At 40.2% G+C, this 120,939-nt stretch overlaps 4 protein-coding genes across 7 annotated transcripts; 2 read left to right on the top strand and 2 right to left on the bottom strand.

Annotated features, from left to right (window-relative positions):
* Positions 1 to 50,920: 50,920 nt before the first annotated feature.
* On the top strand, positions 50,921 to 61,893 carry LOC116504574 (adhesion G protein-coupled receptor E2-like). 3 transcript variants are annotated; one of them, XR_004254827.1, is made up of 5 exons: positions 50,921 to 51,060; positions 51,545 to 51,624; positions 54,409 to 54,555; positions 58,844 to 58,979; positions 61,756 to 61,893. XR_004254827.1 is itself a non-coding variant. In XM_032211676.1 (3 exons), the coding sequence occupies exons 1-3, from the start codon at positions 51,513 to 51,515 to the stop codon at positions 61,812 to 61,814; spliced, it is 318 nt and encodes a 105-aa protein (XP_032067567.1). In that variant the 5' UTR covers positions 51,133 to 51,512; the 3' UTR covers positions 61,815 to 61,893. The 3 variants fall into 3 exon arrangements, 1 of the variants encoding a protein (XP_032067567.1); XR_004254826.1 differs by lacking the exon at positions 58,844 to 58,979 and having other exon boundaries at positions 61,756 to 61,771; XM_032211676.1 differs by lacking the exons at positions 50,921 to 51,060; positions 58,844 to 58,979 and having other exon boundaries at positions 51,133 to 51,624.
* A 1,689-nt stretch (positions 61,894 to 63,582) lies between these two features.
* Positions 63,583 to 80,110, top strand: ADGRE5 (adhesion G protein-coupled receptor E5). The gene is made up of 13 exons (XM_032211674.1): positions 63,583 to 63,631; positions 65,003 to 65,099; positions 67,835 to 68,003; positions 68,529 to 68,642; positions 70,212 to 70,441; positions 71,966 to 72,139; positions 74,222 to 74,410; positions 75,026 to 75,243; positions 75,762 to 75,828; positions 76,331 to 76,422; positions 76,711 to 76,879; positions 77,163 to 77,270; positions 78,133 to 80,110. The coding sequence occupies exons 2-13, from the start codon at positions 65,076 to 65,078 to the stop codon at positions 78,163 to 78,165; spliced, it is 1,587 nt and encodes a 528-aa protein (XP_032067565.1). The 5' UTR covers positions 63,583 to 63,631; positions 65,003 to 65,075; the 3' UTR covers positions 78,166 to 80,110.
* Positions 80,111 to 86,490: 6,380 nt separating this feature from the next.
* On the bottom strand, positions 86,491 to 100,564 carry DDX39A (DExD-box helicase 39A). 2 transcript variants are annotated; one of them, XM_032211541.1, is made up of 11 exons: positions 100,495 to 100,564; positions 97,163 to 97,373; positions 96,146 to 96,273; positions 94,889 to 94,981; positions 93,239 to 93,422; positions 90,906 to 91,024; positions 89,463 to 89,594; positions 89,215 to 89,324; positions 88,661 to 88,805; positions 88,230 to 88,377; positions 86,491 to 86,777 (listed from the first exon to the last, which is right to left on the bottom strand). In XM_032211541.1, exons 2-11 carry the CDS (start codon positions 97,368 to 97,370, stop codon positions 86,761 to 86,763), a joined length of 1,284 nt encoding a protein of 427 aa, XP_032067432.1. In that variant the 5' UTR covers positions 97,371 to 97,373; positions 100,495 to 100,564; the 3' UTR covers positions 86,491 to 86,760. The 2 variants fall into 2 exon arrangements, with proteins under 2 accessions (XP_032067432.1, XP_032067431.1); XM_032211540.1 differs by lacking the exon at positions 100,495 to 100,564 and adding an exon at positions 100,002 to 100,425.
* Positions 100,565 to 106,178: 5,614 nt separating this feature from the next.
* C2H19orf67 (chromosome 2 C19orf67 homolog) lies at positions 106,179 to 118,722 on the bottom strand. Its single transcript, XM_032209193.1, has 6 exons — positions 118,445 to 118,722; positions 115,548 to 115,692; positions 112,968 to 113,068; positions 111,676 to 111,861; positions 110,277 to 110,399; positions 106,179 to 106,785 (listed from the first exon to the last, which is right to left on the bottom strand). The coding sequence occupies exons 1-6, from the start codon at positions 118,720 to 118,722 to the stop codon at positions 106,611 to 106,613; spliced, it is 1,008 nt and encodes a 335-aa protein (XP_032065084.1). The 3' UTR covers positions 106,179 to 106,610.
* Positions 118,723 to 120,939: the final 2,217 nt, after the last annotated feature.

Genomic DNA, 120,939 nt, shown 5'->3' with positions numbered 1-120,939 from the left:
CGCAAGTTTACGGGCAGCATTTTTCTCTATAACCTTTGTGTTGAAATGCTGAGCTTCTTTCTTAAATTAGCACCATAATTCCTGGGTTTAAAAATAAAGAGGGAGCATGTGTTACAAGTTGCTGGCCACAAACATTCAAGCATCCTCATGGCAGATGGTTCCCAGATGGAGGAGATGGGCTTGGAGCTATTTTTAATAAAGACCAAAATTTGGCTGTTTATTTGGCTGAGTATGTGAGAACTCAGCTCTGTGAAGAACCAGAGCCCTTGAACAACTGGGAAGACCTTCTGAAAGCTGGAGAGCAAAGTGACAAGTTTAACATGGCTTCCTCCCAGATCTGAAGGTGTTCTTTGAGTGTCCCTAAACAGATGATTTCCTCAAGCCTCAAAATGGACTGCAGTTTCTTCTTTAAATGCTTGAAAGGAGTGAAGCAGTTTTTCTGTGCTTCCCAGATGCGTTGAACTACAAATGGATGCTACTATAGTCTCCAGGCAACACTACTATTTTCTGAGGTGATGGCAACTGTGGTCCAGCCAATCTGGAGGAATACAGGCCAAGTAAGTCACTCCAGTTTGAAATAGGGAGATTTTTAAACTCCCTTTGCCCCGTCAACATAGGCTATTCCAGATTTAAAATACATAAACATAAGGAAGATGCCACAAACTTGGAAGCTATAAAAACTTAGAACTTAGAAGCAACTTAGAACTAAAGAGAAATTTCCTGGCAGTTAGAACCATTAATCAGTGGAACAACTTGCCTCCAGAAGTTGTGAATGCCCCAACACTGAAAGTTTTTAAGAAGAGGTTGGACAACATTTGACTGAAATGGTGTAGGGTTTCCTGCCTAAGCAGGGGGTTGGACTAGAAGACCTCCAAGATCCCTTTCAACTCTCTTATTCTATTTTATTCTAACTATGCACTTATGGGTATTGATGTTCCCTCTCCCCCAATATATGGCAAATATATTTGTTAGTTTGGGGGTCACTGCATATATAAAAATATTGATCACCCTTGCTCATTGTAATCATTTCTCCAGAATTAACTCAAGTAACTCAGTTTACTTGGAAGCTGGATGGGGCAGAATTTCCAGGATAATTTAAGGTAACTAATCTTTCACTGGGGAATAAAAAAATTCCAGGTAGGGAAAAAGTTCCTGATCAGATTAGAATTATTCTCTGAGTCCCGCCCCCCCTTCTTTCTGGCTATTTTTCACATAGTTTTCTCACCAAGGAAATCAAGGCTCCATCCAACTTTCATATTCAGAATCAACCTGTGATATTCCATCATTCCAGCTGCTGTTGGAGAGTCAAGATGGCAAAAGTAGATTTGTATCTGTGAGTCATGTGGTTTCCAATTGGCAGAACTCCCACCTTGTCCGTTCTGTGAGAATTTACCTTATCTCACAACTGATGGGGCAACCGCTCCTTGTTGCCGTGACTCTGACTCTTTTGGAGGATAGCAATATTGTGCCTCTCTACAGTAGCCAACTGGAGGAATTTGAAAGAAAAAGCCAAATCCAGAGGGGAAGAAGGAAGGGGCAATGCGCTAGCTATCTCAGATGAATAGAATAAGATAAGAAATAGGACAGAACAGAACAGACCTTGGAGATCTTCTACTCTAACCCCCTGCTTATGCAGGAAACTATACCATTTCAGACAAATGGTTGTCCAAATATCTTCTTAAAAACTTCCAGTGTTGGAGCATTCACAACTTTTGGAGGCAAGTTGTTCCACTGATTAATTGTTCTGTCAGGAAATTTCTTCTTAGTTCTGGGTTGCTAGCTGATGCTCTTAGCAAAGGCTAAAAAAGTGTCCAAAGCCCCAGCAATTCAAAAGGGTGAAGTGACAACACACAGGCACCCCAAGAGCCTGTGTGTTGTCCAGTGGCATGAAAATGTTGGAGATGGTTTGTTGGGGACAAAGCCAGTGGCCCTGTGGAAGAATCATAATGTTGCAGAAAATCAGTAGATTTGGACTGCGAGATCAAGAAAAACTTTATTTGGCCAAATGGTTCAGATAGAGATAACAATTTTCTAATATCTGAATAGCGTTGTTGAGAATGCGGTAGCACGTCAGCTTCCCCAGTCCCTGGATGAAGCTGTCTACCTGGATCCGTTTCAGTCGGGTTTCAGGCCCGGATATAGCATGGAGGCAGCATTGATCGCATTGATCAATGATCTCTGGCGGGCCCGGGACAGGGCTGCTCCTCTGTCCTGGTCCTATTAGACCTCTCAGCGGCTTTCGATACCATCGACCATGGTATCCTACTGCGACGACTCGGGGGGTTGGGAATGGGGGGCACCGTTTTTCGGTGGTTCTCCTACCTGTCAGATCGGTTGCAGTTTGTGTTGACTGGAGGGCAGGGAGCGACCCCGAGGCGCGTCACTTGTGGGGTGCCCCAGGGGTCAGTTCTCTCACCCCTCCTGTTCAACATATATATGAAACCACTGGTGAGATCATCCATGGTTTTGGGGTACAGTATCATCAATATGCTGATGATACCAAACTTTTCATCTCTACCCCAAACCACCCAAACGATGCTCTCACATTTCTATATTATATTCAAAGCATCAAAAACACAAAAATATTTTAAAGCATTCTTATTGGCTAAATTTCTTAATTCTAAGCAAAGAAGTGAATTCTACCATATTTCCCTTTCATGTCTAGGCTTGCAGTAGGCAAGCAGAAAGCGCTGGATACATCCTGGCTTTCGTGGTTAAGCTATATACCTGACTCGTAGGCGAGACCTCTCACTCACTTGGCCTCCTTAGATGTTGTGGTTTGACATTTGTATTTCCCTAGTTTCCGGTTTAAGACTCAGTAAATGTATAACAAAATAGAAGGGATAGATGGGGTCCCCAGGAGGTCATATAGTCTGACCCTGTTTCATGTTATGTTCAAATCTCGCTTTATGTCCTGCCTTACTATGATGGGTGGGATTACATTACTATTATGGGTGCTAAGATACAACACTGCATAAACCACAATTGGAATAACTATATTTTACAAACCTTAGTGGTTGGGTTCAAATATGGTAAATCCGAAATAAGCCCAGACTTCATTATGCCTTAGCCTGCTGTGTGAAACCAGGAACAACCAGTTCACACTTCAGCGATTCTAGAGGTCTAAGTAATGTTTTTATACTTTCAGTCTAATACGCTGTTTTTCACTGTGCTATATTAGCATTTCCATTTGAAATATTAATATGCTAATTATATGTTAATTATTATTAACATTAATGTTAAATTAACAATTGATATTATTAAATATGAATGCTAATAATGCCTTAGCAGAGACCTATAGAGAGAGTGGAGATTTTGAAAAGGCAGAGTTGGGTAACAGATCTTTATTACCATGTGTTTTTCTTTGGAGCTGGGTGGAAATGCCATTAGAAATAACAGCTCATTTTAAGGTAAAGCCACAAAGTGTTACAAAATCATAAAAGTCTGAACTCAGTTATGCAAACATGGTGTCTTGACTTATGGGAACTAAAAGAGTGAGCCAGCAAACCATCAAAATTATTAAAGGGGGAAAATATTTTCAGGATACGATGTTAACCCATTTGTGCCATAGCGGGAGTGACAAAACTTGTCAGGCATGCCTCCTTCAATATCCAAGAAAGACAAACTTCAACTCCATGTTAATAGAGATAAAGTACTTTTACTAGATATGAAGTGAAAGCAGCTAAAAGGAAAGCAAGATCTGAGCCAGAAAGACAGGAACATATACATATCAAACGTTTACCCAGCATCCTCCCCCTAATTCCCCAACCCAGTGTCCAATCTGCAACTCTCTAAGGTGTCATGTGGGGTGCATCTTCAAACAGCCTCATCAGGTTGGTATGTGAGACCGTGACCCGTCAAAACCGCGCTCGACTAAACCGCGCCCGACTAAAACGCGTCGATGACGTCATCAACAGGGCGACAACAGCCAGCGTGGAGAAAGAAGGGCACTTTAAATAGCGCTTTGAAAGCAAGCCGATTCAACTTAAGGTAAGGGTTAGGGTTAGGGTTAGCTTTAGGGTTAGCTTTAGGGTTAAGTTAAGGGTTAGGGTTAGGATTAGGGTTAGGGTTAGGATTAGGTTAAGGGTTAGGGTTAGGTTTAGGGTTAGGTTAAGGGTTAGGATTAGGTTTAGGGTTAGGTTAAGGGTTAGGTTTAGGGTTAGGTTAAGGGTTAGGATTAGGTTTAGGATTAGGTTTAGGGGGGTTAGGTTTAGGTTTAGGTGTTAATTTTAGGTTTAGGGTTTACAGCGTGCTTCTGTCTCCGTGCTGTTGTCGCCCTGTTGATGACGTCAGCGACGCGGTTTAGTCGGGCGCGGTTTAGTCGAGCGCGGTTTTGTCGGTGAACCATGTGAGACGGTTGGCCTTGACCAAGTCCAAACATCAGGACCAGCATGCGCAGAAGATGGTGAGAACAAGACTACTCCAGTACAATATTATTCTCTTCCTCAATACCATGCCCCCCCCAGTTCCTATGGCAGCCGATAGTAAGCAAGCGTAGCAAAACAGCCGTAAGCAAGTAACCAAAACAAAGGCTGACAGAACTTCCCCAAATTGCAATAAGCTATTCTAGAGGATTAGTGTGTGTGTATGTGTGTGTTGCCATCTTATCTCCTTCCTTATGTGAACTAAACATCTAAACATTTATAGATATTATTTTGAGTTATCAAGAATCATAATTTGAAACCAAGGCTTATAGGCTTTAAGGATAGTTTAGCATTGTGAGGGAACGAAATATACATTTCTTTTCTTACAAAATTAAAGAAAGTTATTGAGGCTTCATTGTTTTACCTATATTTTACCTATGAATAAAGCATAGTAGACAAGTCCATTCCAAACCACAACGACTAAGTTCATACTACCATGCATTATGGTTGGGCAAGTGATACCACTTAGATTAGTCTGTACATAACACCAAAATGGCAAGAAGGAAAGGAGAAATAGACTTACAAGACTGATTTGTACCTGCAGGATACATATTTTTTACCTGCTCTGTGTAAACTTAAAAAAGAAATCCACTTAATTACAGAAAAAAAAATCATGTTTCATATATACATATACTCTAATGGCCCTTCTTTAAGACATTTTGACTAAAAAAATGTTCTTTAGCATGGAAAGATTTGTATATTTCTTCCTAGGGTTATGACCATGTGGCTATCTGAAATCTGAAAGACCACTTATTATAAGAACTGAATTCACTCAGGTGGTAGAGAGGAATGCTCTTCAGGCAATCATCATAGGACTATGGTCATCGGAAGGTTTTACAGTGAGATATAGTATCAATGAACCTTTAGTCTTCCTCACTCTGTAGCCTATCAATCAAAGATCCTCTGTTCCCTAAAATCACTCTGAGTGTTCACCTCTCCCAGCATCTAAGTCAGTGGTTCTCAACTTGTGGGTCGGGACCTCTTTGGGGGTCGAATGACCCTTTCACAGGGGTTGCCTAATACCATTGGAAAACACATATTTTTGATGGTCTTAGGAACTGAGACACCAATTTTATGGTTGGGGGTCACCACAACATGAGGAACTGTATTAAAGGTCGCGGCATTGGGAAGATCGAGACCCACTGATCTAAGCCATCCAGTGTTCTTCGGGAGGAGATGTCTACTCAGTTTTAGCCGTTGCAGAACATTTGGTTGTGCTTGCTCTCTGTTGATTTGCAAGGGACTCTTTTTTGGGCATGCAGATGTGCAATGTACTGTTCAACCAGCCAGTGCAAATGAAAAGTATGCAGTTGAGGGGTGCTGTGCAGATTTTCTTGTCTCAACAAAGTTTGACTTGGTTGTATGAGAAAATTAGAAGGTTCACTAGAATGAAAAATTAATTTCAGCTACTATAACCTCAAGCCTGTATTCATACATTATATGAATGTCAGATGTTTGGTTTGGTTTTGGCTTAGTCTGCTTCCAAGACTGCCTCCATGGATCGTTAGTAATCCTCACAGATGGTGCAGGAGATTTCAGAAGCAAAGGGGAAGAAACTGAAAGTAAGAATATAATCCCCAATAACTTCAGCCTTCTCATTATCTTTTTATCAGAAATCAATGTACTTTGGAACTCCTTTATATAAAAGTATCATCAACCATAACTGTACTAAAAATGTTTAAAAACACTTGCTGGTATGATAGTCCGCAAATATCCTTAGGGATATACTGTAGTGGTTCACCTTTAAAAAAAAACAAAACAGTAAATTGTGAACCTAGCAATTGTGGTTTAGTTAAATATGTCATTGTATATAGGATGATCAAATGTTGAATAACAAGGGAATGAAACTTTTTTGAAACTCCTTTGAAATGTTTTTGAAACTTTTTAGGAGAGTAAAGGACATATGGGCAAACACTGATCTAATGTAAACGGTCCTTATGATGTACTTAAATAGTACTGGTGGTTTCGGGGTTTTTTCTCTAGTTCTGGAAAGAGATTGGGAGGCAGTATCTCCACTTTTCCACAGTTAAATAGCCATGACTGTTGCAGTTGCTGTCAGAAAAAAAGGTAAAAAAAGGGATACAAGCACTCTTAGGATCCCAGACTACCCACCTGTGATTTGATCAGAGTGAACCTAGTCAACATACCACTAAGGGGAAGCCCAATGTTGTACATCCGCAAAGACTGACCCAATGAACACTCTGAAATAGCTTTCCACCAAGACAGTCTTCGCATCAGCAAAGTCAATGGGCAGATGGGGCTGAGGAGAGGAAAAATCAAGGGGGATTTGGGCAAGGTGTAATATGAACCAATCAAACACATCTGCAAACCCACTAACAACCATTAAACAATATCACTGTGCCGTTTGTGGGTTGGGTGGGAAGGACCTGCTCCCATCACAGAAGGTGAGAGAAGCAGGATCTGGCTTTGGGCAGGAAAAAACAGAAGGCCGGTGTGCATAAATTGCCCTTCCTGCTTTTGTGCTGTGCTTGAAGCTCTCGGAGTGGAAAGAAACCCTGCTGTAATTACACAGGAAATAGTTGGATTTAGTTCTTACTACAGCTATGAATGACCGAGGCTCTGCTTTTAACTATGGTGAAACCCCTGGATCCAAAGACCAAAGAGAATCAGCTTTTCATATATGAGTACGTAGATTAATTAGATAGCCTAAAATAAAGTGCTCTAAAAGAGCTTTTTAGGATAGATACCGAATGCTGTTTTTCCCACCAAAGAAATAATTATGGTTTCACAATTAGACTAACCAGCCTGGGTCTTCTCTTGGCCATGCCCGTAGTTCTGTGCTGCTTCCTTCTTAAAAACTAGGCTTTTAAAGGCTTCTATTTTCTGCCTTCCTCCTTTTGGTCATGGCTGTTCCAAAGAAGGAACAGTATGGTGCCACATAAAAGAAGAAGTGCACTTTTTAGAGATATTTGCATAATTCTGGGAACAAGAATTACGAACTTAAAATGTGAACACAGCATCAGCTTTGGAACAGCTCATCTATCTTTGGTTGTGTGGTTTGATTGGCCTTGAGATGACCTTGACATTGGGCATGCAGGCACTTCAGCTAAGTTGTAGTGAAGGGATGTGCTAAACACCTGGATCTGCTTTGGTGGGCTTCCACTTTCTATTCAGTTACAAAGTCTAATATCCAACATATCCCATTTGTGGCAGTTCTCTTAATCTGTATATGCTAAATTCTATACATTATCTGTACAAATGGATTGATAAAGGAAAACATTCCCACCTGGTCAAGGTGTGTTAATACCACAGAGTCCTTGCTGGACCTATTTTCTTCATATTCTAAATAATTGGGCAATGTTGTTATCTATCTATCTGTCTGTCTGTCTGTCTGTCTGCGCCCCCCCTCTCTGTATGTGTGTGTGTCTTCAAATGGCTTCTACTGTACTGCCATAAAATGGCTTCTACTCTACAACGCTGTGGAGTTACCATTTTAACAGCTTCACAGTTCTCCACAGGGGGGGTTCCCTCTGGCAAGGGGGAAAATCCAACATTAGAAATTATGTTTGGTCTGGACATTTTCCCCTATAAATAAATACCGGGACAACACCAGCTAGTTAATAAAATGCATGTAAACCAATCCTTCATTATCTATTTGTAGCAATATTTTCACTCTCTTAGTGGATTCTGGGCTTATCCACTTGCACAAGCAGAGAAAGCAAAGGCATTGAAAGACAACATTTAGATGTCTTATCCTATCACCTTTTCCCAGGACAAAGCAATAGGTCCCTGAGCCGCTTCATGGAAAGAGATTGGTGAGGGTTTGTATTTTGAGGAATATGTATGTGTTTAAATCTTCATATCACTAAAACAGGCTGAGATCATCCACATAGTCCCAGCCATCAAGGCCTTCGTATATTTATCCCGGGGTCTCATTATCTAATGGGAAAGGAAGTGAGAAAGAAAAGGTCACAGCACAGATTGTGCCTCTAGTCAAACACGGTGTGAATAGGATAATATTGGTCTGAACAGAATGCGCAATCAACAATCCAGACACAACAGCAGGCACCCCTGTCTCCAGTATGCTAGACAATGGACAGTGCTGACACTGCAAATAGGAAACTACAGATTAATCTACAGGTGGGTGGCTGTTTCGCCTACTCCCCTCTGCAATGGAGAACAAATCATTTTGGTTGTATTTTCAGGACAGGATGACAGGAGAGCCAAAATGGAGACAGTATGACATTAAACACTCCACAAAATGATACAATCTTGATATCAGGGGTGTCTGAATGAGTAACCCAAATGCCATTATGACTATGTTCACCCAATGCACTTAACCTAACCATGAATTAAATCTTTTCCTGTATTGATAAACTAAAATGAGCTGTATTCACATAACATGCTAAGCCATACGCACAGATACTATGGTAAACACCGAACAAGCTTACGAGCCTAATAATAAGGGCTCAGTTACATTAGTAAGTTCCCCTCATTTGCAATTCAGGGGCACTGAGAAAAAAAAGTAAAACTGATTTTAAGGGTGTGATCTGAAATGGCAGCAAATAGTTGCAAACAAATACTTTTAAGATACCCTGCCATAAGAATTTCATAGGTTATTACAGAGAGACTAGTTCTCTCGATAGCAACCAGGATCTCTAGAGAGCAGAGGAATGAGACACCTGCCCAGATTCTGGGTTTAACTTAATCATCTTGGCTGCATTATGGCAGGGCCATATTTGCTCAGTAGTAACCAGTTGAAAGCTGATCACTCAAAGCATCCGTTCTGATGCCATTCCTTTCCCTGGGACATCACTTTTTCTCTCCCTTTCTTTCTCTTGTACCTTCCTGATATTTTGTTTTCTCTCTTTCCCATAGTTTGAACTGATTGCTGGTAAAGAGCTTTTGAAATTAAGCCAGAGGTCCTCATCTTTGGCCCTACAATCACATGTGTCCTCTAGAGAAAGATAAACATAAAATAACACTTATGAATGCAGACACCCCCTCATTGGATCCCCCCCTTCCCATGGCTGAAAATATGAACCATCAGCAGGGATAGCTTTTCTCAGGAGGGCTCAACCATTCCCCCCCCACTTTTTAAAAACATCTCTGTAAAGTGCTCTTCTCTTTCTTGTGGCTTTCTCACCCTCTTCATAAGGAACTATCACCCTTTATTTTAAAAAACAAGGAAGTCACATACAGCCTGTGACCTTCGCATGTGTCATCCGCATTACATGCCAGATGAACTTTTATAAACTCTTAAAGCATAGATCTAAAGCAAGAAAGAGTGTGAGGTTTATCCATCTCTAAAGTACTCCTGGGAGAATTCTTCATTAGGCTCTCTTTCCTGAATCCCCCATCTAAATTCTATCCCCCTGCCCTATTCTTATTGTCCCTTTTTTCCAAGATTATCACACTGCAATTTCAGCATCATAACAATTTTGTGAAGCAAATGAAATGGTGAGGCAATCTGGGTAAAGGTGTGAATTGGGCATGTGTACAATTATCTCCAAAGGTCAGTCACTGTGGCACATTGTGGGAACATTTTCTCTTTGGAAATGTATTGCTTTGGACTTCATCTGCCATGTAATGCAGATAACACATGGGGAGGTCACAGGCTATGTATGACTTCCTTGTTCCTTCTTCCAAGTTGTTCTGAAGTTAACACATGGCCTGAAAAATTATTCTCCAAAGGCCATCCTCAGCATTGCATGGGACCATGGCTGGCCTAGACTGACCAAGCAGCTAGACAACGGCTAAATATCAGTTATACAAAGCCAGTGAAAGGAAGCCATCCAGTGAGCATAGCACTCAATGGGTGAAACATGCTAATTGCATTGAATGGGCCCTAAATCCCTCTCCCTCCCCCTCCCTCTCTCTCTCTCATGCTTAATAAGGAGGAGAAAATTCAAGAGGTTACAATTACAGCCACATTTAAATGGGAGATAAAACTACAGAACCCATGCCCTGGGTCATCCTTCCTTAATTAATTAAAAGAAATAAAATGACCAAGGTCAAGCAAAAAGGCAGTGGAAGCAGGAGTTATTTCTGTCTTCCTACTGGCTTCCCTTCTCCCTTCCCTTCCCAGTGGCTGCTATTGGGTGGGGAATGGAATGAAGGATTGTGAGACCGGTTGTGAAACCATCACAGAATCAGTGGTGGATTGCCAATTTCTTTACTACCGGTTTGGGTGCGCTCCCGCATGTGTGTGACTCTTCTACGCATGCGCAGAAGTGTCCGGATGGGTGGGCGGAGCCTCCCACCACTGCTACTACCGGTTCGCCCGATCCGGGCCAAACTAGGAGCAACCCACCTCTGCAGCATATGATGGAAATAAAGATCACATGACTACACCAGTAGCCCAGCAACAGCTGTAAACTCCCCAAATTTTATTCCCTTGGGAGTCATGGATCCCAGATTTTGGACACATTCTGTAAATTAGCTCATTCAAAGTACCTTGTTTCAAAAATGGTTGCCCTATGAGGGACAATTTTTCCCAGTTACATATCATGATAACCAGTGTTTTAGTAGTATCTATAGATAGAAGATATTTAATTTACAAGGAAAGATCCTAGATTACTTTGCCAAAGGAGATGGTCAAGCCAAATGTGCCAGAATGGGGCCTTTAATGCCCCATATATATAATAGGCTTGTCATATTAGTATTAGTATACACAAACCAAACCATGCTTTTGCCTACAATCACCATTTACAAGACATGGTAAAAGGTAAACATAAAGGTTCCCCTCACACATATGTACTAGTTGTTCCTGACTGTAGGGAGAGGTGCTCTTCTTTGTTTCAAAGCCGAAGAGCCAGCACTGTCCCAAGATGTCTCTGTGGTCATGTGGCCGGCATGACTAAATACCGAAGATTCACAGAATACTAAAGGTGGTTCCTATTTTTCTACTTGCATTTTTACATGCTTTCGAACTGCTAGGTTGCCAGAAGCTGGGATAAGTAACGGGAGCTCAGTCTGTTACGTGGCACTAGGGATGCCATACATATGTGGAGCATTTGATGGCCATTTACTATGCTGAAAATATTAATATTTGCTGTCAATCATATAAAACCAGCTATTTGCCCCTCAATTATAGGATTTGGATTGACTTTCCAGTGACTGTTTAATCCTAAATTACACAACCAAAACCATTGCCTCATTTTTATGTGATAATATTTACTAGACATTCCCTCACACTCCAGCAATAAAGAGTTTATTTTCCAGTATCTCTTTGCTACTATCTAGTCATTATCTGAAATTTTACCAGCTTTATGTGGTAGCCTTATTTGCAGCCTTGTTTACCGCAATGATCTCATTAAACTCCGGTAATGCGATAGGAAATGATATAATCATGAGTAAAACAACTAGTATATTGTCCACAACAGAAACAGAGAATCTGGTGCTTTCCAAATTTAACTTTACTAGCTGTCAATTGCTTTCCCCATTCTGCGGAGAATGCAAATAGTGATCAACATGTTGTGATATACAGGCAGACATATGTTTGTGGGGAATTGTTTGCACACAGCTACAGTGGGTTTCTAGAAAAACACAAAGGAAACTCTCATGCTAAATTACAGTTCCATTATTCTTGTCCATACCTGAAAGCATTGCAAACATTGCATTGCTTTGTCCAACTCTTTAGCAAGACAATAGCAACATAGGAGTAGGCAAGTCTGATCAAGGATTTGAGGAAGGGAACATGTATCCACATCAGCCTGAAATGTCCAAATATGTCGCACTCTAATCCTTCCAACTACTGGTCACATGACTGGGCCTCTAGTGCCGTGATGGTGAACTTATGGCACGTATGCCACAGGTAGCATGTGGAGCCATTTGTCAGGGCACATGAGGCGTTGCCCTGTCAGCTCCAGTGCACAGCTGGCCAGCTGACTTCGGCCTTTATTTTCAGCCATTTTTCTCCCTGTTGTTTTTCGCAAAAACAACCCAAAGCGCAAACCGGAAGTTCGGGAATTGACTTCCGGTTTGTGCGTTGGGCCATTCTTCTCCCTCCAGAGGCTCCAGGGAAGCCTCCTGAAGCCTCTGGAGGGCAAAAAATGGCCCTATGGGCACCCCGTAAGTTCAGGAATGGACATCCGGTTTGCCCATAGAGCCGTTTTTCGGCCTCCGGAGGCTTCAGGGAAGCCTCCTGTAGGTTCGGGAGGGCGATAAACAGCCCTACAGGCAAACCAGAAGTCTGTTCCCAAATCTCCAGTTTGCCCGTAGAGTCATGTTTTACCCTCAGTCTCCAGAGGCCCTCCGGGGGGGTTGAGAAGGACATTTTTGCCCTCCCCAGGCTCCTAGATAGCCTCTGGAGCGTGGGGAGGGCAAAAAACAAGCCCATCGTATGCCAAAAGCAGGGAGAGGGTGGGGGTCATGCGCACATGCATGAGGTGGGTCGCGCACATAGAATTATGGGTGTGGGAACGACCCCGCACGACCCCCCAGAGCTCTCCCTGCTTTTGGCACGCAATAGGAAAAAGGTTAGCCATCACTGCTCTGGTATAATGAGCAGTGACATGTAACCAATTTCATATTATTTGAAGCTGCTATAGGATGCTTTTGGCTTAAAATGGAAAACACCCCCTATTGTGTGGTGGGCTTGAGTAGGCAAGAAGCAGATCAGCATAGATACAACAGCATTTGTTGACTAGAACTGAGGAACAGCAAGCAATTGCCTGTAATTTATATTCTGGGGCCCACAGGGCCTTAACAAATCATAATACATGAAAAACCCCACCCAAATATTAATGTTCAAAGTTTTCCTCCAAAACAGTTGCAGTTAACAGTTACGGTCATCTAAAGGTTAGTTTCACTTTAGTAGGGCTTAACACAACTATATATATTCAATACATAACCTCACCATAACTTTCTAGTATGCCTATGCCTGGAGACAACATAAACCTGTCTCACACATGGGATGGGAGTGAGATAAATACAACTTCATGGCAGCCCCGAAGAATAAAATTATTAGCAAGGGATGTTTATGTTCCGCACAGGGTCTCTCAAGTATAGAATTAAATTAGGGTACCTTAAATGAAGTCAAGCATCCTCCTCAGACCATACATCTCACTGGATATTCCACTGTTCAAAACTCTTGTGCAGTAATCAGCCAATTTATTTCATTATAAAGGCGGATTAGAAAACTAAATGTTGGAATTTAGATGAATTCCTACTCTCCTAGGAATTGCTGTGAGTATAAGTAATGTTTCAGGAGCTTATATACAATCCTACAAAATCTGGAATTGTAAAGAGATTGCAGATAAATGTAAATTATAGTCCTCCTAGCAATCAATCGGAGTCTTAGAAAATTGCAAAATATCTTAACCAGTAAGACTCAACTCTCCATGCGTCTCTCATTTGCTGTTTCATATTGTTGACTGAGTTTGGGAAGACATATTCCTGAGAGTATGGCGATGTCTATTGGTAGGGAAAAAGCAGGAATCCAGAAGAGTTTGTCTAATTATTTAACTTAGACCATCATTCCAAACTTTATGGCGTGAAAACTGCCTATATGGCTCAATCAACAAAAAATCTGACTTGAAAAAACAAAGTCAATTGCTTCCCCCATTCTGTGGCGAATGCTGAGCAATTTGCATTCAGATTGATTCTATCACTAGATGTTGGTCTGACATTTGTTATATTTATTAAGCAGGACAGGACTATATGGATATTTCCAAAAACACACATTTGGAAATCCAGAAGTAGTAATACTCAGGATTTGGTGGGACAGAAATCAGAGGGCACAATTTACATCTGCTATTCCTTTTAGGCAGCCTTTCCAGACCTGATATTATGGATTTCAATTCCTTTTGAACATGACTATTAGTGGAGGGTGGTATGAGCTATAATCCATCACATCTAGAAATTATTGGGAAAGACTATCTTATGATATTCTTGGCCATCAATGAGACTAGTTTGGCTGAGAAATTATAATAAATTGGTAGTTTCAGAACAGTCATTATTCAGGATGGCTAAGTTTAAGTTTAACAAAAGTATAATCATTATCAGTAGAAGATCTAGTTTACAGAATAAAAAATTTATTTTGGAGTTCTCTAGGGCTATGATCTAGAACAGTGATGGGCAACCTTTTTGGCGTGGTGTGTCAAAAATCAGCAAAAAATCGAGCATAACTCGCGTTGTGTGTCACTTCGACAAAAACATAATTTTGCGCAATTTATAGTTTAAACTACAAAAATGTATAATTGCAATATATAATTGTATTTAATAAACCAAAAACAAATTATTTAACATACCTGCTTAGTAACTTCTTTGTTCATCAGTCGATTTCGTATGTTGCCCTTGATATTATTGAACTTGTTTGGGGTGCCGTGAACCAGGGCTGTGGAGTCGGCTGCTTCCAGCTCCATGTCCTCATCAACATGCCGCTCCAGCCCGCCCCTGCTATGAATATTCCTAGTGACGCGAGGGCGAAGAATATGAATATTGATAGCGGGGGCGGGCCGGAGCGGCATGTTGATGAGGACGTGGAGCTGGAAGCAGCAGACTCCACAGCCTTGCCGTGAACTGAGATAAGTGTGGTGCGGTCGTAACCGACAGTCCAGGAGTAGACTCTCTGTGCCGGCCTGACTGGAGAGAGGCGCGCACTGTTCCCGCGCTCCTCTCCTGCGGGTCCTCCCTCGCCGCGCTGATGACGTGTGTGCGCACGGCACGCACGCCTTACCAGCAGCCCCTGCGCTCAGAAAGGGGCGGCGGCGATACAGTAAGTGAGTGTGGGCGGGGGAGATCACACGTCCCGCCCCCCCCCCCCAGTTCCTCCAGCACAGATTCTTTCATCCTCGGCGGCCGTGCAGGAGCCGAGGATGAATCGCATGAAATCCTGTGCATGTCACCCCAAATGGCTACGCGTGTCAGCACTGACACGCGTGTCATAGGTTCGCCATCACTGATCTAGAACTTAGAATTTCCTTTAAAATTCTTATTAAGATTGTGCTACAGAAGTAATGCATATATTTTGAAATAACATAAGAAGGACCACATTTGCTCACTTGTCACTTCAGCAAATTCCACTGGCCTAATGCCGTCATCAGTTCATTTGGTTCAGCATTCCATAGGCTCCCTACAACACATGCACATAGTAGCCCTTTTCACATGTTCAAGTGGGTGTTGAGGGAGTGGCACCATGGCGTAGAGGGGAAGACACTCGCCCCCTACTTGGAAGGTTAAGAGTTCAATCCTAGGCAGCGACAGATGTTTCTCAGTCAGGGCACAAAGAGAAAATACATGCTGCAAAGTCTGCATAGGCATCAGGAAGGGCATCCAGACAGCAAATGCTCAGCTCCATTCAGTCACCCCAATCCCACCATGAAACAAAGGATTACTGAGTTGTTAAAAAAAATAGACATTAAAGATTGATGAACCAAGAATAATGCAACAAGATATGGGTGTGGTGAATATGCTCTTCTTCCTTTTCCAGGTGTGGAGATTGATCTAGAATTCTAATGCTAAATAATTTAGAAAAACAACTACCACACTCATAATTGGTAGATTTATGAAGAAAGTTACACAGGAAGTAAGTAGAGATATTTCTGACAGTAATGTGCTTTACTAGTGCTAGGTCTGGAGAGTCAGTAATTAATTTTTCTTATGTGAGAGATGGGAACAAATCCAGGATGTAAATTATAGCTGAATTTTTTGGAAATGACAATATCAAAACTCAGCATATGTAGAAGAAAAGATTCTGGGGATAAAAACTTAAGAGTTAACTTTCTTAAGAGTTACTTAAGAGTTAACTTTCCACTTGAAGGAAAGGAAGAGATCCAAAAAAATATAACCATTAATTAGAAAACAATGTGAAAAAATAGTTTATAAGGCAAAAATCCCTGAAGAATGTGTGGGCAAAGTTAAAAATACCAGTGTTGCCACATATACAATCTGCGAAAACAATAAGCACATAACCACATCACAAAAATAGTGAACTAAAATAAGCCATCTAAACTATATTTTAAATACTCATATTTCAAATGAGGGAGAATGACTTTTTTTAAAAATAGCCAGGAAAGCCCAAGGCTATAAAAAATTAAAAGTGCAGGGAGACCAAGTTTGGTTTTTAGTGGATAATTCAATTAAATTTATTTAGTCTGTCTTCCGTAAATATTTTTGAGTCAAAGTAGCTTCTAGTATTTGTATTAGTGAATTATTATGAAAGCATTTTGTGGACTGTTTTTCTTTTACTAACAATTGCTAAAGCTTTAATAAATGTATCTGCCTACCTACCTGCTTATTTATTGATTTGTAACCGCCTACCTCCTTCACTGTATCAATTTACAGTGAATTTGTATACATTTTCTTATTTAAATGAAATATTAGCAATGCTTTGAATTGAGGCTCTTGAATTTTGTATGTATTTTGTTTGTATAAAAATTTTATTGTATTTTATAGATATGGCAAATTCACTCCACACCACTAAAGGCCAAGTCAACAATATTGAAGATGCAGAAAGAGAGCTGGTTTAAGTATAATCTTTTGCACAGATCTTTACACCAACCTAGTTTTTTGTTTCCTCCATGATTATCCATAAATTCAGCCCTTTCTCTTCAGAAACCCATCTCTGCCTTTCCATCATACTGGCACATACCTTTCCTCTTAATTGAGACTATTATTTACTTATTTCTTAAATTTATATGCCACCCATCTCATTAGATAATACAATACTGGGCAGCTAGCCAAAATGTAGGATTCTTGCCTAACCAGAATGTACCAAACTTCCTGGCAGGTATAGCTCATTAGAACAAGAAGATAACTTACCGTATATACTCGAGTATAGGCCGACCCGAATATAAGCCGAGGCACCTAATTTCACCACAAAAAAACTGGAAAAGTTATTGACTCGAGTATAAGCCTAGGGTGGGAAATGCAGCAGCTACCGGTAAATTTCAAAAATAAAAATAGATACCAATAATGTTTTTGAATATTTATTTCAAAGAAAAACAGTAAACTAGCGGTGTATTCAATGAAATACTTCACTCACCTCATGATGCTGATGTCCCGCTGTGATGATGATGTCCCGTGCAGCCGCGGGAGCGATGTCCCGCCTCCTATGACACACGGCACAGTGATTCCTATCATTGGATCACTGTACCAGAGGAGGTGGGACATCGCTATGTGGCTGCTTGCCATAACAAGGAGGAGGTGGGACATCGTTGCAGAGCGGCAGGAGGGGGAGGAAGGGGAATCGTAAGACAGCCCTGCATTACATTAGAACGTGAGGAGGGGGGATGGTGCGGTGCGCGCTGCGCGGCAAACTGACACAGAGGGAGGGGAAACTCACAGGGGCACTGGGCCATTCACGAGTGTCACCCAGCGGCATGGCCCCGCCCCTTTTTCTCCTCCATTTCGGGCAAATTTTTCACTGACTCGAGTATAAGCCGAGGCGGCTTTTTTCAGCCCAAAAAGTGGGCTGAAAAACTAGGCTTATACTCGAGTATATACAGTACATTTGCAAGTATGCCCACAAGACAACAGAAAAGAGAGTTTAAAACCTTTAACTTTTTGCAATTATCTGTTGCTGGATATGGTGTGCACAGATGAGATTTCCAAAATAAACATGACATTAAGCACCAGGCATTAACTAAATAAACTAATAATTTAGTTTTGTGTAAGGGAATTTCCTAAAGTGAATAGGCTCTGTAGTCTCTTGAACTCTCTTGGAATTTTATTTAGTTTTTTATTTATTTCATTGATAGAAAAGATACCAGTGGCATGAATACAAACTGCATCAAAAGAAGTTGACCTTACTACAAGTCCACCACCACTGGCTTTCCTCAATTTAGAGCTTTCAATATATGTTAACATGTAAATGCCACATCTGGAAAGCTCCCAAATTATTCTACAATAATTAGCAAGTGTTACTCATGTTTCAGTTCTACGTAGAACTTCTACTTAATGATTTAAAATACAAAAATTAAAAGGAAGTTATTTGATAATCACTCTTTTTTTTGCCCCTGAACTGCAGTTTTGGTTGAGAACCTCCACCAAGTTCCTCGTTACTGGCTGCTGTTCTACCCATCTGTTCAGGACACTTCTGGGTTGTGCAAGCATGTTTTCTAGACACAAAAATATGTTTGCATTCTGCTTTTGCCTTCTGGTCTCGAGAAAGTATATCAAAAGGCTGAAATGCTGTGAAAACAAACTCCAACCCAGTTTAGGAAAATGTATTCTGATGTAATAAATGAAGTTGTACAGGATCCAATCTGGTCGTTCACCGGGACCATAGGTTTAGTCTTCTGAGGATGGGCTCTTCCTGGAGCCCATCCTCAGGGAACTTCCCTCTCACCAGAATGTGCCAACACTTTAGGGATTCTTTGCCAACACATTCTGATGAGAGAGACGTTCCCTCAGGAGGAGCTCCAGTAAGAGTCTGAAAGCTCGGAGATTACACCTCTGGTCCCGGTGACAGACTTGGGCTGGATCTTGCAACGCTATCCTGGGTCACGCATATTTGCCTTCATTCATAAACTTGTTACGTCTACCTGTGATATCACGTTTCAAACATGTTTCCCACAGATGTTGCCATGTGGCATTAAATCCTCAACCCAAAGAACACAGAGACAAATTTAGTTGAGCCAACTTGCCTTTCATAAATAGACTTGAATGCAGGATGATTTTAAGCATCAGAATTAGCTGAACAGCGTTCATTTGTAGCAATTATTATTCCCATTGCTTTCCTGGTTTTGTTGCAATAATCCAAAATTAGGGATTCCTTTGGGTTGCTCTGAGAAAAGAAACATGTTTTTAATTTATGCAGTTATTTTTAACTTTTGTGCATTTTCAGCCTTCTCTTCCTCATCTGTTCTTGAGAAATGGTCCCGTGGGGGTGGGATTCTCTAACAACTATCCTTCTTCTGTGGCTTCCTGAATTCTCTTCCCACTTCAGAGAATTCTATAGATCAATGTCAATTCTGTACTGCAATGCATTTCCTCCTCAAAGGAAGAAAATACATATTAATTATCCCAAGCCATAAAATGTAATAGCACACTAGCTAGCTACCATCTCTCATTTCATGAATTCTTTGGTTTAGTAGAACAGTCAAGAAGGGAGAGAAAAGCCATCAGGCAGGGTGAGAATCGGCAGGTAGAAGTTTCCCCAGCTGTTCCTCCTGAATTCCTGGATTTTTCTCATCTATGCAGGTCTTGCCACCCACTCTGGGACCCCAAACAAACCTGTATTAATAACTAATAACTCTCTACTAATGCATCAGAATTCTCTACATGGAACTCTGGTTCCATGGCTCCAAAACACTCTGTGAATGGCAATGGTCACTTGGATAGGGAGATGAGCAGTGTTTAATCCGATAAATAAATAAAGACAAGACAGCCTGAGGGACAATGTAACTGCAAAAATGGCCAACTTGTATTTTGCCATAGGCAACCAAACTCTATACCAGAATTCAGCAGAATTTTGAGAACAATTCAAAGTTGCTTCAGAACCAAGATATGATGAATTTTCAGGTGCGCAGTCAGAGGTATTCACTTACCTTCCCTACCGATTTGCAAATGTGAGCGCGCTTGCGCATACACAGTGCTCATGCATTATGTTGGGGCAGATGGGCGGAGCCTCCCAAACCGGAGAGAACTGGCTGAATACCTCTGTGCGCAGTTCCTTCTATACACCGCAGAGGGCCTACAAATGCATTGAAATCAGTTTGTGTTTCACAAAATAAAAACTTTACTGCTTGGGATGACTGGAATCAGACATTTTTAGAGAGGAACTTCTTGGTGTGTCAGATGCTAGAGATTCTCAGTCCGTGGCACTTCTTAGCAGAAATTCTTACTATTTGGTAACCCACTCCCTCCCCCAAACTAAAAGCTAGGGGTTGTAGAGGGGAATTGTGGAATCTATGGGAGGCAAAATGTCTGGTAGTACCTTTTCAGACTAACAATTGTTATTGAAAAGTAAACAGTGTGCTATATAGCAATACACTTCATCAGATGTTTGGCGTGGCTATTAGGATAGTCAGGCAGTACGTGAGTAACACAATGGGTTTTTAACTTTTAATAAGGTATTTGTAATCTATCTCACAGGTAACTAGCATCTGCATAACCAATTTGTCTTCTCTTCCCCACTCCCAACTTAAATCTTACCATAGTAATCACTCTGTACATATGATTAAGTGAGCTACAGTTTACAAAAACTTATGTTTTTTTAAATAAAATCTGTTAGAGTTGATGTTATTAACTAATGTTCAAACAACTGCGATTTGTACTCATTTAGATGGTGTGAATTTCAATGGATAATTATGAAATTTTACTGTGTATTTTAATTATATCGATAATTGTAAAGCATATTTTAATTTGTATTAAGTATTGGGATTTCAATTTTTAAAAGCCATCTTTAAGCCCCCTAGATAAAATTCTAGCTACTGTTTTCTTCTACTAACTTTGTCTCTGCTTTCAATGTTCTTATCTTTATCCAAGTCCGCTTATAATTTCCATGAAATTACTCCAGTATGTCTCCTGTATTTCAATTTTAAAAGGTAGTCCACATCATTCTTTTGATACATTATTGGTTGTCCTTTTCTATTTTAAATGATCACCCGATTCATTAGTAAAATCAGCATTTCTATAACTTTCTTGTCAATTGTAGTTTCTAAGTCCACCTTAAAGTCCATTTGAGTTATCTTCAAAGAGTTTGTTCATCTTTAGTATCAACTTTTGGTTCCAGTAAGTTAAAAAGCTCAAGCACTTCACAAAACTCCAGATCAACCTTTTTTTTAAAAAAATAACCATCATATGCTTTGGTAATCATCTTGTTTGCATCTGAAATGTAAACAAGACAGATATTTTCCCCCACAAAGAGGGTATTTCTAATTAATTTTCAAAGTCTTTCTTTGAACCAATTTCAAAAAGTGGCAAAAAATTAAAGATCTTACAAAGCTGAAAAGATGTAATTTTTGAAATGGATTGAAGGGAAACTCTCGCAGAGACTGGACTGGTAGGCGTGCGGTTCAAAAGGTTTTTCAATCTTAAACAGGCAATTTTTAAAAAATAAAATAAAACAAAGTCATTAAAAAGAGGTTTGGTCAAGCCTTACATCTATGAAAGGCTGCATTCATAACTCAGAGTATGATGGAACCGACAACTCCCAGTTTATTGCAAGCATCTGCAATAAATTTCTTCAATCTGTCGGCTTACAAAAATCAGCTGTTCGCACTACATACAGTAGATTTTTAAAAGTCTACACATCCATGTTAAAATGCCATGGTTTTGAGCTGTTAGAAAAAAAAATCAGACCAAGATAAATCACTTCAGAATTTTTCCCCCCACCTGTAATATAACATATATGTATATCATATAACATATATGCTATACAATTCAATTGAAAACAAACTGAAATCTTTTAGGGGCGGAAATAACAATAAAAACATACAAGTGTGCCCACCCTTAAATAATACTTTATTGAAGCACCTTTTGATGTTTATGACACATTCAGTCTTTTGAGGTAGGAGCCTATCAGTATGGCATATCGTGCCTTTGCTCTGTCTTCCTTGAAAAAGCGCTGCAAATCTTCAGATTGCATCTCCTACCCACAGCCCACTTCAAGTCACCCCCACAGATTTTCAATTGGATTTAGGTCCAAGATCTGGCTGGGCCATTCCAAAACTTTGATCAAATTCTGATGAAGCAGAAGTGCGTTGCTCCCGGCTCAGCCCGGTTCAGCCGAACTGGTAGTGGTGATTCAGCCTGGGTCACAGACTGTCAGCGACCCAGGGTGGCCATGCCCCCAAAACAGTTCCCTGGTCTCTTCTGACATTGCCAGCATGTTTCTGCACATACAGAACAATTTATAGTCAACTGTCCATGTGCAAGCAACGGGCAGCGTTGTGAGAACCGCATGTGCAATGCACGCACAACGTAAACCAGTACCAACCAGTAAAGGAATCCACCCCTGTGGTGAAGACATTATTTTGTTTATCTAAATGTATGTTTGGGTTATTTTTGTGTTGAAAAGTGAAAATTGTCTTCATCGTCAGCATTTTAGTAGAGGCTGAAGGTTTTGTGCCAAAATTGACTGATAATTGGAACCGTTCACAATTCCCCCTCCATCTTGACTAAAGCTCCAGTTCCATCTGAAGGAAAACAGGTCCAAAGCATGCCACAACCCTGCTTCCCTGAGGACATGGTGTACTTTTGTGGTTGCACCAAGTTGTTTTTGCACCAAACATCTTTTTGGAATTATGGCCAAAAAAATTCATCCTTGGTCTCATTGGATCATAGCACATTTTCTCACATGTTTTGTTAGACTTGATGTACGTTTTGCAAAACGTAGCCAGGCTTGGATGTTGTTTTTCTTTGTAAGAAAAGGCTTTCATCTTGCCACCCTATCCTGCAGCCCAGATACATGAAGAATGTGGGAGATCGTTATCACATGTAGTTCAAAATCAGTACTTGCCAGAAATTCCTGCAGCTTAATATTGCCTGGACCACTTGGCAGGCTCTCCAACAAGTTTTTTTGGTTTCTTTTATCAATTTGAAATATCCAGTTCTTGCTAATGTCACTGTCATGCCATATTTTTCCACTTGTTGATGACTGTCTTCACTGTGTTCCATGGTATACCTAATGCCTTGAAACATTATTTGTACCCTTCTCCTGACTGATATCTTCCAACAATGGGATCCCTTTTGATGCTTTGCAAGCTCTTTGCAGACTGAGGCTTTTGCTGTTACAGGCAACTGAGGAAATGTCAGAAAAATCCTACCAGAACAACTGAGCTTTATATGGACTCCATCAGAATTACTTTAATATATTAGCGGTAACTTGAGCACATAATCCTCAATGATAAGGATGTATTTAGTTATATTTGATGGATAACCAGTGATCTTATTTTAATTGTAAAAACTGATGCACAAAAGTTTGTAACCAAACAACATGCTTGACGAAATTGAGGAAAGTTTTTTATATGTGTTGGTTTGTTTTTGTTGGTTTTAAAAATAAAAAAAATATTTTTTTAAAAAAGAATTACTTTAATTAATGGTAGTTGTTAGTGACTGCTACGCATCATTATGAACACCATTAATTCTGAACACAGCCACATCCCTATTTATAAGAGGGTGTGCACATTTATTCTAGTACAATTTCTATTGTTCCCCACTCCCTAAAAGTTTTCAGTTTGTTTTTCAATTGAATTGCACAGATTATATTAATATTAAAGATTGGAAAAATTCCAAGATGTAGCCTTATTTTTTCTTACATCTCAAAACCTGGCATTTTAGCAGGGTGTGTAATTTTTTAAAAAAATATATCCACTGTATGGGCAGTCTCCAGATCTTTGTTCTACAGAGAATTTCAGCAATCTGGATTTGACATCCAGCTGCTTTTTTGGCTGCAATACCCCTGCATCTGCGGAGGAGAGAAAAATGTGGACATTGGTTTGCCTTGACTCACTGGGAACTCTTAAAGTATTCGGATTTAGATCGGAAGAAGCTGTATTTCACCCAGTTTAGCATACTCTTCATTTCTAACTTTTGTGTAAGAACATGATTCAGTCTTACAGCAACAGTCCTGGAATGAAAATATTATCTGCTCTTGCAGTTGTAAGAAGGATAAAATGTATGTGTCTATATTCTATAAATACATTGGATCAGAATGAATTGATCCAGTTATTGATAGTATTCTATCATGCAATTCCATAGCACAAAGCATTCTGAAAATTCTTACTTTTAAAAAAAACCTCTTATAAATCAATTTGTAGGAAGAGCAACTTGAAAGGGCACAGAGAACTTAGGTATGAGAAAAAATGAACTACTTTATCCTTTGATGTTTATCCATGGCACTAAACTTGTGCTGATATGCACAGAACAGGAACTAGCAATCAGTATAATTATTTGTCAGGTCACGGAAGGCTTTGACATTCTGCATTTCTCTCTCAAAGAGTTATAGACGGTTGGTTTCTGGCTTGTTTTCTTCCCCCTCCTTCTGCCAAACTGACTTTGACAAGACTCCTGGCTTTTCATCCAGCAGGACATGCCCCAAAAATATGTAAGAAAGAATATTCAGCTTTTTGCCTATATAGTACTGCTCCATTTGAGTTTAACCAAGAGCTCAAATGACAACTGAAAATTGTGGTTTGAGTTCTTGGTGCTGTGCTCTTTTTTCTGAAATGCAGAAATTGTATACAATATCAATAAACCTAGAAATAAATCATCCCATATTCTATATTTCTAGAACATCTAGAATTCAGGCATGGGCCCGAAATGGCATTGATTCTCCTGGTTGACTATATCAGGACTTGCCTGGGGTGAGTGCACTCCTCCTAGGCTTCTGGACTGTTTTTTGGCCTTCAGTATCATCAACCATGGCATCCCCATCAACCATCTTCAAGGGCTAAAGGGGCAACACCATCTCCCACCTAAGTACAGGTAGTCCTCGACTTACAAATTCATTTAGTGACCATTCAAATTTACAATGGTACTGAAAAAGGTGACTTATGACTATTTTTCACACTTACGACCATTGCAGCATGCCCATGGCCACATGATTTACATTCAGATCAGTGGTGGGATTCAATTTTTTTTACTTCCGCTTCTGTGGGCGTGGCGTGGCGGGCAAGGCTTGGTGAATGTGGCAGGGGAAGGATACTGCAAAATCTCCATTCCCTCCTGATCAACTGGGACTCGAGAGGCAGAGAATAGATGGGGTGGGGCCAGCCAGAGGGGTATTTGCTGGTTCTCGGAACCACTCAAAATTTTCGCTACCAGTTCTCCAGAACTGGTCAGAACCTGCTGAACACCACCTCTGATTTGGTTGCTTGACAACTGACTCACATTTATGACTGGTGCAGTGTCCTGTGGTCACACAATTCCCTTTTGCGATCTTCTAACAAACAGTCAGTGGGGAAACCAGGTTCACTTAACCATGTCACTAATTTAACAACTGCAGCTATTCACTTAACAAATTTCTCACTTAGCAACATAAATTTTGGACTCCATTATGGTCGTAACTTGAGAACTACGGGTGGATAATATCAATCAGTATACAAGAAGAAAAGGTAATCCCCGCTGGATCCTTCAATCTGAGATGCCACAGTGCTTGTCTTTCTCCCCAATCCTTTTTAGCTTCTACCTAGAACTTCTGGGAGAGATTATTTGCTAGATTGCGTTGAGATATCATCAGTACCCTAATGATACTTAACAATATATTATCACCTTAGGCTGGGCTGGAGTTGCTATGAAGACCCTGACTCAGCTTTGGAAGGCTACACAGAACCAGGTGAGACTAAACCACTCAGATTAAATATCTGCAAGACTGTGTAGCTGTTTGATCAATTTGGCTTGATTCCAATTACCAGTTTGGCTTTGGGGTTCCCTAAAAAAGCAGGTTGATGACTTGAGGTTCTCTTGGTCCAGGGTTCGCATTGTCATGTTGTTCTCACATGACGTGTCACGACCTTTTCCCCTCTTCACTAAACCAGGGGTGGAGTGGCCAGCGCGTGACGTATCTGGCGCATGAGCTGTGAGTTTGACAGCCTTGTCCTGGTCTCATGACTACTGCTCAAGCAGTAGATAGAAAGCATAGTCATGGGGGCTTGTCCAACTTTGGATGATAAGTGAAACGTCTTCAGAGAAAAACTAGAAAGTCCATTTGCCCCTTGAGAAAGCACCTTTGGGACAACCATGTCCTGGATGACTGACAATCTCCAAAGACATTTGGATAGTGTGCCAGTTGTGAGTCTTTGGAGATCAGGACTCTTTTGCAGCAGTGACATATGTCATCACCACCCCATGACTAGACTACTGCAACATTCTGAACATTGAGCTGCCCTTGAAGGCAACTCAGAAGCTATTGGTTCAAAATGCAGCCCCCAAACTTCATACAGGAAGAAGGAGACTCAACATTTGCTGAAGTCACTTTATTGGTTCCTAAAGGCCACTGGACCTAATTGAAGGTTTTGACCTTAAAAGCCCAACAGACCTTGCTTGTCCATCTGTTTGTTCATTCATGCATTCATTGCATGCCCATCTCACCTAATTCACTCTTGGACATCTTGGACCTGAGCTTGTAGGATCATTTCGCCCAAGCACAATCAGCCTAATTTGTGTGTTCATTTCAAGAGGTCTGTTCAGGTCATCACCCCTTGTAAAAGTGGGTTGGAATTCAGAGACACACTTTCTCTCTGGCAGCTCACACAATGTGGGAAGATTTCCCCCATCTGTATGCCTCATCTTCCTTGTAATCTTGCTATGAAACCCAGCATCTTCCAGTGGTATGGCTCTTGGTGTGGGCAACAGACCCTGGGCTGCATTTTAATTTTTCCTCTGTGAATTAAGTTTTTTTTTCTTTATGCACATTATCTGGTGTAGTGGGAAGTATGGAAGTGCTATGAAACCTTCACAGGTTTAGGGAATAATTTGGCCCCTCAATACTTTCAATATGACTGTGATTCCAGAAATATAATGCAATGCGAATCTCTCAACATCAGAAAGGTTGACTAAAGTCAAGAGCCAGAAATAACAGTACAGTAATGGAATAACAGAGGTTGAATGGATCTTACAATACAATATAATCAGAGTTGGAAGGGACCTTGGAGGTCTTCTAGTCCAAGCCCCTGCCTAGGCAGGAAACCCTATACCATTCCAGACAAATGGCTATCCAACATCTTCTTAAAGACTTCCAGTGTTGGGACATTCACAACTTCTGGAGGCAAGCTGTTCCACTGATTAATTGTTCTAACTGTCAGGAAATTTATCCTCAGTTCTAAGTTGCTTCTCTCCTTGATTAGTTTCCACCCATTGCTTCTTGTTGTACCCTCAGGTGCCTTGGAGAATAGTTTGACTCCCTCTTCTTTGAGGCAGCCCCTGATATATTGGAACACTGCCATCATGTCTCCCCTAGTCCTTCTTTCTATTAAACTAGACATACCCAGTTTCTGCAACCATTCTTCATATGTTTTAGTCTCCAGTCCCCTAATCATCTTTGTTGCTCTTCTCTGCACTCTTTCTAGAGTCTCCACATCTTTTCTACATTGTGGTGACCAAACTGAATGCAGTATTCCAAGTGTGGCCTTACCAAGGCATTATAAAGTGGTATTAATACTTCACGTGATCTTGATTCTGTCCCTCTGTTTATGGAGCCTACAACTGTGTTGGCTTTTTTGGCAGCTGCTGCACACTGCTGGCTCATATTTAAATGGTTGTCCACTAGGACTCCAAGATCCCTTTTACAGTTACTACTGTTGAGTGAGGTACCACCTATACTGTACCTGTGCATTTCATTTTTCTTGCCTAAATGTAGAACCTTACTCTTTTCACCATTTAATTTCATTTTATTAGATAGTGCCCAATGTTCAAGTTTGTCAAGATCCTTCTGTATCTTAAGCCTATCTTCTGGAGTGTTGGCTATTCCTGCCAGCTTGGTGTTGTCTGCATGCCCCATTTATTCCCTCATCCAACTCATTGATGAAGATGTTGAAGAGTACTGGGCCCAAAACAGAGCCTTGGGGTACTCCACTGCATACTTCCCTCCATGAAGATGCAGTTCCATTGAGGACTGCACGTTGAGTGCAGTTGGTCAGCCAGTTACAAATCCATCTGGTGGTGATGCTCTCTAACCCACATTCTTCTACTTTAGCTAGTAGTAGGTTATGGTCTACCTTATCAAATGCCTTACTGAAGTCCAAGTAAACTATATCGACAACATTCCTCTGGTCCACTAATTTTGTCACATTATCAAAGAATGCAATAAGATTAGTCTGGCATGATCTGTTTGTGACAAACCCATGTTGGCTTTTGGCTATTACTTTGTTTGCTTCTAGGTGTTCGCTAATTCGTTGCTTGATTATCTTTTACAGAATCTTTCCTGGTATTGAGATCAGGCTGATAGGTCTGAAATTTCCTGGATCTGTGTTTTTCCTTTTTTTTTTTTTTTGAAGATGGGAACCACATCAGCTCTTTTCCAGTCCTCTGGCAGTTCCCTGGTGCTCTAGGATCTCTGAAAGATATAGTTCAGTGGTTCTGAGATCTCATCTGCCAGTTCCTTCAGAACCCTGGGGTATAATCCATCCAGTCCTGGTGATTTGAACTCGTCTAGGGTAGACAGGTGCTCACTTACCATTTTCTTCCCTATTTCAACTTGTGTTCCTAATCTGATTTTTGTGGTGCTGTTTTTGAAAGGTTGACCCAAATGCATTCAAGATAGTTCTCATCATTGTTGTGCTCTATTTCTGTAGAGAGGCAATTATTTCTTATATAGGCAACTCCACCTCCTCTTGAAGGGCTAGATGACCTCTTAGCCCTTCCCCTCAAAAAAAATACCCGTAGTCCCTTCAAACCTGCGTGGAAGGTTTTTGTTAGTGGCGGGCTAACAAAGTGGCCCTCCTCCCTTGGCGATACAAAGACCCGAATCTGAGTCTCGAGCGTGAGATTACTCGTTAAAAAGAAGTCGGAGTCCTCGCACCTCCGCTGGGGAAAATCCCAAGATACGTCAGACTTCGAAGGGGCGAGCAGAAAGGATTGGGCCGAGGCCAGCAAACGCCCCCGCTCCCGGCCACCGGCCCTCCTTTCTTTGGGCGGTTCTGGCTGTAAGATGGGCCGTCCCGCCCCTCCCACCCGTTCCCATGAATTTCTGGCTGGGGCGCCACCGGCCTTGGAGCTCTGAGCACCTGAGTCTTCGCCCGTCTTAGCAGCATGGTTAAGCTCCCCTCTTGGCAGTTTCTGGCTACGGGTAAGTAAGTGCCTCCCTCCTCTGTGCTACTACTTCGCGCTTTTTCCCATCTCAGCTGGGCTCCGCGCCGTTTGGGGATTTGTAAATTTTCTTTTATTCCCTTTTGCTTTTTCCACGAGAAGTTGGCGGCTCGGCGCAAAGTCTTAATTGTTAAGCGGGGAGTTCCGGGGTGCCTTCCCGTCTTCGGGCTGGGAAAACATTGGGTTCAAATCAGACTTTATTATTATTACACCTCCCCCCTCGTCCCAATGCTAAACACTGCTTTTAAGTGGCCGGTGGTCAGCTCGTCCATTAGAAAGAGAAACCGGGTGCCCCGTGCCCGATCATGCTAGATGGAGATTCTGCGAAATGGATTTAAACTTTTCCTTCGCGCTTTCTCTCTCTCTTTTTTTAATCCAGCGGGACAGACAGAAGGCTGTTCTGTTCCAGGCCGTTTAACCCTTTGTCTACCAGCCCTTTGTTTTTCCAAAAAAAAAAAAAAAAACCCTCTCGCCACGCCCCAAAGTTAGGGAGAAACGCGGCGGAGAAGCGTGAATGGAAATCGTTTTTCATACCTCTTTAAAAGTTGGTACAATATCCCGGGAGAAAAGTAAGGAAGCTGTGGAAATAGCTAGGAATACGCCAGGCAATATTTATTCATCTGCAGCATTCTCCTCCGGGAACGAAAGCTGATGTACACCGTAATTCTCCCCACTTTACCCACATAGCAACCTTATAAAATGGATTATTGTAGGCTGAGAGAGGGCAACTGGTCGAGATCGTTTGTGAAATGTTAGGGCTGAATGCTCAAGTGACCCGAATCTGTCTGGTCTTTAATTAACTAGTATTATTATCAGAGTCACAAAATTCCAGGTTTAAAGTTCTTCTCCAAGCAAGGTGATAAATGCCACCACCAAAAGAGAAGAAAATTATTACTTAGCTGTGAATTTTGAGAAGGGCAAATGGTTAATTACTTCCTTAAGAATATCAAGCACTACTTGCACTTTGAAAAAAAGAAGTAGGAAGGAAGGAAACACAAATTCTGTAGCAACAACAAACTGTAGCACCAGCTCATCCTGGAAAGTGTGCCTATATCTGCAATCTATCTGAAGTATCTGAGACCACAGACCTAACTCTGAATTAGCAGAGTGAAAGAACAAGAAAAGGAACTCTATGAGAAATAAAATCACACATTGAACTGAGGATTTAGTAGATCAAAAGAAAGAGAATCATGCATAAATGTAACAAATATGGACAGAATATTTCATTTTTAAGCATGCAATCTATAGATCTGGCTGTGGTTGGAAATAGGAGTCAAAGACATTGCGTGTCCAAAAATTGTCCAGGTTTTGAGAAGATGTGAGAAAAAGGAAACTAAAAGCAGATTGGAATAACTTTTAAAAGGGAGGAGAAACTTGTGCAGTCTTTAGGAGGGTTTGCAGATGTTCAGTTCCTCATAAAAAGTTGGGTGGGGATGTTCAAAAGAATTGATTTATGGACCAAGAAATAATAGTACGATGCATCTCTGTCCTGTCTACTACAGTAGCTTAATTGCGACAAAAACTGGCTTAGCTTCTGAAGAGAGAATGGAAAGAAAGTTGAGAAACAGCTATGACAGAATGGGGTGGGACAGGAGGCTGTTTAGTAGAACAAATGTGATACTTCCTTTTGAAATAGGATGGGAGGAATGCTTTTTAAACCATTTTATGAACAAATTTAGTACATTAAAACAATAAAACCAAGTTTTCCCCTCAGGTGAAGACTGCTTTTCTTCTCTCAGGCTGAGGGGAGCGGGAACAATAAGGAGATTTTTCAGCTTGCAGTTTGGCAAGTTTCAGTGAAAAGCTCTTTCATGATTATTTATGTTATTTATATCCTGCCTTTTCTTACAGGAGCTCAAGGCAACATAAAAAACACAAAACTGTGTTTATCCAAAATGTTGAACCACAGCCAACCATACTTTAGTCTAACACAGTGTTTCTCAACCTTGGCAACTTGAAGATGTCCGGACTTCAACTCCCAGAATTCTGGGAGTTGAAGTCCAGACATCTTCAAGTTGCCAAGGTTGAGAAACACTGGTCTAACATATTGTGTGAACTTCAGGAGGTGATGTGAACACAAAAAAATGGATCAATAGAGAAAGGCACGATTTTTTAACCGATTTATTTAACCATGGATATGCATGTCATGTGAACGTAGCCTGTGACTCTTGAGGTCATGTTGAAGACTTCTTTCAGGAAAAAAATGGAAAATGAGCTGCTCTTCTTTCTTTCTCAAATCCGTCGCATGAGGCTACAATCCTAAACAGACTTGAGAGTGGGATTTACTTTGTAGGGGCTTTATAATATATTCCTGGCATGAGCTCAAGACTTAGTTGTGTGTGTTATGCTTACAAAATATTCTCCCCATCTTCTTCCCATCTGTTTGGAGGTGCTACTTTGTGCATTCTCTTTAGAGCTGCAAAAACACACCTCCAGGACTTCTGGCGCTGGTTCACAGGCATTTGGCCAGCTGGCTTCTCAGCCTGTTGTCTTGATGTCACAGGGTCAAGCCATGTCTTTATCAGAAAGCTTTTCCTAAAGAGTTGATGGTCCTTTTGTGTTTTAACCAAGAATTTTACCTTGCCTGAGTCAGTGCTAACTTTGGCTCCCACTTTTTTAACATATTTGTAGACTGGATATTGTCTTTGTTGTTGTTAGTTGCAAAGTCATGTCCGACCCATCACGACCTCATGGACAATGTTCCTCCAGGTCTTCCTATCCTCTACCACCCTCTGGGGTACATTTAATCTCATGCTTTGGTGATTGTATCCAGCCACCTCATTCTCTGTCGTCCCCTTCTTCTTTTGCCCTCAATCTTTCCCAACATTCAGCTCTTCTCCTGTGAATCCTTCCTTCTCATTAGGTGGCCAAAATATTTGAGTTTCATCTTCAGGATCTGGCCTTCTAAAGAGCAGTCGGGTTGATCTCCTCTAGGACTTACCAGTTTGATCGCCTTGCAGTCCAAGGGACTCACAGAAGTCTCCTTTAGCACCATAGTTCAAAGGCCTCAATTCTTTGGCACTCAGCCTTTCTTATGGTCCAACTTTCACAGCCATACATTGCATCCATAGCCTTGACTATACATACTTTTGTTGGCAAGATGATGTCTCTGCTTTTTACTATGCTGTCTAGATTTGCCATAGCTTTCCTTCCCAGGAGCAAACATCTTTTAATTTCTTGGCTGCAGTCCCCATCTGCGGTGATCTTAGAGCTCAGGAAAATAAAAGCTGTCACTACCTCCATTTCTTCCCCATCTATTTGCCAGGAATTGAGAGGTCAGGATGCCATGATCTTAGTTTTCTTAATGTTGAGTTTCAAGCCAACTTTTGCACTCTCCTTTTTTACCTGCATCAAGAGGCTCTTTAGTTCCTCTTCATTTGTCTTTATTGTCTTTACTGTGCCTTTCAATCATACAGGCTTCTGTGGGAGAAAGCACAGATAGTCCTTGACTTGTAACCATTTGTTTAGTGACCATTCAAATAGCACTAAAGAAAGTGATATGACTGTTTTTCATACTTACTACGATTGTTGCAGCATCCCCATGGTCATGTGATCAAAATTCAAATGCTTGGCAACCATTCATTATGACGGTTGCAAGTGTCCTGGGGTCATGTGATCACCTTTTGCAACCTTCTGACAAGTAAAGTCAAAGGGAAACCAGTTTCATTTAACAACTGTTACTGATTTAACAACTGCAGTAATTCACTTAACAACTGTGACAAAAAATGGTCATAAAAGGGACAAAACTCACTTGACAACTGTTTTGCTTAGCGACAGAAATTTTGGGTTCAATTGTGGTGGTAAGTTGAGGACTACCTGTATAGAACTTGATCAGTAATAAATGTGTTTTTAGGGAGGTAGGTGGTACTGTATTGATTGAATTTATTTAGTTACATTTAAGATGACGGGGAGCCAATTTGATGTAGTGGTTAAGTCACCAGGCTAAAAACTGCAGACCAGTTTCTTAGGCACAATGCCAGCAAAATGAGCTTGGGCCAATCATGCTCTCCCAGCCCTAGAAAGAATTCAGAAGTTTGCAATGGCAAACTCCTTCTGAAATCTTAGCAAGAAAACTGCAGGGACTTGTTGAGGCAACTGCCAGGAGTCAACACAGGGAGGAAGGAAAAGACATACATCTGTACTAGCATAGAAAGGTTTTTTTGTGTGAGTTTGTGTATACAATTAACAACAGGTCAATAACAATTCAGAATGAATTCAGAGTGCTCAACGGGACCCCGATCGCCGACTGGAAGACTCTTGTATGAACAAATCTCTTCCTAAACAGTCCTGAGCAAAGACATGTTTAGTTAACATGTCTGAACAGGTGCTGTCTGTGTACAGTAATATGACATTTTGTTCAGATTTGTGCTCAGCCGTAATAACAATAGCAGTAATAAAAGCAGTAAAGTTTCCATAGCACTTCATTTTTAACTTTTTATCAGCTAAACAGATTTAACTGATGATTGTTTTACACATCACCACCGTATAAAGCAGGATTTTTCCATAAAGTAATGTTTGTCCCAAACTCTAGATTTAGTTTTTTGAGTCAGATACCGTGTATAATCCATGTATAATCCGAAAAAGGTGGCAGAGCTAAATTTGATTTAATTCAATACAGTTAATACTGTTGCACTTTTGCCTGATTAAGATTTACAATTCAGAGAAAACTTCAAAGGCTTCAAATAATGTAGCACTCAGGTACATTAGGACACCCAGGACCCTGGCAAAAATATTAAGTAATGACCTTATCTATAGTCCCACTAATCCTTCACTTTTTTCTCATTGGTTCCATCATAGTTTTCTGGTTACTACTCATCTTTGAGAAGAACTTGTAGTCTTGGAAACAGTTGAAGGGGGGCAATAATATAAGGCAGAAAGATTATATTTTTAACTTTAAGACATATTTTAATATTTGTCATGTTGACAGCTTCCTGGAATTATACATTATTTGACCCTGGTTCCACTTCTTAAATGACTTTTAAAGGGAAGTAGGGATGACATCAGTGGGATTTAGCAATATACTGTTTTTCACTTGCAATACACATAGATGGTAAATTCTAAATCTTAAGTGCTTATAGAGACTGAATGTCTAGGCCTGTTGTTTAGTTGAGGCTCTTTTGCTCTCGATAGAGTAAGCATCCATCTATCTTCATGCTTCTAACTAGAAAAAAATCACGAAAAGTGATTAAATCAAATTGGTGTTAAATTTATTTTTTACCATTCCCTTAAAATATCTATGGGTTATTTTTTTGAAAAAAAGTTAAACTTTTTTCATATGTGGCTTTTCCCAACAAGCGCATGTGACCAAAATTTACCCGAATACACTGTAGTCCTTGACTTACAACGGTTTGTTTAATGACCATTCAAAGTTACAATGACACCGAAAAAGTGACTCATGACCATTTTTCACACTTATGCCAGCATCCGCCTGTTTATAATGATTTACATTCGGATGCTTGAAAACTGGTTCATATTTATGATGGTTGCAGTGTCCCGGTGTCATATGATCATCTTTTGTGACCTTCTGACAAGCAAAGTAAATGGGGAAGCCAGATTCACTTAACAACTATCTTACTAATTTAACAACTGCTGTGATCCACTTAACAAATGTAGCAAGAAAAGTCGTACAATGGGGCAAAACTCACGTAACAAATTTCTTACTTAGAAACATAAATTCTGGGCTCAATGATGTTATAAGTTAAGGACTCCTACAGTATATGTACATGTGAGATGTGAAGAGATGGTTTTCTACAACTAATCCTCATATGTCAAACTTTCCTTAACTTGTAATGATGGGGTAGGTGAGTTAGACAAACATAGCTTGATTTAATAAACTGAGAGGTGAATAAATCTTTTGTCCATGCATATTGATTTCTTGCATCAATTTCTAATGCAGAGAAATGAAAAAAGTTATCTTCAGTTAATCAAAGTTTTCCATATCCCCTGAACAGTAAAACAGTGCTTATTATTTCTTATGGAAAAACTAAGATTTACAATTGGCTTAACGTTTTGATTTGATTTTTAAAAAAAAAAAAAATTAGATATTGCTTTTAGCTTAATTACAGTTCCTGCAAAAGGAACAGTTATATGGGAGATGTTTTTAACACATTTTTTCAATGAGATATAATAATCCAATTTAATCCTTGTGCTCACTGATCTGATAAGAATTGCCTTTTCTTATGAAAATAATGGACTAGTGAAATGGTGAAATCCCATTGCTATTGACTCTAAAGGCTCCCCCCCCCGGGGAATAAGTAAATGACATAATCCTGCCAAGGTCTCCTTTTCCTGTCTGAGGAAAACAATATTTATTTTAAAAACCAATATTTACTTCATAACCTTTTCTTTCAAACAAGAACATTTAAAAATTGCCATTTTTTTAAAAAATGTGGACAGTGTGTGTGAGTTTCAGGATAGTCAAAATAGAATTTAGAAGATTCAAATATACAAAGCCCAGGCCAGAGAGAAGTACAGAAGTAAGAGCAATTGATGTTTATGTATGTTGGCTTAGTCAGTACTGAGAAAGAGAGCAAGATTGATTAGAAACCTATCCTGACTTCTCTTCAGGACTCTCTGTGGAATTGTCTATCAAATTTCTCCCCCAAAGCCAAATGATTTTCTTTTTTGTCATAGTTACCTAGGCTTATTATTTGCTAAATGACCGGATTTGCACAGGCCTCTGGTTGATCCAGTGCACTTCTGACAGATATTGTAGTTGGTTTCCATGTCAATTTCGTCCCTGCTCTGATGACAGACACACCAGAGGTTCATCTGCCTCATCCCCTCCAATTTCTAACCTTGTAAACTCTGATGAAACTTTATCAGATTTCCTAGCCATGGCTTCCCTCGTGCCATTGGATATAGACTTCAATGCATTTTCCCTCAGGACTTGTTTTTTCTAGCTTCTGCGTGACTTACTTAGAGTTGTGTCCCTAATTGAATACATAAGTGAACTTGTATTAAAGATATTCCTCAAGTTAATATATTCTGCCTTAGTCCAGTATCTTTCATATGGTTGACATACATACATACATACATACATACATACATACATACATACATACATATATATATATATATATATATATATATATATTATGTTATGTTTTGTGCTGATAAATAAATAAAGGGAGACTAGTATAGATCTAACAATGTAACAAAAAGGCAACAGTAAAAAATATTGGGTTTCTGTCTGGATGGTCTCTTGTGACGAGCCGAAGGACAGAGAATGGAAGTGTGACTTTCCTCCCATATTTGGGCATACCAGGGGTTGTGACTTTATTATATATATATATATATATATATATATATATATTATATATATATTTATATATATATATATATATATATATAATACACACACATACATACATACACACACACACACACACACACACACACACATATCAAGTTTCTATCAAAACTTAGGGAGCACTGCCTTTCACAGAATGTGAAAAAATCTATACATCTTAATTATGTACTATAATAGCAACCAACTAAAATTTTCACATTGGTCTCGCTCTTCATTCTGAAACTGTGTACTATACAGTATTGTTTTCCTTTGATTATTTTCCTTCATTTCTGAATTGATGCTAATAATGTGTTGATCAAACTGGTACAATGTGAATTAAAAACCAAGGAGATTAAGAATATTTCAGATCCAGTATTACCCCATTAGGAACTTATTCCTAGACAATGTAGTCTAGGGTCTCAGATGACCTATAAATAGAAAGCAGAATAGATTTTGTTACTTATCCTAGAAAGAAAAGAGTGTGAAACTATTTCATACTATGTCAGGATGCTGCCACTGATTTGAATGAAACTTTTTATAAAACATGTTTTATTCTTGTACCACAATACAAACCAGATGATATGCAAGTTGGTTTGAGTCAAATCAGGCTGGTTTCTGGATCACCAAATTAGGGAGTGAACTGCACCTTGTATTTAATATATCTGTAGCCACAGTTGTTCTTTAGTTGCATATCTTGCAGACATAAAATGTGAAGAATCTAGACTAATTCCCCTCCTATTTATAAGACCAGGGAACTCCCACTTAAGGCTGGTGTAGGGGAGCCCTCCAGATGGCTATATCCAGTGCCAAAAGTGGTGACTTATTGCTACACCTGCTCATATGGAATGTTAGGTCCTCGAATTGCAGCTTCTAAACAACATCCATGTAGCCAAGAATGGAAGTGTTTGATCTTGACTTCCCAAAACAGAGTCTTGGTCTTTTAGTCATTCAGAGGAAGACAAAAACTGCTGGGTATTTCCAGGGCATCATAGTAAAAGTAATGTTATTTTGTTCTGATTGTATTACACTCTCATAACGAGCTTTCCCATCTGAGTTCAGGTGTCGATGTATTCATAGTGTTAGTTCAGATAATTTTCTGGTCATTCATAATAGAATGGCTACAAAAAGCCAGAAAACTGGATATTATGGAAATGTCCATCAATTCAGAATATGATACTGAACATTAACTTAAATAACTATGAAGTGCAAAGGTCTAGGGGACAAGTTATCTTAGATGCTGATGTAGATAGGGTTTTTTTATGTTGCCTTTCCTGGAAGAAATGTTCCATGCAAGAGAGGGGGAAGGGGGTTAATGCTGATAGATCCTTAGCTGATGTGAACTGGAGTAAAGACTTATGGGAAGGGACATTATAACCAATTCTGATCCTCATATGTTTTTCATATAACCTATGCAATGCTTTGTTGTGTCTTACCCAGATTTGACCTTCCATTGTATAATTATAAAGCAGTTTAATGAGAACCTTTCGAAATTCTGTGTTGCGGCGTTGTGTTCTTATGTTGCTTGGTTTTCCCTGGTGGCAACATTTGTTATGCTTTGTAGAGGTGGAGAAAGACCTTGGTTATTTCTTCACATTTTGTTCAGGAAATGAAGTGCTTTTCTAACTTGGTTTCACATGGTAATATTCGCAGCTACCACAACTTCCTTTACTGTTCCCTGTATTTGTTGCTGCTTAGATAGAAAGGGTAATTTCAAAATGATATGAAAAGTTTCTGCAATCAAGCAATGAGACAGATGGAGGTTTAGATTTCCATCTAATGCAGTCTTTCTCAACCTTGACACTTGAAGTCCTGTGGACTTCAACTCTCAGAATTCTGGGAATTGAAGTCCACAGGACTTCAAGTTGCTAAGGTTGAAAAACACTGATCTAATGTTTTCCCTAAAAGGAAAGGTTGGAGATTCGATGGAAATTGTCTCATTCTGTTCTTGAAGAGCTAGAGGTACCTCCAAAAAAAATCATTTATTAGCCCGCTATCTGTTTTGATATGAGTAGCCCAAAACCTTTTATATCAGTGTGGTTCACTGAACCATAAATGATATCAAATGGAGTCAAAACTCAGCAGTTCATGTTAGGTTTAATGTAATGTGTGAAGCCAATCCTAGGGGGAAAAAAAAATCTTTGCATGGAGATAAGTCATGAATACAAGTTTCCTCTGCTACAGTTCAGCCTGCTATTAAAATTAAAACAGATTGCCCCCTTTTATTTGTTTTATCTCTGCTGCTAAGGATGTAATGAATCCTTTTTAAAGGAATAATTTAGTAGGCAATTATTAGTAAATAAAACTTTCCCTGGAAAAATCCATGCCATTTTATTCAGTTGTGTGGGTCCTCTTGACCCTGTTATTTTGGTCTTAAGACACTAGCAAATACTGATCCCCCAATTATTGAACTTCCCTAAGAGTTCGGCCTTAGCATCAGCATGTGAAGGAATTGCCTGTGGCAATTTTGTATGTCCCCAAAGGGCCATAAATGGTTATTTATTCGATATAGCATTGCATTTCAGTGACAGAAAGAAGAACGACTGGCATTTTCTGTAACTTGGCCAATCATGGGTACTACTTAATGATCGACTTCACATACCAAAATAATCTCCTACAGCCTTATTTCAGAACAGCAGACTTGATGTCATAGTACTGAATTTTGCTTTCCTGATTTGGCTTACTTGGATCTCATTGTGTCAAGTGTTGAAAGCACCAGGGCTGTGTGAAAACTCTCAGCCACTCTAAACTAAGCATAATTGGTGAGGTTTACAGTAATAAATAGTGTCATGTTTCCATAGAGATGAATGGAGACAACTCAAAAATAGCTTAAGGCTGATCAGTGGAGCTAGACTGCTTTGTTTTCTAGTAGCCTTGATGAGTTCGGTATATTCATTGTATATTTGTCTGACTCAGTGTACACCGTCCTGCGTGTACCTATTTGTCATCTCATTGCACTATACTGCTGATTGCAATGTGATACATCAATATCAATATGTGATATATGTTTAATTGTGTATCAGGGATTCCCAATATAGGTAGTCATGGGCTTTCTACTTGTCCTGATTAGTATATACCGGTAGTATTAGTGTCTTGCTGTTCTCTGTCTAGATTGCTCAACTTAGTTGCTGTATTGGTTTGGGCTTAAAGTGTCTTGTGAATTTAACCAATATGATTGGTATGCTATGTTCTACATAGCTTAGTTTACAGTTAAGTTTATTCATTTTTAACTATGGCTTAATTAGTAGGGTGTACATATCCACAGGAGTATAACCGCAGTTTTCACAATTTCCCATTGGAAAGTTAACTTACGTATGTGATATAGATATACCTAGACGATACAGAGAATGTATAGAAATTGATAGGATTGTTTTTGGTCTAAAATTTAAACTCTACATTAACCTCCAAAAGCGACATGTCTTTCTGACCAAAATGCCAGAGTTCAAGACTGAAACCCCTATGCAAAACTGAACCATGCCATTTTATCATACTCTATGCTTAAATCTTCCTACCGATAACTGCTATCATCTAGGTCAAATCTATAGCCTTTCTCTCACTGGTGGAGAGACCTCTCCCATTTGTCCTGCCTGTATCATCTGTACCTAGCCAATACCAGGAATTGTCTCCCAAAAAATTAAGAAGAAGGTGCTAAGGGAGAAATTGCATGTGTTTTCAAAATCCATAAACCTCAATAAAACCATAAACCTCAATCCATGAAGTAAATCTTGCACGTTTATTTTAAGTGTCAAATGACCTAGATATCACAACTGGCCCAAACTAGCAAATGAAAGACATCTATTAGAGTAGGAAGGAATCTGGAGAGGAGCAGATGAAGAAAGGAAGAATCAGAATGAGCTTATGTTCCCTGCTGATCTTGGCTTAACTGACAAGGTTTCCTGCTAACTTCACCATTTTGAGAGCAGCTTGTCTATTTCTGCCCTGCCAGAAACCAACTAACTGACCCCAAAACTGATTGATAGATAGAGCTTGAACAATTATATGAATCCTGGTGGTGCCATTGTTAGAATGCAGTTTTGCAGGCTAACTCTGCCCACTGCCAGAAGTTTGATCCTGACTGGCTCAACATTGACTCAGTCTTCCATCCTTCCAAGGTCAGTAAGATGAGGATCCAAATAGCTGGGGGCAATATTCTGACATTTGTAAACCGCTCAGAGAATGCTGCAAAGCACTATGGAGTAGTATATAATCTAAGCTCTATTGCTTTTTATATCTATTCAAACATTATCCTCTAATGGAATTGGTGACCATGAAAGATTGAGTCACTCCTACTTCCTCTTCTTGCTCTCATCACTGCTTACTGCATAGAAGTAACTTTTTTCACTTTTTCTGTGGAAATTATGTAGCAATCCAAAGAAGAGAGGCTATCCCACCCTCCTGTGGAGGGAACATCAGATTAACTACACTGCAGTGGTGGGTTCCAGATCCCGTTGCAACCGGTATGGTGCAACGGTGCCCGGTGCCCCCTACATGAACATGTGCAGTGTGCACATGCATACTTACCATCTGCAATGCTCTGTGATGCTCCAGCTACTCGGCGGAGCGTCGCACAGGTGCCGTACGCTCCGTGCGCGGAAGCCCTGAAGAGCTCAAATACCAGTAAGGAGTGCAGGCGGGTGGGCCTTCCAGAGCACCAGAATGGTACCCGGTGCTCCGGCAGGCACCAGTATGCCTGTACCGGGGCTTACTAATCATACCCTACCACTGCTACGCTGTCAGTGTTGTCATAAAAAGAACTTGCCAAGAAAGCATCCTATTTCTTTCTCATTTAAAATGACAAAAACGAATCACTCAGGAAAACAGCAGTGATCTATCTGTCGCCTAGGTTTACTTCTGTTTGTGAAATTTCAACAGCAACTTGAACCAAAAGGTCAAGCAGTCTTACTCAAGCACTAAGAAAGGAACAAGTGATGTGCCAGCAACATGCTGTTTTTTACTCAGCTTTATTGGGCATTTATTGATTAAACTCAGCTTTATTGTCTATCAAGCCAAGAATTACCCTCAACCATTTTCTTGTAAAAGCCATGGATATCCCAGAACAAGTTGGATTCCAAGGCAGGCCAAAGCATTGGGGTTGTCTCCAAGTGCCAATTTAGTATTGGTAAACTTGGGTCAAACCAGGGTGGAGCATAGGCTGAGATGCCTTCAGCAGAGAAAAGGAGACTGGGAGCAGAGACTAGAATGTGGAACAAAATAGTCCACTTCAGTAGCTGCAGTCAAGTCCCAGCTTCTCCCTGGCAAGCACATCTCCTCCCACCCTTTGGTTCTTTATCAAGGAGAAGAAAAATGACATCTGCTGGTTCTTGTTTGGATATTACAAAATACAATATTTTTGTGCTACCCTTCAAAATAGAAGAAATTGAGCAGTGTAATCTGCTATATTTTAAGTTATCAACATTCAGGTCTAGCCAAATTCAGCAGTATAGAATAGAATAACAGAGTTGGAAGGGACCTTGGAGGTCTCCTAGTCCAAACCCCTTGCTGAGGCAGAAAACTCTATACCATTTCAGACAAATGGTTATCCAATCTCTTCTTAAAAACTTCCAGTGTTAGAGAATTCACAACTTCTGGAGCAAGTTGTTCCACTGATTAATTGTTCTAACTGTCAGGAAACTTCTCCTTAATTCTAGGTTGCTTCTCTCCTTGATTAGTAACCAGCCATTGCTTCTTGTCCTGCTTTCAGGTGCTTTTGAGAATAGCTTGGCTCCCTCTTCTTTGTGGCAAGTAGTTCCTTGTGACAATCAACTAGCACCCCAAGCAACAGACATGCTTCAAAGCATATGAAGAAGCAATTTGTGTAGCTCCTGCCACTAGAAGAATAATCAGAGAAAGATAATACTTCCTCATTCTCAGACTACTACAATCCATCTACTGTCCAACTTTCATCTATATGCCCATCTAGCAAAACATTTTTAAAAAGATGGTGATATACAAATGCCCGATATACAAATGCATTGTTGTTTGTTAACTTTCTATGGAGTCTTTAGGGTTCAGGTTTTATAATGTAATGTGGTGATCCCAGTATGTTCTCTGGATGTGTGAATACTTTATATTCAGGTGGACAATCAATATGCTATGGTGATTTGTTTGCTGAGTTAAGCAGGCAGACTACCAAATGAAAAAGAGTGCAGTGTGCGAATATATTAGAGACTCAAGCCAATAACCAGACTAATGTGCTTTTGTGTTATTGTATTGTTAAAGGGCTGATTGAAGTGAATTTATTGCTAATACTGGCTTTTTTTTTGTTGGATTAGTTCTGAGACTGTTTGCAAACCAGGCTACAAAAAACACATTTAACTGTTGCTTTTATAATTTAGCATAAGATGTTTAAAATGTTTATTTATTTTTAAATTGGTCCCATGGCTGATTTTATAATGCTCAGTAGTATATATGAAAACCAAAAGAGGAAGTGCATTATACCTTAAAGTGGAATGCTGAATTTTACTTCACTGGAACTTTCCATTTTGTGTTTTGTTCCAATGGAATTTGAAAAAATTGAGTCTTATTGACATAATGCTTGAAAGCGGTAAATTTATTTCAAGCTTGGAATTAAATATTTTTCTGCTTCATGCAGATCAGTGGTGCTATTGTCTATTTTATAAGATTCAGCAAATTTAGTTCTTTTATTAGGCGACAGGGATTAATATACTGTTAGAAGTCAAGTCAGGGGCCATTAAACTCCCAGAACAATGAAAGTAGGAATTCTCATAAGGAGATCTTTAGATATTGAAAAACAGGACTGGCTAAGCTGCTACACTCAAGAAGAAAATAATCTGACAGCTCATAGAAATGCTCAAGGAAGCAGAGTGGTTAACAGAAACATTGTACCTCTGAAGGAGATGTTAAAAAAAATCTTGTTTTGGTTAAGCCATGTGGTAAAAGTGTCTTTATGGTTTCAGATATTATTTAGAGGAAACTGTCAGCTGTTGCAACTTTTGTGTGAACAACCACTACATATTGTACCCAAATCCAAGAATTTTTCAGAACAATGAGAGAGACAGAGACAAACAGAGAACTGTTTCGTACAGGTGAAGGGTTGAGCATTCTGAACCAAATTTACCTTTCTTACATACATGTCTCTTGTGACAGATTAGCTCATAAACAGGCATCAGATTGCACATCTGAAGCATTATAATTGACTCCTTTTCCTTAAACGTTTCTATAGAAAGAATTACTGTGGTTGCCACTGCAACTTCCTCTGGTTAAACTTTCACAGTGAGTCCCCTACGGCAGTAGCCCCCAACTTTTTGAGCACCAAGACCGCTTCCGTGGTGAAAGGTTTTTCTGTGAACCACAGGGGACGTGGTTTCACATGCTGCCTCTGCATCATTGGCATGTCATGACGAGATGCCGGTCCGCAGACCAGGGGTTGGGGTACCATGAGGTTAGTGGTAAAATAGTTGAGATATTATTTCAGAGCCAAAAGACAACGACAAACACCCAGGTTTCTCCTTGTCCAGAACTGGCCCAGTTTAATAAATTGCAAAAGAACGTCACATTGAGAGATAACATCTCTCTCTCACACACATGCTATTAATCTTATGATTTTGTGCCTTGGGGCTTGCAACCACAGGCATTTTTCCCCGTATCCCATTACCGGTGCTTCAGAAATGGCAATCTTTAAAATAAAATAGACTTGTGTTGGAAGGATCGTTCTGGCTTTCCACTGAAAGGAATTTGAGCTTTGCCCGCCTCTCAGCTCCTGGGAACACAGACAGAGTGAGCTGGCATGATCAGGGTAAAATAGACTTGTCATCCTATCAATGTTGGGAATTTTGAAAATAACAGAAGCTCGTCACCATGGCAAACACAAAAACAGGAGGGAAATGTTAGCAATTCATTCTCTTTGGTCAAAAGAGGGAACAGTGACTCTCTACAAATTCAAGGCAAATGTGTAAGAAACATCTACATTTATGTTTTCCAGTCAGTCAGCTCTGAAAATAGAGAAGTCTGGGTCAATCTCCACTGCATTTTAAAAATGCTTCAGAGAGCTTTGCAGGCAGATGGGGTGGATCATATAAAGTGCCCTGAGATACTAAGGCTATTTCATATGAGCCTGAATAATGTTAGCCAGATGTTGTTGAAGGACAGTCAGGTAGATTTGAGCAAGCTTAACGTTATAGTCTGTTCAGCCTGTAATATTTGGAACGTTGTAATTGTGTTATGATATGGCTGGTGAAGGCCACTCACTAAAAAATCCAGTTGACAGAAAGCAAGATAGTGAAGCAAAGAACTTTCCTGATTTTGAGAAGAGGAACTCTGAATAGAACCTAAGAGCTAAGAAAATTTCATAGTTGCTGAAAACAGGGTAGCATATTGTCCATTTGAATCAAGACACAGGGAGGATGACTTTGAAAATTGCCTGTCCAATTGGAATAACTTTGGTTAATGATTCGTGAACATTTCTTGGTTCATAATTGGCTAGAGGCCTGAACCCCATCTCTCACTATTGGGTATAACAAGTCAGAAGCATTATAAGCAGGTGTGATCTGAGAAAGCCTAGCCAAATACTATAAGCAAATTCCAAGACAGAGAGGCAGGTTAGTGCTGAAGTTTTGAGCCAGAAAAGGACCCATTGGCAAATAATTGTTGAGTAGTGGACTGCTCTATAATATTGATCTGTGGTATAATACTTCATAGCATGCAATATTTATCCCAAGAAATAATAGCAAAAAAAAATTCTATAATTTGTTCACAATAATCTGAAAACTTTCAAAATGCTTGCTTGAAACAACCAGAGCTAGGCTGCTCCTGGTTCAGCCCGGATGGGCAAACCAGTAGCAGTGGTGGGAGACACTGCCCACTTGCCCAGACACTTCTGTGCATGCGCAGAAGTGTTGCAGCACGCATGGGAACATGCCCAAACCGGTAGTAGAAAAATTGGCAACCCACCTCTGGAAACAACGATAAGAAAAGCTAGGGAAAACATTATGAAACAACAGAGATTAATGAGAAAATACAATGAACTGTATTACAAAAACTTGATTATAGCATAAAACACATGCCAGTACTATGATCAATAAGACACAGAATGAGTTACAGAATGAAGCCATGATCCAGAATGATTTGAAATGGCGTGTTCCCATGTGTCTTGAGCTGGTGGGTAACATGTCATGTGGATACCCTACTGCAGGCAGCTGATCTCATTAATCAACCTTGAGAGATTATGGTTAGGCTTAAACTGACTGGCATTGTAAAGTATCCTTCCCCAATCAGCTGGTACATCAGAACAGCAACTTCCTTCCTGCCATGATGGAGAGAAAATTAGAGTAGTAGTTGTTTTCACATCTCCTGTGGCCACCATGGCTTGAAAAGGAGGTAGAAAATGTGGAGTGACTAAACACAGTTTTTGTTTTTTATTTTAATTTAAAATGGACTTTTAAAATTGTCAGGAGAAAAAAAAATACAAGAAATTATCCCTTTGGGGCAGCTGGAGGCGATCATATTAGGCAATTTATAACTGCCTTAGTTATTCCAAATTGTGTGCTGCTAATTCATAGATATAAGTGAGTTGACTGAGGGAGAACATGGTCTAGTATTTTGGATTAAAACAGCAATATATTATTATTATAATATAGTTATTTATAGTCTGGTTGTTAGCTGCCCCAAGTCCCTCGGGAGTGGGCGGCATACAAATTAAATAAACATAAACATTTAAAGTACATTTTTTATTTTGATAGTTTTATTCTTGGGTCAGTGTTTACCACCCAGAGTCTTTCTTCATTGAGGAAAGTTATATTGCAAATAGAGCCATATGTACTCAGCTTTGAGAGGGTGCTCAAACCTTTTGTGCACTTAAAAACTGAGTAGCAGAACTTGGGAAATATTAAAGAAGAAAGTATATCTCAGAACACGCAGAAAGTATTTTGCGAGCCATGCAGAGGTGGTATTCAGCAGTTCTGGAGAACCAGTAGCGGAAATTTCGAATGGTTGGGAGAACAGTAAATATCACCCCTGACTGGCCCCGCCCCCATCTATTGTCTGCTTCCCGAGTCCCAGCTGATCAGGAGGGAATGGGGATTTTACAGAAATCTTCACCTGGAGTGGGAGGGAATGGAGATTTTACAGTATTCTTCCCCTGCCACGCCCATCAAGCCATGCTATGACCACCAAATCACCACAGAACCGGTAGTAAAAATTTTTAATCCCACCACTGAAGCCATAGCGTGCTCTAAATGCATTTTACATCCAAGTGAAAAAAAATATGCGTTGCTGGCTAAGATTAGAAAATGCTTCTTAGAAACAGAACAGTGCTCATAGTGGTCATCTGTAAATTATAAATATTTGGCAGAATGAACTCTTGGATACACACGAATAAAAGAAATTATGTATATAGGTGCTTGGTTGACTGAATTATTGAAGAAATGTATGATAGATACAGGGAAATAAAAACATCTTAAAAAAACCTTTTGTAAACAATAAAGTCCAAATGGTAAATATAAGAAGCAACAGATTGCACCAACCCAAATAAAGTCATAGCTTCCTTTTAATATTTTTGCTTATTCTTTGTTAATGCAAACAAATGTAATCTACTCTTTCTTCATCTGCTGCTTTCCAGTTGTGCTGGACTGCAATTCCCAGTATTCCAAACCAGTTGTATTCCATCATGAGGGCAACATATTGCAGGAATGTAGTAGTGAGATCTCCTAACACAAAGGCTTGGAAGATGGACAGTCCTAATGCAGGGCACACCTGTGCAAATACCAAAAATTATACTTAATAGATGTCATACGTCACGTTTTTCAGCACTGTTGTACATTTGAATAGTTATTGAATGAACTATTGTAAGTCCAGGAGTACCTGTAATAATTTTCCATTACTTGAACATTGTGCCCGGGGGAACTAACACACACCAGCTCCCAATGTTGTTCTATCTACCTCAAAAATATTTGGGTTTCAAGTAGCAAAATATTTGAACTCCTTCCTAATATAAAGAAATCCTGCCCACCCAACTACCCCAGTTACAATTCTTTTAGGGGGGGAACGATGCTATAATACATAAAGCCCACACAAGTAGCCCACATTATTCAAATGTGGAAAAATGCTCTGACATCTGTGAAATCCCCATTTCTGTCATCTGTTTGGTATTCAAATCAAAGAGCTGGTATTTCCCAGCAACAATAAACTTGCTTGTGGCAATTGGCCAATTTCCAACAAAGTGATGTGAGAACTTCCAGGTGGAACTTAATAGCTTTCCTACAGCCCTGGAAGAGAAGAACTTCAGTCAGGATGTAAGAGCCAGGGGAACCGTGGATAAAGACCATTGATGCCTTTGGAGGAAAGATTAGTGTGCAGTCTAGTGGCTCTCCATCTTTACTTTTGCAAATTGGAGATGGAGGATGAAGTAGCCTAACAAAGTAGCGGATTAAGGCTCACTGGTGTCCTAAGCACTGGCAAATCTTGGTGCCCCCCTCCTTTGTACATACTGTACAAATCTTCATCATTTTTTCTTTCTTTCTCAACTTTGTGGCGTTTGGTGCACTAAGCACTAAGCATGTGCTTAGTTTGATTAATGTTGTTAATACACCACTGGTCTAGCATATCTGAAGGAAAACGATCAGTTTGTGGAATAAGATATTCCCTGACTCTATATTCTCTTTTTTCTTTTCAGGCCTCCTCGTTTTCTTTTCCAATCAGTTCTGCTCCAAAATCAAGGTAAGCTTCTCTGGATCAAGAATTGTTGGAAGCACTAGAAAGCTCATTTAAATCCACTGTCATTAAACAAATTTGTTTTCTCTTAAGTAGGTATATCAAAATGGGACCTCAAAAGTATTGATTACTAAAAAATGTCAGGGTGGAGAATTAATTCTTTAGGTCCAAATATTGGTAGATCTACTCTTGACTACTGTAAACTCTGCTGAAATTCCAAAAGCAGAGTTGTTCAGTCACATTCAGAAAAAAAAATTAGCTTATTCAGACCAAGAGATGCTGAAAGAAAAAAAAAAAAAAACAACAGTAGGAGCATGTCTTTTAAAACCATGGTTTTTCAAACGAATTCGTGTAATTATGCACCCTTGGAATTTAGTTTACATTTTAGACATTTTAAATGGATATCTGGTGTTCTTAAGTATCACAATGAGCCTAAGCATGACACATCTTCAAAAGAGAAAACCATGGACTTCTGCAGGCAGTTGAGATGGAACTGGTTATCTCCATTTAGAGCAACAGGAAAGAAGACGATGGGGAACCAGGATGGAAGCTGACTAGTGGTATATAGATGCATGTCAGGTAAAGTTGATAACTCAGAGCCAGAGATGAAGCCTTATGCAGAAGCAGCTGCGCAAATAATAATTCAGAGGTTATCAAGACCTCTTGGTTGAACTGTTTGTAAAAAGTTTTATAGGACTATCAGTAAAACAGATGGGACTGTAAATCTGTCTTCTCTGCTTTTGCAATACATTTAAAACTTCTTGGCTCAAAAGTTTTAATTCTGGCGCAGTGGTTAAATGCAGCACTGCAGGCTACTGCTAGATCAGCAGGTCAGCGGTTCAAATCTCACCGGCTCAGGGTTGACTCAGCCTTCCATCCTTCCGAGGTGGGTAAAATGAGGACCCAGATTGTTGGGGGCAATATGCTGACTCTCTGTAAACCGCTTAGAGGCCTGAAAGGCCTATGAAGCGGTATATAAGTCTACTGCTATTGCTATTGCTATTGAAGAGGTGCTTCCTTGTCTTGCCGACATTTAGTTTGCTATTCCCATAGTTAAAGAAATCCAGACATCATCTTGTTTATGCACAGGTAACTAATTCCAGTACCCTGCTGTGTTCTAAATACATCCTACATCTTATAAATTAATAATACTTTGTGCAAGTAAGACATAAGTTTGAGATGTGCGTAAAATCACTTAGAGATGGGAAGATAGAATATAAAATAATAAGAGCTAAATACAATTACACTGTTGTGTTTAAATCTTAACAGTTAATGCATAAATTGCAACAAAATTGATGATAGTGAGGACTGATATTTGCTAGGCTGTTTGGAAATATACTTTTGAAACCAATTTGCTTTTAAGGGAAGACTTGGATAAACCTGGATCTCTTTACTCTAGAACTATGAACCATGTCCTTTCAAATGACTAAGTTTTTTTTTACACACTATAAATTCTACTTCTGTTGCCCCAAAACACATTTTCAGGATCTGCCAGACATTTTAGGAATTTGTGAAGCATTGAATGCCAAGACAGTCAATTTATTTCACATTATATCACTCAAGAAAATTGGGGTTATCAGAAAATCCTAAACAACAGAAATAAATGTACAGAATTGTGGCTCCTGTCATAATGCCTCCTGTCCAAGACTTGAGATGAAAGGCAACTGCATGTTCTCATGGGTTCAAAATATTTGAAACCTATTTATGCCAAATAATAATATAAGGTACTTGGAATGGAATAAACAGGATGCTATCTACCTGGATCTGTGTGGGGTGTTGGTGTTGGATCCAGTTTGGAGGATGTACGCTACAGCACAGCCAGTAGCATGGACTTCTTCTAGCTAATGTTGCTCTTATCTCTATATTTTAAACAAATTGTAACTATTACAGCAAATCTGATGTAGGCATTCATGACTGTGACTCAGGGTATCGGGTTTGCCTGGGTGGTTATGGGAAAACATTGCAGGCATGGGATATCATCTGTAAGATTTCAACTAACCAGGGAGGTTGGGTTGGGGGAGTATGGGGAAAAATATTGTTAGAACAGCAGCAGCAGCAACAGCAAAAAATGAAAAAAATAAAATTAAAATCTTTCCTTATTTCCTTAGAATAAGGAAATGGTACCTTGGGTTTAATTTCTAAGATTTCATTTGTCATCTGAAAATAGCTGACCAACCTTAAAATCCAATACAGGTAGTCCTCGGCTTATGACCACAATTGTGCCCAAGTTTTCCATTGCTAAGTGAGACAATTGTTAAGTGAATCCCCCCCCCCATTTTATGACTTTTCTTGCCACATTTGTTAAGTGAATCACTGCAGCCGTTAAGTTAGTAACATGATTGTTAAATGAATCTGGCTTCCCCATTGACGTGGCTAATCAGAAGGTCCCAAAAAGTAATCACATAACCTAGGGACACTGCAACTGTCACAAATATGAACCGGTTGCCAAGCGTCTGAATTTTGACCCATGTGTCCATGGGGATGCTGCAACTATTATAAATGTGAAAAGCACACTGCAATGGTCATAAGTCACTTTTCTCAGTACCATTGTAACTTTGAACAAGGACTATATAATTGGGCCCTTATTCCGACGTTTGGAAAAGCACTGCATGACGAGAAAAATGGGACAATATTCCCCATCCTAGCCATCCACAGGCCGCCATGATGCATCCTGAATTGATCAGCAACTACATACACGGAATGATGGGAAAATTTTCATCCAAATTTTTTCCATTTGACTCTGCAGAGTACATGTTTTCAGCATCAAGGAACACTTTTTTTTCTCTATTCTCTTCTCTCTACAGATTGGCCATTAAAAAAAAACTTTGAAAATAATCTGATTTCTCCCCCCCCCCCTTCAATGTTCTTCTGTTCTTATAGTTGAGAATGAATGTCAAAAGATCTGTGGAAGTAATTCTGTGTAAGAATGACTCTGGGAATACAGCTGCTCTTGCAAAATAGAATATTGGAGAAAAACAAATCAAGAGAAAACTTTCCTGAATATCAGTGAAAATGACTGTGTCCGTGAGTGCCTTTTTTAAACATGGCAAATATGCTTCATTATACTGACAGCACATAAACAATGAAAGTTACTACATGTATTAAAAGCCTGTTTATTAATGTTTATTTCTGACCATTAGTGACTCCTTGAGGTCTTGCAATGGATGTATCCATTTTAGGAAACAATTTGGCCACTGGGCTTTTGCTTTGCTGAGGTTTGCACTCCAAAGGGTAGATAAAGCCAGGAAAAGTTCTATTTTGATTTAATTGAACTTGATTAGAACTAAATTAATTGGTGTATACTGATGTAATGTCCTATGTATCTTACTAATTAATCTGTATTCCCTTTTAAAAATTACAAATGGATGGAATACAGATTGGGAATCTTCCAGAAATATTAGTTATTACTAAATAAAGAATCTAGTTTGGAACAAGCGTGATATAGCATGGCCTAGAGCATGGATGTGTTCTAACTAATGCCTTTCTTCCCTCTGTATATTCTAAAAAGATTGTGGCAACTACCAAAAGAAACCGATGAATGTAAGAACGGATATAAGCCGTGCGACGGAAATACTGACAGGTGTTGTGGTAATTGGACGTTTTGCTTTCCATAAGGGAGTAGCTAAAGTTGGGTGGAGGGGAGCAATGGCAAACACCATGGTTACAATCTGCAGATTATCACCCCATCCACCTAGCTTGTAGTTTTTTGAAACTCTGAGCTGAAGATATTCCATGCACAGGGATTAGAATTAGAAATGACATTGTTTTTCCTATTTTCTCATCAGCTTGTCGGGGTGGGGGTATAGGATAGGAAGGATGGAAGGCAAAAACAGTTCTTTAAAATATGGAGATGATGGTACCTTAACTTTGGTCTGTAACGTTCAACCTTAAAATAGGAACTGGCCAATGTTAGTGCTGCCTCTACATAATCCAAACATTTCACAATTTCATAGCACTGTACAATAAAGGTTTTGCTTCCTGCACATTTTTGGGTGCATCTTAAAGAATTTTGGCTGCTAATCCTGAAAATAATCTGTAATTTGACGTATCATGCACTGTTTTATAGAAATCATCTGTTTTTATACAATGGCAACATGCACCCTTCAGTACCTGTTTGCCATGTTACATGCATGAAAGAAACATACGAAAACATACAGATCTGTTGCTGAAGCACATCCAGCACACTATATAATTAATTGGAATAGCTGTGGGGATATAAAAGTAGTGGCTCTGCTGCTTGGAATGCACCCCTGATGTGCCAAGTACAGGTAATCCTCGAGTTATGACAGTTCACTTAGCGAGCGTTCAAAATTGTAACATAGCTCATCCCAAGTACTTACGACACAGTCCCAAGGTTACGAATGTTGCAGCTGTTCACTCTTATGAACGACAGCAGGTGCACTGCAATATCCACCATGCCTATCGATCCCCCCCGCCTCCCTCTCTGGGTCTCCACAGGCACTGGGCCTGTAGAGACTCACTTATGTCGCAAAGATCTAGCTGCTGTCTCCTCTCTGCCATGGTTTCTTTCCCTGGCTTGTTGCTTCAAGCCTTTGGTACATTCGCAGAGAACAGAGGCCTAAAGTACTGAGAGATCATGCAAGATCATTAGTGCGAGGTCTCATGCTACTGATCTCGTGTTATCTTGCACTGCTTTAGGACTCTGTTCTCTGTGAGGTGAGGCCTGGACGAGATTTGTGGCAAAAGGCTTTGAAACTGAGGGAAGGCTTTGGTGCTGTTTCCTTGTCAAAGCCTGCTAGGAGATTGTGTCCGATTGTCTTTGTAAACAGCCTCTGCCAGCAAGAGCGGAGCCGGGAGGGGCCGGTGCGTTCTTGCTGGCAGAGCTTTTTGCAAAGGCTTGCTGAAGAGTTCGCAAGCCAGTGGGACGCTTTGATTTTGCTGCCCCAAAGCCTCCCATCGATGTGCAAATGTTTTGTGCACTGAGACTGGATGCTTCTGGGGGCTATGATCCTGTGCATCAGAGAGGCTGGAGAGGAGACAGTTTCGCTGCACGATAAGTGACCCAGCACAGCAGGATGGGAAGGGAAGCAATTGTGGGGAGCATGAGGTATCAGTGGGAAGAGGCCTTGGGTGGTCTTAATTAGATGGCCCGATCCATCACTAGGCCCTCTATTGCCTTCCCCACCCTGACATACCTCATGTGCACTTAACGACCTGCGAATTTGATTAGAGAATGCATGGGTGAAAGCAGGGAGTTTTCACGTTCATTTTACATGATTCACTCCAACGAATCCTCAGATTACCAATGTAATTGGCAAGCTCCATTATATTCGTAACTCAAGGATTACCTGTGCTGTTGTTACATATCCATATGGGACAACAAGACAGTTCCATTGTATTAGAAAGAAATGGCCACTCTGAAAGAATTAGGTTCTAGGACAGAAAAATGTGGGAAATGAACCACTTGGTGAAAGTTTTTGTTATTTGAGACAGATATTTTCAAGAATAACTCATGCCAAGATTAAGGAAGGCATTCTTTTTGGCCCACAGTTCAGACACATCATCAATGACAGGTGATTTGAAGATCTGTTAGTGGAGCCACAGAAAATTGCCTGGAAGACATTCAAGGATGTTGTTGAGAATTTTCTTGGCAACTATAGAGCACTAAATTAAATCCAGCTGGTTGCCAAACTGCTTACAAGCATGCAAGGCCATGAAGAAAGATTCATTTTTTGCATTCACACGTGGACTTCCTTCCCAAAAATCTAGGTGACCATGAGGGTAAATGGTTTCACCAAGACATTATAACAATGGAAAAACGGGATTGGAATTCATCAATATTGGCTGACTATGGTTGAAAACTACAGTGAGATGCATTGGACACTTGAGTACAAGGAAATGTGAGCTCATGCAGCATGGCAAAATCATTATGCAATTTAAACACATTAGAGTCATTAAAAGATAATTTAATATTTCTCAGAATTCCTAGGGTATGTAATAACATCATTGATATTTGTGTCCAATTTGAAGGGATCTGTATGTATTGTCTATTTTAATCACCAAAAGTTTTTCAGGAAGCAAACCCTTTGAAAAAAATGTATTGCCAATTATAATGATTGGGCAACAGGCAAGAACAACTTTCATATGACAAAGATCAAACACTTTATTTCCAATTTGGAAAAGATGCAACATAAAACAAAAAAAGTGATATTTTTTCCCACTCCAGCAATGTGGATGCACCCTGTATTTATGGGAAAGTCTCCCTCAAATTTTTTCTCAGTCTGATTCTACAAATAGATTAGATTCCCTTCCTTTTCTGCCTCTTGAGATAGGTTTCTATTTTTTTAAGCCCAGTGAAGAAATGTGTTTCTGATGTCAAATTATTTCTTTTCCCAAATGGTCGTCTTCTAGCTAATCTTACCTGTGGTGTTGAACAGTGTGGAAAACATAGTAAATGTAAAATAGACTGTGATCAGGTCCTTTGTGAATGCAAACCAGGATTTCAGTTACCTAATGAAGGAAGAACGTTCAAAAGTATAAATGAAAATAAGTGTGAAGGTAAGTGCTTTCTGGAGCTCTTGTTTATGCATGGCACATGTGCTTACTCCAGGCAATGTACTCATAGCACATGAGCAGAAAGTTAATGCAGAGGCAGAAGTCTGCAGTGTTACACTGTTCTGGCACTCGAAATGGCTATGGCAAACTCTCAATAAACTTGTATCTTTCCACCCAGCACTGAAAGGAAAGAGTTTCTTGCATCCACAGCTAAAGAGAATGAAGTTCACTTGCTGTTCTGACATCTGTATTTTTAAATACCTTTTTTTTTTTTGCACGGCTTTAAACATTTGGGATTGGCATGTATTTGTAGCCATGTAACCAAGCTTGTCAATGTCTGTTTCTGACCATCAGTGACTGTTTGTGATCTGACAATGTGCCCAACCAATTGTCCACTAAGCTTTTAGTCTGCTGTGAATTGCACTTCAAAAAGTATGCAAACTAAGACAAAATCTAAATCTGATTTAATTAATTTTCAATTAATTAAAATAAGTGACCGAACCATAAAATAAGACTTAGCATAATTTTTAACCTGTGCCTAATATAAGTCCTATCCCCAAAATAAGCCCTAGTTAGATCGTCAGCCCTGGGTGTGGAGGTGGCCAGTACAGGAGGTGGCAAGTCCATGGAGACTTAATGTAATGTTTTTAATTTACAAATAGAAAACCTGGTTACTAATACTATGACTTCTCTTCTTTCTTGGCCTCACTTTTTTCCTCCTCCTTTTCCTTGTCAACTTTTCTCTCCTTCGTACTCTCTTCCTTCTCCTGTCCCTCCTTCTTGGCATCCCTCTTGGCAATCCTGTTGTGCAGCGCTATCATTCGCCTGAATGGATCAGGCGAGGCAGGGAAGGGGTGGGAATGGCGCCACGCCACAACCCCTATGGGCTTCACTCCTGCAGTCCAACGTTGTCCTCCAGCGCTCCCCTAGCTTTGCCCATCCATGCTTGTTGACTTTACTACTGCAGCGGGAAAGAGGCAATAAACCCACTCGAGGTTCCAAGGCTCTGTCTGTTGCTGCATCAAAACACCAACTCGAAGAAAGAGGATTGATTTTTTTTGCAGATGGTTTTAGGAGGTTGCTCTAATCCATTCAGAATGATGAACTTCTGCAGCATTACCACCAATGAATCAGGTCACACCATGGCTCCTGCATGCTTGACCACCACCATCGGTGCTGGAGGACAATGGGGGGGCTGAGGATGCAGAGGCCACAGTGTGATGCCACCCCGCCCTGCCCCATGTCTCTGATCCATTCATTGGTACTGCTGAATTTGCTACCCTAAGCGGATTCAGCGCATCCTCCTGAAACCATCTGCAGAAAAATCAATCTGCTGTCTTCGAGTTGGCATTTTGATGTAGCAACGGGCAGAGCCTTGGAGTCTTGAGTGGGTTTCCTGCCTCTTTCCCACTGCAGGAGTAAAACGAACAAGTGTGGATGGGAAAAGCTACAGGAGTGCTGGAGTGTTGGTGGAGCAGCAGGGCCGTGGTGCGGCACCATCCCCGCCCCCTCCTGTGCCTTGTCTGATCCATTCAGTGGTTGCGCTGCACAACAAGATTGCCAACAGAGAGACGAAGAAAGGGGCAGGAGACGGAGGAGAGTAAGAAGGAGAGAAAAGAGGACAAGAAAAAGGAGAAGGAAAAAAGCAAGGCCAAGAAAGAAGAAGAAGAAGAAGTATTAGTAACCAGGTTTTCCATTTGTAAAAAAAAGCCCCCACGCACTCACTTCCCCCTATGTGGCCACCCCCACACCACCACCCCAGCCACCACTGTCACTGCCAGCATCAGGGCTCTGAGGCACCTCTGCCCCAACAGTATCCTTGTCTACCTGGCCAGATGGGGCCGGGTGAGATGGGTGGCCTTGCGGGATCTGAAGGAGGCTGCAACTGCAGGAAGAATGAAAAGGGCCCCGCGGGAGGCAGCCATCTCCTTCCTGGTGGGGAAGGCTGGGCAAGATTGGTCAGCATTCTGCAGGTCAGGCTGCCCGTATGCCCCACTCTGCACTCCACCCCAGAAGCAAGATCGAAAATTTGGCTTCTTTCCGGAAGGGTGAAGCAACCCAGCAGGCAGAAGCGTGTTACTTTTTACCCAGCTCTTTCTGCTTTTCTGTTTCTTTTTCCTGGAGAGATCTTTTCTCACACCCTGCCTGTTTTCTCTTTCCCTTTGTCTTATCTTTTCACACAGGTGGCGAGTGCATTAGGGCCACAGTGTGTTGCCAACCCCACCATGCCCCCTGCCTCTCGCCTTGCCTTGCCTCATCTCATGGCGGCGGCACTGGCCCGCTGGATGTGCTGTGCAGCTCTGTGTGTAAAAAAATAAGACATTACCCAAAATTAAACCCTAATGGGTCTTTTGTAACAAAAATTAATACAAGTCCTGGCTTTATTTTCTGGGAGGCACAGATACTTACCCATTTCCTCTTTTAGTTTTGTTAAAAATTATAATTGGATAGCAATTTATAAAACTTAGGGCCTACATATGTGCCCTTATTTTGGACGTACTCTCTGTACTCAGCTATCTTTCCTAGAATTTCCCACTGACTTTCTGCATGTAGAAGTGTGGATGTTTTGACCTACAAGAGTTACTTCTCAGAATCGACCAAACAGAACCAAGTGAGACATGGAAATAAACCACTCTAGAAATATATTAAGAAAGGAACTCTTTTAATACTCTTTAATGAACATTTGGAGAAAACATCAGAATATTTTTATGATTGACTCCCAGCAGCTGAATGTTATTTTTTTAATACCTACAGCTGAACATGTTGTATATTTTAAACTTAAAATGTATTTACTTGTTCCTTTGCTTTTCCATTTCGGGGAGGGAATAGTTTTTAAGTTTGTTGAGAATACTCTAAATTAGGCTTATTTTTTTTTCTTCTCTTATCTTTTGTGGGGGCATGGTTTTAAATTCAGGATCTTTTTCTTTTTAAGAAAAGAATATGTATCTTGCTATCACAGATAGGAGCATTATCTGTTTCACTCTGCTAGAAGATTATTCCTGCAAAAATGAAAAAGAGAATGCAATTTCTCCAAAGTGACTTGTTCTCCTTTCCCTTTTCTGCTGTCTTAGTATCCATGGCATCTTTGAATCTAATTAATAATTGGAACTGAGGATTTACTAAGAATCTCACTGGTTATTCATGGCAAAATGACCAGAATGTCATTCCAATGCTTTGCATTTTCAGTTATCTACTTTGTTTAGTGGCATAAAAACTACGGGAAAGGGAAATACAGTCACAGGCTCATTGGGCATCATCTCCATCCTTTCACTTTCATTTTATATACATGCCTGATGATGAGGGAGTGGCTTCAGCTTTGCCTATTCCTCATTTCCTTCTTATCTATGGCTGCCATGACTGGAAATGAGCTTCTGTTTACTTGGAAAATTGGACTTGCTCGTTTCTCTGGGCAATCTCTATTTGACTCTTTTAAACAGGAGATTTCTCAGTTACTTAAAATAGTGACATTCAAAATAAATTTATTTGACAACCCTCAGTTCTAGTTGTCTGTCATCTAATTGCAAAAAAGGGGGGGCTGAGTGTAAGAACAAGCTGGATAAAAGTGAAGAAGCTGAAAATAAGATCAGACAAGACAGAAGGCTATTGTTTGATAGGAAACCAGGACTTTGGGTTAGTGTTCGTGTATTCTAGGCAGATCTGTATTCTTTAAGTCCTGCTAAAGAGAAATCCACTTTTCAGAGCCCATCGGTTAATCAAGGAGAAGAGGGGTACTGGCTTCTCCCACCCTACTCCCAAGCTGGGGAACATACTCGCTTAAAAGTACTTTCCAAGAGTTAAAGGACTATCTTCTTCAACTAGGCTCCTTGGGTTGTAGTAATAATATTAATTGAGCTGATTTTTTTATTTAAAACAAAAACTTTTGATTGTCCCATGGATAGAACGGTGGGATTTAAATCAATGAATAAGGTAGGAGACTCTTTTCTCTGCTCACAATATGGTGCCCCAGCCGCGATGCCCATGCGGTTCACCACTTCAGAGTTTTTGTCCCCAGCACATAGTTACAGCATGTTGCTTTGCAGAGTTTGCATGGGAATGGCTTGGCCTTTTGCAGTTATAAACAGGTTTCTCCTTTGCTACAGCACAGCTTTCCCAATATGGGCCTGCTCCGTTTTTTGTGGGACTCAGCTCCTATCATTCTAAGTGGCCCTGCTGGATGCGGAATTCGAGAGCCAAAGTCCATTCTCCTGTGGGGAATACCCGTTTGGAAGATCTGGCATAATCGGTTGTGGCATTCTGCCATGTTTCATTTAGCCCTACTTTCTTCTTGCAGACATTGATGAGTGCAAGAGAAATGCTTCCATCTGTGGTCCCAAAGGGAGCTGCATTAACACTGAAGGGGAGTTACCACTGTAAATGCAAGCAAGGATATGCAAAGAGCTTTAAAGATGATAGAAAGCTATGCAGAGGTACAGCTGAGTGAGAACACAATTTGCTTGTTATGCAACCAAAATAATACATTGGAGGGTGGCAAATCACTACTGTAGTTTAACTACTTTTGCTGACTGATTTTGAAGTGATGATAGGACCAGAGATGGCCAAAATGCACAAGAATGTTACCAATAAAGGAGCATATTTGTAGCTAAGGGTTGACATGAGGGGTCCTTGGTGCTCTCTGAGCTTGCTTGTTTTCTTGCAGACGTTTCATTATCCAAAAACATCAGCAGTGCTCTCTGATGGTGCAGTGCACTAATGATGTTACCTAGCTTGGGTGATGAAACATCTGCAAGAAAGCAACCAAGTTCAGAGAGCACTAAGGACCCCGTACATGAAGTTGGCAGAGAAAAATGTCTACCTTTAAAATAACCATGATTGTGGGCAATTATTTGAAACATTTTAGAAACTGGTATGTTTTGGGCATGAATTACTATGGAGAATCAGTTCCTTTCAGTCATATATGTTTTTATATGTTATTTACTTCAGAACATGTTCGTGCTAATTAAAAGTCACCAATGTCTCTCTTTCTAGTAAGATCTTGGCAGTGCCTGGTTTTCTTACATAACCTTTGCCAGTTGGCATCCTCCAGATGTTCTGTGTGTAGAACTCTTAGAATGCCATAGAGTAGCTGGGATTGGAATTACAGAACTTACATGGTCACAAGAAGTCTGGATATCAAATCAGGGAAACTTATATCTGCTGTCTCTCTTAATTTTCTGACAGTGTCATTTGTTTCCATTCATATGATTAAAATGGAAGAAAATTATTTTCTTTGTTTAGTCAGGAAAAGTTACACTAAATAGCTGAAAATTGTCAAAAGTCATCTTGCTCATTTTTTTTAATAGATCAAAAGATGTTGGAAAGGTCTTTCATGGTGCAAACCAGTGGTGGGTTTCTACCGGTTCAGACTGGTTCAGCTGAACCGGTAGTGGTTTGATAGCCTGGGTGGCTGGAACTGGCAGTGACCCAGGCCTGCCACATATGCAAACTGGTACTTTGGGCAGCGCCATAGGCACCACCATCTTGTTTTTTGCTTCTGCGCATGCGCAGAGCCATTTTTATTGCACTGTGCATGTGCACGCATCACACACGCATGTGTGACACAGCCATGAGCGAACTGGCAGTAGCGACTGCCGGAACCTGCCTCTGGTGCAAACAGGTATATGACAATCATCCATGACACACTTTCTTATATACATTGTTCATGCCCTGGGGTCTTGTGATCCAAGCAGCTGTGCCTAAAGGAAGGAGAAGTGAATAGTTCCACAACAGTGCTGAGGAATTAGGAGAGTTGTTTATGATCCCAGGCAGAGTGACATGCACGCCAATTTCTCAACATCAGTGGAGGACAATGTTCCCATCGCAATGCTGAAATAAGATGCAATTGCCAATTAAGTTAGTTTGGAATACCCAGAAACAAGCGTGGGTAAGAAGATGTCATTGTTTTAGCTTGGGCAGCAAAACATCTTGGTTTAGTCCTGGTTGCCATCTGGTCAAAGTCTGGCTGGAAACCACATTCTGTTATTCTGCTGATAAAGAGATGACTATATTTGAGGGGCTTGTGTATCACATGAGATAAGAGGCTGAGAAAAATCATATTATTTAAAAATTATTTGGTAATTGTACAGATGAGACTTCAAGTTGAGGTATTCCATGACGCAGTGGAGCAAAGTAACATTTCAATCACTTTGACTTGCAACACCAATAGTAGCAGATGACCTTAGCAACCCTTGTACAATGAAGGCCATGATGCTTAAAAATCCTGAGGCATGGAACTGTAGTAGAATTAATTATCTCGTTTCATTGTCTTATAAGTCTCGTTATCTTTACCAATGATCATTGAATAGTTTTGTGTGTGTGTATATACATACACTATCTCTCTCTCTCTCTCTCTCTCTCTCTCTCTCTCTCTCCCTACCTACCTACCTACCTACCTACCTATATACATACTATAAGGATAAGGAGGAGAACCTTGTGGCTTAATGGTTAACACATCTGCCTAGATGTAATACAGCACAGGTTCTAATCCCAGTAAGAGTATGGCTAGCTGATGAGAGCTAAATAGCTTGAAATAGATCTATACTAGTCTCCCTTTATTTATTTATCAGCACAAATACAAAACACACACACATACATACATACTACATATACATATACATATACATATATATATAATATATATGTATATGTATACACACAACATATATATATTGAATATGTTTCGTGTGTGTGCCTATACATTATCTATCTATCTATCTATATACGTACGTACGTACGTACGTATGTACGTACGTACGTATGTACGTACGTATGTACGTACGTACGTATGTACGTACATACATACATATGAGTGTGCTGTATGGTTATGGGCAGGGTGCTGGAAGACTTTTGTGTTGTAAAGGCCTGGGTGGTGGGTGAGGCTCATTTGTTGACTAGGGCTGGTTTCCAGATGTCTAGTAGGCGGGGGTATCGTCACGTTTATTCCCGCCTCCCAGACATCTGGGACCAGCCCTAGTCAACAAACGAGCCCCCCCACCACCCAGGCCGTTACAACACAAACAACAACGGACACACAGCCAGCACCAATCTACCAATCATGATACAGCCACCAACCAATCAATCCACTTACTGAAACAAAGCCAGCACTCCACACCCACCCACCAAGATTATATATATATATATATATCCCTTTTTGGCATTATATAGTCTTACATTGGTTTTATATTCATCCTCTGCTGTTTTTCACAGATATTAATGAATGCATTAAAAGTCATTGTGATGCAACTGCCATCTGCGAGAACTCTTAGGAAGTTATTCGTGTTATTGCCCACCAGGATATTTCCAATATTCCAGTTGCTGTCCAGAAGGATAAAACGAAGATAAAATGCCAAGGTAAATTTGAAAGGAGAAGCTGGAGAAAAGAAATTAAGGGCAGTAGCAGTCTTTTTAGAGAGAACAGCCCCACAATGACTCAGGCCACACAGGAGCTTGTTGTTGGGCAACAAGCTAGAGAGAGGGCTGGAACCATTTAGGTAAGTTCCCTTGCATAAGACAGTCCAAGAACTGAGAATAAATAAGATTTATTGAAGAAACTTGGAAGCTATTATCAAAAGCATTTCAGCACTGAGGTAAAACAAAAATAGCTTTTTTTTATAAAGGCAAGATTCAAATCTTCTTTGGCTTAGTTTTTCACACCACCTCATCTAATAAAGTAGCTGGCTTCCTATTTTGTTAAATCTCTTTTCTTCTGTTTTGCAATGGTCAGCCTTGTTCCTTCTTTGGTTTTATTTTTTACAGATAGTATGAGAAGTGACTTTCACGTTAACTTATACTTCAAAATCGTTATTGTCTTAAATTTCAAAAATTGTATGCTTATTGTGCTCACTTTAAAATCGCATTACAGTTGGTTTGCATTTATTATAACAAAATTAAATCCACACGAGAGAAAAATCATTAACAAGATACCTTGATTGTCTCAATAAACGAAAGTCCTTTCCTTGCTCAGCTTGTTTTACTGGCTCCCTGCATATAAAAACAATTTGATTCTAGACCTGTTAAGAGTGATCGTTTTCTGTTCAGGCCACATTTAAGTAGGCTACCTGGGCGCATTATTTTCTTACAACTTCCACTGATGGCTCATCTCTGCAGGGGTGACAAGTTTCCACTCCCCTGGAACTCTGGTTTGACAGCTTTATCTTCCAGCCTAAGTGATTGGCAACAATTAGCCCCCCTCTGTTCTTCAGTTCTGGCTCATTAAGGCCATTCTGGGGTTAGGAGCATTGCTTGCCAGAGCCCAGCAGTTCAGATGGGAAAAATCTATGGGGCCATATGATTTGGACGAGCAGGCTTCATGCCGTTAGAATATCTTAAATATATTCCAGCATAGTCCTGGTTAGATATGGATTACCAGACTTAGCAACTCAGCAAGTCATCATCAGAGACAAATCTTCCTCAAATTGCACAGTTCCCAGTCTCATGTTTAAAAATATTTTATGCTGCTCCTAGTATTCAGGCTTTTACATTTTTTGGACCAAGAGCCAAAAGGTTGGGTCACATTCAGGAAATAAAGCATGCACAAATATACCGCTGTACCACTGTAGAAAACTAAAGAATGGTGCCTTTTCCATCCTTTCCAACTTGGGCCTTTTTTACACACAACCACCATCTTCTTACTCCTTTTTTCGCTTATGTCGTGAGGTTCCTGTGCCATGCTGGTCTTTGGAGTAAATGTTGCTGGACAGCTTCTGCCTTGACTTTCTTGTTCAGCCTCTCTTTTTTTTTTTTGATAGACTAATAGTGATTTGTTTGTGGCACCGTAAGGGCAATAAAAGCATTTAATAGGGGGAAAGTACCAAGCATAGTTTCTCTTCAATGGAAGTATTAGGCCACAGCAAGATCTTTTTTCACTGCGCCCTGAGACCTTGCTCGGTTAGGTTCCAAAAATAGATAGATAGAGCTAAAGTGATCTGGTCAATACAAAGTGTAACTTAACATGCTTAGAAAAAAAGAAGTAAAACGAAAAGATTTTTAGAAATGAAAAACTATATTTTTCCATAAATTGTTTGTTTTGTCCTCAGAAGCCAACTATCCCATGCCTTCATGGAATATCAGTTCAGATGAACAGGTAAGTCCTAAATGCTGACCTTGAAGTCAGGATTAAATTTACGGTAATGCGTAGAATAATCCTTGGGGTGGACTGACCGTAAGGTAATTATGTAAGTGCTGCTCCACTGACAAAGAGGAGATTGTCATTGTAGCCCATTGTGAGAACATCCCGTTCCACCTGTGGAGTTCCCGCTTGTGGAGGGGGGCACATAAATGCAGCATGATGTCCGAGGGCTTCATATGTAGGCTTGCAGGCTACATACTGCATCCCTTTCATTCCCTTCATTCCCTTTGACACACTCAATAGCTGGATCTAAAAGACATTCTCACTGGAGATGGCTTGAATTCCTCCTCCACCACATCTCTGGATGTAACGGTATTTCCACCATGGATCTCCAGACTTAAGTTTGCTTTCTAACGTGGCAAATCATTGCCTCCTGAGCAATAGTCTAATGGCTTTTGAAATAAACAGCAACAACACCTAACATTACAATACAATTTAATGACATGATTTGGCCTTGGTTAAGCAAATTGTGAAAAGTTGCATGTAGTTATCTCATTGAACTGCCCCAACCTAATAATTACTAAGAATTTGGCTGTGTTTACCTTGTAATCTTAAGGATCAGAAGATAATGGTTTTTTTTTAAGTAAACACAGTAGGATTTTCAGGGTACAGAATTAAATGGCATACAGTATATGGTTTCTACGTTTATGTTGTGCAGGGATAAAATATATTAGATGTCTGCAGGATTGGACTCAAGAATGTGATATTGGGAAAAGATGCTGTTGTTTTAAGGCGTCATACTATAGTCATGCCCCATGTTCTCTCAAGCTTATTTGGAGCTTGAATCCAAACCACTGAGAGCCTTAAGTTTACCTAATGCTGGTTTTTTTTGGTTCACTAAGACACTCTAGGGCAGATTTATAGCACCTGTGAAAATATTCTCCTGGAATTTTATTCTTGAAATGTATTTATTGGTTAATAGGGCTTTCGAAATGTTAGTTTTCTATCCAGTGTAGAGTGTGTGTGTGTGTCTGTCTGTCTGTCTATCAATCATCTATATATCATCTATCATCCATCATCCATCCATCTATCTATCATCTATCTATCTATCTATCTATCTATCTATCTATCTATCTATCTATCTATCTATCTATCATCCATTCCTCTATCATCTATCTATCATTCATCTATCTATCTATCATCTATCTATCTCTATCATCTGTCTGTCTATCTATCCATTCATTCATTCATTCATTCATTCATTCATTCATCTATCTATGTATCTGCAATGAATTAAAGAGTCTTCTTTGATTTCATATTTCTTCATCATGGTTCCTCCCCCTCATCCTTATCCCCTAATGGTGTTTGCCGTGTGTTGCTTTGCAGAGTGTGTTGCTTTACAACGTTACTACTCAGCTGAGAAACCTCTTCAGTTTCACCGCCAAATGTGAGCAGCCAAATGGATTCGAAGAAGCATTTGGAGGTATGTTTTCAGTTTGGTTCTTGGCTTACAGGAAAAAGCAACTTGGGAAATATTTAAGAAGACAAGCTGACAGGAGATGCCTTGAAGGCAGCTCCCTGCCCTGCTTACCCTGCATCCATCACGTATTAAGATCTAAAGCAGCTCATATCTTTGACATTTTCACATTGCACATGATTGCACAACATCCCAATCTAAAAGGGCAGCCAGTTATCACACCCTAGTCAAATAACAATGGTTCTCTTATGCACATGTGTGCGTGTATTTCTTTCCACTCTCCAATAAATGAACTGTCGATCTAGATGTGATGTAAAGAAGCAGCAATCGGGTTCACATCTTTTATGCACTCTGGAAGCCTTTAATTTCTCCCACAGTTGAGAAACTTCTGCTTCCACTGCTTCTCATTGCTGCCTTCTTCATTTGCATCCCTGCCTTCCAACCTCTCCTCTCTGAAGTGTTAAATTTACATTTACCGACAAAGAAATAAAGGGAGACTAGTATAGATCTATTTCAAGCTAGATCTATACTAGCCTCCCTTATTTCTTTGCCAGTAAATATAAATTCAACACAAAATAGTTGTGGTGAAAGCGACGGCCTGTAAAGGCTCCTGGATTGGGGCTGAAAGGCGAAAGCTCCATCTCATAATTGGGTAGACCAGGCTGTCCTGATAAAAAAACACTTCTCTCTGAAGGCTCCCTGAGCCATCCATCCCTTCCCCATCACTTAACACAAACAAGGATTGCTCAGTAATGGCAGGTCAACTTAGTTTAAAGGCTGTTTAAGAGTAATCCCAGCTGTGCGCTTCATGTGGAAGATGGACAGGGAGAGGGAGCGAAGAGAGAATGAAAAGTGATGGCCACATCAATAGACGTTTGGTGGACAAAACTTTTATTCTGGGACCACAGAAGGCTTCATGCAAATCTAGTAGTATAAGAAGTTAGCAAGAAGGTAAATCCATGTCACTAGCCGTTCACTCTGAGAAAGATATTTCTGCCTCCCAAAATAAGGTAGAGTAGAATAATAATCTTACATGAATTCCTTTAAAAAGTAAAGAACTAAAACTATTGCTATTCCAGTCACTATTTTATATGACTTCTAAAAAGAAAGTGAAAAATATTTGAGTTGGAGTAAAAATAACAGGCAAAAAAAGCACTTCGAGTATCCGCAGTATATAGGAGCATGTACTGTATAACAGCATTACCATCCTTTTTATTGACAGACTCCTGACTGCGCTCTGTTTATAGATCCTTTACTTGTGAATTTCTAAATAGATCCCAGTCAGTTGTTAATGAGGAAGGAAACAGTTTTTCATATCACCAAAATGCCCGTTTCATAAAGAATGCAAGAGGATGAAGCTCACTGTGTTGTTCTTATGGTGATTGTTTATGTAGTGCAAGAAGATACAAATCAGTGTATAAATGGGTATATTTAATTTGTAATAAAGGTGAATACAACACACGCACATACACACACACACACATACACAAAGTGTTTTTTCTTTTGTCAAAGCACCTGGTATGCCCAAATATGGGAGGGACCATACTGCTTCCCTTTTCCCTTTCAGACCCACTCCAGGAGCCTTCAGGCAGACAAACATTTTGTGTTCCATTTTTGCTGATAAATAAATGAAGGGAGACTACTATAGATCTATTTCAAGCTATCTAGCTCTCATCAGCTAGCCATACCCTTGCTGGGATTCGAACTTGGGCTGTTTTTACATATTAAGCAGTTGTATTAACCTCTAAACCCCTTAGGGAGGAGAGCTTGTGGCTTAGAGGTTAATACAACTGCCTAATATGTAAAATAGCCCAAGTTATAAATAAAATGAAATAAATCAACGGACCTCCTCTTGAGTAGTTGTGCTTTGAATAAAGAATTCATGTGCAGAAAAATCTCCATTCACCCAATCTCAATTAATCCAGAGTGGTTTTTCTGAGAAATTTGTAAAAGCTGAATAAAAAATTGAGAGATTATAATTTGAAAGTCGATTTGGAGGACACATCATCTTGTTTCAATTTATTTTTTATTTTTTATTTTTTTCTTTCGCTTTGTCAGTCAAGTACTTCCTAGCTGTTTTGTGTCCACAACTGTCATCATCACATCCAACGTGATCATTAGCTGTGCTTCCTGGAATCAGTGGATGTTCTAATCCCCAAAGAACTATAGGATGAGGAAAGTTGATGATATAACTCATTATCTCATACTCTCATCCAGGGATCATCAACCCACATGGGGTCAAAATTTTAAACATGTGCCATAGGCTCACCCACCAAATGGTTCCAATGGAGCCATTGCCCACTCATAGTCCCTACAGACCAGGAAAGACTCCTTTTTTCCATCTCAGGATTTGTCCTTTGGGGGAGTAGAAGGGCACCCTTCCAATAAAGCACTTTTATTCTTTTGTCTGAAAATTGTACATTCTATAATTCTACAGGTAGGACTCAGAGGCATTTATGGCCACAAATAATACAATGGTCAGTGCCAGCATTGTATCTGCTTTAATAGCATCCTGGATTACTTTTTAATTAAAATATTTTAATGTGATAACAATGGAGACATCACCAGGCATATTTGTTTGGCTGCTGGTAAAGAGGCAGATTATTTCTTAGATTTTACATGCTCAAAAATCTGAATTTCTCCATTCCTCTGCTTATCTATGCATGGTAGATTTAACAATGAGCCCGAGTGTGTCTCGAGTGCCAGCTTTTCCCATAAACACAAATGTCATCATGTTTTAGCAAACACTGGACAATCTGGACAATCTGTTGAAGTTGATGGAGGATGAGAATAAGGAGCAGAGTCACCAACTGGCCACCAAGATAATGCAAGTGATGGAGGCCTGGCTCAGGATGTTTGCATTCGCCCTACCCAATGGAACCACCACCATCAAGTCCAAAGCAGGCACAGGTTAGTATACAGAGTTGGGGTGATTTGAGATTTCCCTCATGGCTGGTCTTGCCCAGAAATTCTCTCCTTCCTCCACTGCAAAGACACCTTCTTTGTGTATTAGCCACCCCTAATGTGATAGCTTCCAGATGAATTAGACTGTGGCTGATTGGGATTATTGGGAGTTATTCTACAGCAGGGATGGGGACCCATGGCCCTTTTATGACTTGTGGACCTCAACTCCCAGAATTCTGCCTCAGGAATTCTGGGAATTGAAGTCCACAAGTCATAAAAGGGCCATGGTTCTCCATCCCTTTCCTATAGCATATCTAAGAAGGATATGGAGGATCACTTTGAAATATGAAATCAGCTCTCCTTCCCCAGCTTCATTCTGCTTTATGGTAGATTCCCCCTCCCTTGCTGGGTAAATCTGTTGCTTGAATAGTTGGAATATTTGGAGGAGAGTGATGTTTACTTCAGAGACCCTGCCACTTGCCCTTTTCTGTTCCCTGCTAACCTTGTCATCTTCCTTCTGTTTCGTAATAGAACTGGTGATGGAAATCAGAACAGCAGACAACTCAAGCCAAGATCTGGCGCAACCGTGGCTGAATGAAACACAGATGGAAGTAAGCTGGAAAGAAGCAAGCAAGAAGGGAGAAGGTAAAAAGCTGCAGCATCATACAAAGTGGGTGGGCGATGCTGTGAGAAGAACAGAATATGCCTGTAACGGCCTGGAAAAGCTGGAGGGAAGGCAGCAGAAGGAAAAAGCTGTTTTTGGGTCAAAACTTTTGGCCATACTGTGGGCATGGAAGAGAGGCTCTCTTCTCTCTGGAGAGCCACATTATCTTAGGAGCAATTAGCTGAGAGACATATGTCAGTGGAGGGTGGAACTTTCTCTTTTCAGTGGGCTGTTGCAGAAGAGTTCTTGCTAGATATATAGGTCCCAGAAGAAGGTTTCCTTTCTTACTGTCTCAGGCCTTCCTTCTACTTGCTTCTTTTTCTTTATAGACCTGTGAATCTGTACCTCTTCTGTGCCACCAAGCATCACTTAGGCAGACAAATATGGTTTCTTTGAGCCATGGGTTGCCCCACCAAGGGAATGGGCGGAGAAATAGGATTAAACAACCAGGGTAGGCCAGGAGAGGGGAGCAAATCCTTTGCAGCTGTTCTGAACATTTATTAAGAGAAGTGAAGTACTGGAAAACAACTGATTGTGAAGACAATTTAGTGTTTTATTTAAAAAATAACAATGGCAAGGAGAAAGCTTGTTATATTTTTTTTCTTTCTGTATTAGATGAGAAGGTTGCTCAAAGGAGTTTAATTAGGAAAATGTTCAGGAAACAATGTTGGATTTAATGTATGAAATTCCTTACCACTATTAGTGAAGACCCTGTGTAGTTTTTAAAAATTATTTGACAGAATGAAGAATAGAGCATTCAATTTCTGAAATATTTCTAAATAATGTTGTGGGTTAGAGAATTTAAGGGAAAGATTGTCTCTGTGTGTTTTCCCCAGAATCATCTTTGTATTCATTTTTATCAACAGAATACTAAATTGGATGGGCTTTCTGTCTGATGAAAGACAATTCTTACAGTATATTTTGAAGAAATGACAGGCAGCTTTTTGTGTTGATAAGTTTCTTAAAACTAAATGATACATGACCACCATAAATTTTTAATATACATTTTTATTGAAACGGGGAAAATATATACACAGAAGGAAAAGGCACAAAAGAGGCAAAGGAATAGAGTCAGGTGAATACACGAGGGATATATTGTTTAATATTATTTATATTTATATCATGTAAATTATAATTCACCATTATTCCAAGAAGCAATGGAATATACTATATTGTTTAAATTCCTTAAAATGATAGTTAAACCAAATAGAATACAAATATCTAGAAGACTAGAACAAATTATTAACACCATAAAAATTGTTAACTGGGAATTGTACAATGAGACTATGGAGCGAGAGGAGTATTAAAAAATTCTATATGAATCTCTTTCCAAGATTGTCCAAAAGAAAATTCCCTGCTGCGCTAGTTCTCTGCTTGCAAAGATTATTTTCCCACATAGACCTGAATTTGCACATACTGTTTTTCTCCATTGCTACTTTAAAGAGAGAAAACCCACTCATTATATTCTCCTGCTTATGTAGACCAGCACTGGATCATCTCATCCCAGTAACTTCTGCATCCTCACATTTGAATTGCTCTTCCCTTTTCAGGCCTCAGTGTTGTTGGCCTCCTCTCTTACCAGAATCTAGGGTGCATTCTGACGGGTGCGGATGTTGAAGGAAGCGACTGGGAAAAAATAGGAAAATCCAAGCAATGGATGCATGAGCCTGGCAAGCCCAACTATAAAGTGTTGTCCAAGGTGGTCTCTGCTTTTGTAGGCCATAATGAGACCACTGCCCTGAGCAGTCCCGTCACATTCTCCTTTAACCATCCAGAACCAGTGAGTATCCATGTCTTCTTTGTCTTCTCTCGGTCTACAGAATGGCAATAATATATCCTTTCATTGCTCTCATAATACCCAAGGAAAATGACCTTTCCTGAAGAGAAGGTGCTGTATAATGTACTTGCCTTCTGCTTAGCCAGACTCAAAGCTAAATCAGATTTTGACACGGATTCATGTGAACGATCAGGAAAGACCAACTTGGCTACTTTCCTTGCTTTCTGCTTGCGTAGTGGTATGTGGAAAAGACCTTGGTAGATGTGTGAAGAGATGCTGCCTTTGGTATCATTAGATAAGAGGGGAAATAAATCCTTGACTTACAAACCCAATTTGGACCAGGCTTTCAGTCACTAAGAGATGCAGCCATTAAGTGAGTCATCTCATGACACACCCAATTTTTATGGCTGTTTTTAACCATGGTCATTAAGGAAATCATGCGGTTGTTAAGTGTCTTAGTTAAGCTCCCCGTTGGGAGAGCGAGTATGTTCAGCGAAAGGTTGTGAGAGTTGTGTTGGAGAACACACAAACCAGCATACAGAGACACTGCAGTTTAAATAGGCTTTTACTTTCGTGGAAATCAGAGTCCATCAAACTGTCCAGGTCATACATGGATAAGACAATCAGTCATCAATGTCTTTCAGTTAAGGGATAATCCAAATAACATAGTCCAGTATCATATAAACAGTCCGGTACACAAAGTTTGCTAGCAGTTGCAAAACTTACAGATCAGCCCAGCATCTAACAAACAGAGAGCTAACAGACATTTTGGCTCCCTCTTATGGCCGATTGAGGAAACAGCACCCAATCACATTTTACAGTATGATTTAAAGAAACAGATACAGCATTGTTACATTGCCAACCCAACCGTTAGAATTATATTCCTAACAAAGTATATCATGTAGTCGTTAAGCAAATACAGCTTCCTCAACTGACTTTGCTTGTCAAAAGTTGGTTGGGAAGGTTGCCAATCATGATCCCAAACACAGCAAACACTGTAACAATAGTGATAACATTTTGACTTATATACTGCTTCGCAGCCCTCTCTAAGCAGCTTACAGAGTCAGCCTAAATGCATGGCAAGCACTTGAGCTGCAATCATCTGACTATTTGTGCAACAGTCATAACTTTGAGCAGAGGGTGTAAGTCACTTTTCCCAAGGCTGTTGTATCTTTGAATCATTTTTGTAAATGAGTTGTTATTAAGTCAAGTGAGTGAACTTGTAGCAAGTTAGCAGGAGGCTCAGAAAAAGTCCTTCCTAATATTTCAGGCTGCAAAGGAGTCCGCAGGAGATTTTTACTTATAGACTTGCAAGATTCTGTTAAATACAGCCTTACAGTAAAGTAGGATTAGCTCATCCGGTCGTGTTTCCCGCCTGGTCTCTCTGGGAAGGCCAACAATATATGCAGAGTTCAAATGTATGTATGTATGTATGTATGTATGTATGTATGTATGTATGTATGTATGTATGTATTTGACAATGACAATTTCATCCTGTCTCCATATACTCCTGTATTTTCCTTCTAGGAATCAAAGCCTGATATGAAGGTGATTTGTGCTTTCTGGAAGCCCTCCGGCAGAGGCGGGCATTGGTCTCAAGAAGACTGTGTACGTCTGAACACCAGTACTGCCAACAGGACATATTGCCGCTGCAACCACATGACCAGCTTTGCGGTCCTCATGGCCTTCTATGATGTGGAGGCAAGTCCCAGCAAGAAAGTGGACCAGTTAGGAATGGTTTAAGACAGGGAAGGGAAGGGAAAGAAATGACTGCTGGATTGATTTGTTACTCATAATTGGAGTTCCTTGTATAACAGTCAGAGAAAAAAATATGCATTTCTTCTATGCAATTATTAGTACTCATATCTTTTATAACTATGAAATTGCACCATCTCTTTTAAGATGCTGTCTTAGACATGGAAAAATTATATATTAGATATCCAAGTTGTTTACGTTTACGTTTATTAGGACTTGTATGCCGCCCACTCTCGAGAGACTCAGGGCGGCTTACAGATAAAGCAGGGAGGAGGAACATATAAAAATTAAAAAGTAAAGACATTAAAATCACACAACATTCATAACATAAAATGCGGCTGGATAAATCAACAGCCCCAGGGCTGCTGGAAGAGCCAGGTCTTACTCGCTTTGCGGAAGGCCGAGAGAGTAGTAAGGGTCCGGATCTCAACGGGGAGATCGTTCCATAGGACCGGAGCAGCTACAGAGAAGGCCCTCCCCCGGGGGGGTCGCCAGCTGACATTGGCCAGCAGATGCAATCTTATAGGTCTCTGGGAGGTAAATGGCAGGAGGCGGTCTGTCGGGTAGTCAGGTCCTAAACCATGAAGGGCTTTAAAAGTAACGACTAGCACCTTGAAATATGTCCTGAGACCAATAGAAAGCCAGTGCAGCTCGCGGAGGACAGGTGTGACGTAGGTGTACCTAGGTACACCCACAATCGCTTGCGCGACTGCATTCTGGACTAACTGGAATCTTCGAACACTCTTCAAGGGCAGCCCCATGTAGAGCGTGTTACAGTAATCCAGTCTTGAGGTGACGAGGGCGTGAGTGACCATCCGAAGGGCCTCCCGGTCCAGATAGGGTCGCAACTGGTGCACCAGGCGAACCTGGGCAAAGGCCCCCCTGGTCACAGCCGACAAGTGATGTTCTAACGTCAGCTGCGGATCCAGGAGGACCCCCAAATTGCGAACCCTCTCTGAGGGGTGTATAGTTTCACCCCCGAGGCTAAGAGATGGAATAGCTGGACCATCCTTTGGAGGGAGCGTCAATAGCCACTCGGTCTTGTCGGGATTGAGTGCAAGCTTGTTCGCTCCCACCCAGACCCTGACAGCCTCCAGGCACTGGCACATCACTTCTACCGCTTCGCTGAGTTGGCACGGGGCGGACAGAACTCATTATAAACTCATTGAACTCATTATAAAACTGTTTATTAAAAACAAACAAGAGAGGAAGGCAACTTAAGGTTTTTTTTTTTAACAAAAGAGAGCAGGCATCTTGGGCTATTCAGTTTCTGTGGCATCCCCTTCACTATGGCCTACTTACCACTCTGGTTTTTATATTGTGAACCATTCTGGAGTTGGGTGGCATCAAAGGCAAAATAAATACGCTTTTGCACTTCCACCCATTGCTCCACTCTCATCATCATCTTGTCTCTCCCTGGTTGACCATTTGGAGTGCAGTCCTCCACTAGAAGAACATCCAAGCACCCGAAGCTCAGACAAAATATGTCATGAGAGAAGGTCAAAGCAAGCCCCAAGATGGCAAGAAAAAGGAGGAGACTTTTTTCTTTTTTTTTTGCAGATGGCCAACTCAGTTGGTTGGCTAGTAGAAAGATTACCCTGCTCTCCCTTCAGTGGAATATTGGAAATTGTGCCTGCAGGTCCTTTATTGCGTAGGGAACTACAAAAATAGTAGAAAGACCATGGGAGAAGTGAAGATGATGGGCTCCTAAAGTAAAGGCATTGGTGATAAAATTAGAACCAAGATCTTGATCAGATTATTGGAATTAAGTGCTTTAAGGAGAATCAGGTGCCTGGTATTTAAGGTGGTATGATCAAAGGAGGTTGTCCAGAAAGCAAAAAAACACGTCCGCCAGAGATCTGGCCTGATCAACCAGTTTTCAGTCTGATTTTTGAGCCCTTCTTGTTATTGTCTTCTCCTGAAGCATTAAAGAATTGTCACTAGATATTGGTAGTTTAAGTAGAGTTGACAAGCCCTTCTACTGCATTGCCTTAATTAAGTAATTGCCTATATTGTTTTTCACTCCAGGATTGGACCCTATCTGTCATCACAAAGGTTGGGCTGATTATATCGCTGATCTGCCTATTCTTCTCCATCCTCACCTTCCTGTTCTGCCGTGCCATCCAAGGTATCCGCACCACCATCCACCTCCACCTTTGCCTGTCCCTCTTTGCTGCCCATGTCATCTTCTTGAGCGCTGGGATATCTACCAATACAGTAAGTAACTGGTAAAGATTTTGATTACACACTTGGGGGAGGCATTCTGAGCAAAACAGTTGAGAGAAATAAGTGTACAATCCTCCACTTCATGGGCTGGGTATGGCCAATCCCTTATAATGGTGGGTTTAAAAAATAAGTCCATACCTCTCACTTTTAAAATATCATTAAAAATGCATCTCCCTCCTTTAATAGAGAACTTGGGAGAGATTGGAATTGTATCCCGTGAGTTGACAGTGGGGTGCTAACTCTCTTCCTTCCTACTATCTAAGTTAAATGCCATTGACTTGAACAGGGGAAAGTTGCCTACTTATGGTTTGCCAGCTCCTTCTAAGGTCAATAAGTCCAGGACAGTTCCTAACATTATCTGTGCTTGTTCCTTCAAGTTTGAAGTATCTAATAGACCAAACAATGAGGATGCTAAGAGGCACAAGTATTAAGGGGTGCTGTTGTACCTTAAAGGAGTAGGAACAGAGTGCATCCAATTTCTGTTTGAAAATAATTTTCCTGAATATAAATGATGTCCTCCTCTGGGAAGAAGGGTAGTTGAAGACTGGACTGGATTTTAAAACTGCTCCCAGAACACCTTAATCTAATTCTTGTTTCCCTTTTTAGATGGCATGTGTTGTAATTGCTGGATTGCTCCATTATTCCTTCCTCTGCGTCTTCTGTTGGATGCTACTGGAGGGTGTGCAGCTCTACTTAATGGTAGTTCAGGTCTTCAACACACATAGCCTTAAACACTGGCACATCTTCCTTGTGGGATATGGGTTCCCAGCTGTCTTGGTGGGCATCTCCGCTGCCATCAATAGCAAAGGATACAGCAGCAGAAAGTGAGTTCTGAATTTGGGTCCCCATCCACCACCACCATCCCCAGTCATGAGCTAAAGAGTACCTGTGCATTGTGCACTGAAGGTGCAGGATCGGGTAACAGGATCTTGAATACGAATGTGTCACTGTGTTCTCTGGTGCATCTCATGCTGGAATTGCTTGTGAAGTAAAAAGGGCTGAATCACTGGTGGGATTCAAATAATTTAACAACTGGTTCTCTGCCCTAATGATTTCCTCCAACAACCAGTTCACCAAACTGCTCAGAAAGTTTATAACTGGTTCTCCCGATGTGGTGCAAATTGGCTGAATCCCACCACTGGAACCTACCCTGGCCAGCCTTAAGTCCCTATGACATAGACCTCCCCCCCCCCCCCATACACATATTCCTGCATGACTTGTAGTGAGCTTTCTTAGGAATGCGAACTTCTAGAGGGGCAGAGGAACAGATCTAAGTGAATTGTCAAAAAAGAAATAAGTCCATTTACCTACAAAATAAATCACCCCCTGTCTTTACACACAGTTGCTGGCTTTCCAGAGAACGTGGGTTCTTGTGGAGCTTCCTGGGACCTGTCTCCTTCATCATCATGGTAATGCTGAATTCATACTCGGGTCTTCTTCCTACCTTCTAATCTCTGCCTTGGGAATCACTTAAAATGTTAATTTCTGAACTGTATCCCAGCTTCTGTCTATTATAACTTCTTTTGAAGGCATGTAACTTTGGATGTAGTGGTCTAGTTCCTGCTATATGTCTCTTGATCCATCTCTGTTAGGGACAACTTTTGCCTCCTTTAGAAAAGCCTTCGCCCCAGATCTTACCCGCTTTATCTGATGTCAAATTAAAATGCTTCTCTCCCATCCCCCCCAACATATCTGATATAAATACACTGACTAAACTGAAACGACTCTTGGTGACTATACAGCTTGGATTTAATTTGTTGAAGCAGAATTCTCTAATTCTAACACTGTCCAGCTTTCAAAAGCTTAATACTCCATCTTTAAGCTTCCATTAAGGAAGCTAGAAAAACTGTGATATTTACGCTAGTGCTCATCTCAAAGCCTGATTATCCTTATCCAATCTTTTCTGCACAGGTCAATGCTGTTGTCTTTCTTATTACTGTCTGGAGGCTTTCCGAGAAGTTTGCTGACATTAACCCTGATTTGACTAAATTGAAAAAGCAGAGGTAAGTAGCCAAGAAAAAGTGATCATCTGTGTCTTAAAAGATCAGGAATTAATAACTGGTGAGATTATAATAATCCCCTTGGATAATAAATGATTTATTTAATAAAATGATTTTCAAAAGCTCCATCTAATATAATCCTAGAGGAGAATTAGGGCATAGGCTGTTACCTAGCCCTGTTTGATGTAATAGATGCCCTCCACATTGTGGTTCCAGGCTAGTCCTCATTACATAAGGTTAAGGACTACAGCAACAGGTGTTAAGTTGTGTCATAAATCTCTTTTCCTACAGGGTGCTCACAATCACAGCCATTGCACAGCTCTGTATTCTAGGCATTACTTGGATCTTTGGCTTGTTTCAGTTCAACAATCAAACCCTCTTCCTGTCTTACCTCTTCACCATCTTTAACAGCCTACAGGGTCTCTTCATCTTCCTCCTGCACTGCGTACTCAAGAAACAGGTACCTATGTTTGTAGAAAGGCAAAATATGTTGGGAACCAGCTCAGAGACTGAAATCTCCTGGTCATTTATCTGGGAGTAAAGCACATCATTGAATATGATAGGATATACTTCTCAGCAGACAAGTATAGCATTGCACTGTAAGTTGGGCATATAATGTTGGGTGTTGGTACACACAAAAAAAGATTCCAATGTTGACTGGTATCAAGGTGTGTATGTGTGCAAAGCAGGGGAAAGACAGAGATACAAAGACCAGAATTTCCTAAAATTGTTTGTGTGTCTAGGTGCGTGAAGACTATCACCGTTGGTTGTGCCAGAGCAGACGTGGCAAGACTCGGAGTTCTGACAAGTACTCAGATTTCAGTTCCACATCCGGTTCCAACACCTTAAGGGTAAGAGCTGATGAAAGGTTTCCTCCTCCAGATTCCCCCTCTGAGTGTGGAGCTGCCCTGCCATCCTGTTTTGACTTTGAGTCTGGTCATAATGTTCCTCCACTTGGCCCTTTTTGAAACAATCAGGAATCAGACTAACCTGAATCAAAACCTGGAACCTGTCATCCTGTTTTTAGAAGCCATGCAAACCAATCACCAATAATGACTGCTTCTTCTAATGAGGTGCAAGTGGGTGTATTTGATATCTCTCCGGTCGTTTTATATGAATATTTGAGAACATATGTCAGTGTGAAATGAGAGAAAAACATTTGACATAAGGATTAATCTGATCAGAAACCTAGGCCAAGAAAATAGGAAACACACCAAGATCCAGGGAAAGGGATATTCAGCTGACTTAGTGTGGACACAGAGTAAAACTGACCAATCGCACAATATAAGTAGGAATATAGAGGGATCATGATCCCGAGCGTTACCGTATCTCAATAGTTTCTGTAGATTACCGACAGGCTAGTTATTAAGGGCTTCTAAATCAAGCAGAATCCAGATCATTTAACCAAAGATTATTAAGTCATATGCCTCACGTTTAAATTGAAGTGATTGGCTGTGTAGTTTGAACTTAGAATTGTTTCCCTGACTGTAGTGCTGCAGACTTCGTATTATTTGCTTTAAAGTTATAGATAAAGGTTGCATTGTCCTATAAATAACTAAGTTAATTGACAGGAAAATGTCCTTCCTTAAAACAGAAGGACTTACAAATCTATTGAAATTCTTGTCTGTTATCAAGAGCTAATGAAATATTTACTCCAGTGGAGGCAAACAATTACTAGATAATGCTAAAGGCTGTCTTTCTTTTCTTCCACAGTCTCCCAAAACTTTGAAAGAATCTGGAATGTAACAACAGTTTTCAGAAATAATGAATTCCAAGAGTGCTGCTTTGCATATAAATGTTTCCAGGGAAAAGATGGGCTGGAAAACAGAACTATTGCCTGCTGATTCAGACCTACTGCGATAAGGACAGTCAAATTGCCAGAAACCTACAAAGGGATCCATCTAGCAAGCTCCGGAACCAGGCCCACCTTAATTTTATATTGGTACAGGACTTCATCAAATGTTCCTTTTTCTTTCATGCTAAGGCTCTTCTCTCTCAAAGAGAGGATCATTTCTTTTTAAAAGGTACTCCTACATATGACACTTTCATGAAAGATCCTTTCCCTGGACACTGGTTAGGCTTCTGCCTGGCTATTTATTCATCAAAAATTTGAAGTGAATTTTGCATAACAGGTCTGATCTTTTTCATCCAGTCTATGGACAAATCTGATAGCATTTCCCCTAGTGTTTATTAAGTTATTTTCAAGTACAAACCTGTGATTGTCCACAGTACTTATTAAGACAAATAGAAACAGGGATGGTAAATATGCTGTGCCAAGAGTGTTTAAGAAGTTAGGCAAGGCAAGGGACTGGCAAGGATGCTGTAATTGAGGACTGGACAAAGAACTTCACATTATTTTGCTTTGTGTTTACGTTTGTCCAAAAAATAATATAAATTTTGAATTCTGCCCATCAGTGAGATTATAAAGCCAGGTCTAGAGGCCATCCCTTTTTAGGTAGCTAAAACATTTCCATGGTTTGAATAGCCCTGCACATAAAAATGTATCTAAATATAGAAACATAGCATGGTGTAGGCAAAATACAGATCTTTTAAAGAGTGATCTAATTTTTACAAGGCCTTTTATTTATTTTCAATAGAAAACTAAGCCTTCATTGGCAACCTTGCACACTGAGCCAGGCTTAATTAGGTCTAAGTAACCCTATGCTATAAATCTGTTTAAATTATAGTTTGTTTCCATTGCCCAAAGATTTTATAGTTCTGCTTCTTGGTGCATTAAATGTCTGCCACGCTCAAAATTCAGATTCAGCTCAAAAGGCAGATCTAAATAATCTAGCATCTCATGGGCTGACTCATATCTGACACGTTTGAGTAGAAGCACAGAAATAGAGAAAGAGTTTTCATTTGATGTTGTTTTACTGCTGTTCCCTGGAGTTCTGCATGTAGTAACAAGATGCAATGACAAAAAGGGGTATAGAGTATATAGAGCAATCTCAGTTACAAGAATCCAGGTAATGCTATTTATTCAGACAAGTAGCAACAATTATAAACTTGAGCCAGAGAAAAGGAAAAAGTTTTGGTGGTGTTTTTTTTTTATTACCTCGATGAAACACCTCCAGGGAACAGCAGAGCTTTGGTTAGATTAGAAAGTTAAAAGCAATATCTCAAAAGGCAGTGGTGGAAAAACTCTTCCATAGTCTTATAAGAGAACAGTACAAATACAAAATCATCAGGAGTCAAGGATGACTTCAATTTTCCTTTTTTTAAAAATGAAGTTAATGGATTTTTTCTACACTGGCCATTCCCAGAAAATATTGAAGAACTTCCTGTTTAGACCAATTAGGCTTGAACTGCTTTCAGTATTCCTAACTTTTTTTTGTAAAGTGCTTGGTATTTTTATTTTATGTGTAGCTCAAGTTCCAGGTGTGCCTTATTTGCATGTAAATAGCCAAACACCAGAGTTCACAGCTGATATTTTTCTACTGAATTTTGCTGTCAAAAGTATTCACAGGTTAGACCTAGTCTTTGCATGCACCTTTTATTGTATTGGAATGTGTAAATTTGTACTCGAGGGAGAAATTGGATGGATTCCTTTTACTGATGTTTCTACTATTGTCTCTCGGTTTCAGTACTTGCCCTGTCTTGAAATATATTCACTCTAAGAGTGCCTTTAAAGATGTACAATTTTTTTTTAAATGCTTCTGTCCAATTACCTACCTACTTTCTTAAAGCATTTCCCCCTCAATCTGTGTCTACGTCATTTATGTCAAAATTGAACAGCCCTCTCACAACAGAGCGGGAGGGGTATGATATTATCTATCTTCAGCCTACAATGCAATCTTTTCAACAGTTCCAAGAAGGCTCCACACCCATTTGCAACACTCAGGCAACTCTGACAACATAGATAAACCTTGAAGTGAACCTTGAATATGACTCTCTAAAAGGATGCAAATGACCACCTGTCTGAAAGGAACATAAATCCTTCCATTCCCCACCGCCCAGTCAGAGCTGAAGAAGCTTCTTGGATGAGAAGCAAAATGTCTTCAAAGAAAAACCAGAAAGTCCAGTTGCGTCTTCAAAAAGCACCTTTGGGACAAACTGGATGACTGCGAATCTCCATAATCTCTCTGAATCACACAAGTACAAAGGCTGCAGCAATCCAAGAATACTAGAAAAAGAAAATAGACCACATATACAAATCTTCCAACAAAATGGATATCCATATCAAAAGTGCCTGACCACTCAATCCACCACAGCACAATCAACACAAACCATGAAAAGGATAATGCTGCCTTACATCAGAAACATCTGAGAAACAAACAGCTATTATAAGCACTTGGCATTAGTGTAGCACACAAATCTACTAAAGTTGTCTAAAACATAAGTAAATCAAATGATCCAGGAGCTCAAGAAGAACAAAAAACCAGGTAAGTCATCTATATCATACAATTCAAGTACTGTAACAATTATGCCTGTCCATCCTACCATTATATAGGATGGACAGGCAGAAGACTACAGAGCACATCCATGTACACCAGTGGTGGGTTCCGGATCGCGTTGCAACCAGTAGGGTTGCAACGGGTCCTGGCATGCACCAGATGAACGTGCGCAGTGCACGCATGTGTACTTGCCTCTTGCGACATCTCCGCGACGCTCCATTGCTTGGCGGAGCGTTGCACAGGTGCCGTGCGCTCCGTGTGTGGAAGCGCCGAAGAGCTCAAATACAGGTAACGAGTTTGGGTGAGTGGGCCCTCCGAAGCACTGTACCAGAACGGTACCCGGTGCTCCGGGCATGCACCTGTACACCCGTATCGGGGCATACTGCCTGCAACCCACCACTGATGTGCACCAACTAGCAAGCCAGAAAACAGAAAATTACTTACTCTCATAACACATAAATAGACTTAACCACAGTTTAACTGAGAAATTTTGAACATTCTGGACCAAGCTAAATCCAAAAATGCTAGGCAATTCAGACAAATCATTAATAGACACAGAAAAAAAACATATTTATACACCAGTCAAAAGAGACAATTAAAAAAAGCTAAGAAGGAAACAAAAAGATATGGATACATACTTTCCAGCAGCCGACACCCAGATAAGCAGGGATTAACACCAGGCAAACAAGCAGAAAATAATACCCTAAATCAAGGGAGTACCAAGGAATCGCACCCTCACCAAAACTGACAGGGCAAGCTACTGCATAGGCCAGGGTTGTCAAACTGGATTTCTTTGAGGGCCGGATTAGCATTGTAGTTCTCCACAAGCCTCCACAGGGGGTGGGGGGAGACGGGATGGATGCTTCCTGCAGCACTTTACCAGCCAAAATGGGGTGCGGGCAGTGATATATTAACCATTAAGCAGACTAAGCATGTGCTTTGGGCACCAGGCCCAAGGGGTCACCACAAAGTTGAGAAAGAAAAAAACCCAATGAAGATTCGTACTGTATGTACAAAGGAGGGGGCACCAAGATTTTTCAGTGCTTAGAGCACCAGTGAGCCTTAATCTGCCACTGGATGTGGGGGGGCTTGGCCCCCATGAACCTCGTTTTCGCCCTCCCCGGCTTCCAGCAGTACTCTGCCAGCCAAAAATGGGATACATGGAGGCCTTAGGAGGCCTCCTCACAGCCTGTTTTGGGCCAGCAGAGTGCTGCAGGAGGCTGGGACTAGTGAAAATGGGGCGCGGCCCCCCGCATATGTCCTATTTTGGCCAGTAGAGACATCACACAGGCTTGTCCTTTGATATTTCCATGCTGGCCCCGTGGGCCAGATTTAAATATTAAGTCATTTTTAGTAACAGGCAGTCCATTTGTAAACACAAGTTCCGCCTTAAATACAAATCCAAGTTAAAGACAGTGAACAGAACTTAATCTTAACCTGGGGGTGCCTATATATATAAATAGGGAGCAAATCTATATTCACTCTCTGATGACGTTAACCTGGTAATGAAATGACTGCAAGCAAATCACCAAGCTCAGACAGTACCAAGGATTTCATAACACATTTTATTAAAAGACTTAAGCTTTCATGGATGCATGGAGTGGCTAAACTGACATAGAATTTAAATTGGGATGAGACGGGTCAGAAGGGAGGGGAAGACAGGGTAGTTACGCAGGTGCAAATTATGTAGGAGACAGATTACAAGCACACATCAATTAACAATTTTAATACATTAAAATCTCATGGAGTTTGTTAGCTAGCCTGAAACTTTTAACTGTATGTTGAGCAATCTCTCACTTGTTTCTTCCTCTCACTCCCCCCAAAATGGCTATTTTAATATCTGTAGTGGAGTGTCCTTCCAGGTTCAAATGCTCCAGGATTACTTTGCCATTCCTTTAAACCCTGATGTCAAACTTGCATCCATTAATTCTTTTTGCAAAGTTTGGCCTACATAGAATCCAGAGATAATAGCATCTATTACATTATATGCCTCTGATGTGTATGAAGTTGTTGGGGCCTGTGATGGTGTGGTTGATATAAATGTGGGGAGTTGGTTGGGATTATTTACTTTCTTAGCATCATAACCCTGTTATTTCTTGTCATCTGCTTCAGATTGGATGCTTTTCTATATGCAAGTATGGACCTGCCACCCAGTGCCTAAAAAAATGCAGTATCCAATATGGGGTTCAACTTATTGTGTGTGAGTGGCTTGAACTGCACATAATCAGTGATGTTGTGTTTTTTGGTGGTATTTTAATACACCCTCCCTGATCTGGCTCTGTTGATCTGGCTACATTTAGGTGGGTTACTTATAGAAGTCCACTTTAATCCATCAGTTGCACATCACTGCAAGTTGGCAAGAACAAATGCAATTGTAGTGTAGATCCTATAGACCAACCCCTGATCCCTGGACTGGCATCAGTCTGCAGCATGCCAGCAACTGGCAGCGCAAACAAACAAAGACTCCTCCGTGGGATGCAGGCAGATGCAAAACTATGCCCCTGCTGATCTTTGGAAAAAGCTTTCTCCATGGAATCAGTCCCTGGTGCCCAAAGTTTTTTTGGGTGGGGCACTGCTGGATATATTCAATAGTATATTCTGGGTTGAAACTGGAGACATGTAGCAGTCATTGGTAGGGTCTGAGTACTGTGTTGTTTTACCATGACATCAAGGTGGATCTTTTTTTAGTTGATGGGGCAATTTGATTATTCATTTCCAGGGGTCCAGGTGTTTAAATGTCATCAATGAATCTCAAATAAAAAGAACAGTTCTACTAAGTCAGACATGAAGATGTTCACAAATTTGGAGCCACGGGCATAATATACCTTCAAATATTGGTCATTGAAGGTATGTTTTGTCAAAAGTCAAGTAATCAGGTAGTACAGGGGTCTGTGGACTGGCACCATCTGTGGCATGCCAGAAACTGGGCCATGCAAACAAGCGAAGTCCCATCTGCAGGATGCAGGCAGCACACAATACCATGCCCCCTCGAGTCCACGGAAAAACCTCTCTCCACAGAACTGGTCCCTGTGCCCAAAAGGTTGGAGGCTATTGATGTAGCAGCATACAGTCAATCTGGTGGCAAGACATTTATTTATTTTTTATAGCAATAGCAGTAGACTTATATACCGCTTCATAGGCCTTTCAGGCCTCTCTAAGCGGTTTACAGAGAGTCAGCATATTGCCCCCAACAATCTGGGTCCTCATTTTACCCACCTCGGAAGGATGGAAGGCTGAGTCAACCCTGAGCCGGTGAGATTTGAACCGCTGACCTGCTGATCTAGCAGTAGCCTGCAGTGCTGCATTTAACCACTGTGCCACCTTGGCTCTTATTTATTTATTTATTACTTATATACCGCTTCATAGGGCTTTCAGCCCTCTCTAAGCGGTTTACAAATTTTTTAGCAAATTGAGTCAGCAACTTGCCCCCACAGTCCGGGTCCTCATTTCACCCACCTCGGAAGGCTGGAAGGCTGAGTCGACCTTGAGCCGGTGAGATTTGAACCGCTGAACTGCAGATCACAGTCAGCTAAAGTGGCCTGCAGTACTGCACCCTAACCACTGCGCCACTATACTAACATCCTCCACAAGTTTGGACATGATAGGTTGATGTCCAAATTTGTGTAGAATGTTAGTATAGTGTCTCAACATCCATGATTAAAATGGTGAAATTTCCAATGGATTTTATTTATCTTAGGAAGTCTATGGCAGGGGTCTCAAGCTTTTGGACCTCAGGAACCACCAAATCCATAATTTTAAATCCCGCAGACCACTGGGGGGGGGGGAGTTCAACCGCCTTTCGGGTCTACCTGTCTGCTTCTGTGAGGCCTCCGGGTGGGAGGCCTGAGAGAAAGCGCCTGGTCCAGGCACACAACCTGGAAACTTTTGTGTTCTCTTTCTCTCAAGAACCTTGGTCAATCTGAGTGAAGGAAAATGAAGACAGGCAGACTGACTGTGGTGGGAAAGTTGGTCATTACCTTGTGCAGCGGGGGGGGGGGGGAGTGGCCTGAAGTGGTGGTGGCAATGGCTGGAAGGTGCGAGCGAAGTACTACATAAATTTGCATGGTATCAGCATCACGCCTTCACTGCGGTAAATTTGCCCCAGCTGTGGGTGCCAAGGCAGCCCTCTGCTGCTTGGGGCTCAGAGCAGTAAACCCCGCCAAGGAAACACTACAGAAGAGAGAAGCAGCTGGAGTCAACCCTACCTTTGCTGTCCATTGCAGACGCTAGATTGGCCCCCTGCAAACTTTCATCTCTCGAGAAGCCCGGATGAAGTTTCCTGTGCTGCTTCAGTAAGCACTCGCGAGACAAGAGTTTGCAGAGGGGCGATCTAGCATCCATAATAGACAGCAAAGGTAGGGTTGACCCTGGGCACTTCTCTCCGCTAACAGGCGGCCAAACTAACTGCCTGAAGTTAAGACTCCGTGTCCCTGGGAGTCAAAGCACTGAAGCGCGAGAAACCTCGGCTGGGCTCCTCAAGAGAAATGCAGATTTCTCTGCAGACCACCAAAATTTTCTTGTGGACCACCAGGTGGTAACCACTGGTTTTTTAATATACCTGGTATTGCTGACGGCATAAGATCTGAATGCAGAGTCCATGAAACTTGACATCCTAATTGATAAGGTGCATGTCATCTGACTCTCATAATCTGCATAAATATGGTCCTTCTCTCCTGTTCCCCTTATCCAAATTTAAATCATATACATCAGTTTAGCCACTTCATGCATCCAATAAGTGGGCTGTAGCTAAAAAAAACCCTGCACCTTTCAACATTGTTTAAAAAGGTGCTATTAAAGTCCTGACTTGGTGCTACCATACAGCTGTCCTCCTACAGCTTTTATTACTTTGAAATTGCAAGTTATACTATTTTTCCGAAGAAGTAAATAATAGGCATCCCAAAGGTACTTTTTCAGGAGGCAATGTGTTTTTTTTCTTTTGAAGATTTTTCACTTCTCATCCAAGGAGCTTCTTCAGTTCTGACAGGATAGTGAGTAATGGAAGGATTTATATTCCTTGGAACAGCTGGTGATTTGCATCCTTTTAGAGGGTCGTTGAAGCACTTGGAGGCCTATCTTCAAGGACCTTCTAAAAAGATGCAAATTACCAAATGTCTGCAAGGAATATAAATCCTTCCATTCCTCACTATCCTGTCAGAACTGAAGAAGTTTCTTGGATGAGAAGCAAAACATCTTCAAAAGAAAGAAAAAAAACGAAGTCCAGTTGCCTCCTGAAAAAGCACCTTTGGGACAACCATGACCTGGATGGCTGAGAATCTCTACAGACTTTTAAGTAATAGGCAGTTCAGTATTTGGGTACTCCATCTAGTTTGGATAATGGAAGGCCTAGGTAAAAGCAAGTAAAGAGAGTAATATAGTGCTCCTGAATGTACCTCTTTCTTAAGACTGGCAGCCACTTGAGGACTTCCATTCCCATCTTGGTTTATTTAGTAAAAAGTAGCCTCAAGCAAACCTGAAACCAACTGAAGACTAGACAAGGTATATCTTAGAGAGAAATCCAACACACACAAGGTAAATTGATTATCCTGAAAGCACTCCAAGTAGGTCATGGGAATGAAGGCTGGAGACCGCAGAAAGTGGAAGAAGCAAGCAAGAAAGTGTATCTGTGTTTTCTGTAACCAGTAGATTCATTATGCATTAAGACAAGCAGAAAAAGTTATTTTAAATTTTTATTTATGAAACATAGCCTCAGGGGCTGACTATTCAGAAAATAGAAACATCTAATTAAAAAAGCCTCCAGGCTTGAGCTGAGGCAAAAATACCATCTGGGCACTTTATAAAGACTTCGTGTTACGAACCAACATCCTTACATATTGCATAGTGTATCTTTTCAAGAAGATATTCCTCTGAGTTCAGCAGAAGACGTGGGATGCACTCAACCTCCTGTTCCACTCTGGGCTCAGAGAAGTGGCTCCGTGAACTCAGGCTACCGGCTTTGTTCTACTGCAAGGGACCAGATGGAAAAAAGCAGTCAGTTACTCAGTCATCCTCTGTAGCCAAATTAGCTGAATGCTGCCTCTATGGTGCTGCCAGCTTTCCTAGAGTCCAGTCTCAACTCTCCAAGGCTAGGAGAGGGCTGTTCTTTTGGAAATTTAAAGCTGCCCTCTTGTACAATTCAGCAGGCATCGTCATCGGTATTTTGCTTCATCATTACCGGTAGTTACGTTTACTTTTGAAGAAGTGTACATGGAAACTTTACCAGTCATATTCTGTCCTTAACAGCCTTCCTTATTGGTAAAACAGCGACCTCTGCCTCCCCTCTCTGCCCAACAGTCCCACTTCATGGTTTCCTTTTGCTCATTCCTATCATACATCTGGCCTCCTAAACAAATTGAAGATTTAACTGAGAAAAATATAAACTAAATAAACTATTTTCTCTCAGGACCTCTTTCCACTTTGAAGAATAATGAAATGGGCAATTATTCTGTATTGGCTACACTTGCAATTTTCTATCTCTGATCTACAAAACAATAACAAAATCCTCTGGTAACAATGGCTCAGTACAATACAGGTAGTTTTCACAATTTCCATTGCTAAGCAAGGCAGCTGCTAAGTGAATTTTGTGAAAGTTTCACAACTTTTTTTTTGCCCCCGTTAAGCAAATCACTGCAGATGTTAAGTCAATCATGCAGCCATAAAGTGAATCTGGTTTCCTCCATTGACTTTCCTTGTCTAAAGCTGACTGGGAAGCATACAAATGGTGATCACATGTCATAACAACTGTCATAAACACATGCTGGCTTCCAAGCATCCAAATTTTGCTCATGTGACCATAGGGATGCTGCAATGGTCACAAGTGTGAAAAACAGTCACAAGTCACTTTTTTCAATGCCATTGTAACTTCAGTTACTAAACAAATGGTTGTAAGTTGAGTATTTAAACACCTGGGCTACTCTGCTTGGTACGGCCTTAGAAGATGATCCAGAAAATACAACTATATATATATAAAGTCTATATTGCACAGGTTATCAAGAGATTTTAGGGTGCAATTCAAATTCTTGCATTCTCTATATGCCTGGGCCCTTAAAGGATCACTTCATCTCTGATCTATCTTTTTAATCCGGTATGCAGATCCTTGCAAAATTGTCTGACAGTTCCTCAGTATTGTGAGGTGATTCCAAATGTTATTTGTGTCATAGTTTCTTTATTGTGGAACAATCTCCTTCTTAAAGTCAGGTTAGTGTTCTCCCTGCTGACTTTCCAGAAAATAGTAAAAAGGAAACTGTCTTGGAAAGTATTTGGGAATTGAGGAGATTCATCACTGCACTTTTTAAACTTATTTTGTGCCATAATGATTTTACATGAGTTTAACGTGGGCTATATATTGGGAATCAACATAAGATTTATGGCAGGATAAAATGCAATGAAGAAATGTTTAAATCAATCAATACATACTATAAGAGGAGATGTCTATCTCTTCCGGGAGCTCAGCTACGTTGACCTCAAAGCGATCCTGTACTTCATTGAGGATTTTGGCATCTCCTTCATCTGACACAAAGGTAATCGCCAAGCCTTTTGTACCAAAACGCCCAGCCCTGGCCACCTGCAGAGAGAAGGTTGTATGGAGGATTAAAAGAAGCTCGTCCCCAAACTGAATCCAGTATTTCAGAGTTATCTGTCAGAGGGATAAATCTGTTAGATGCTCAATTAAAATCAGAAAAACCTCGTTTAAGGATTTTTATCAGCAACATCAAATCCTAAAAGAGGCTAGGAATCCATGAAAAAGAGTGGTCAGAAGCTACCCAGAATTTGCAAGCCACCAACTCCTTATTGCAAGTGGCAAGATATTAGAACAGAAGGCAACTCTGATTTGCACACGCACTCACCCTATGTAAGTAGGTATCGGAATCCTCAGGCATATCATAGTTGAAAACTATGTTGACTCGCTCTATGTCCATCCCACGGCCAAACAGATTAGTGGCCACCAAGATACGACGCTGGAAGTCTTTGAACTGTTGATACCGAGAGAGCCTAGGGAGGGAGGGGGGGGGGAAATTACTTCATTGAACTACATGATTCCTCTCCAGAGCTGAATATGATTCTTAGGCCCAAAAGACCTAGAACTTGTTACCATTTCCTCGAAAATAAAACCGGGCCTTATATTAATTTTTGCTTCAAAAGATGCATCAGGTCTTATTTTCGGGGAAATACTGTACTAAATGAATCCATCTGGCTGATAAGTCTTCACTGGGGCTTATTTTGGGGGTAGGGCTTATATTAGGAGCATCCTGAAAAATGCTAGGGCTTATTTTCTGGTTGGGACTTTGGGGGGGGGGCACACTTGATTTTTTAAAAACATCAAGACGTTGTCCTCCATATTCCATTCTCGAAAGCATATACTCCACTCAATGTTCAGGTTTCACAGTCTGATGCTGCTCACCTCTCTTCCTGAGACATGCCTCTATGTATAGCAATAGCTGGGAAGTTTTGTTCAACCAGAAGTTGGGCTAATGCCATGCAGCGCTGCACAGACTTTACAAATATCACAACCTGCAGGGATGGGGAGAGAAAAAAAGAATATATCTGGAAGCCCTACAGATTTCCATCAGCCTTCAGCTCCCATTGTGACCATATTCCGCTTCCAACCCCAAGAGGTGGGATACTACTTGTCAAACCTTTCATACAGACCTGATTGAACTCCAGTACATCCAGCAGGTCAAAAAGTTTGCGGTTTTTCTCTGTGTCTTTCAGCTTTACATAGTATTGCTGCAGACCATGTAGAGTCAACTTTGTCTCATCATCTACAAATACCTCCATGGGCTGCAAGTAGTGAACAAAACAATTAAAGCAAAATCCTCTCATGTGCATACAGATACACATACGTTCATGATTAAATATTAATGTAAAAATACAAACATTCTGAAATCTACAAAAATAACCTTTGTTCCCACATCTGGCACATATGATGAAGTAAGTCCTAACTCACAAAAGCTTATGCCTTTTAATAAAATGTGTTAGTTGAAGAGGGAGCTATTAGACATCTGATTTTTGTCACCATAGAAAAATGGCCCTCCTCTATTTTATTCCTAGGAATACTATGAACACCATGGTCTATACCAGCGGTCCCCAATATTTGCAGTTTGACAGACCAGCTTGGGGGGGAGGGAAGTGGGGAACTGGGCCGTGCAAGTGACCAGTTGGTGCACATACGCAACTCAACCTACAAAAGTGGGAGGCTGGCACGTGCAAGTGTGCATGCCAGCCCACCACTCATGTGGCCTGGTTTTGAATAGGCCAGGGCCAAAAAATGGGCTGTGGCCCAGGGGTTGGAGACCCCTGGTCTAGAGATAGTTGCAGTATTATTCCTTTCTCAGGATTGTACAATAACTCATCTCAACTTCAAAAAATCCACCTGCCAAACAGCGTATGTAGATTTCTCAGTAATGTTGGGACAGGCTCCTAACTCAGTGGGCATTTACCATGCGGAGTCCAATCAATGAAGTAAAAGAATCTTTTCCAACTAGAATGGCTGGGTAGAATACATTAGCGGGTATTACCTTTTATGACAACCATCATGTAGTGATTGTAGTCAGATCTCTTAAACTGCACCTGAATCTGTGCTAGTGGCAGGATAGTTACAAGAATATGTCTTCACTTTTCCTACGCCTTAAGCAACTGGCCACTTTCTCTTTACCTGGCTGTATCTCTTAGACTGTAACCCTCAGGGCAAAGTCAGCCCTATGATTTCATTGAATTGTAAACTGCTCTGTCTCTTTCACTTAAACAGCACAGTACATTCTTCCAACTGAGGATTTCTTTCTAGTGTATCTGTAATGTTGCTAGGAGAGTATACGTGATGACAAATGTATAACAATATAATTATGCAAATTCGGCAATTTACTTACTTCAATCAGATGCCCTGATTTATAATTGTGGAATTTGCATGATTAAGCCGCTGACATTTGCTGCTTTCAAGTACCTGCAATCTGCTTCAACCCCCCCACCCCCACCCCAAACAGGATGTTGAGAGGGAACACAAAATTGCCTCAGTGGATTCTATTTTGTCTACTTTGTGTATATGTTGCATGCATTGCCCCCACTGGGAAGCAAAAGATGAGACTTAGCGCTTACATCCTGCATGAACTTCCTGCAGACAGGCCGGATCTCCTTACTCAAGGTGGCACTAAACATCATGCACTGCTTTTCAGGGGGAGTCAATCGAAAGATTTCCTGTACATCACGGCGCATGTCTAAAAGAAACATGGTAAGAATAAGAATTCCCAATAAAAGCAGAATTGAAGTTCGAAGATTCATTATCTCCATCACTCCTTTCATCATTTCTCACCCTCAATATTTTATTATAATGTCTGAGGGAACAGACACATTAGAGCTCTAACCATTTCTACAGACAGGTTTCTCAACTCATCTTGCCTCTTCTGATTACAACTTGTAAAAACAAGTAGCTTTTTTCTTTGTACCCTTCCATATAAAATTATCAGCTATATACAAAAATAAGCAAAATGGTACCAAAAATAATTCTGCATCCATCTTTGACATAGCCTGTCATAGTTGTGATTTTTACAAAAGCATTTCAAACAAGCACTTGACATCTTTATTCTTCAAAATGCAACTGGGCCACATGTAATTAGTCATAATAATGTAATTAGAGGCTAATGCTGAGCTTTCATGTGCTCCCAACTATTCTCTCTTCTCAAAGGAAAAAAGGAACAGATGCAAAAAATGAACAAGAAGGAGATGAGCTGGGTTGGAGCTGCAGCAGAAAACCATGGAGGCCTTCAGCTGACCAGTAGGAGGGTTTGAAAGAAAAAAGGTAGGAGTTGAGTCGCAAGTGATCTGCCAAGTAACAAAAGGAAATAGAGACGTCTACAAAAAGTATAGTAGAAAGGACAGGCAGCTCAGTGAAGGAAAGCACAGAACGGATGTGGAAATAAATATCAGGAGGAAGCGAGAAAGAAAGGCATACTTTTGGATAATGGAAGTCTTGGAGAAAAGCATCTGGTGAGAATGAGCCCAAACACAAGGACAATTGAAACAGAGTCTCTTTTCTAAGACTTTGTATTCTACCTCTTGGATAGGCCATCTGTCTTTTAGAAATGTTTTAGCAAATATTTCTGTGAAAGTTTGTGACTAGCTATGTGCACCATAGTAGACATCTTGTGAATGGGCACCCTCTTTTCTTTGATTACTATATAGCCGAAGCTGATAAAGATTTCCCTTCAGGTGTGTTTAAATGCCATATAGATCATCTCAAATTTTCATCTCAGCATATATGAGATTTTTCTGGAATCTTTTGTACATTTTGGATTACAACTCTTCACGAATTGCGTTACAAGAGCTAATGTTAATGCTTGTCATGTTTAGCAATGTAATTCAAACCTTGAAGGACATCTGATTGCACATAGATGATTTATGGCGTGTACCTGCACACAAAAGCTGTCTGTTCCTAGGTTGCACAAAAGAATTAAGCCATTATTTGTCTGCTTGGACAAACTGGTTGATTGCATTTGTAGATAAGGAGATTCTGACAGCACAGCAAAAAGAGAGCTGTAAGCTTGCAATAGTAATTTGAAAAATGTTTCCAGTTTGAAGAGTTTTGAATTCAAAACAACCCCTTTTCTAAGTTTGATGGAACATAACTTTACCCAATGTGTTGGGCGCTGCTCAGACCATTGCAGAAGCATTCCAAGCCCAAGACATTCCAAACATTGTGTTTTGTATGCTTTTATGTCAAAGTGATGTCATGTCAAAGTGAGGACAACTTTGCAGGCATTTCTATTTCACTGCTACCTTGTCATAAGGCCCTCTCTTCAGGGCAGGTGATAGGTTTCTTTTTGAAAGGTTTCTAAGATACATTCGAAAAAGCTGAGCAATTCAGAAATATTGCCAACCTCTCCTTTCTTCCTCAGTGTTTGCACTTTAATTCCATCCCAATTCATTTAAAGTCGTAGTTTTTAGGTTTTGTTTCATGATTTGCACCCTCACTAATAGCCACTCATCCGTCTGAAAAACGATAACAAGTTACTGACACACTCCTTTGAAAGAGCTTTACTTTACTACTAGCAGGCAATGCATTCTTCTAATATAATTTGGAAGACATGCTTCAGACTTCATGCAAGCATAGCAATTTGCATTTTTTTGAAGCAGTTCACTTCTATGAACACCTGAAAATAGCTGCTTAAATGTTGCATTAAATGGACTCATTAAAGCAGCACTTTTTCAGGTTTTCCTAATGTCTGACTGTTTACTGAACAATAAATAGGTGCTCTGCTCAAATAAAGTTTGAATCATGCACACCAAATCTCTATCTCAGTGTTTTGTCCTGTAATTTGGGCATCAGGCCATTTTCTTATAATGGATCAAGAATTCTACACTCTATAAACAATTCCAGGTTTATTTGGACTACTCCAGCCTACACGCCGCTCCCTTTCCCCAGGTTCTCTTACCTAGCTGTTCAAGCATCTTGTCACACTCATCCAACACAAAATGCTTCACATTGCGCAGATTGAGTGTCTTGTTGCGTACCAATGCTAGAGTACGGCCTGGGGTTCCCACAACAATATGCGGACAGTTTTTCCTAAGTACCTCTTCATCTTTCTTGATAGAAAGCCCCCCAAAGAAAACTGATACCTGCAGGAGAATCCGAAATTACTCAAATGACTCCAAAACACATTATTTATACAATGCAGTAAGTAACATTCAAACACAGCCACCTTGGTGTAGCAATAAGGTACCAGGCTAGAAACCAGGTGACTATGAATTCTAGTCCCATCCTAGGCACAAAGCCAGCTGGGTCACTCTCTCAGTTTTTGAAAGGAAGCAACAGCAAACCACTTCTGAAGAATTGTTAATAAAAGTGCAGGGACTAATTTAGGGAGTCACCAAGGATCAAAAATAAGTGAAAGATACATATGCGCAAACACACAAACAAATACACAAAAGCTATTGAAAGCTATGATTCATGCTAGTTATCGTCTTTCAAGATTTTAGGTCACTTTGAAACAATAAATGGGCACAAGGAAGCCAAGAAAAGCTTTTATACAATACTAGACAACCCTGTGACCTGTTGGATCACTCTTTTGACAGAATGGTAGTACAACTACCTCGTTTCCCCAAAAATAAGACAAGGTATTATTTTCTTTTGACCCTCGAAATAAGCGTTTGGCCTTATTTTCGGGGAGGTTATTATTTATCAGGTACAGGAGGCAGCGAGCCCACTGGCCCCACCCTCTCCGTCCCACCACCTGCTTGCCTGCAGCAGAAATGACCAAAGTTCTTGCACCCTGGCGTTTCGCCTGCCCTGTTTGCTGGCCGCCAAACAGTCAGAGCAGGCAATTCCGTCCAGGGAACAGGAAAGGAAGGCATGGAAATCAATATACCTGGGACATCGGAAGAAGCCCTGTGAGGTGATGCTGCTGCTAAAGTGCAGGAAATCTCCCCTCCCCGCCGCAGATCGTCCTTTCAAAGAGGAGTTCACCAGGACGAAGAAGTGGCTGAAGGCAGCATTTGTGTCTCTTTCATCCTGGTAAAACTCCTCTTTGAAAGGACGATCTGCAAGTGGGGGGGGGGGGAGATTTCCTGCACATCAGCAGCGGTATTTCATCACAGGGCTTCTTCCGATGTCCCAGGTGTATTGATTTCCATGCTTTCCTGTTCCGTGGATGGAATTGGCTGCTGTGACTGTCACCGTTAGGTAAGGAGGGGCATAAGGCATGTGGGTTGTGTTGCTTGGCCTCCAGCTTCTTTTGCAGCTGCAATTCGCTGCAAAAGCGACTGATGCTTGTTGGAGGCAGAGGCCTGAGCGGCACCCGCAAATCAGCTGTTTTGTGAATGGAGCGACTCAGCTGATCCAATTAAGGGGCTAAGAATCCCTGAGGTGACCATGGAAGGGCTGCCTCTGTTCTGGCTAAACCAACCCCTTCACTGGGGCTTATTTTCGGGGGAGGGCTTATATTTTTGCCCATCCCGAAAATCTGGCATTATTTTCAGGACATGTCTTATTTTCAGGGAAACACGGTAGACGTGAATTTCCAGACATTAAAAAAATACAAAAGATTCTAAATATTTTGAAACTCAAAGTAATACTTGCCCCTCACCTTGACACTGGTCATATACTTTGAGAAGCGTTCATATTCTTTACTGATCTGGAATGCCAATTCCCGGGTATGACACATCACTAGTACCGAGACCTAGCAGAATTAAAAGAAATATTGATACAAATGCATCAAAAGGAGGGTTCTTTAATTGTTTGGAGGGGGAGGAGCTATCCCCAACACAATCCTACCCAGAGAGTGTGGTTATGGGTGTCTAAATTACCCAAACCAGAAGATATTCCATCTTTGACCTTGGATGGAATGGCACTTCTCCCTTCAAGGATGGCACAGATGTGAGGTTTTCTTGGATTCAAAGTCCCTGCTGCGGCAGCTATAGCCAGGAAAGCCTTCATAAAATTCATCTAGTGAGACAGTTGCGTGTTTTCCTAGATCAAAGGGCCTTTCAGACAGCTGCTCATGCCCATGTCACCTCATGCCTTGAGTACTGCAGTGCTCTCTACATAGGGCTACCCTTGAAGACCAACCAGAAGCTTCAGATTGTTGTGACAAAAGCAATACTGCATGCTCAAGGCATGCCAATGTAACAACTCTGCCTCTCAAGCTGCACTGGTTGATAATTTAATTTCCAGGTGTGTTTCAAGACACTGGTTATTACCTACAAGGTCCTATATGGCATAGTGCCTGGTTATTTGAAGGACCGCCTATCTCACATAACATCTACCTGGTCAATTACATCCTCCAGGTTGGCATGCTCCAGTTCCTTTTATGTTTTATTGTACTTTCTTTGACTATAGTGATCCCTTCAAAAGCCATTAAGAGTCGGGAGAAATACAAGCTTAATAAATTATTATTACATGAATCAAAAAGTCTCTGCTTGACTATAAAATAACATTTTGCAACAGCAGACATATGATTGAAAGCATCTGGAAGTCTAACAGTGTAATTAAAGTCTTATTGCCTTTAAATGTACAAGAAATTCGTGTTAAGAGGTGGAGGTTCAATAGAATCCTCTCACACACACACCTCAGAGATAAAACTACTAAATCACCTCAAATGGAATCTGATTCTTTATCAATTGGACTTGCTAAGAAAGGGGACGCTGAAGCTAATTCAACTGCTTGTCAGGAAACCAAAAGCAGCATCTCCATTAATTTTTGTTCCTTTTGGTGCCCATGCCCAGAATCATTGCTAAAGAAATCACTCATGGAAGCAGCCAAATCACATTTACAAGACTCCTACCACCGTCTTATGGTATTTAGCTTTTTGTTAACAAATTCTTTCCCAACATTCTCTACATACCTGCCCATCCAGTGGCTCAATCTGCTGCAGAGTAGCCAATACAAAAACAGCAGTTTTGCCCATGCCCGATTTGGCTTGACATAGTACATCCATGCCTAGAATTGCCTGAGGAATGCACTCATGTTGTACTGATAGAAGAAGAAGAAAAAATAATTACACAAGAGTCACTGGGGATATGAAAATATTTCATTTCTATGTAGAACTCCAGAAAGCCTTGATCCCAACTTCTCTTCTTTAATATTATATCCTTGGAGATGTAAGTATCCTACATACATATCCCATTAGAAAATACTGTTTTCAGACCACTGGCATTTAATCCATGCATCATTTTGAATTACAAGACAAATTTAACAGATTGTAAGGAACCTTGATGTGGATTAGCCATTCTATAATAGACCTTTACTGAAAATCCCTAACCTTTTCCCTTAAATATAAGATTCTACTCCATATCTTAAAAGGAACTCAGGTGCTAACAGAATTTCAGGTAGTTGGCTGAAAAATTATGCCTCTTGTGCCAAATTGAACTTAGATCTTGAATCAAAGATGATATAGTTTAGTGAAATTTATTTGATCTCTTTCAGAATTGTTAAAATGTGTGATTGCTTTTTTTAACATATGCTGAATAAAGTGTACAATATGTTAATAAGAAGTAAAAGAAACAAGCACCAGACTTGCTATTTGTTCACTTATACTCTCTTTATATATTGGTGGATCCCACAATGAAGTTGCAGTAACATTCTAAAATATATAAATTTTTAAAAAATAAAAAATGCTTTCTCACAGAATTGTAATAAACTCCAATATGAAATTTTATTTGCAGAGCTCCCCACCAGATTATCATCATAGTGGCTGTGCTAGACTCAACATTGATAACAATTAAAGCCAAGCCATCCCACCCATGCTCCCTGTAGCCCCCAGCTCTCACCCTGCACCGCGTAGCACCACTGGCAGTTGCTTCCCGGTGGGTGAACTGGGCTGATTGATGAGGGGGGCCAAGGGCCTTGGCTCAGCTCCTACCTTCTGATGGATGTTCAAAGCCACAATCCACAATGGCACGAAGTAATTCTGGCTTCAGCAGGAAATCTCGGAAGCCAGAACTGTGAATGGAGACATAAGAGCCCTTCACATCCTTTTTAACAAGAGGAGGAGTTGCATCTGTCACTCCTTGAGGCTCTTCATCGTCTTCATAATCCAGCAACTCATTCTCCACATCCTGCTCAGCCATATCCTTCAGGGAAAGGAAAGAGCACAGAACTTCTGTAATACATAGATGGATGACAGCTAAATCCAGGATGAGGAAGACCAAAACTAAAATGGAACTACAGATATACTTGGAGGTAACGATTAATAGACTACAGATTGAAGTTGTTTATACCCATCAATTCTGAGCAAATCCTACTGATAGAGCTTAACTAACTTCCCAATATCTTGAAGTTGTAATTTTTTAAACAACTTGTGAGCCTAAGATCAACATCACTCAATTTTTCATCCTCAGCTATTATTTTTCAAATCAGATGCCATTTTTTAAAAAGCTACTTACGATATTGTAGGTCTTTTTCACATACATGTTATTAAAACCATGTTACCATGTATTTATTATAGTAGATATGTTCTTTTCATGCCATATAAGTTGTTGTAAAAATAATCTAAAATAGAGGGCAAGGAATTGACAACATTCTGACTAAGTGATCTGGCCTTCTCATCAGGCCACAGAACATATTAACCTATCTTATCTTTCAAACAAGTCTTCAACGATCAATAATAAAATTACAGTGCTGAAGTTGTAATCTTATCCCTGATATACTAACTGTATTTATAAAGGTATACATCAATCTGTTTTCTATATATTTTTATCCATCATTCTTCATGGATTTTCAAAGAATGTTAAGCAGACACTGCCTATTTTAGAACGTCTGTACTTGTTTCTCATAATTCTTCTAATTAATATTTCATCTGTCAAGGAACAGAAAACAGTTAAGTCATAGATTAATCATAATGAGTCTTCCATTAATCTTACAGAGAAAGGGCTAAGTAATTTGCTCATCATTCAAAAGGACTTTTGCTTAAAGTCTCCATTAAGAAATGCTGACTGACAGCCAGTCTTAATGGCTGGTCCCCAATTTTAACCCTCTCTTTCACATGGAACCAAGACAGTGTATTGGCTAATTTCCATAGGCTTTATTTACAGTTACATATGCATTAATAGAGAGCCATTTTGGTGTAGTGATTAAAGCCATCAGACTTTAAACTAGGAGATTGCTTATTCTAGTAGAGTTTGGGCAGGAAGCCAGCTGGGTGACATTGGCCTAGATTCTCCCTCAGCCCTAGGAGAAAGACAATGGAAAATCACTTCCAAAAATGTTGCCAAAAGAACTTCATGGACTTGTTCTTCTAGTAAGAGTTGACACTGACTCAGGCGTGCACGCACACAAACTAAAGTAGACAGGATTAAACAAAATCGCCTTTTAAAAAATGGTTTACAATATGGTAATATATCCTACATTACAATTCCTGCCCTCAAGAATGAGCATCTCCTTCCTAGAAATTCATGGGGCTCCCTCCCTTAAGTTAACTCCTTTTTCCCATTTTGTTAATTTGAATTGTTTGGGTATCTTGCTCTTCCAGTCAATTATATTTTCTGTATGTTGGGTTTTTTTAGTTGTAAACCACCCAGAATAATTTGGGAGTTAGGTAGCCTATAAAGATACTTAGATAGATAGATAGATATTTTATTTGTATGCCGCCCTTTTCCCTGGGGGGACTCAGGGCGGCTCACAGTTCAGGGGGAGGGAGGACAAACCATGTTAAACATATAAAACAATACATCGTTAAAAGCACAACATTCATACAATTCGGGTGGGGTCAATATCTTTAACCCCAGGCCTGTCGGGACAGCCAGGTTTTAAGGGCTGTGCGGAAGGTCTGGAGGGTGGTGAGGGTACGAATCTCCACGGGGAGTTCGTTCCATAGGGTCGGAGCTGCCACCGAGAAGGCTCTCCTCCGCGTAGTTGCCAGTCGACATTGACCAGCTGATGGAAGTCGGAGGAGGCCTAATCTATGTGATCTAATTGGTCGAGTGGAGGTAATTGGCAGTAGGCGGTCTCTCAAGTACCCAGATCCAATACCATGCAGGGCTTTGTAGGTGATAAGTAGCACCTTGAAGCGTACCCGGAGATCGACAGGTAGCCAGTGCAGCTCGCGGAGGATAGGTGTTGTGTGGGTGAAACGAGGTGCACCCACGATCGCTCGCACGGCCGCATTCTGGACTAGCTGAAGTCGCCGAATACAAGGGCAGCCCCATGTAGAGCACATTGCAGTACTTCTGACTTCCCTAACCCAAAAGACCTCCTGATATACTGGAAATCCAGCCTCACATCTCCCTGTTGGCAGAGCGGGACTTGGCACTGAGAAGACAAAAACCCAGAAGTTCAAAGCATAAGATAACTGCATTATATGACCCGGCCCTTTGTTTGTTTGAGGCAAAAGAGCATAGAGGTTGAGATGCAGAGTTAGGAAAACCTAGGTCCAAATTCACCACCCTCGTTTATGAGTCTCAGGCCACTCATTTGATCTCACAGGGCAATTCTTGTGAGAAATAACTGAACGCTGTAATCTCCCCTTGAGAAGAAAAGGTGAGGTGAACATCTAATAAATAAGATTGGGCACTCCATAAAGTAAACAGAAAAATGGAGAAAATCAGCCAAGATGAAATATTATTTCTAGAACTACTGAAAAGGAAAGACTGCTTCACAAGTGTTTGTGTGTGCGTGCACAATTAAATAGCACGGCGTTACCTTTCGCTTATGGAAAAACTTCCAGCAGAAACTTAATAAGACCCTGACTATTTTTAATTCACCTGGATTAGGATACTTCCTTGGGGGGCCCTATGGAAGCGGCTGATGAAAGGGGGGGAAAGCGCAGGCTTCAGGGACTTGGACGGCGGCGGAAGCTTGGAGCCGAGCGCTGAAAGCGGAACGTCGCCACGAGTCCGCCCAGCAGCGGGGCTCCTACCCGGCCGACGACCGCCGAAACCGGCGGCTTCAAGCTTGCGGCGCCCAGCGTGCACCTCTCCTTCGGCGCCGCTTTCCTTGGGGAGGCAGACAGGTAGGCGGCGCCTTTTACTTTCCATGATTTAAAAAAAAGGGGGAGGGGAGGGTTGTGGCCGGACACCAGCAGGGAAAAGCAAATCGTTTGAACGGCCCAGTTACGGATTGTGCACCAAGCCGGCGCCTCTCCGCCACGGGCCGCTGGAAGGCCGGCCGAAAGCCGAGGATCCAACACGCCTGGCTCTTTCTCATGCCCGCAGGGGTGTCCACGCCGCTTCCCTCCCACCTCACGGCGCGGCTCACCTGCCCACGTCCAGCTCGAGAGCTCCTGCTTTGACCGCCGAACGCTCGCCCCACGCCGATTGGAACAGGGCGGAATGGGGAAGGAACTTCTTTCCCTTCTCATTGGTCATCCGCAAATAAAGTCCCGCCTCCCCACGAAAGAGGGAATGAAACCGTCAGCTCCTAGGCCTGCCAATCCAATGCTCTTGCTTAATGATTGGATTGGAAGGATGCGTGCCGGCTCCTTCCGGTCTTTCAACTCCCGCGGCTTACAGAGAAAAAAAATGGCTGCCGACAGTGGGAAAGGGAAGTCGGGGCAGCTGAAGTTTCTCTAGCGAGTGTATGGTGGGGAAAAGGAAGGAGGGACTGCTCGCCATTTTGGGTGCGGGCAGATGTATTCCTCGATTGCTTTTATGTTCAGGAATGAGAATTTGTTTTCCTTAGTATTATGCGTAAATAATAATTACTAAGGTAACGATGTTAACCCGAACTGTCTCGAGGAAGAAAGGATTTTAAAAGATAGGCAATCATAAGGAACGGAATGCGTCAGAATGCATTTCTGTTAACTGCTATTGATGCAAGAGAGTGGGCTGGGATTGAGATAAATTAAAACCTGGAGTTGTAATGCTTACCTTTTAAATAAAGTGGAAGAGTTTCAGGATTATAACCCTAAACTCCTCAAGCCCTCCAGAATAATGCAGAACTTCCTGGAGCATCTATTTCACCGCCAGCCAAACTCCCAAATACCTGCGCAGGATCGGAATATTTGGATTGCCCTCAGATTATGGACGGGAACTGATTCTATTCTCTGTAGTTGATCAAGGCTAATATTCTTAAAAAAACCCCATTCAGTCAAATAAATTAAATACATCTCAGTTATATAAACTAAAAGACTTTGAGGCAGGAAGACTCACAACTTTGATGGACAGGCAAAAGCAGCTATATTTAGAATATAGTCCAGATAGCCACATCTTGACCAGAGCCAAATTTGCCACATTTACCAGCCATACATACAGCTAGATGTAGGAATACAATATAGATTTCTGTATTGTTTTGGATAAAAACATGTGTTTTTGAAAATGGCAAACACCTACTTCTCAAACAGCCAATTTGTACAAACAGACTGATGTTATCAGATTCAATCTTTTAGCTGTTCCCAGTGAAATGTGGCAATGGGTAGCATTTTTTAAATCAGAGTGATGAATTCCCCAAGAGCCAGATCATCCAGCTCACTAGTCATGCAGCAGAAGTGTACCTTGCTTCAATAAGACTCAAAATGACCTTGAGTACCTTGTCCTGCTGCTCCTTAAGCAAGGAAAACTGCTGTGTGGCGTTTCAAATGGATCAAAATGTGTTGCTGTTGGATGGTTTGGATCTTATTGAAAATCTCTTCTGTAAGTGGGATGTTTGCAGTTTGGCTAGTTGACCACTTAAGGCATTTTTCAAAAATACAGTTTCTCCTGTAGGAAGTTAAAGCCCACCCCTCTCCTAGAAAAATGAAATATCCTGGGAAATATTGAAAAAGGCAGAATATTATATTTCCCTGGGTAGGAAACAGACTCACCTTTGTCAATGGGTCATTAAAATGCCTCAGCCAGTTTATAGCAAAGATCCCCCACCCCCCTTCAGCTCCAGGGTGATGGGATAAAGGCATGATAGTATTAGCCCTTTACCCATTGCACCACAGGGCATTTGGGAAGAAGCAATGCTCAACCAAACTTGGACTCAAAACAGTCTAGAGAGTTGCCCTTGCATGGCTCCATGGGAGTCTGACAACCAATCAGAATACAATATCAAGATCAAAGGCCCGAGAGGGTATAAAACCATGAACTTTCAGCATCTCGCTCCCTTCTTCACCCAACATCTTGACGCCTGTGATCACCTTTTTCCCCAGGACCTCAAACCATGTGGTTCTGTCCACCATTAAAACCATCTTTCCAAGCAGCCTCCATGTTTCCAGTGTCTCTTCCCCCACTTGGAACTGAACCCAAAAGGACATTTCTTCCAACAACCCCAAAATGGCAATAAGAATATGGATTTATGGAACTTCTGTATTCCATCAAAACCCTCTAGTTTTGTGCCATCATTGAATGTGTTCTGCTTGATGAATTAGAAAATCATGGGTGGTGTATCTTCTCTGTGGAATTATTGTGGTCAACGACTTGCAATTTGTATCTTTGTGTACTCACATTCTATTCAAACAAATCAATAACTTATAGAAGGTTCTATTCTCAGAAGGTTGCTTAACTCAGCTTTCGATAATAGTGCTTATTTAAGTAATTTAGAAATTATCAATATGTCAATATGATGCTGAAACGTATTACGTTATTTCAAGAGTTCTTATCCTTTTTTTGTGCGATGGACCACTTTTAGAGTCTTGTAAAACCCACAAACACCAGTTATGTTCAAATACAGCTATCGAAATATAAAAATAGATATAATATAGTAATACAGGTGAAAATAGTTATTTTCCAACCTAAATTCATAGATTCCCTGAATTCTATCCAGACACTCCCCAAGGGGTTTTTGGGCCCAGGTTAAGAACCCTACACTTCTTGATGTGAATAAAATATGTGTCCTATATGGGGAAGACTGTGACAGCACATGCCTACCACTTAAAACTCTGGAAACTTTTTAGTATTTCATGACTTTAAAATGCTTGAAAGAACTTGGGCAACTATACAACACTTGACTTTTTACCATGCCTAGGTACTTGTGATAGCAATCAATATCTCAATGCAATTTCAATTTCTAAATCTAAATTCAAAAGCATGAATTTATCTTTAGAGTTACTAACAGAGAAATGAAAACATGCTCCTTGCTTTTACTGATACTAGCTTTATAATTTTAACAGCTCTACAACACGACATCAGGACTTATGGCTTATTTGAAGAGTATAAAAACACAAAAAAATAACGCATTCAGTCTAACAAATGAAAGTTCTCAGCTTCAAAAGGTTCTAAAATTCTTCCAGCAATCTAGCCTTGAAACTTCGAAAAGAAAAGCTATACAAAAACTATCATGACCTTGTCTCTTTCTGATGCATGTTTTGTATTCCCTCAGGCAGTGAATAATTCTGCCAGTTTTAATATATCCATCTCTTTTCAAATCAATATTCAAGTTTGGAGAAACTGGAAACTTTTGACTCCTGACTCTCTCTCATTTTAATCACTGCAGGTTAAGCATATAAGGCATGGCAAGAAAGATGATTTTATAGAATTAGGGATTTAATTGTAAACCTGAATATATTTTGTAAAAGTGCTGCTAAGAAGCATAAATCTGGTTTCAATTGAACAAAGTATATGATACAAATTATATCAGTAAGGGTTATTAGTAATATTTTAAATATACATATATAATAAAGAACTGTCAAAAATGTAATATCAAAATCTTAGGCTGCTTTTGTGAGTCTAAAGTAGGGATGTCAAACTCACATTGTCACATGACATATCAGAACTTTTTTGCCCCTTTGCTAAACCGGGCATGGGCATGGCCAGCACATGATGTATCCGGGGCTGGAGGGGGGGGGGGAAGGGAGTTTGACAGCCCTAGTCTAAAATATGCAGGATAATTTGGGTACAAAACCTAATGAATCTCATCAGACTTTCTTGTGGCAAACAAATTCCTTTTACAGTAAATTATTTCAGCAAGTCCCCATGAATCTATATGTTATTTAAACTGTTTATCAGGGTATGACCTTTACCTGGCTGAAATGTTGTATCATAGGGCCAAAATTTTTGAAGGTACCTCAAATGGGCTAATTTGCAAACGCATGCAAAATCTGGAACCCATGTCTCCCATGGAATTGAAATTTGGCAAATTTTATAAAACATTTTGACATAAATGTAAAAGATTATATGACTTAAATGCAGAATTTGTTTTGTGATTAATTGCTTATTTTTAACTGCTAAAGGGTTCAACATAGGTTATTTTACAGGCAAATATATCTCTGAGTATCTTTCTGAATTTTTAAGAATTTTTCCAATGAAGGCAGTACATTAGAAGCTCTGCCAATGTTGAAGGCTTTGAGAAATCTGGTAAGAAATATCTCTGAAATGATAATCAAGGGGTCATATAGGTTGTTTACCATAAAAATAATTTGTAGGTGATATGTCTTGCTAACATTGCATTATTATCCTGTTAGTCAATGTTTTGGCTAACAGGATAATTTGAAAGATTTGGAAGAATAAATAATAAGTCAATTATCTTCAATACTAAATCCTGAGGTTGGTTTACTATCTATATTTTATAATACATGTAAATCAATCCACCTAAGAAATTAATTCATTTTTTCTTACTATCCGCTTTATTTTTATTGTAAAATGTAGAGATACTGAAATCTTTTATTGGAACAATGATATTGAAAACCATAGAACATTGTTTTGCTGAAAAATTATTGCAATGAATCACTGTGGAAAATTATAGTGGAAAAATTCAAGTAATTTGATTATCATTTATTATCTCTATTAACGTTTTCTTAATAGGTTAGTTTTGATAATACAAATGTCATTGTATACATGAATGTTTAAAATGTATTTTTTTAATTATTGTCATTTTCCAATATATTTGCGTTTGTTGGACTTTTTAAAAGTTTGTATTGTTTTTATTCTGTGATGCAAAATAAAAAATAAATCTTTTCTTATATGCGTTTACCATCATTCTTTATTTTCATTTCTGTTATTTACATTTGGGTACATTTTGTTGCATAGTTTCACAAAGCAAAAACATCGCAATGTTTTTGTACATCCTGTTCCACAGACTTGCAAAAACAATACACCAGTATGGCTGACCTTTGAAATAAATATTTAGGCCACTAGATGGCAGGGTTCCTTTTTTATTTCAGTTTTGCTTTATAACAGGTGCCCTTCCAATTCTGCATTCTTGCTTAACTTTTTTCTTCATGTTTTAACTCTGATCTATGTTTTAAAGGCAGCAGTTTCCTCATACATAACAGGACACAAGCTATCCCCATTATGTACCCTGTGAAAAATTATACCATATGTGAGGACCTGTTATTTCTCATAGGAGGATTCCTTTGGTTGCAGTTAATTTCAGGCCGCATTTCTGAGTTCCAAATTTCTTATGTACGAACATAAAGTTCTTCCAAATGAATTCCAGCCATTATTACTGCAGGTAGAGTAAAACAAGACTATATCCAGCCTAGTTTTGCGAAGTCAGCCACTACATTTCCAAACACATGGTGTTAGCATCTGCTTTAAAAAAAATAATTGCTAAACATTCCTTTTATTTCCTTGTATTGTTTTATTTTTTTTTCTTAAACTAAATTATTGTAGTTTATCATTTGTTCTGAAACAAGGTGATTTTTTAAAAAAAAGTGAAATGTAGCATAATATCTAGCACTGTAACATTTAGAATAATTATCATAATGAACCCATGGAAATATATAGCTTGTCACCATTTCAAAATAGTCAAGATATCCCATTCACGATCCCATTATTATCCTATCCTGTGTGACATTACACAGGATAGGAAAGCTTTTCATGGCCTGTCAAATGTTTTGTCTGGTAGAAGGCCTAACTTCTGTACTGCCAATCTTACTGCTTGTTTGTTTACTAAATTTAATAGCTTGTGTTATGTTGTTTTTAAGTGGGATTTTAAATTTTTATATTTAAATGTTTCAGTTTTGTTATTTGTGTGATCTTAAACATTGAAAAAATCGAGTCAATAAATAAATATTTAGAACTGAAGCTGAAGTATACCTTTCCACAGCCTGATCTCCCAGATATATTATGTATCAGTTCTTAACATCTACAGCCTTAAATAATATGAACGAATAGCCTCAAAATACACTGGAATTGAACTGAGTTGTAATATTCAAGAAACTGTTATAACTTAAAACAAATTCTCTCATATCTTTCCTAGATAGTTTCAGAAATATATCTAAGGAAATTAAAATGGGATGTGAAATAAAAAATAATGCTTTTTTTCTACGTCAAAACAAAGTTGCCAAACTCTAAAAAATTTCATACTTGTAATACAAAACACATATGCTCTTTTGACTGTGGTGTCAAAACACTGGCATCTGGAATAATGCTCTTGATAATGTGCTATTGGTGATGCTGATAATGTGTATACATGAAATACACATTATGGTGCACATGAAGGGGATGTACATTTTACTGCACCTGTTCTCCTGGGCCCACCCAGCAGGATGACTCCCGATTAAGAAGACCAGAACTCTGAGCGTGTAGCATCTGCACTAAGAGGTCTGTAGCTAAGGTGTGAGAAGGTTCTTCAAATCCAATTGTTAGGAGCTGCTGATAATCGCCTGTGGGCTGGTGACACAACACCCTGGGTGAAGAAAAAGGGAGAAGTCAGAGGTGATCTTTATAGCCTCCATCCTACCCAGGTAAGTACTCTGGAGATTGGAGTTCCCCTTGGAGTTCCCTTGTTTAATAATTAAGCATTCTTAGGGCATTCCTGTAGAATGCTTTAGAAGTACATGGTAAGTATTATCTGGCACGAAGTTATGTTGCATATTTGTCTTCTCAAAAGGTGGGTATAGTCAGATGAAAATGAGTTTACATTCTATTCAATCATACATTTGTCCTATTCTGTTTTCTCATTTTTTTCCAATACAAGATATTTGGATGAGCAGCCTGTCTTATTTTTGTATGTATGTTTAACACTAAAAGTCAAAAGTCAAAGAAATTTGAAAAGCAAGAGACATAGAGCAAATGAACTGTAATGAATGTGTGGATTTCTTCCATATCAGTACTTTCAGATGGCTGCCTGTTCTTTACAGTTGTACTAACACAATATTCCCAGTTTTTTTTAAAGTAAGTGGAATAATAATAATGGAAAAATAAGATAGAAAGCACAGGCGCTTTTCACTTGGAAGACTACCATCCTTTTGGAGGCAACAGAATATCTATATAGATAAAGTGTTCTCTGGAACCATCAGGTATCTATTATAAATCTATCTTTTCCTAGAGATAGGTATAGAGTCAGTATTGATCTTTTTACATTTTGTGTTTGAATCTTCAGAAGTGCTTCTTTGTATATGTTTTTCAGAAAGTGCTTATTGTTGACAGTCAGTCACCAGTCACAGTATTGAATTCAGTCATAATATTGAATCAAGCAGATGGCATCATCTACATTTGTTTTTACCACAATAAAAATGAGTGGGAAGTTTCAGCACACACTCACACAGAGAATCAATTTTATCCCACGCATTTCAAGTACATCCCACATTATAAAAATAGGAAAGTGTTTTAGAATAAAATTGCAATAGTGTTGTGGTATGCAATACTCTAAATTTCGGGTGTAGAATACTTATTCAAAATTTCCCATTAGAATGTTTATTAATGCCAAAGACAATGCAAGCTATTTCAATTGTAACTTAAATAGATATAAATCTGTCTGTCTCTCTCTGTGTGTGTTTGTGTGTGTTTTCCTTTAACAAATTTGGAAGCATTAATATACATAGTTAAAGTACTGTTTCTGAACATAATCTTGGTAGGAACATAGCTACCAAGGGAAAGTAGCAATGATGGAGCATTCCAATGATGGAATGATGGCCTGTCTATTCCACCTTCAAACGTGGTTCACAAATGCACGAGTGACTAGCACAGTTGTACATTATTATATAGTTTTATCAAGTTTATCCTTTAAGAACAATATTGGAGATTGGAGATAATGTATTTGAATACCTAAGGAAAATTCTATGTAAATAAAATGTCTGTATAGTGATAGAAGTGATGCTGCTGCAGCATCACAATTACTTAAGACGATACAAAACTTTAGTTTTCCATCAATGATTAGGACCTCAATTATTTAAGTGCAAATGTATAGCAGTCTTTAGATATCTCTGCAATAGAAGAGGTTCATATAGGTACCCTATTTTCCCCCAAATAAGACCTCCCTGGATAATAAGCCCAATCAGGCTTTTGAGCGCATGTGCTAAAATAAGCCCTCCCTGGAAATATTGCAACACACTAGCAGCCATGAGGTGATCACGCTCGCCGCCTCCTGCACCTGAAAAATAATAAGACCTCCCCAAAAATAAGGCCAAGTGCTTATTTTTGGGGTCAAAAGAAAATAAGACCCTGTATTATTTTTGGGGAAACACATATGACTGGTCAGTGACCATTTAAAGTTATACTGGATCTCCCTTGAGATACCTATAACCTAATGGCCATCCACACACACATTTATGTAACTACATTTCCAGTACTTGGCAACCCAACCATGTTTATGGCCATTTGCAGTGTCCCATAATCATATGACTGTGTTTTATGAAGTGGTTGCTGAAAACCAGCATTTATTTCTGGTTTTCAACAAAACTCATCCATAGCAAACAATTGGTTTACTTAACAACTACAGCATTCACTAATAACCACTGCAAAAAGTGTTGTAAAATCAGGTCAGTCACATGGGTGACTCACTTTATGATTGTTACAAATTATGACCATAATGGCCAAACTCCATTATGGTCATAGAGTGTGAACTACATGCAGGATGACTTTAATTCAATCCCAGTTGAACCAACCTTCCCAAGTTGAAAGGAAAGATCTCTTCCCATCATTGTGATGAACACTGATAGTCAAAAGAAAACAATGCTAGGTTAAAGGGACAAAATAATTCAACCTAGCACAGAGCAAATGTATAATATACAACAGCAGGAGGGGAGACATGTTGACAAGAACCAGAAATACAAAACGGGAAAAAACCAGTCTCCAAGGACACATGGCTTGGGAATCGAATGTGAAAGTGCATTGGGAGGCACCAAGCTCCAAGCCATCCCCAAAACATCATAAAGGCATCTTATTGGACACTGATGGACTGGTCAAGTGGGGGAGGGCTGGGGAAAGGTGGGAAAGTGTAACCTTTGCATGGGAATATTCAGATCTCGTTTTACTTTCTCTGCAACCACCTAACTGTAGGTGGATGGAGTTGAGGGTCTTTCTTTCCTAAAAGTCTATGTTTGGGCAGGTCTGACAAAGTATTTTGAAACCCTACTAATACTAATTAAATATTCTTCAACCAAAGCATCAACCCAAAGCAATTCCCTCAAGAGAAGTTGTATAAGAATATTATTTAGGTAAGTACAAATTCACTGAAGCTACCCGGTATGCCAGTAAGAGGAAGCAGATCACCTATACAACATCATCTAACTGAAGGCTCAGGGAATTTTGTCAAAAAGTCCCTGATCAGACAATCTGTTGCAGCAGTTTGTAAAGGATAACACTCCTGCATGTCAAAAACATCTTGGAGACAACCAACAGAATACTACAACCACTTCATATCACAAAAGCACACAAATTAATCAATGCTCTTCAAAAATTGTAAATAAACCAAGAGATCCAGAAGCCTAAGAATTGCATCATCTACAACATACAATGTAAGGACTGTAACAGCCACTATGTAGGACTTACTGGCAGATGATTAGCAGAGCACATCCATGAACATCAACTAGCAGTCAGAAGGCATGATGAAAACTCCTTAATCTCACAACACATGAGCAAATCCAACCACAGTTTCAACTGAGAAACTATTTGCAATCCCCCCCTCCCTTCAATTTAGTCATGTCAGATTTTTGGAAACTGCCTGGACAAGTTCCTGCAGTTTTCTTGGCAAGGTTTTCCAGAAATAATTTGTCATTGTTTCCTTCCTAGGGCAAGAGAAAGTGACTGACCCAGATAATCCAGTTGTTCAAAATGGGACTAGAATTCACACTGTCCCAGTTTCTAGCCTGATGCCTTAACCATTACACCATTACATTAAGTCAGTCTGTATAAGTGTTATGCCAATGGCCTATATCCCTAGTTCTGCACACCTACCAGGATAGTACATCAGAACTGTGCTCACTGTCAGGATCTATAGGCACCCACCGTCCTATGGACCAAAGCTTCTGCATTTTCACAGTTGTTTCATCTCCTGTATCACGGAAGCATAGGAAGTAGCTACAACACAAAGATTGCATGGAAGCAGTGAATTGGTTGGCTGATCAAACAGCCTCTGGAAAACTCAAGAAATAAACATTAGTTAAGACCAAACAACGAATTATTTTGATACAACATGGAATCTTTCATCAACAGAAGTATAGAAAGGGAGATGTGTTTTTAAATGATCTGTCTAGCTAGGTCATATTGACTCTCCTCATGTAATTCACTGCTGTATGAGATCATCCAACATCATTGGATGAGATATCAGTATGCAGATGATAACTCAGCTCTGCATCTCCATTACCAATGATCCAAGTGATGCCGTGGCTGCTATTTTACAGCACATGGAAGCTGTGGGAGTCTGAATGGGGGACAACAGGCTACAACTGAACTCTGGTAAGATGGAGTGTTGTGGGTTCAAGGGGCCTTGGGATCTGGTTGTTTATCATCTTTAGTTCTGGATTGCACTCTCCCAGCCAGACCCGGTGTACAACCTGGGGATTCTCCTACAGTCATGCCTTCCGCTCAAAATTCACATGGCAATCATTTCTATAAGGACACTTGCACAACTTCATATTGTGAACCAGTCACACCTTTATCTGAATCTGTGCAAGTCACTCATGCCCTGGCCATCTCTCAGTTGGATTGCTGTAATGCATTCTACATGAGGCTACCCTTAAAGACTATTTGGAAGCTACAACTAGTCTGAAATGCAGCAGCGCAGATAGCTCTATGGGCCCTAAGGTGACACATACAATACCACTGTGGCATCAGCTGCAGTTTACTTCTGGGTCCAATTCAAGGTATTAGTTTTTACCTTTAAAGCATGGGTCCAGGGTATCTGAGGAGCTACTTTTCCCCAGTGGGACTTGCCAACCCTATTCACTCCAGTGGAAGGAGCCTATTGCAGACCCCACCTGCTAAACAATCCTGGCTGGTGGGCTCAAAGAGAAGAGCCTTTCTGCTGGGATCCCAACATTCTACCATAAGAGACAAAAGCTGTTCCCACTCTTTAAGCCTTCCAGAAAAGTATCAAAACCTGGTTTTGCCAGTTGGCTTAGCAAAGGGCCTTGAGGAGGTGCTCACCACTGGACATAATTGATGGGTAAGATAAAGATCTCATGTCTTGGTTCTAGTTTTTTTATATAGCTTTTTGAACTTTAATTGCTCATATATTTATATTTTTATTGTTTGTAAGTCACCCAAAGTAGCCCTATCAGTGAGGTGGGTAGCATATAAATTTAATAAATAAATAAAAATAAAATAAATCTCCTCAGTATCTCCAGCAACTCACTATTCTGTCCGGAGGGTTTGATTCCGAGCAGCAGACCCCTCCAAGATGTCCAGGTTCCAGCGCATCTTCTTATAAAGATTGTGGGGAATATGAGCAGCTGTGTATGGTGCTGAGATGCAGTAGCGAAAGATGGAAACTTGCCAAGTCTCATTCATCCAAAATTTCCCACAGAAGAAACATGATACGCTGGTGGAGATTTTGAGACAAATATGGCGTGACAGATATGTTTGTGCATGTAAGTAAGAAGAAAGTTGAGGCAACAGAGCAGATTCGAAACCAAGAGCAATTTCCTCTTTCTTGGACAAAAATAAATAAATCAGTAACTTTTGAAGAAAAATTATCAATGTGAGCCTAAGTTATCGAAACATAATGGAACCTTAGGCTTCCTTTCAGTATTCCTGAAAATGGGATAGGATCGTCCTAGATTTAGACTTTTTTAAACAGGCTCTTTAGGTGAACTTTAAAAAGCTACTCAATTTTCTGTCTGTTAACAGTCTAGGACTGTGATGGCAAACCTATGGCATATGTGCCTGAAGTGGCACAGGTGGCGTCGCCCATTCCTCTTCTGGGTTTCTGGTGTGCATGTGCACGCGATGATCAGCTGGCCTTTGTGGGTGCTGCAGTGCCAGAAACCGGAAGAGTTGGTCTTCCTTTTTCCGGCGTGAGCATGCATGTCCAGCTAATAGGCACATGCGCATACGTGGCAGTAACCGGAAGAGTTGCTTGCTGGAGTGCATGTGTGCGCCGAAAACCAGAAGTACATTATCCAGTGCGCCCATGCCCCTGGGCAGCTCCTCTTCCTGATCGTGACCCAGATGAGCATGTGCACATGCTTGAAGGGTGCCCGTGTATGCAAAGTGGTCACTTTTGGCACTCTGGGCTGCCCGTGTGCATGCTCCCTTTTCGGCACTAGGTGCTGAAAAAGTTTACCATCACTGGTGTAGAGATACTTGAGAGAGCAAAAACACACCATAAACGTGTGCTTTATGGCACATACCAAATGTTGGCTTTATTTGGAAGAACATTTTCTCCAATTCTACACAGTTGAATGATTAGCAAAGATCAATTCTGAAACATTTGTCTAACCTTGCATCATCTTGCATTGGCTAATTTGTTTTAACAGTTTTTGTTTTAATTTATATATATATATATATGAATATTTGCTGCTACTGTTTTAACTTGTATGCTGCCCAGAATCACATAAACAAAATGGACAGTTATACAAATTGAAATAAAGAAATAAATCACACTAAGTACATAGAGCTAACCTTTCCCTCATGAGTGCTTTGTACCTGAATGGGTCTGTATCTTCAAGAGAAACAAAGCTGAAGGAAGCGTACATCAGAACCAGTTGCTCAAGCTGGCAAGCCAATTGCTGAGAAATTTCCAGAAGCTGTGACAAATGGAAGAACAAATGTTTTGAAATTGGAAGATAAAAACCGAGGTCTTGAACAATATCAGGCAAATCCTTGAGACCAGGCTAATCCCCAATATTTACTCTGCTAACACAATTCTGTTGTTCCATTAGTTAAAATATGATTTGAGGCTTCATGGGGTGGGTGGTGGGTGGGAGGTGTTACAACCAAATTCCTCATATCTGAAATCTAAGATAAACACTAAGGCTGGGGTATTCCTTACTGCCTCCTTCCCTCTCAGCAAGAGGAAAAAGCACTGCTTTCAACCAACAATCAGTTCACTACCGAAAGTGAGAAAGAAATGTGTCTCCTCCTTTTTCTGTTCTGCCACAGAGCTTCCATTGCCTACCCTGTAGTAAAAAAAAAGTGGTGGTAGAAAGGAGGCGGGTTACAGATGGAGGATATCATGATCCAAATAATCAGTCTGTGAATAAAAGCCTATTTTTGGTTTTCTACAGGCAAGCAACACATATTAAGGAGCATTGCTTATAGAGGAACACATGGCATTGGATTAGTATAAGGATGTCACCCTATAGGCATGTTGTTAAGTTCTGTGCCCAGCTGTAGGTAGAGAAACCTAGAGCATTTCCAGTTTAAAAAATGGCAGGAAATTTATTTATCTGAATGTGCCATGGTTCAGGATTTGTAAATCCAAACTCCTCTTTCACCTCTCTTCCAGAAAGGAGGATAATCCTTTATAGTAGTTTGTTTCCTACACACACACACACACACACACACACACACACACACACACACACGGGATCTGTCTAGTTCTCATCTTTTGCTGCTCAAGAACCTGGCCAAGTATTTCAAAGTTGTCCTCTAAAAAAGGGAAGGAGGAGGGAAGTGCGAGCGCATGAACTGTGAACCATCCTTTGGGAAACTCAATTGGCATTGTCAAGCAATTCTTCGAATAAGGAAGCACCCTTTCAAGTGTCCCCATACTGTAGACCCCCTGCAGTACAGAAATGATATGAGGGAGGCTTGCTGGGATATGGGGGTATAGAGGAAAAACAATAATGGGAGGGATGAAGAAATGGTAAGAAAATACTCCTCTAGAAAAGAAAGACAGAAAGATCACCTTTAAGTACAACTGAAACATTGCAAAACCCTGAGTTATTAGAATGATGTGAGAAATGCAGCAGGTTTCTGAGGAAAGTGTAGACTTTCTGCAGCAATAAAATGATGAAGGAGGAGATCTAAATATTGGGCTGTATGCTGAATAATAACTAAGAGGCAACAATGGGTGTATTTTGTGGAAATGGTCATATGTAGTCGTCTGAATATATCTGCCTTTTATGGATCTGGGAATCTAACACCCCTACATTGAGAGGCATGTGTAACCTTCTCCATCTAACCTGGAGCATTTTCACATGGAGTGTTTTTGCTAATTCAGAATCAGCTCCAAATTTGAACAGTATTGTCTGGTTTTGAGAGAGAAGTCCCAGCCCTGCTCCACTATAGGTTTGTTTTTCTTTCTGTTTAGAAAACCAAAGAAAAGCGCAGCCCTGAATAGTCAGTGGGGACTTCTAGATTTACCATTTCCTGTATTCCCCATATCAATTTGCTATGATTCCACCTCTGGAGACTTTGCTAAATGTAAAAAAAGTTTGTGTGTGTGTGTGTGTGTGTGTGTGTGTGTGTGTGTGTGTATTTACAAATCATCTTCCTTAATACCGTTTTCCCTGATACCAACATAGATTTGGGGAGGGATGGTAGCAAATTATTTCCTTTTTCAGCTGCAAATGAGAGGGCAGGGTTCTTGTTAGTCTAGGGCCCAATGCGATGTAAGGGATGGGAACTGATTGAACAATACTCTTTGTATTTCCCTATTGATTGGCTGAAGACAACACTGAATGCTCATAGTAATCTTTGCATATTTTCAACACTTGTAGGTTGGAAGATATGAATATGATTGTATCGGTTGAATAACTTTGGAAATATTTGAAACTGGGGAAGAAGTGACACATTAGGCTTATCAATGATCCTGTTACATCTAGCTGCTCAGTTTAGTGTCACTTTATTTGTTTTATCCAATTTATCTCAAAATGTTCCCTCCTAATATATTTATATAGTTTATTTAATATAGAGATTGTGTCTTTTACATTTAAGAGATATTTCTTTATGAAAGACAAATGTAGAACAATGATAAAAATGATAAATACTTTAATAGATAAAAGTTGAAATGACATTGTAATTTTGGTCGTACACACAAGAAGCATATGATTATAGGTACAGTATCACTGAAACAAATCTGGAATGAATCTCAATTACCCTCCACAAACTAAAGATATAAGAACTTTGAAGAGTTTTTCTATTCTGGAATGTATTTCTCCTCCCCTCTTGTCATTCTCGAGTTAGTGCCACAAAGATGCAAACAAGAGTAGTTTTCTCTGCTCTCCCCCCCACAACCCAGCTGGATGGAATAGGACCAAGGGCTTCAATGGAAACACTCACTCTTTTCCGGACTGGCTCCTGTGGAGGTCTTAAATAAGGTGTGCAGCTGCGTGCTGTTGATTCCAAATAGTGGAAATATGGCTGGCACATCTGCAAAAAGGTGGGCATGGCTTTGGCAAACTGTTCCTTCTGCATTCTGTCTCTGCTGAAAATAGGAGAGCACTAACGTCAAGGAGAGCCCCTGCCTTTACTCCCTGCTCAGCACTATTCTGTGACACACTTACTAGTGCTACTACACACACACACACACCTGGGGCATATATATGATACCGTAGCAATAACTGCAGCCTGGGTTCAAAATCTGGAAGATTCCTCTTTTTAACTGAGATATGGCAAAGAGCTTGGTAGAAGAATCTATCGATATTGCTGCCTTTGGCCACCAGGATGCCTACTGGAAATCAGCAAGGAATCAGGAATGAAGTGCCTTACCTACTATCCTAATGGGAAAAATAATACAGAAATTCTCTCATATCTGAATTCCTGCATTACCTTATTCAATGCCTTCTCATGCTTTTTGATATTGCTCTTTGAAACAAACCATAACTATAACAATAATTTTTTAAGATTTTTAGAAAAACAGAGTTTAGCATGTTCAATTCATGATTTATCCTATTCTGAAGAAGGGGGTCTAAAAATAGGAGAAAACACTGGGACAAAATAAAAAGTAATGGATGACTTGGCTTTATTAAGGGCTCTCTTCTGTATTACTAGTCAGAAACCAAATATTAGCAATAGCAATAGCAAAGCAGTTAGACTTATATACTGCTTCATAGGGATTTCAGCCCTCTCTAAGCGGTTTACAGAGTCAGCATATTGCCCCCAACAATCCGGGTCCTCATTTTACCCACCTCGGAAGGATGGAAGGCTGAATCAACCTTGAGCCGGTGAGATTTGAACAGCCGAACTGCAGAACTGCAGTCAGCTGAAGTAGCCTGCAGTGCTGCATTTAACCACTGCGCCACCTTATATTCAAATCATGACAGATACCCAAACATAAAGAACGGTTATATCTGAGTTTCATCCAGATTAACCTAGAGCAGGCATAAGGTAGATACAGATATTTTTTTCTTAATTAATTTTGAAGACATAGGCCTTTTTGCTCTGTTGAACTACTTTTTAATGCCCTTGATTTGGTGAGAAACTACACCAGCTGTCATGTTGTGGGGAGGGGATTATCAAAACAGTTATGGTATGTTAGACGTCACAATAGTGTCACTAAAGTCAGCCAGCCCTTTATAAAATATATGAGACAGATACATAAGAAAGAGACAGGACTTAGATTACATAGTTGCATCACCATCTTGATTTTCTTTTACCTACCCCCATGGATGCACCTGTATATCAGCAAGAAATTTGCTACCTTCATTGCTAATCTACCTCTTGCCTTTATTACCTGGATTCACTGTTGCTGCTTGTGACCTGATCTCCTCCAAGTTAATGGATGATAGAAGTTTAAGTGTCTTGAGGCTACCCTTGGATAGTGTTGGAGTAAGCGCAAAAATGTTTTACAGCAAAGGATGACTTATTCTTATATCATAAACTGGGGATTAAATTAAAGAAACATCATGGAGGAAGAAATGCATACCGAACAAGCTCACAAGAAGTCCAAGATCTTCTGATCAGTCATATGATATTTACTGAAGTTAGCAAACCATGTTCAAACAATCTCAGAAATTGCTGTTTCAAAAATAAGCTCTACACAGAGGAAAAGCATTCGGGACTTATTGCATTTCTCCTTCCTGTCTGCAAGAGAAGAGCTGCTGGGCAGATTGAAAGCAGTTGTGTTCCTTCCTTCCACTCCTTTGGAGTGGAATTGCCAATACAACAGCAGCTCTCCTGAAAAGAACAACCAAAACATTGCCGTGCAATAGAGAAGTATGAACTACATCAATAAGTAGATATAGTTGTGTAGCAATATGGAGATATAGAAGATAGATATTGTACAGAAGTTGCAAAGTAATACTGTAGAAGTGTAGCTGTAGAACTAAGAACACTGGAATAGAAGTAACCTAATGGGGAAAATAGACATGGCAATAGTAATACATAAGTAGTTAGAGTGAAATATAAGACATTGGCCAAGAAATAAGACCTATAGTAAATAAGTCAAAGATACAGAGGGAAACCAAGCAAAAATCCAACTAGCAATCATTCAAAAGCACCTATAACACTGTCCAGCATATCAAACTTTTGGCTCCCTCTTTGGGGTGGATTGGCTGATTTCCATTTGTCTTTTGCTTTTGCATCTGTCATATTTTCTATTGGGTTGCTTATTATTGTGAGATGCCCACAGAAACCATTTCATAGCCAGATTTCACTTTGTTAGATTTATTTTATTCTTCATCTGAATTCCAAGATCAACAACCTGAAGCTTGAGACAAAATGCACACTTTTACAATAGAAAGATTTGAGTCTGAATTGAAATAATTTCCATCTCAAAACGGTTCTATTAATCTTTTGCTTTTGATGGAGGAATAAAATCCATTTTATTATTTATTTAAGTTGTTTTGTTAACATTTGGGTTTCAGAAATTTTTGATCATTTAATTAATTTCCCCCCGTAGTATCTTCAAAACTCACTGAAGTTGAGCTCACTTCCTAATGGTTATGTTCATATAGTTTGCTTTGGTAATAAGGTGAAAGTATTTTTGCATTCATATTTATTTTCACTTTTCAATTGCTAGAATTCTACAGCTGTGGAATTTCCTGGTGGCTTCTATCTAGGTATTACACAATCCTGTTAAGATTTTTGAAATCAGCCAAGGTTGGCTGGTGCAGACATGTGCTGGGCACTGCTGCTTTAGATATATTATATTATCCTTGGCCATGTTAAAATAATTAAAGTCAAGTTTCAGCATCATGCTGTCAAAAAGCTGCTAATATTTCCATATCTTAACCCACCTGTACAGAAGGTAAGTCTGGAAGTCCTCTGCTTTCTTCAGCAAATATTTCAATTTTTCAGTTATTGGAGCAAGCAACTTTTCTAAAGTGATGTTCATTTCTGATGGAGTCTCAGGCTGTGGTTGAGCATTGCTCAGCCAGTGAGATTCTGCAATTGGAGGAGATATAAGACATAGTCCTGGACTATGAGGACTGAGACTCGGGGTGCCTTCAGGGCTAGATATTGGAATATCCAGAGAGCCATCTGAGAGACAACTGTACCCTTGCTTACTGGCCATCTTCAATGACCTGCTTCAGGCAATCTGCCAAGAAAAAGACAGGGAACTAAACATCTAGATATCTTAAGTATCTTCAGAGTGCTACCAAATAAAAATGGAAATCTCAAAATAACAGCTTTACCTTCCCATGCCCTTTTTGTTACTGAAGTATATTGATTAGTATTATGATCATGAGTTTGAGGTTTACTGAATGACCACTGACACCTGTAATTCAATGTATCCTATCACACAATTTGTGAATAAAATTGACATAGCAAATTCCTTAAAGAATATGTGAGTACAAATGTTTTAAAGTAAATGATTCAAATTACTATTTATGCATTTTTTTCAAAATATATGTGTAGATCAGATGAGTGACACAGTGGCCTAGAGGTGAAGGCTCTCACCTCCTACTTGGAAGATTGAGATTCAATCCTAGATAGTTCAATCCTAGATAGTGACATTTGTTTCTCTATCAGGGCACGAAGAGAAAATATCAGCTGTGAACTCCGCATAGGTGTCAGGAAGGTCATCCAGTCAGTAAATGCTCAGCTCCATTCAGTTGCCCCCGACTCCACCCCAAATAAAGGGATTACAGCGTTGTAAAAAGAAAAAAAATGTGTACACCAGCCAACTGAGAAGATCCACTACAGCTAGTATATCATGAAGGCTTACTGGGTACTGGAGAGATCAAACCGGCCTACAAGAACCAAATGAAACTAGAAAAAAAGACATATCAGGGAAAAATATTACATGACCAGTACATTAAAAAAAATAGGCAAGGCAGATAGATCTGGCAATGGTTAAGAGAAGGGAAATAAAGAAAGTGTCAGAAGAGCTAATTCCGGCTGCAATAGGCCAAGACTTAATGAATACAAGACCAGAATTGAGATATAGCAACAGACAGCAAATGCCGCTTCTGCAAAGAAGCTTAAGAAACGATGGACCACCTAGTTAGCTGCTGCAGGAAGTTTGCAGAGACTGACTATAAAAACAGCATGACAAAATAGCAATAATGGTGCATTAGAATAACTACAAGAAATACCATTTGCCTGTAAGCAAGAACTGGTGAGGCCAAAGTAATAGAAAAGGAAGAAGCTAAAATGCTCTCTGACTTCAGAATTCAAACATTCTGTCATATAACACCCCAGACTTACCGTATATACTCGAGTATAGGCCGACCCGAATATAAGCCGAGGCACCTAATTTTACCACAAAAAACTGGAAAAGTTATTGACTCGAGTATAAGCCTAGGGTGGGAAATGCAGCAGCTACCGATAAATTTTAAAAATAAAAATAGATACCAATAATGCCATTGCCCATTGAATAACATATACAGCCTGCCTGTGCCCATTAAATATACAGTAGCCATTGTAAAAATTTGCTCTGCATAACAAATTATTATCACACAATACTGGTGTATTCAATGAAATACTTCACTCACCTCATGATGCTGATGTCCCGCTGTGATGATGATGTCCCGCCTCCTATGACACACGGCACAGTGATTCCTATCATTGGATCACTGTACCAGAGGAGGTGGGACATCGCTATGTGGCTGCTTGCCATAACAAGGAGGAGGTGGGACATCGTTGCAGAGCGGCAGGAGGGGGAGGAAGGGGAATCGTAAGATAGCCCTGCATTACATTAGAACGTGAGGAGGGGGGATGGTGCGGTGCACGCTGCGCGGCAAACTGACACAGAGGGAGGGGAAACTCAGGGGCGCTGGGCCATTCACGAGCGTCACCCAGCAGCATGGCCCCGCCCCTTTTTCTCCTCCATTTCGGGCAAATTTTTCACTGACTCGAGTATAAGCCGAGGCGGCTTTTTTCAGCTCAAAAAGTGGGCTGAAAAACTAGGCTTATACTTGAGTATATACAGTAACTTTTTGTAAGAAAGAAAAAAGTCTGGCAAGTGAACATTGCAGTATCTTGGAAACAGCAGAATAAAAGTGATAGTAGTAGAGAAACTCATAAAATGCAAAGACCTGAAAACATATGTAGAATAACTGGCAAAAGAAATAGAGATAGTAATAGGTGCCTTAAGTACAATCCCAAAACATCTGCCACTTGAATACCATCAGCATTGACAAAATCACCACCAGTCAATTGCAAAAGGCAGCTTTACCCGGAACAGCTTACATCCTGATGATAACCTTTAACACCATCAAATGAAAACCCCTGTCTATTCTAGATTCTAGTTCCTGGGAAGTATTCAATATGTGGATAAAAATGTCAA

This window comes from Thamnophis elegans, chromosome 2 (assembly GCF_009769535.1).
Source record: "Thamnophis elegans isolate rThaEle1 chromosome 2, rThaEle1.pri, whole genome shotgun sequence".
In the NCBI taxonomy this organism is placed as follows: domain Eukaryota; kingdom Metazoa; phylum Chordata; class Lepidosauria; order Squamata; family Colubridae; genus Thamnophis; species Thamnophis elegans.
This window is presented reverse-complemented; position numbering and strand designations above follow the sequence as displayed.

Excerpts from the sequence above, each read along its gene's own strand:
- LOC116504574 (XM_032211676.1), top strand. The coding sequence starts at position 51,513 with ATGCCTTTCTTCCCTCTGTATATTCTAAAAAGATTGTGGCAACTACCA. Across the intron at positions 51,625-54,408 it reads AAATACTGACAGGTGTTGTG|CTAATCTTACCTGTGGTGTT; the intron begins GTAATTGGACGT and ends GTCGTCTTCTAG. Across the intron at positions 54,556-61,755 it reads AAATGAAAATAAGTGTGAAG|ATATTAATGAATGCATTAAA; the intron begins GTAAGTGCTTTC and ends TGTTTTTCACAG.
- ADGRE5 (XM_032211674.1), top strand. The coding sequence starts at position 65,076 with ATGGATTCGAAGAAGCATTTGGAG. Across the intron at positions 68,004-68,528 it reads CAAGTCCAAAGCAGGCACAG|AACTGGTGATGGAAATCAGA; the intron begins GTTAGTATACAG and ends GTTTCGTAATAG. Across the intron at positions 76,423-76,710 it reads ACTAAATTGAAAAAGCAGAG|GGTGCTCACAATCACAGCCA; the intron begins GTAAGTAGCCAA and ends CTTTTCCTACAG.
- DDX39A (XM_032211540.1), bottom strand. The coding sequence starts at position 100,274 with ATGGAAAGTAAAAGGCGCCGCCTACCTGTCTGCCTCCCCAAGGAAAGC. Across the intron at positions 97,374-100,001 it reads AAGGAAGTATCCTAATCCAG|GATATGGCTGAGCAGGATGT; the intron begins GTGAATTAAAAA and ends CTTTCCCTGAAG. Across the intron at positions 94,982-96,145 it reads TTGAGCCACTGGATGGGCAG|GTCTCGGTACTAGTGATGTG; the intron begins GTATGTAGAGAA and ends TAATTCTGCTAG.
- C2H19orf67 (XM_032209193.1), bottom strand. The coding sequence starts at position 118,722 with ATGGCCAGTAAGCAAGGGTACAGTTGTCTCTCAGATGGCTCTCTGGAT. Across the intron at positions 113,069-115,547 it reads AGGAGCCAGTCCGGAAAAGA|CTTCTGGAAATTTCTCAGCA; the intron begins GTGAGTGTTTCC and ends CATTTGTCACAG. Across the intron at positions 111,862-112,967 it reads GAAGATACAGACCCATTCAG|CGTATCATGTTTCTTCTGTG; the intron begins GTACAAAGCACT and ends AATCTCCACCAG.